At 43.0% G+C, this 144,179-nt stretch overlaps 1 protein-coding gene and 1 long non-coding RNA gene across 6 annotated transcripts; one reads left to right on the forward strand and one right to left on the reverse strand.

The window, feature by feature from the left end:
* Positions 1–40,390: 40,390 nt before the first annotated feature.
* On the reverse strand, positions 40,391–88,772 carry LOC106729788. 5 transcript variants are annotated; one of them, XR_004322419.1, is made up of 12 exons: positions 87,540–88,765; positions 82,421–82,485; positions 77,757–77,826; positions 73,325–73,463; positions 69,146–69,312; positions 68,676–68,759; positions 50,397–50,491; positions 49,764–49,887; positions 49,411–49,561; positions 45,521–45,647; positions 42,918–43,051; positions 40,391–40,737 (listed from the first exon to the last, which is right to left on the reverse strand). It is a non-coding gene; the product is annotated as an uncharacterized LOC106729788 (long non-coding RNA). The 5 variants fall into 5 exon arrangements; XR_004322417.1 differs by having other exon boundaries at positions 68,676–69,312; positions 87,540–88,772; XR_004322418.1 differs by lacking the exon at positions 69,146–69,312 and having other exon boundaries at positions 87,540–87,949.
* A 690-nt stretch (positions 88,773–89,462) lies between these two features.
* Positions 89,463–93,166, forward strand: IRX5 (iroquois homeobox 5). The gene is made up of 3 exons (XM_032486333.1): positions 89,463–90,172; positions 91,240–91,645; positions 91,823–93,166. Exons 1-3 carry the CDS (start codon positions 89,924–89,926, stop codon positions 92,617–92,619), a joined length of 1,452 nt encoding a protein of 483 aa, XP_032342224.1. The 5' UTR covers positions 89,463–89,923; the 3' UTR covers positions 92,620–93,166.
* Positions 93,167–144,179: the final 51,013 nt, after the last annotated feature.

The following is a 144,179-nucleotide window of genomic DNA, read 5'->3' on the forward strand; positions in this document are numbered from 1 at the left end:
CAGGAACTCCTTCCTACACATTGCTGATGAGAATGTAAAAGGGTGTGACCACTTTAGAAAGCCATTCTGTACTGGGTAAAGTAGACAATGTCTAGCAGTTTAGGTCTAGGTACCTGTCCCAGAGATACTCTTTGTGTGCACCAAGAGACATTACCCCCACGATGTCTACTGCAGCCCTATTTCTAACAGGGAAAAAGTAGAAACCATCTGAATGTCTCTGAGGAGGGAGAGGGCAGTACCCTGGCTGCCATGGAGTCCCAAATATCCAGGTTAGCTTCATCTAACCAGGGTGAGGAGAGCAATCCCCCAGTGGTTGCAGCAGAGATAATGGCAGTGGTACAGACCAACTGATGTGTCCTGTCCCACTGGGGAATGTCAATGGGGAAGAGTCATGCCTCTTAGAGAGGGCTGGGGCCAGACCACCCGTAACAGTGAACCAACCCTCTCAACTCATATTTATATTCCCAACAGATGCAAACAAAATACATCTGTATTCAAACTACTGCACTGTCCTCAAGTTACATCATCCTGCTTATGTTTTAGGGTCTAAGGGTATCAAGTAATTCAAGGGATGTTATCATTAGAAAGTGGCATTTCCAAGTCTCAGATCCCAAAAGAGCATCTTTTTCCTAGATACTCTAACTAGTACATACAGTATATTATTAATGATTATGATCATAGCTCTGGGTTACCAAGAAAGGTTAACCACCCCCACCCAAAAAAAAAAAAAAAGCAAAACAAAACAAAAAGAAAAGAAAAATGTGTAACTATCAAAAACTATTGAGAAAAAAATTCCCAGCTCTTAAATGTCTACATTTGAGGTATCTGGAAATTTTACTCATGTGAAACACCTTACTCCCATTGATACTAGATTAAGGAAGTCTTCTTTACATTATCTCAAATGAATAAAGCACTGTTTCATTGTTTCTCAAAGCATCTGTAAGAGCGTGGTGACAGAGGAAATGTCTGCCTTTGAAAGGAAGCCTTAAGGGGTTGTGAGGTCTCAGGAAGGTTCTTAAACGACCTAACCAGATGTTTTGAAGTCTGATACACCCCTAACCCAAACTTAAATTCAGAACAAAGTCAAAAGCAATAGAGTCAAATTGATTCCAAAATGCCTTCTCTAACAAATCTAATTGTTTACACCAACTGACTTAACTGGGACCTCATTCATTCCAACTTGGCATATCCACTGTGTGGGCATGGAAACAGTGAGATGCATCATAGAGTCTCAAAATGAGAATTCAGGTAAGTCCTTAGTGCTGGCTAAATTAAGACTCCACATTTTTCAGGCTATATGGAATCACAGCTAGGAGCCAGAGCCTAAAGCCAGACTGCCAGTGTTAGACTATCATTTGCTAGCTGGGTGACTTCGGGAAAGTTACTTGCTGCCTTCACCCCTCAGTTTCCTCACCTGTAAAATGGGAAGAAAAATGGTCCCCACTTCACTGGGATGTTATATGGATTAAATGCAATAATACAATAAAGAGCATAGAACAGTGATCAGAACAGAGCAAATGACCAAAAACTTTTCCCTACTGGAATTATTTTATTTTTTTAATATTAGCAATATTACGTAGATAGCGATACTATGAACAAACTGTTTTTTCTTTTTATATGTAAATGTAAGACATTTAAATTTTTTAAAACATTATTTTAAGGAAAAAATTTTTTTCAGAAAGAGAAAGAGAAATAAGAGTTTGTCTACATCTCTCCCACCAAGAAATAAAAATCATGGGGGAAAATGTGGTTCCTTTAGTTGATTTGTTTATTTTGTGGATGGGGATATTATTTGAATTTGACTGGGTCTGGTTTGGTACATACCACTTGAGACATGAATCAAAAATGCATAGACAGAGTCATACAGAATGGTACAGAACTGCATCCACTCCAGTCTAGCCCTCAGTTAAAAGAACCACACAAAATCAAAAGGACACCAGAGTGGGGTCTGGAGACCTGATTTGTATGGTTAGCATGATTTGACTGCTAACTTGATGGGTGACCCAGAAGAAGTGAGTCAGTTCTGCTCTCTGGGTTTCAACTTCTTCACCTACAAAATGAATGGGTTGAACTAAGTGACCAATAAGTCTTCTTCGGCTGTAACTGCTTACATGAAGCTGTGGTTTCTGACTGCTCCAGTGAGAGACTTGACTCTGGACTTTACCTCTAGCAGCACCATAGCTCTGGTCCAAAGCCAACCAGCCATGTACTCCATCCATACGGGCCACTTGCTCACTTCCTGCTATTGGTCTTCAGGGACCCAGGCATGAGGATGTGAATGGACAGTCCAAACCCATTGCCCCTCTGGGAGAAACAGCTCAAAGTACATGCCTTGCTGACTCCAGTTCGAGTCACGTTCTCTGTTATGCATAAAGCCCTGCTTATCCCACTGGAGAGGAGGGTACGAACCACTTTGTTTAAAGCAGGTTGAAGAAATAAATATTCGAGAAGCAATAGCTCATTATTTTGGGGGGACTCTAGAATGAAAGTCCAAGGTAGAAAAACAACACAACCACCACAGCATTTCCATTCTGAATAGACAATATTATGCCAGGAGCTCTGAAATAAAGATAGTGTGATTCGTTTATTATTCCTTCTCTTTAAAACCTGCATTAATTCTGATTTCTATTTAAATAAGAATGATTAAATTTTATCAGCTGAGATGGAAATATTGTGATTAAACACTGGCTCGTGGCCAAACTAATCTCCCAAGCCCACAGCTTACGGCCATTGTCTTGTATAGATATTTGAATGGCAATGGGCTTTTATCAGTATTTCTAAAGGCACTCATTTAATTATGTGGTTGTAAGGATTTTCAAAACCCAGAAGAATACCATCAATACATATTCATTTCTTGGATTAATTCAACATTAACATCAGAAAATATTGTTATTTAAAGGATGCTAGTACTTGTTTTTGCTTTTGCAAAAAATGAGGCATCCAATTCCCATTGCAATGGTGTCTTTTAAATGTTCTGTTTAACTGAAACTATGAAAATGCAATACCCAGTGAGGTAATGCTGGAACTTAGAATTATAGAGATTAGAGGACTCCATACATCTTTAACAAAGAAGACTTCACAGAGGTTGGACTGTAGCAAGGGGGGAAAGAATCTCCAGACTAGGAAGTTTATACACATGTGTGGATCTTGTCAATCAAATAAAATATTTTTGAAAGCCCCAGGAAAAAAAATATTCAGGGGCAGGGGCAGTAGAGGTGCTTCCTGCACAAAATTTCCATACCTAGAAACTTGAGTGATCTAGATTTCATTACCACAGGGGGTACTACATTTCTTCAAGAACTGATAAAAGATACAAAAATATATCTGACATGTTTAGCATTAATGTTTCCTCCAAAGCAGGTCTCTATTTTTCAACATTGTGATGAATATGTTTGTGAAGCAAAGACTCACATTCTACATTAAGCTTGGGATTTCTTCTTGTATCAGGCTGGTTGACCGGGACAACTCCATTCACTGGAACTGGGACCCGTGTGGTTTGTGTCTGCAAACTCAACTCCTACTGCTCTGTTTTTCGTTTGTCTTTCAATCTGACCAGACCAGCAGGCAATTCTTCCTATGCTGATCATTTGAGGGGAGATGGTAGGGATGGGGACTGGACAGGCAGAGGAAGAGAGCAATGGGGAATAGAAAATGAGCCCTTTGTCAGTCTTGTTAAGAGTGATCTATTCTTAGGGTTACCAACTGTCCTGGTGGTGACGGGTTTCCTGGGATGAGGAACTTTCAGTGTAAAACCAGGGCAGTCCTAGGCAAAGCAGGATGGTTGGTCCCTCTATACTATCTTTCTTTTGACTTAAGCTTCCAGGTCAAGGCTCCAACAAGCTAAGGAGGGGGCATTTAGATTGGGTTGAGGATTACTGAGAGGACCAGCCTGTCATAACAAAAAAGCTAACTAAAATTCACAGAGCACATTTATTTTATAAAATCAGGGAGGTGAAGAGGATTTTAAAAACAATTTCCCCAATTCCACAGGATGGTATTCAATTTTAGTGAAAAATGGTTTAGTGATCAAATAATGCTACTTTAAAAGGTTCTTTTATTGCAGGACTTATCAGAGCCTTCAATGAGCTAATATGTACTATTTATTAACAGCATGCTGTTAAACATGTTTGACCACAGAATCATTTTTTGCAAGGAGCATCTTATGATACTAGTGCTTGGAAGGTCCTACTTTAGGAAACACTGTTCTAGGCCAAATTCTTCATCTTAAAGATGGAAAATAATGCTCCGGCCTGTCTAGTTACAGGCAAGGCTGGTGCTACAGTAGTTTCTCAGACTTTAATGTGCATAAGAATCACCTGGGCTTCTTGTTAACCTGAACATTCTGATTCCACAGGTCTACAGTGGGGCCTGAGAGCCTATATTTTTCACAAGCTCTCAGGTGTTGATGCTGCTGATGCTGCTGGACCACACTTTGAATAAAGAAGTAAGTCTCCTAACTTTATGCTTGTTCCACTGCCTTGGAGGTTCTTTGTAAGTGGAACTAACTGATGCTTCTATCAAAGCAGCATCCTGGAAACAATGATCAGTACATATATATAAACTAAAAAAAAAAGTGCAGTATATTGTATGTATGTATTTACATGCAATATAATGTATATGTGCAGTTAAAGTGTAATAATTCTACCTAATAAAACTGAAAAAGGAAAAAAAAAAAAAAGCAGCATCATGGCCTTATTCTGGTTTCACTGGCTGAGTTGATATCTCCAGTTCTTCAAAGCTCCTCCCTGTAGTGAGAGGACACCTCAAGATTAAGGAAGAATTTCCTGGAAGCTAAAATAAACTTTCTTTTTGCTTTATAACAAATCAGAAACAGATAAAGCTTGTCAGCAAAGTGGTCTATTTGAAGGCCCTGTACAGAAATTTAGATTAAAAGTTATTCAGAATCATTGTTTAACTGGACCAAATCAACAAAAGACATTGTCCAGGCATTTTTCAATTGTTCTGGAAAGACATGTCATGCATCTCACCAAAACTTGCCCAATAATTGTGCAACTGTCTGGTTATTGCCAAAATATGAACAGACAGGGACTACCAGATGTTCACTCAGCATGCAGAGCTTATACTACAAGGAAAACACACTCATCCTAATACTTTCAGAGCTTTGGTACCTGCCTGTGTACAATCCCCACATGACTGCACGTTGCTGATGTTGCCAAGAAAAATCAGCCTTCTGAGATTGTTTCTGTATAACAGCCATATGCCTTGTCAGTTTAGGGTGGGGGAGGGATGGTTACGGAGGAACGATCCAAAATGAAGAAAAATGACTTACTTATTGATGAAACGTTTTACTTTGCAACAAAGGGTTGTGATGTAATTTAAAGGACAGACAGCCTGGGACAAAGAAAGAAGACGAATTGGACCATAATACGGATCTTAAACCAATGAAAAGAAAAGCTGGGAGGATGCAGGATTAGGAAGAAAGAGCCTCAGAACATAATGTTTATCTGATAAATTCCTAACCAATTCAACAGGAAGCTCTAGAACAAAGGTTGCCATTGGTGGAGCTCTGCATTGGGCAAACATGGTCAATACCTGGGGACTGCCAAGGAAGAGCATGGTCTCAGCTGAAAGCCGAGGTGGATTATGAAGGCCAACAACTGGAGGCCGTCAGGTAACTGTCTTCCTTGCAGCTGGATGGCAAGTTCTTTCTGGAAGGGAGATGTGAGCAGCACACACTACCACCTCCACAGCATGTAGATCAATGTCTGGTATGGTCCAGGCACTCATTAAATGCTTCCACCAACTGCTTATCAAGTGCAGAAATTATTAATGATGCTTATAAAATATCAATTATTATTTATGAGTGATGAATATTCATAACCACATCAAGACAGTAGCCAGCTGATGAGCCAGACATGCAGTCAACTAACAGGGCTGTTGGATCCATTGCTGCATCTTCAAAAGTTGAGCTCTTTCCTGCTCCCTCCAAGTGACCTTGGCTTTGTGCATACAGCCTTAGGAAAGAGGCCTGTATGGACCAAGGAAGCTCCTGATTGATGATGGGTCTTTCTGGCTCTTAGTCTTATAAGCTTTCCACTGAGAACAGAAACGCCCCAAAGTGCTAACGGTAGGAATATGATCATGCATCCTACATGTGGGAAGGACTTCATACACCATTAAACCCCAGGAGAACATATATTATTAAATCTGTCCTCCTCCATCAACTCTTCTCCACTAAAGGTTTGCTAAGTAAAGGCATTATTTAGCTAAAACAGTCTTCACATGCCATATCCTGTGGCATAGTGTTTTGAGAAGTGTAACTATGTTGTAATAGCTTGTGATTATCTGTTGAATGTCAGTTGCTCCTCTAGACTTGGCACCATGAGGGTAAGAACAATCCTTTGGATCCCCAACATCTGGTACTGGTCTGACAAAGACGTAGGGGCTCAATGAATGAATGAACAGTGAGACACACCCCTTTTTTGATCTGTTTTTGGGAATCTAGATTTTCATGCATCAAACTTGGTCTGGGAAGGAGGTACCCTTGTATTCCCAGGCTCCTCATGAAGACAGACACAGAATAGATCATCTAACTCAAGGGTTCTGGAATAATGTGCCCAGTTCAGTCAACTTAATGGCCAGGTTATATTTTGTTTCAATGTTGCATATTGAAAATCCTCCTAAAATATATTAATCTACAGGGGTGGGGGTGTAGCTCAGTAGTGGAGTGTGTGCTTAGTGTGGGCAAGGTCCTGGGTTCAATCCCCAATACCTCTGTAAAAAAATAATAATAATAAAAAATAAAATATATTAATCTAGCTATCTTGTCAACCAATAGTCATTAAGCACCTATCACATACCCATCTAAGAGATTAACAGTTGTTGATCGACTGTCTCTCTTTTATCCTACTTGTCCATTTATTCTCATTCTCATTTTTCTGTATTTCTTTATCCATCCATATATCCATTCATTTATTTATGCACACCATACCTCATTCCAATACGGACTGAAGGTGGTTTATAGAGATCCATAAAATACACCACTATAATATAAATTATGTGTAGGTGAAAAATGAAAATGAAAAAGCATAAACTCAATATGTATGGGCTGAATCACTAGTAATTCAAACTCTTAATGACAAAAAAAAAAAAAAAAATGGTGGCCTGGACCCTACTGATCATAGCAGGTGATCAGGTGTAAGATCCTGGGGCAGATCTACCATAAAAAATTCCCTGTGGACTAAGTCCTGAGTTTTCTCATGGCCCTGCAGTTGCCTCATTGTGTGGCTTGGCAAAGTCTATCCAGTCTCTGGACCTCAATGTCCTCATGAGAAAATAAGGGGCTAAATGGACATCCTTACCTACATCTAAAGTTAAGTTATATAGGACAAACTGGATTGAAGCAAATCAATTCAGCAATTCTGTTGGTCCTGTCACATTCCTCAGTATAGCTTGAGAAAAATGATCAGTGATGCCTAGAAGGTGTATTTTGAGCATTTTATCCTCAGTGGGCACACATATCACGTGGAAGTGTTCTGCTAACAACACCCCAAACTGATGTTACCTAATGAACCTTTCAAAATATTTTGACCTAAAGAATAGGCACCTCAGTCATGGAAGTCAACTCTCAGAATTTGCAAGGATTTAAATGCAAACATTTTGTGTATCAAAAAATAATAACTAGCACTAACTGAGTTTTGCAAAGACTAGGACTCTTCTAAACATGTGATAAGGCATCATCTCATTTAATTCTGGCAACAACCCTATGACACAAGTTTTCATCTTACTGATAAGGAAACTATGGCACAGAGAGACTAAGCACAATATCCTATGTCACAGACTGGAAATGTGATCCCAGGAAGTTGGAGCCCAGAGCCGGGCTCTTCCCCCTTAGTTGACCACACCTCCTCCCCAAAATCTCATACCTGTGGCTCCCTAGATGTTCTGTTAGCTTGTGGCTTAAATTTTTCTTAATAGCCTTATTACCTATAATCTGTTTCTGATGCTTCCAACTAATAACCTAAATTTAAACAGATACATGAGAGTCATTTTAGAACTGATTACCAACTCCAATAAAATGCAGGGGACAGGGTATAGCTCAAGTGGTGGAGTGCATGCTTAACCTGCATGAGGTCCTGGGTTCAATCCCCACAGTACCTCCTCTAAAAATAAAGATGTAAATAAACCTAATTACCTCCCTCCTCCCCCCCAAAAAATCCTAAATAAATAATAAAATGCACAAAGATACTGTTACTCTAAACCTAGAGTTGGCAAACTTTTTCTGTGAAAGGCAAATGGTAAATATTTTAGACCCTGGAGGTCATAAAGTCGCTGTCCCAGCTCCTCAAATCTGCTATTTATATATATATATATAGTGAGAAAGCAGCCAATATTTAAACAAATGAACATGGCCATAGTCCAATAAAACTTTATTTATGGACACTAACTTTTGAATTTTACATAATTTGTATGTGTCATGAAGTACTCTTGTGATTTTTTTTTACAACCACTGAAAAATGCAAAAACCATCCTTACTTTGGAGGATGAACAAAAACAGGCAGGGGGTTGGATCTAGCCCATTGGCTATTGTTGGCCAATCCCTGCTCCAAACTGCTCACTTACATCCGAATCAATCTTTGGGAACAAACAAGGCTTTTTCCTAAGAGAAAAATAAAACCACCATATAGTCAAATACCTAGTTTCTTTACAATAAGAATCTATGTTTCCTTGGCCAGACTTTGTTATATTTTCCTAGAGATGTAAAATTCTGTGTCAATAAATATTTAACCATCAAGAAGGTTAAATTCCACGTCTACTTTGGCTGTCAGTAAGCAGAGGTCAGGGCCGTGGTCTGTACTTGTTTTGAAATTCAAGCCCAAGACAAAGTAAAATATATTCCCAAATATCTACAAATGCACACATGAAATATAGGTGTATATTAAAGAATAACCTAACAGAAAGTACTTTAAATTTCACAGCCACTGCTAAATGCAGGCAGCTAATCCTATTTACATTCATATTAGCCTTGGTATCTTTTTCCCTAAGATTTACCTATTTGTATGCTTGCATGAGTTAAACTGCCGTTTGCATGATATCAGTACTTTTGTAATTTAAATCTATAAAAGGCAATTTCTTTTAAATATACTTCCTAACAGTGGGTGAAAGAGGCACCAAAGTTATTTGAGGGCTGTACACCTCGCTGAACACGTGCGCTGAACTCCAGGCAATATGCAGAATGTGGGAATTAATCTTATACTGTAGGAGCGGAACGGGAAATAAAATCAAGGCTGAGAAAGAAACTGCCTTTGAAAAAGACCAGTTCGAGTTAGCGAACGAAAGAAATGGTGTGTTTTAGAATGGGTATTTAGACAGGTAAAACTTCCTTTCTGCAAGAGTGAAGAGGACTGTTCGTTTTTCTCATTGTGATTTTTTTTTTTTACGTATCAAATAACTTTAGCCTCCTGGTAAGCAAGTTTTATAACTGAATATAGCCAACAGAACATGGTTGACTATTTGGTGGCAAGGGTCAAGTTTAAGGTGTCAACCATGACTCTCCATGAAACAGGATACAATGTAAGTAGGTACGTATGGTGGGGAGGGGGGTGGTAGGGTGAGACTCCAAAGATATGGAACAAACTTTATCCAGTTGGAGCTAGATTTTTTCATATAATTCCTATGAAGTGTTCCCCCTCACTACCTCCAGTTGACATAAATGAGATGCAAATAGGTTAATGCATAATCTTGCCCCAAAGAAGTAGTGTCTTCTGATATGTAGGGCACACACATCAACATGCTTCTTTTCTGAGCAGAGCTGGGATTTTCCGAGTAAAAATCATTGAAGGCGGGTGGGAGTGTGTGAAATCAGAAGCGAGGGACTTCCAGATGCATGCCCCGACTTCTGGCTACATTGAGCATGTCCTCCCAAGGGAACTGGCCCTCGGGTTGAGTTCTCTACTTTTGATGCAGGTGAGAGCATGCCACCCAGAGCTCACCAGGTCAGAGGCTTGAAGGAACCAATTCCAAATCTCAGTGGCATGTAGAAAGTCATCCCACAATGCAGCCAGAAAAAAACAATGTTCCAAACTGGGCACCCGGAGGAGCGGGATTAGTCAGACTGAGAGCCTGAGACCTGCACAGAACTAGACCCACCTTCAGATGCACCTCAGGAAGGGAATGTCTCTCCATTTAATCTCTCAACTTCGTTCTGTGATCCTTCCTCCTGCTGTAATATCTACGCACCAAGTATCTGGATGGAAATGAGGCACTTTGTTCACTACCCAGATAATCACACAAAGCTTCAGCCACTGGTTCATGACTCCTGAAGGACACTCACGTGCACGCGTACAGAGGCACAAACCCACCCACCCATCCCAAATCCACCACCCTGAAAGAAGTCATTATAAATGTTTCATGTGGAACTTTCACAACCCATCAGACTCACCAGAGTTTTCAAATTAACTCCCTTTCTGCCCAAGGGGAGATCGCTCTGAAAGAGATTTCTCCAGCCTCAAACCTCAGCAAGAAAATTCTGAATTTGAAACAGAATGCAAATAATGCATTTTGACTCCCTAATCAACAAATGGGATCAACTTGAATTGATTAAGAACCTTTGAAATTAGCTGTCTTTAATTCTCTCCATGGCCTGCTGCTGGTACTCTGAAGATATGGGGGCGTCTGTGTGTGTGTTTGGGCTGAAGTTGGAAAGATTGGTCTCATTTTCTTTCGAAGTTCATATAATGGTCTTTAAAAAAATTTTTTTTTTAAATTTTAATGGCGACACAATTCTAAGAAAGCATGCATTCACCTGGTGCAATTATATGGCTTTTCGTGAAGTACATTTCCAATAGTTACTCGGCTGCATGAAACCTGCACAACTTTAGTGCGAAAAAAAACCACCATAAAATCTGCAATGAATGTATAAATAATATGCAACTGTCTAGACAGTATAGGTCACTTGCAAAGAGAGCAGGTCGGGGGAAAAATTGTCCATCAGTCAGACAACCATAACTGATTCTGATGCTAAATAATGGCGGAGATATTCAGCATTCTCTCTATGCGAAAGGCTTCGCTGAGCATTCCGCTCTTCCCAAGCCAGCGACCTTCTAGTTATACAGTGCTTTATGCAGCCTTTGGAAAATGCACTTGCTATTTAAACATTAAAATTAATGCCCAAAGAATAGCGGTCGAGGGGAGGGGGGTGTGCCACTGACCTGTGTGACTGGCCTTTGGTAAAGCAAAAATAGTCCTTCTACAGCGATAGTACGAGCTCCTCACGCCCACGGAATCTTAAACGGATGTAGTTATGGAAACTTCAGGATCCAAAAGACGCGGACACGCGCACGCACGCAAGCACGTACGCAGGCACGCACCACGGCACGCAAGCACGCACGCGCGCATGCTCAAATTCCATGGGACGTTTCTACTGTCAAGAAATAATGTGTAAGGATAGGTTCAGGTACTTAAATCTTGTACTTTTTAAAAAACATTATAATAATCTGTGTACATAGCAAAAAAAAAAAAAAAAAGCGTGAAACCCTATCAAATGTGCTAAATAATGCTTGCAGCCTTTTTGCACTATGATCATCTCAGCAGGCCCAGAGCAAGACGATGGCTGGTACCGTCACTGCCCTCCGAAACTAGGAACACAGGTCTGGCCCATCAGTTTGTGCCCCGGAGTGGGAATGGCCACCCGCCCGCCCGCCAGCCCGCCAGCCCGATGGTCCCACGTGTCCTTAGAGAGAGGACCCCAAAGCCGTGCTGCCGTGAATGAGGGCTGATGCCCGCAGGAAGGGAGGTCTGGGCTAACCTTGCCAGGGAGGATGTCGGTGGGCTGACGGGCGGCTGCCCTGCTCTGAGCCGAGCAACCGCACTCGCCAAATGGGTCAGACCCTTAGGGAAGATGATGATAACAATAAAATGAAGGAGAGTTAATTGCTGCCGTTTACTGAGAACATCCTAAATGGCAGTCACTGAGCTCTAGTAAAGGGTTTCCTCTGGAGGACTGTCTCATTCCACCCTTACCACAATCCTACGAAGTTGCTTTGATTTATTATCCTCATTTTACATTGGAGAAACTTGAGGCTCAGAAAGGTTAAATAACTTGCCTGAAGCCAAACAGGAGTAAGTGGCTGAGTGCCAGTTGAATTCCGGGTTACTTTAAAACTAAGCTCACCTCTTCACCTCTGTGATATTTGGCCTCTCCGGCTGCCCAGATCCGCCCCTCTAACCCACCACCCCGTATCCTCTCCCCACTCCCCCTGCTCCTGGCCGATTCCTGGCCGACTCCTCCCCATGAGGGGCGGCGGGCACAGTACCTGGGGCCCATGGCACGAGGACATTTGCTCCTTGCAATAAGCAAGATGCATCCTTTCTCTGTGTTGGTATAAAGACAAATAAATCCAAACCTGTCTCTATTTCTCTTCTCCCAAAGCAGTAGTAAAATATAATTCTGATTTTTTTTTTTTTAATGGAGGAAGGGGACATGAAGACAAAAGTGCTTGAAACCCATAAAAGTCATAAAGCTGCACTGTACCCACTAGATCCTACAGATCGTTTACGGACTATCTTCTCTCCCTAGAGGGAAACTGAGGCTGGGAGAGGATAAGGAACATGTCCGAGCTCATCCAGCAAGTGACTATTAAACCTGGACCTGGCATCCTCCCATCTCAGTTCTGGGCCATTTCTGTATCAGAAATGAGTCAGAAACCCAGCTGGTTGGTTCCAAAAAGGTTCTTCTTGGAGTTTTCCCCTGGGAGTGGTTAAGTGTGTCCATCTAAGATGGTATTTGGCCTTTGTGTTTTGATCTTCAGCATCTCACAAATTAATGTCTTCGCACATTTTTAAATAAGGTACAAGCGAGAAGTGAGATGACGCTGGGTGGTTATTTCCTTGAGGAAAGGTCCTTCCTTTTATATTAAATACAACCCTGTACGTGAAAGGGTCCTGAGAAGGTTAAAGAGTGCTTATGGAGCTGAAAGACATTATTATGGAGAAAGCATTTATTAGATGGGATGTCTAGAACTGAAAAATGAAAACAATTTCCTTTAAAAACTGCCAGCAGACATTCTGGAACACCAGTCTCGGTAATCTACCTTTTGGTATTAAATTTGTCGGAAGCGCCCTTGCTCGGGCCCTGGTCACCCGAGGCCTCCCTCTGCCATCTCTCTCTTCCAACAGGCAGAGGTCTCCACCAGGTCGACCTTGTGACCAGGGCTATTTCATCCTCCCCTATCCCTTCCTTCTGGGCTGCCAGTGTTATTTATTTTTAATGCCTTTGATTCATTTCCCTCTTGTTTTGACCAGGCAAACCACACACATCTGCTGCCACCAGGAGGTGTCAATAGTTCATACTGCTCCATTTGTATGCCCCAAACCCCACTGTAGAGCTGATTCTGCCCTGCCTGTATCTCAAGTTTCAATTTCAAAGTATTATGCTGCATTCTTGGCATTAAAGATTCATGGGTTGAATTAAAGATTTATTTTTAGGGGGTGCATTATTATAAGGCAAATCACGTTCTTTTCATTTTAGACATATTGGCTATTACGATTTCATCTCTTTTGCTAAAAGCTCAATTACATCAGTATCACTCGAGACTCTCCAAACACTAAGCTAAAAGCCAGACTTCTCAGCAGCCAAGTGCCTATTGCCCTGTAAGGATTAACTTTTCTAAGAATGCATCCCATCCCTCGGATGCAGAGTTATCTTCCTAATAAAAAGCTGCTCAAGTTACCCCTCTGCTTAAAACCTCTGCTGGCTTCCTGTTGCTTACAGAAAGAAGTTTAAACACCTTCTTTTGTCTTACAAAGCCTTCCACAGACTGGCCCTAGCCTGCCTTTCACAGTTCCTGCTGCACCTCCTACTCCCCTTCACACTGAAGGAGGCCAGGCCCTGCCAAAACAGCTCATCTTTACCAGCAGGTCCCCTCAACCTGCAACCTTCATTCAAGACCTAGGTTAAATGACACCCAAGTGTACCTCACCCTGGGGCAGAGTACTTACACAAGAGTCTGGTGCCTCTATAATTCAGCTTACCTGGCTGTATTGTAAAATATCTGTATGTCCATCCCTTCCACCAGACTGAGTTCCCAAAGATGGGAATTGAGAATTATTCCTATTTGTAACTCCAGGGTTCAGTATAGGGCCAGGCACACTCCATAAAGATTAGTAGGTGAATGAATAAATGCATAGTTGAATGAATGAACTCAACTGCCCAAGAACTCACACGCATCGTGGTCAGCAGAGCAGGACAACCAAATTGACAACAACATCAACATTTCGAGTCTTATATTCAGTAAATACAGAAAAACACAAGTATGTACACAGAACAATGACATTTCCTACCTTTATGAAGGCTTATGACAGGCTGTGACTAATGTAAGTGCTCAGGAAATAATCCAAATGGTCCAAGCCTTTGGTAGAGACCAGAGCTTCTGAGATGTGTTATGCTGGGTAGAAGGCAGGTGTTTGGGAGAGAGAGAACAGTGTCTCTAAACGGGTGACAGCCACCTGAGCTTGTAAGACAGCATGGAAGAAGCCATTCTTAGCAAGAAAGGGCCGCAGATGTTTAGCTGTTAGGGGTGAAGAAAGTGGCAAAGACAAGGACCTCTGGGGAAGGGCAGGCATGTTGGATCGGGGATTTTCTAGAAAAAGTCAACCATGACCCTGCTGACTTAGAAGCAGTGAGAGTGGCTCCTTTGAAGGTTGAGGGCGCTTTTACTCAGGGACTCCATCCTGGACAAAGTTTTCCAAGTGCTGTTTTGAACTGTGAGACAGAAAGGGCGAAGATAAAATACATTGAAAGTGGACAGCTCTTCCCTAACACTGCTGGTCCCTCTCTCCCCTTCACTTGCTGACCCCAAATGATAGAGAGCCAACTGCCTGGGTGGTGGAGCTTGGCTTGGCCAGTCCTGTCTGCCTGTAAGGGGCATCTCCTTTTGCTCCTGCATCCAGGGGATAAGCACATTTTCTTGGGTCTGGCATCTCCTTTCTGGGGGCAGGCTGGAAGGCCTTTTCTATTGGTCTGAACTCATGAGGTTTCTCAGGTGGGAGACGGTGATCCCATCTACCGTTGACCAAGGAAGTGTCTGCTTTCCAAAGAGGCTGTCCTCATACCTTGTCTGGGAGGAAGGTGTGACATGCAGGATGTGGAAACCCAATTACTGGGCCACTGATTCCAGCCACATTTTCTAATTGAGACCAGCAATAAAGATGACATTTTGACCTTTATCTGATTCTTGTAGATATTTCTTGATGAATTCTGAACGTTGAAGGGAAAGGATTTCTATTAGCCACTTCTGAAAACCCAACACATTGCTTGTATTCTTTTAGCTCTGAATTAAGTAATGCGCCCCCGGACCACTGATGGCAGGAACCCAGGGAGCGATCTCTTTCTTCAGCTGACACTTCTAATTTAGGAGTCCCATTTGATCTCATTTGGGATCTCCATTTATGGTTCCAGAAGAGAGCCCTGAGTCCCACAGTAGCTGGAGGTATGAGCTAAACCAAAGTGTGACAATAAGGACCACACCACCAGAAAGAGACAGAGTACCTTTGTGAACTACAAGCCCAACTGAATCCAACTGCTCATTGTACTCAACCAGAAATAAGCAAAGCTTTACTAAAGAGAAATATAGATACACCTCAGAGATATTGTAGGTTCGGTTCCAGACCACAGCAATAAAGCAAATATTGCAATAAAGTGAGCCACGTGACTTTTTTGGTTTCCCAGTGCATAATAAAGTGAGGTTTACACTATACTGCAATCCATTAAGTGCGGAATAGCATTCTATCTAAAAACAATATACATGCCTTAATTAAAAAACAGTTCATTGCTAAAAAATGCTAACACCATCAGAGCCTTGAGAGAGTTGTATTCTTTTGACAATAGAAACATCATAGATTGCTGATCACCATGACGAATATAATAATAATGAAAAATTTGAAATATTGTGAGAATTACCAAAATGTGACACAGAGACACAAAGTGAGCAAATGTTGCTCAAAAAATGATGCCAACGTGGAGTTGCTGCAAACCATCAACTTGTAAAAAAAAAAAATGCAGTGTCTGTGAAGGGTAATAAAGTGAAGTGCAGTAAAACAAGGTGTGCCTGCAGAGAGATACTAAAGGATCATTCATTCAAACGGAATTGAACTAGCTATTTTCTTAAAAAAAAAAAAATAAGACTTCACCTGCATTGAAACAAAATCAAAGCTTCAAAATATTTTCTGAATCAAACTGATATTTCATTCTGTTCAAGTATCAAATACATATTAGGTAGCTTTTTTTTCCCAGCCTAGAAAAATATTCATCAAATTCAACCATGTGTATTGCTTCCCTCTCATCATTTCAGTTCCCCTAAATTAAGTCACATTCCCTTTTGCTGACTGCCTTTCATATCTGTTTCATCTTTAATAGTATATATGCATGAATGACCAATAAAAATAGTCAAAAGATTTTTATCTAAGTTGGTATAATATTTCCTGTGTTCTCAAAGAAGAAATTTTGAAATTCATGGCTGAGGCACATATGATGATGAAACTGCCTCTTAAGACACTTTAAAGGAGTTCTGAAGGATGATCTTTTAATAGATTGCAAGTAGATGAAACCTGTCCCATTGCTATCCGGGTAGTTAGCCTCTGGGGCTTCTAGTTCTGACTTGCACACTGCTCAGCAGAGTCCTCTTTAAATAGGAGGGCTGGGGAATTGTATGCCTGTTTGATTATTTGTTCATTAGCTCATTCATTCATTCATTCAAAATATTCAGTGAGCCTCTCTGTGATACACCTTTAGTGGATCCAGGGAAATTAACAGTGAATAAATCATAGCCCTCCTTCAGGTTCACAGGTTAGTAGAGAAAACAGAAACGTCAGTGGATAAATCACCATAGAATAAGGGCTACAGAGAGGTAACAGGGAACTCTGAGAACTCTTTATGTTTCTGATTAATGCTCATGATCATTTCTTTTATCTGTAGATGAAACATCTATTTCCAGAGGATTCTGGTTCAAGGAAATAAGCTTATCATCTCTGTTTAACTGCATTCTGTCATGCAGGAGGTACTTCTAAACTTCACAAGGACTTCTAAATAGTGTCAGCTGCACAACTGTCAGTAGACTGGGCTTCGGTTAGAAACGACACAAAATAATAGTCGTAACCAACTGACTGTGAACCTTGGGTCAGGCACTTTTCAAAGCACCTTAATTCACTGAGGCCTTAAAACTATGCTGTAAGGTGGGTACTGCTGTCATCCCCATTCATAAATATTGAACCTGAGGTGCAGAGAGTATGAGTAACTCCTCCAAGCACACCATTTGTGGATGGTTGAGAATGCACTTCTACTCATTCAGTGGAATATAACCTGGGGAGGCTCTCTTGAACTAACTCCCTCCTATTGGTTCCTTCTCTTTCTCTCACAAAAATAATGTGCAAAATTTTAAAGCAAACAAACAAAAAACCAAAATAATTGTTCTTCTTGAGTGTCAGGGTTCTAAGTTAATAGACATTTTTTCTTTTCTCAGAAATTGAACTCTTTGTCTTCTATGAATACTTTCAAATAGGTCTAAAACAAACAACTTACATTTTTAAAAAAGCATCCACTTGAAATCTAATAGGTAAAAATTTATATTAAAAATTACATAAAAGATATAAAAGTAATCATCTAATGTTTCTTACAATGAGTCAAACCTAATTTGAAACAAAATCAGTAAAGTTCAGGTCCCTAGATAAATTTAAGAAATATACACATAAAATAACTGCAAAATCATAGGTTATTCAAGAAAAATCACAAGAACAAGGCCTTCCCTTACTTGTCAAAGATAAAAGAAGATTTATTGAATGCTAGTGAAATAAAGATTTGAGCATTCATTCTGCCTGAGGGACTGTATCTTAGTTATCATTCCTAAAATTCTCACAACTTGAGACAATCCTTTGAATTAAAACATTGTCTGCAAAAAGCCTCTATACGCTATGTGTTACCTAAGAGGGGAGGAAGCTCCTTATAACATATTAGCATCTTGTGATAAATTATAACAGCTTAATTTGTCAAATTAGCCAACTACAACCTTGGAAAACATTCAGCAGAGATATAAAAGAATAAGACTCAGGAAAAGTCCTTTTTAACTAATGGTGAATCATTATGGCTTTTCATGGATTTTTGAAAATACTATTTCTTATTGATTTGTGAGAGCTCTTTATATATGCTAGTGATAATCTGCTGTTTTGGCCCCTTAAGCATGCCTTCTCCCTTCTTCTGCTAACAGAATCATGCTGTATTATGAAAAATGCATTCCAAGTAGTTTGTGTGGCACTGACCTACTGCTTCCCTGCCACAAGTGCAGTACATGATCCATGCCTGCCCAGAGACATCAGTGAGTAACACACTGAAATCTCAGAACAAAAGAGAAATAGGATCAAAAGAGAAAGAAACCTTCATTTAGCCACAGGGATGATTCAGTGATGGACCTGTGTCCTAGACTGGGTCCAAATCCTTCCAAAAGTGTCTCTGCTGGAGCGATCAGAGAAGCAGCACTCTTTCCTGGGGGACTTGTAGGCTGGTAGGATATGAGGGACTGGGCTGCAGGCACCCAGCATGGCTTCCTCGTGAAGGGAGCTTCAGGCCACTCCAGCTCTGGGCTCTCCAGCTGCAGAAGCTAGCAAACCCCCTTGTACATTTCAGCAAGTTTGATCTGGACTCTTCACTTCAGCCGAAAGCAGCCATACAAAAGCACATATTGAAGATATAAACATTATGTCTGTCACATATGCAGTAAGTGTTTTCTCCAATTGTGTGTTTTCTAATTTTGTTTAAGGAGGTTTCTGTCATATGGAAGCTTTTTGTTTTTAAGGAGTCAGTCCTTTCCCTCTTTAGTGTTTAGCTTTGATGATGTACTTCAAAAACCCCCCTTAAACTCCTTCTCCAACTGAAATTAACACATAGTTATCTATTTTTTCCTAGTACTTTTCTAGTTTTGTCTTTACATTTAACCTTTAATCCATCATGAATTTGTTGTATCATAAGGTTGTAATAGGTAGCCATTTTTCTTTGCAGACAGACAGTAATCCTAACAGTATTTGGTGAACAATCCAGTCTTTTTCCAATTATTTCAGTGCTGCCTTTACTTTGTCCCAGTCCATATTTATGCTTTGATTTTCATCTTGGCTCTCTATTGTCTTCCGTCAGGGGATCCTTCTTCCTGTACCAGTTCTGCACCAACATTAATTAATGGATTCTTATACCTGGTAGAAAAAGTTAACTCTCATTCTTCTTCTGGCTATTTGTACACATTTATTTTTGCATTAGTTTTAGAATCTTTTTTTTTAATTTCATAAAAACCTTGCCGAGATTTGTTTGGGACTGGATATGTGAATGAATTTAGAGAGAAGCAATATCTTTATTATTTTGATTCCTTCCCTGCAAAGATGCACACTTGAATTATTAAGGTGATTTTTATGTCAATCAGTGGAGGTTAATAACTTTCCTTACGTTGGTCCTGATCATTTTATAATTTTGCTGATTTTTTAAATGAGATTGTTTTAACCATTATGTTTTCTAAATAGTGTTTTTGATTATATAGGAAAGCCATTGGTTTTGCAATTAGGATGGTAAACCCTCTCGGTTCTAAAAATTTCTCAGTATTTCTTGGATTTAGCTGGTGAACATTTCTAATAACTGTAAATAACAGTATTTTTGTAACACAAAAACCTTATTTTTTATTTTCACTAATTACGTTGGTGCGCACTTGCAGAATCCTGTTAAAACATGTCACCTGTAACAGGACATGTTGGTCTTGGTTCCAGCTACAATGATATGATTCTAGTGAGTTTTAGTACTAAGATATTGACTTACTGGTTTGAGATTGTAAGTATGATAAAACTGTCATACCTACGTTAAAAAAGTATTCTATGCCAGTTTTACTAAGGTTTTTTTTTTTGTTCTTTTTTGCCTTTTATTTGTTTTTCACTGAGGCAAAAATCTACCTGTGAAATTCACAGCTTTTACTTGTTATAGTTTGATGAGTTTTCAAAAATGCATAAAGCCACATAACTCACACTTCTAACCAAATATGGAACATTTCCATCGTCCCAGAAAGTTCCTTCCTAGCTCTTCCATGTGGATCCCCTTCCACACCCTGTTCTGAGGCAACCATCACTCAGGTTTCTGTCACTACAGATTAGTTTTTTTCACTGAGATATAATTCACATACGATAAACTGCATCCTTTTAAAGTGTACAGTGCAATGACATTTATTATGTTCACAAAGTTGTACAATCATTGCCACTATCTAATTTTAGAATATTTTCATCACTCTGGAAAGACACTATATACCCATTAGAAGTCACTCCCCATCCCACCTCCACCCAGGCCCTGGCAGCTACTAAACTACTTTCTGTCTGTATAGATTTGCCAGTTCTGGTCCTTTCATGTAAACGGAATTGTGCAATATATGGCATTTTGTGTCTGGCTTTCAGTAAACATAATTTTTTTTCTTTTTTGTTAATATAATGTTTTTAAGGTTTGCTGTATTGTTGTAAGTATCAGTCCCTTTATTTTTTATGGCTAAATAATATTTCACTGTATGGATATACCACATTTTATTTACCCACTCATCAATTGGTGGATACTTGGGTTGTTTCCACTTTTTTGCTCTTATAAATAATTCTGCTATGAACACTTGTGTACAAGTTTTTATTTTTTTGTAAACATGTTTTCTGTTCTCCTGAGTATGTATCTTAGAACATAGGTTAGTTTTGCCTGTTATAAAACTTGACATAGATGGAATCATACTTCTTGTGCCTGGCTTCTTTTGCTCAGCATAATGTTTTTAAAATTCATTCATGTAGGTTGCTTCTTTTTATTGCTGAGTAGTATTTTATTCTATGAATATATCACAATTTGTTGATCCAGTTTCCCAAGGATGGACTTTCGGTCTGTTTTCAAATGGGGGCTATTATGAATAAAGCTGCTGTGAACCCTTATACACATCTTTTTATGAATCTGTATTTCAGTTCCTTTAAGTATACAGCTAGGAATTGAATTACTGGATCATAGAGTAAATGTATATTTAGCTTTATCAAAAATTTCAGTGTCTGCCAAGTGGTTATATCATTTTAAATTCTTCCCAGAGATGTATTCAAATTCTGATCACTCCACATCCTCATTAACATTTGGTACTGTCAACGTTTTAAAATCATATCTATATTGTGGGTGCGGAGTGGTATATAATTATGGTTTTAATAAATATTTTTCTGATGGCTAATGATGTTGAGTGTTTTGTGTGTGCTTATTAATCATTTGTCTCTCTTCTATTGCAATTGCCTGTTCAAGTCTTTTCACATTCAAGAAATTGTGTTGTCTTTTTAGTAATGAGTTATAAAAGATGCAAGTTCTCAATACTAGATACAAGTTCTTTGCCACATATATTTTTTGTGAAAATTTTCACCCAGTCGGTAGCTTGTCTGTTCCTATATTTGATGTGATTTGATAAGCAGAAATTTTAAATTTTGATGGAATCAGGTTTATCATTTTTTAAAATATTATGGTTATTTCAATTAGTATCCTTTCTAAGACATCTTTATCTACCTCAAGGTCAAAGAAATTTTCTCCTATGGTTTATTCTAAGAACTTTATAGTTTTAGTTCTTACAAGTAGGTCTATGATCCATTCCAAATTAACATTTTTATACAGTGTGAGGTAAGGGTCAAGTGTCATTATTTTTTCCATTTAGATATTTAGTTAACTCCAGTTATCATGTGTTGAAGGTTTTCCTTTATGGAATTCTTTTGGTGACATTGTCAAAAGTCAATTGATTGTGTAAATATGGGTTTATTTCTGGGATCTTTCTTGGGTCTCACTGATCAGTCTATTCTTACACTGTATTCTTATACTATCCTTACAGTATTCAGGCACACTCTATTGATTTCCAAAATATAGTTGATGTACAATATTATGTTAGTTTCAGGTGTACTACGTAATGATTTGATATTTGCACATGTTATGAAATGATCATCATGATTTGTCCTCATGCAGAGTTATTACAGTATAATTGACCATATTTCTTATGCTGTACACTGCACCCTTGTGACTCATTTATTCTATAACTCGAAGTTTATATGTCTTAGTCCCCTTTACCTATTTCGCCCACCCCTCCTACTGCTCCCTTCTGGCAACTGCCCATTTGTTCTCTGTGAGTCTGTTTTCATTTTGTTTTGTTTGTGTGTTTAGTTTTTTAGATTCCACATAAAAGTGAGATCATACAGTATTTGTCTCTGTCTGTCTGACTTAATTTTACTCAGCATAAGATTCGCTATATCCATTTATGTTTTGCAACTGACAAGATTTCATTTTTATGAGCAATAGTCATATATACCACATCTTCTTTATACATCTTTCTGTTGACAGACCATTAAGTTGCTTTCATATCTTGGCTATGGTAAATAATGCTGCAATGAACATTGGAGTGCATATATCTTTTTGAATTAGTGTTTTTGTTTCCTTTGGGTAAATACCCAGAAGTGAAATTGCTGGATCATATGGCAGATGACAGTTCTATTTTTAATTTTTTGAGGAACCTCCATACTGTTTTCTGTAGTGGCTCCACCAATGAACAATGCAACCAACAGTGTCCAAGGGTTCTCTTTTTCCTGCATTCTCACCGACACTTGTTCTTTGTTGTCTTTTTGATAATAGCCATTCTGAATGATGTGAGATGATACCTCATTGTGGTTTTGATTTGCATTTCCTTGATGATTAGTGGTGCTGAGTACTATTTCATGTACTTGTTGGCCATCTGTATGTATGCTTTGGGAAACTATCTAATAAGGTCCTCTTTGCATCTTTTAATCTAGTTGTTTGTTTTCTGATGTTGAGTTTATCAATTCTTTGTATATTTTGGATTTTAACCCTTTATTGGACATATTGTTTGCAAATATCTTCTCCCATTTGGTAGGTTGCCTTTTTCTTTTGTTGATAATTTCCTTCACCGTGCAAAAGCTTTTTAGTTTGATATAGCCCCACTTGTTTATTTTTGCTTTTGTTTCCCTTGCCTAAGGAGGCAGATCCAAAAAAATATTGCTAGGACTGATTCAAAGAGCATACTGTCTATGTCTTCTTCTAGGAGTTTTATGGATTCAGGTCTTACATTTAAGTCTATAAGCCATTTTGAGTTTATTTTTGTATGTGGTGATAAAGTAGTCCAGGTTGACTTTTTGCCTGTAGCTGTCCAGGTTTCCCAACACCATTTACTAAAGAGGATTCTTGCCTCCTTTGTTGTAAATTAATTGACCATATAAGTGCAGGTTCATTTTTGGGCTCTCTATTCTGTTCCATTGATCTATGTGTCTGATTTTGTGCCAATACCATACTGTTTTGATTACTGTACCTTTGTAGTATAAGGAATGAAGAAGTGTGCTGCCCCCAGCTTTGTTCTTTGTTCTTCTTTCTCAAGATTTTTAACTATTCAGAGTCTTTTCTTTTTCTATATAAATTTTAAAATTATTTGTTCTACTTCTGTGAAAAATGCCATTGGTATTTTGATAGGGATTACACTGAATGCAGAGATTGCTTTAGGTAGTATGGTCATTTTAACAACATCAATTCCATAACAACATAAATCCATAAGAACATAATATCTTTCCATTTGCTTGTGTTGTCTTCAATTTCTTTCATCAATGTCATAACTTCTGAGTACAAGCCTTTTACCTCCTGGACTAGATTTATTCTTAGGTATTTTATTCTTTTTGATGCAACTGTAAAAGAGCTTGCTTTCTTAATTTCTCTTTCTGATAGTTTGTTGTTAGTGTATAGAAATGCAACAGATTTCTGTATGTTAATTTTTTATCCTGCAAATTTACAGAATCAATTTATTCTAACAGTTTTTCCATGATGTCTTCAGGATTTTCTATACAGGTGACCTTGGAACAATACAAGTTTGAACTGCACAAGTCCACTTATATGTGGATTTTTTTCAATAAATGTACAAAAATGTATGTGTAAGAGTTGTATTGAAGTGGATAGCCTATTCTTAACATAGGATAGGTGAGTGATATTTAATATAAAATTAACAATGTGTTACTTTTCTTACTGTTTTATATCTTTGCTTTCAGAGAATTACATTACTGTACAGAATGCTTCTCTCTTATAACTGGAGAAACTGCTTCTCAGTTTATCATCACAGGTAAGAGTGGCTTTTAAAATAACGTAACAATGGGTTCAATACTGTATTATGAATATGATTGTAATACTGTATGCCATAAAAATTTTATAGCAATTCGTTCATTCGTGTATAGGCTAGGTTACCATGAAACAATTGTATCAGTTACATGAGGCTAACATAAACCAATTGTATCTCTGCTCCTTTGTTATCAATGTATGAATCATTATACCCATAAAGAAATATACATTTCTTTTTCACATTATCTTTTCATTTTCAATATCTGGTATTGGTAACATGTACTTTGTATCTACTGTGTTTTGTATCATATAAGCCAATATTGATGTAGGTACTGACAGGTAGACAATTCATCTTGTAAACGGGTGACATAAAATTAACAGTATTGAAAAATATAGTACAAGGCTGTAAATGTCTTTTCTCTTCCTTCTGGTTTTCCTAAAAATATTTTCTTTTCTCCAGGTTACTTCATGGTAAGAATACAGTATATAATGTATATAACATACAAAATATGTGTTAATCGACTGTTTATTTATTAGTAAGGCTTCCAGCCAACAGTAAGCTATTGATGGTTAAGTTTGGGGGCAGTCAAAAGTTATACAGAGATTTTCAAGAATGCAGGCAGGGAGTTGGCTCCCCTAGCCCTCGTGTTGTTCAAGGGTCAACTGTGTGTAGTACCAGGTCATCTGCCAACAGTGACAATTTTACATCTTCCTTTCCAAATTTGAGTTCCTTTTATTTCTTGTCTGATTGCCATGGCAATCCACGTTTGCTCTGATACCTCACTTCTGAAGTTTCTGGAGTTCTGACTTCTCACCAAGGCAAAAACTCTCTGTATTATTTTTCCTTTTGACCCTACTCTTCCCTAACCCCTGGATTCATGTGTTCCTAAGGCTCTCCAGGCCCCAGCACAACAAATTTCTTAGGTCTACTTGGAAATTTAGTTAAACATCTATTTTATCCTGTATTTCTTGAGATTATCTACAGAGAAAAAGAAGGAAAAACAATATTTAATAGGTAGAGTGATAGCAAAATTATTAAAACAGGTGGTTTGATTTTTAATTTCAGTTTAACATCCCCTGCAAAACATACACACGTATAATCTTTAGTCAAAAAACTGGAACAGGTACATAATAATGATAGAGAGAAAAGATGGTACAATGATGATTTTTTAAGATGTAAGTTTAGTAAAGTTAATGCTATAGACTCTGGTGAACACCCTCTTACAGCTTCACCAACTCAGTAAAAAGTCTTCTAAAATCAGCCTTCTTAACTTTATTTTGTCTCATTTCCCTTACTTTCCTTCCCTTGCAGAAATATTAAATTTCCTGTCACTTTGCCCAAGATGGCCTCTTAGTTTTGTGATATTGTCAACTCATGTGCCACTTAATTACATTGTTAACAAATTTTGTCATCTCTCAGCAATCTCTGATTCTAACTGTAATGGGGTTCTTAGTAGACCTAAGTTTTAAATTTTCAAAATTGGAAAGCCATCATTTTGAAATCACAAATGTTGCTGAATTCTAGAATAGGATTTGGAATTAGTGTTGGAAAAGAACTTTCCTTTTTTCCAGGGAGGTCCCATTTGAAGGTTGTTTTAGTCAACAATGTATATAAGACATACACATACCCACTGTTCTTGGAAAAAATCCTGAATCCACACAGTAACCAAAATGGAGACGCATGACACCGAGGCACTGAGTTCCTTACTGTGCTCCTGGGGAGTTGTCAATCTCTTTTCTTGTGAAATCTGCATTTAGACTGATATTTGCCTGAAGAGCACTTTTCCCCCAGCTGGGAGATGTGTCTCTGTTTTAACCTAAACATTGCTCACAAGAGATTACAAATTATGGAGATGACCCAATCTCCCTTTCATCTATCAGGCCAAGAGACGTGACAAGAATGTGGACTTCTGGGTTTGTCTTGTCCAGGCCATGAGGATTTAATGACATCCTAATGGAGGAGCACAGGCCTTTCCCAGCAAGGGAGGAGCTGTTCCTGTTATTAATCAGGCTGGGGCAGGAGAGGAGGCTGGTCTTAAACTAGAGAAAAGATTTCTTCCTCTCTCTGAGGTCAAGAAAAGTTGGGTCTGGAATCTAAGGAAGGAGCATCCTTGGAGGTGACAGGGATAGGAGACACCAGTTTAGCCAAGTGGAGGTAGACCAATAGCCAAGATGAAGCCCTAAGTGAGGTCAAGTCAGGGCTGTGGGCTCAAGAGGAGACCCCTGTAGTATTTACTGGTGGAGTGAACAGCTTGTCCAGGTTTGCCCAGGACTGGCACAGTTTTAAAAGTGTAATTTCCTGAGAACTTCTTTGGTTCTGGGCAAATTGGGCCACTTGATCAACGTGGGTGTTAGTCAGATGGTCTCCTTTGTGTTGTGCTACTGATGCCCCCAAGACTCCAGTAAACTTGGGTTGGAAGTCCCAGCTCTGTCTTAGCTGTGCTTTGGGAAATAAAGGGACGGGCACACATCCACATGTGAGGAGAAAGCTGTGCCAACCAGCCCAAAAGTGACTTTCCAAAGTGGAGAGAGGCAGCCAGCTGAGACCTTGAGTGTTTTGGGGGTTGGGGGGTGGTAATTAGATTTATTTATTTATTTATTTATTTATTTATTTATTTATTTATTTATTTATTTATTTTTAATGGCGGCACTGGGGATTGAACCCAGGACCTCATGCATGCTGAGCACACTCTACCACTGAGATATACCCTGCCCCCCGACCCAAGACCTTGAATATTAACCAGGACTGGTTACAGGAACACTTCATTGGCCCCAAGAGAAAGGTGGGGGAGGTGATAGTGATAGGACAAAGACCAGACTTCCTTCGGGGACTTAGATTATCATTTGAGTATTAAAGAGAACTCTTGACCTTGAAGCTGGTAAACTTGGGGACATCTGGGTTACGTAAACTTCTAGACATCTTCCTATATGGTATGGAAAAATACATACCATCCTCAGAATTGATTTTCCATTCATTTCTTTGGTACCAAACATATGTGACGTTTTCATTCCTAATGCCGTGTGTGCCCATGTAGAATTGTGTATACATTAGGCTCTTCTTCAGTGGAAAGACTTAAATAACAGTCTTAAAACCTACCTAAAACCTACCTCTACCACTTCCTAGTTTTAGGACCTTAGGAAAATATCTTAGGTCTTCGAAGCATCACTTTCTCTGCGTCTTTCAGTCTTTTAGAATCACTCAGGAGAATTAAATGAGATCATTTCTGTCAAGCAGGGCCACATTATGGAGTCTGTGGGCCCTTGTCACATTGCCTTTGTAGACTGCTTCCTCTATAAAAAAGGATTAAAAGACAAATATAATCCACGTGGGATTCATTACTATATTCATTATTATTATAATAATTTTTAAATTTTATTACATGAGTTGATAATACATTAATATATTATATTATTATTATACTCATTGTTTTCTTCTGATTTGAAAAGTAATTAAAACATTTCTGTGGGCCCTGGGCACTGTGGCCTGTCAGCCAGCCCTGATGTCAACACTTAGTAGGTGCGCTCCCCAATTTTTATCCCCTTCTCTTCCATTGCACGTCAAAAGAAAAAAATTCTGAAAACTTCAAGTGGCAGATTAAAATTCAAGAAATAAAGTAAAAAGAGAATGTTCCCCAAGCCAGTGGATATCGGTAACAGCAGGTTTCACTTATAGTGAATATCACTTTACTGCTTTTAACAAACTTCAAAGAAAATGTTGTAAGGCCATTCATTCTACATGTCTGTTTCACATCAGTCACAATTATATCCCAGCTTCACTTCTCTCCCCTTGTTATACCTCATAAATTGTGTAACTAGAATGTATGTGTAGTATATGGATTACATTAGGAATTGTCAGAAGTAGCCTGATAGTAAGCATTTGCAGTCACTCACCCCCCACCCCCGGCATATCTGAACCGCTCTGAAGGTATGTTAATACACTGCACCCGGAGTAACAGGGCACAGAAAGCTCAGGGAAGGGACCCTGCATTCTTACCAGCCCCTCCAGAGAACTAAAATGGCCATTGTGACATTTAAACAACAGTGCTACTGTTCTTATGACAAGTACATTCACTTCCCTGTTGAACGGTCGTACAAAACTAAAAACAAAAATCAAATTTCCACTGAGAATGAAACCTTGTTTGCAGTACAGAGTTACAATGTGGGTTTCCAGAGCGGCTTAGTTGAGCCCCAGAAATGTCATTCTAGCAGTGAGGAGTGAAATGCTGTTGTCATATAAGAAATGCTCTCTGCCGAGTGCCCGTGATTGGGAGAAACTTCCCTGGGCTTCCAGCTTGGTCATCCTCTGCTCTTTTCATTTATGGCGAAGACCCCTGGGTGTCAGCCTCCAGCCTTCGCATAAGGAAACAACTACAGAGATGAAATGGTAACCTGGGGCCTCTCTGGCAACCACATGGACAGCAGCAGAGAAAGTCACCTTCCCTCCAGCCTCCCCACCCCCCACCAGGAGTTCTGTCTCCTCTCCTTGCAAAGAACCAAGGAAGTGACTCATCAGTGACCAGCAACTTTTTCTGTTTAAAAGATGTAAAAAAAAAAAAAAAGTTATATATATATGTCAAAGAATACAGATTCCTTGCTCTAAATGAAAGAGCTTTAATAGATTTATATTTATCACCCCTCTTGCATTTATAAAATTCAAGACTGTCTCGTTTATCTCACACTGTTAGAGAGAGAGCTGCTTCCCACATGTGGCTTTTCCTGATAACCCAAGCTTTCTACCCTTTGAAGCACCAGCACTTGTTAAAATTGAATCTTTTTTTTTTTTTTTACAGAAAAATTCCCAAAATGTTACATGTCTCCCAGGCTTTTAAAATAGACTTTCCTGAAACATAATTTAGCCTCGTGGTGGTCACCCTATGGCGTTATGCTAATGCGTGAGAGGCATGATGGTGAAAAGACCCTGATGTCAGGCTGGGTTGCCCTGAAACTATGATGCAGCCCTATTGACCATGAATCTTTGAGCATCTACAAATCTCTGAGTGCTGACATAGAAGGGGAGTAGAACCTGCTGCCTCTGAGAGATGCTGGGAGTGTTAAGTGACCTGCGATGTATTTAAAATGTTCAGCATGATGCTCGGGAGATCGTAAGCATTTAAAAAAAAAAAAAGTGTCATAAAACTAAATGTACAATAAAATAAAGAAAATGAATAAGCAAAATTAAAATGTAATAAAACTATAATAAACTGAAAAAGTATTGCTGTGACAACAGAGATGCCTTCAGAAGCTTCTTAGGAAGCATTGTTAATTCCACCTACCCAAAATGGCCCTAGATCATCACGCTTTTTGAGTTCCTTATCTCATCAGTTTTACTGGGCTAGCAATTCTCCCTTCTCACTGGGGTCAGTGCCTACTTCTCGTCATATCACCTCTAGTATTTTGCGCCAAACGTCCTGTGAGATGGGAAACCACATAAACAAGCTGGAGAGAAGTGTTCTTAAGTAAGAGCAAAAGGGTTCTCAAGCATGGCTCTAGATGTTTTTTTCTGAAGCGTGGGGGTGGTTGGTGGTTACTATAACCTTTGTTGTATTTTATTAGTCAGGATGGGCTAGATTTTGATGCAGAAACAAAAAACTCCAAAATCTCAGGGGGGCTAACACAGCAAAAATTTGTTTCTTATTCATTTTATGTGTCCAGCTGGGTTGCAGGACAGCTCTCTTCAGCATGATCATTACAGGATCCAGGCTGGCAAAGGTTTCATCTCAACATGTGCTTCTAGGGTCCACATGTAGGGGAAGCGGAAGTGGTGAATTACTCAGTAGGTCTTAACAAATTCTGTAGGAAATCACATATGTCTTTATGCTTACATTTCATTGGGACACGCAATCAGCATGGCAACACTTAGCTTCCGGAGGGCAGATACATGCAGTACTGTCATGGGCTGGCAACAGGATGGGGGACAACTGGGTTTTCTCCTGCATGACTTTGGGTTTATATATTTTAGGTAATAATAATCCCAGCTCATGCTTACTGAGTGCTTTTACTATGTTCCATTGGCAGTGGTAAGTGATTTCCATGTGAGAACTGTTTCCCCCTTTTTACACAAGAAGAAATTGACTCAAACTGGTTAGATTGCCTACATATAGTCTTAAAGATAGTAATTACATGGTTAAATTGATACTCAAAGCAAGTCTGTCTGAAACCAAAGCCCACATTCTTCACCACCTTTTTCTGAATCTCAAATACATTCCAGATCACTGAGATTAATAGACAACATTGAAATAAGTAACTTATATAATTGTTTTGTCGGTACAATTTTATCCACCAAGGAATGTTCAGAACTTGCTTGGTCAGTTTCTTTTCTCCATTGCCTTTCCATCAGAGGGACTGCTTTCAATTTAACAAACATATTCTGAGCTTTTACAATGTGTTTAGCTGTGGAACATGCCATGAGGGATTCCAGGGCAGGGTATAATAAACACCACAGTTCTCGACCTCGGAGATTCTATAATCTTTTTGGGGGAAATACTGAGTAAAAGAAAACAATTAAAAAGAGATATAAAATATAAGATAATTCTATAATAATAAGAGAGCTAAACAGAATATAATTACATACTATGTGCTATAGACAGTTCTATTTGCTGTTGTCAATACTGGGTGATAGGAAGAAGGGTCTTTAAGGACAGGCAGGATTTGGACAACAGAGACATGAATCCTAACATAAGCAGAGGGTGTATGAAAAATGAAGAGACGGGCCAAATGGAGATGAAAAGTATGTGTTGAGAGGAGGAAAGAGAGCTGGGCTGACTGAAGGACAGAGGCAGATTCTGAGGGACCTTGGATATCAGGGAAAATGCTAAGCATATCCCAGAGGCAAAGGGAAAAAGAAGACATGTTTCTAAGTGTTTTTAAATTAGTTGAACATTTCAAATAAAGTTGACGTGTCCTTTACTCCCCAGCCCCTGCTGGTCGCCATCACCTCTTCTTTTTCCCAAGGGAAGACCACTGTCATGATTTGGAAGGTAGTATTCCAGTTCGTAATTTTATATTTTTCTTCTGCTGGCACACAAATTATGCGTCCTGTTTCTGTTCTATTATGGCTACCTTTGCATTCATAGTCACACCTAAATTAAAGTCTAGAATTAATTACTATCACTTACCTCCTTCTAAATAATATATGCTTCAACTCTGATCTGCTTTCTCATCTTCCATGGTTTTATTACTTAGAAATTGACTTCTCTCTTATTTTTAAAACTCATCAAGGAGGCATTTTAAATTATACTATTAAGTATTTGTTTAGATTGACCAACTTATTTATCCATTTAAAAAATATTTCTTGCATCCCACTTCTTCTTTTCTTGCCAAAGTAAATCTTCATGTACTACACGCCAAAGAACTGGGGGCCAAAATAGTCATTTGCGTCTGAAATTGCCTTTATTCTACTTTCACTCTGGAATGACAGATTTTCCCTCAGCAATTTAAATGCATCATTTCTGTGCATTTCTAACTATATTTATAACATAACAGCTGTATTCTGCCTAGTTATTGTTGCTTTGAGAAGTATGCCCTCAGTCTAACTGGCATTCATTCGAAGGTAGTTTGTTTTTTCTCTCTGGTAGCTTTTAAGGTTGATAGTTTGTAATTGTACTACTGTGTTTAAAAGTGGGCTTGTTTTTAATTATACTGCATGAGACTGGTGTGCTTCCTGAAAGATTCGTGTCTTAGATAATGGAAATTATTGACTACTATCTATTTGCTTTTCTCTCTTTCTATTTTTTCCATTTGGAACTTTTAACAGACATAGACCATTTAATCAACTTCCATATTTTTCATCTCTTTATCTTTTGTGTTATATTCTGGGTGATTTCCTGCAATGCGTCTTCCAATTCACTTAACCTCTCAGCAGTCAGATCTACTTCACAGTCCAACTGGTCTATTAGGTTTTCATTTCAATTACTATATTTTTCATTTTTAGAATTTTTTTTCCCTCAAATCTGCCTGTTTTCAAATACTTTTATTCTTGGTTTGTGACTACTATTCCTTTCTCCATGTCTCGAAATACTTTTTTTGTTTTTACTTATTGTAAAGTCTTTTTTTTAGATGGTTATTCTGTTATTTCCAGTTCTTGAGATACAAGTTCTCTCATTTGTTCATCTCTTGGCTCCATTTCATTGTGGTTGATGTTTCCTGTAATTTCTTTCTTTTTTTTTTTTTTTCTAATTTTCTTTTATTCTTTCTGTAAACTCTTCTTCATGGAGATGAGCTTGAAAGGGGAGTCCACAGAAGTCTCATGCGCTCTGAAACATCCTTTTGGAGTGTTTTTACAATTACCAATTCTGGACAAGATTTTAGGATAATTTCTTAGTTTTGGGTTCCCATAGCCCATGAGTAATAGGAATTCAGGCCTTATACCACTTGCGGCACAAATTTCCTTTTTTGTGTGTGTGTGTGTGTGATTCTTATTGTTACACAGCCCAAGAAAATTACAAACTTTTCTGCTATTCCCCTAGGCCAGTGGATGGTTTCTCTTGTCCCCGATTCAGAAGATGCTAGATAAACTCTTCAAGACTCCTGGCTTTCTGCAGGTGTGCTGGGAGCCTGGGTCCTGATTCTGGTCTCATGGGACTCAGGCCTACATGATTCTGCTCATGGAGCTTCAAAGCCTCGGCTGCTTTGAAGAGAGCCTCGGCCTCGCTCTCCTCCTGATTCACGTGTGAGCATTTCCATCTCACCTCCCTCTTATCACTGTACCTTTGAGTCTTCTCTTTGTTTCTGGCACTTGAGGATTACCTTTTCTTGATTTAGAGGTTTAAATTGTATTAAAAATTGAGGAGGAGGAAGTATGTTCACCAACATTCATGTATGTGTGAAGTGGGAGGGTTGCTTTTATATTTTTCACTTTTTTTGCATCAGCTCAGGTTGGTGCTATTGAACTGCAGCCATGGAAACATAATTTCATGTAAAAAATGCACAGGATTCAGCAACTGATTATATGGAATTGACCTAATTTGCATTCTCCCTCCCCCCAAATAGGAGGTACTGAGACAAGGATTTAAGAGCAAGCAATGAATATGGGAGGTGAAGGAAACACCAGTAGGGAAATGAAGAACTTAGGGGTGGGAAAGTAGTAAATAGAGGGTGTTATCAATCTAGTTACTATTCTGGGCAACTGGAACTTACTCCCCCTGGGGAACCTGTAGGATCGCTGATCTACAGAGGGTGAGGAAGCTGTGGTATTTTTACAGACTACTGCATGTCATTGATTGAGAGATGCTTCTGAGAGGTAATCCACCAACCTTTCCATCTTGCCCCATAGATGGGTTTAGTTATATATTTAGCTATATATTGATGTGCAATAAGTTATTCCAAAACTTAGTGGTTTAATATACCATAAATTGTTATAATCTCATATTATTTGTGAGGGTCAGGAATTTTGGATTAGCTTAGCTGGTTGATTCTGGCTTGGGGTTACTCACGAGGCTGCAGTTAAGAAATCAGCAGGACTTATTTGAAGGCTTGACTGGGGCTGGAAGATCTTCTAAGATGAACCCACTAGCATGGCTGGCCAGTCAGTGCTGACTTTTGGCTGCAGCTCTCCATTCCCTTGACCCCTAAAATGTGCTCAGGACAAGGTCTAAGGCTTACCCTGAAGTGAGTTGTCCAAGAGAGCGAGGCCAAAACGATTTTATAACCTCCTCTTGAAAGTCACACTATTTCCACCACATTCCATTTGGGAGAAGCGAGTCAAGTCAGGAAACCTGGCCCACATTCAAAAGGAGAGGAGGGAGGAGGGTCAAAGACCCTGTGAACATATTTTTAAGCCATCACAGCAGGCAAAGGGGCTTTGGCAGCCAAAGACAGCCTCAAGCAAAGAATGCAGGTGTCTGTGGAAGTCAGGCAGGCTGAGGCAGTAAAGGCTAAAAGGAATGGGTGCGCACCAACAGTGTCCTCTACGGGAACAAATAAAGATGAGGCCCATTTTCCAGGCTTGGGGAAATAGACTTGGCTGACAGGAGGAGTTGCAAAGTGACATCGCAAAAGGCATGGAGACAGAGAGGGGTGAAGATTTAGGGTATTTGAAGTACCAATCTGCTGCAACCACTAAGAAAGAAAAAACACTGCCAGTTAGATGATGATATTCCATTGATCGTCTGATGTATCCCCCAGTTTTGGAGATAAAAATATGAGAAAAAAGAACATCTTAGAGTCAGCAAATACAGTAGTTGCACAAAGAATTTCAGAATTTCACATATACAATTGTTGTAAAAACAAACAATTCTAACTTTTATCTTCTATCTTATATGGGAAGTCATTAAAAATTAGGCATTGGCAGCTATGTGACATGGAGTTTGCAATTAGTCCTTAGTGGGCCATGTCCCTGAACTTGAACAAATCATTTACTCTCTCTGAGCCTCAGTTTTCACATCTGAAATGTAGATAAGGTAGTGCTTTGATTCTCCTACAGACCAATTTAAAAATGAGTTCCAGATAGCTTTCAGATTAAAATGTTATCGAGATATTAGGTGCTACGAATGGGTAGAAGCAGCTATAAAACTCCCAAGCAGAATGGATGAAAATGATCATTTTCTCCTTGAAAGCGCAAGAAGTTACTAATTCCTCATGCAGCCAGTCAAGCTGGAACGATTTCTGCATTTTCAAGAAATTTCACTACTTAAAGGCACAAGGGGAAAAAATGGGAGGTGGTGGGTGGGAAGTTGAGGATAGTCTTACACTAACAGATCCTGCCCATAAATGAATTGAAGAAAAGCCCCCGTTGGTCATTTTCTAGCTGGTGTAATAAACCCAGGCACAGGAGAGCCATGTACCTCATTGGCTGCGACAAGCAAACCCGGATACTGTTCACATGTGGCTGTTTCCTGATGCTGTCTGTGCAGCCGTAACAGAGACAGAAGTTGGGGCTCTCAGCTAGAAAAACCCAGGCTGCCACTTGGGGAACTTGAAAGCTCCCAGTATAAAGAAGTGACACACACCTGAGCAGGTCTGATATATATTCCTTTCTGCAGAGGGCAGTGGAATACATTCCTGGGCCATTCATCATGTTGCTAAAATTAGATCCAGCTTAGAAGGAATGATATATTACTGATTACGTAATAAAGATAGCTAAATTTCTCATGAGAAACAGAAGGAGGAGATATAGTTAGGCACAGGGCAAATATATCCTTGATATGAAAAATGGATTCATTAAGTATTTAATCTTTATACCATTCCTATGAAATAAATGCACACATACATCACACGTGTGTTAAAATGACTTGATAATTAATATTGTTACACTTGAGACAAATCCTGGCCCTCAATTGAGAAGTCATGTCATGAGTGGGAGAATGCAGGCGGAGGCATGCCCTCCACCGAACTCTGAATGGGGTGGCTGGGCTGCGCTCTGAAAACCAAGAGAATCACCCCATGTGCACATAGACAGTGAGCTATGGGTTTGCATCAAGATTTTATTGTATTTGGTGAGGCTCAGTAAGAGTCACTGGGGCTCTCCTCAAGGAGATGGATCATATATTTCTAAGGGTCATGAAGACGGCAGCTGAAAAGATTCCATGTACAGAAGGTCCTCTGAATTGAGTACAGTCTTCATTCTCCCCTCTTCACAAATAAACCTGCGCCCTCCGCATCTCATTCTATTTCCCTCCTCCAAGATCCTTGATGGAAAGGGCAAACTTCACCTTTTTTTTTTTTTAAGTGAGGTACTGTGGATCGAACACAGGACCTCCTGCATGCTAAGAATGCACTCTGCCGCCAAGCTATACCCACCCACCCCCAACCTCACATTTTTTGAAACCTGTAGCCACAGTGGAGGAATTTCCAGATACCCTGGTGATGCCATCCCGAATTAAAACAAACACGAGTGCGTTTGGTTGGAGTTTAAACAAACACAGATTTGTAGCACCTCAGGTGTCAAAGATCAGTAAAAACAAATCTTAGTGAAATGAAAGAAGAAAATAATTCTAAGAATAATAGCTTGGAATAGTAGATTGATCTCACTAAAGATTGTTCCAAAGAGATTATGGTCTGGAGAAAAACACTAACAGGCTTCCAGGGGTTAAAATCTCATTACTTGTGTATTTATACTACAGGAAAAGAACATAGGTTTTGTGGTCAGATGGACTTGGGTTCTTGTCCTGGCTCTGTAATTTTTAGACAAGTGATTTAACCTCTTTGCAGCCCTTCTTCCTCATCCATAATATAAAAGTCAAAATCCTCTAACCACACTGTTCTGAGGCTGACCGTGTGCACAGCATCGAGTACAGTGCCTAGTTTAGAGAAAGACATCAACAAATGCTAGTTCCCTTCCATCCTCCATCCCTTGAATCTGCCTGCCGTAGATGAGCACAGAAGGATAATGCCAGGATCTTGTCCCCTCTCTCAGTGATGAAAAACTGCTTCCTTCTACCTTACCAGGCTAGAGGGAAGTTACAGTTCTAGAGCGTTAACAGGGGCACGTTCATGGGGAAGATCCCTGCAGTGGTCGGGATAGGCTAGGCTCTGCTGCAGTAAAAAGCCCCGCTGCTCTGTGGCTTAACACAATAAAGGTTTATGTCTCTTTCATATAATCTGTCCACGGTGGGTCAGCATTGCTTAATTTAGTCACTCAGGGACCGAAGACCCCACCATCTTTTGATGCCACCATTTTAACACAGGGTTGACAGTTCATTGTCAGAGGAGAAGAACACAATGATAAAAAAATATGTAGTGGTGGCTCTTCATGGCTTCCACAGGGAAGTGATATATGACACTTCCTCTCACATTTCAAAGGGGCAGGGAGGTGCAACCCACTCAGGTGCCTGCAAGAGAGGAGATTCAGAGAGTTGAGGCCCTTGTTCCAGAAGAAAAGGGGTGAAGGGAGTGCACCTGATACGACCAAGTCCACAGAGACTCCGGAGAACCCTGCTGTGGTCGCTGTAGGGCCCTGACTCCCCCGTTCCTTTCTTGGGAGGCAGCTTTGCATGGGGGGCCCCCAGGTCTTTGCCAGGATCTCATCCAAGCCCATTCTTACCTGGTTCCTACTTGTGAGGGGCTCTCTGAAGTTTCCATTATTAACTTGTCTAAATAACTCATACGCCTTTCTCAGCCCACATCCAAGTTGCCAAACTTTTGGATGCTTCATGACAACGTGATCACAACTGTCACTTGGTCACCTTATTTTCACCTCATATCGAATTAAACTCCCGGTATAGCTGATGCTCACACGATTTTTGCTTCCTTCCCAGAAACGCTCAATCAATATCTCCCTTATTTGCTTCCCGTCTGTGGTTGGCTGACTGCATTAATGGCCCCCATTTTTCACCCCTCCCTGTGTACAGGCCCCCTGCACATGGCTTTGCATGGCCTCCTGCTAAGGACATGGAGTTTATTTCTCCAGGAATTCAAAGGCCTTGTGAAGAGCCGTGTTCAAGGAGATTGTCCCGTCGGGGGATTTGGCGCCAGCTGAGTTTGTCCGGCTGTGATGAGTCAGGAGGGAGCCTCCACTGTGATTTGGGCTGGTTCAGTCTGTTTGAAGCAGGACCCCAGCTGGGGAGTAAGGCCCTGGGTCCAGGAATGCGAGGTCAGCAGGAGCTAAGCAAAGGGTAGCCAGGCCCAGAGGAGCCACCGGAGGTTTGGGCCGAGGGTCCAAGAGGGCAGCTGGGGACCAGCCAGGATATGGAAACAGGAGACCAGGACCCAGGAGAGGGTGCTGGAGTGACACAGCTAGGCTCATTGGACTCTGCTGAAGATCGCAAGACAAGTTTCAGAAACCAACAGGTAGAGAGGGGGATCCTGGGGTCTTTCCAAGTTTGGTCAGCATTGGGTAGGCAGGGCTGGTGGCTGCTACCCTAGTCACTCCCTTCTCTCAAGATTAGACAGTAGCAGCCCACTGATCCAATGGTTCTCATCCCTGGCTGCAAATCAGATCACCTGGCACACTTTAAAAAACACTAGTGCCTGGGCTCAACCCCCCAGCGACTCTGATTTGATTGGTCCTGGTTGGTAGGATACGTCATTACTGGTTTCATTTTTATTGAAGTAGAGTTGATTTACAATGTTGTATTAGTTTCCAGTTTATTTACAGCAAAGTGATTCAGTTACACATATACATATATATTCTTTTTCAGATTTTTTTACCATTATAAGTTATTACAAGATATGGAATATAGTTCCTGGTGCTATACAATAGGTCCTTACTGTTTATAGGATACATCATTATTAATACTGTACAGCTGGAGTGGAGAGCCACTTACCTAATCTGCCTGTCCCCCAGCCCTCCCTCCCAGGGCAGACCTCCAGACTCATCTTTCTAAACCATAGTTCAGTTAGGCATCCTATCTGCAATTCTTAAAGAAAAAAATTAACATTCACGCACAGGTATACACGGATGAAAAAACCTTTTTGTTAAGAGTCACTTTTTAATCTGCTGATTACACACGCAAGTTATTTAGATTTAGAACCTGTAAGGTAACCAAATGCAGTCATTTGTCCCAGCCATATATCTGCATGCCCTCCAGAGTAATGATCTGAGTCCTTAAAAAGACAAGCAGTGTATTGAAAGCTTTCAGAGTACTTTGCATTAAAGAGATTCCTTATAAGATAAATTTAAAGCAGATCATAGCAACTTAAAAATGACAGAATATTAGCTTATCAATATATATATTTTTATCTATTCTCACCAAAGCCTGGAATTCCAATTCTTAATACAGAATCTTATGTGCTAAAGAGAAGATAAAAGAGGATGCTAGGATTGACCACCACTGAGGACTTCTTTGGGATCAGGCATCAAGGCAGGCCTCTTGGAGGCAGTGCTATTTGATTTCAAGCCTGAGTGAAGAGAAGGTGGCATTTCTGGGACTATCGAGGGGAAAAGATTTCCAGGCAGATGGAATCATCAGCAAGAAAGCTCTGCAGAGGATTCTGGCTTGTTGGTCAATGAAGAAAGGCCACAGTGAAGCCTGTTCAGAAATTTTTTATCCAAAATGTGGAGACCCTAATCAGCTGAAGGGCAGAAAACGAATACCCAAAATAAATGAGGAGTAGGAGCCAAAGACAGTTTCAAAAGGCCACGAACAAGCACAGCTGGTGTTACAGACAAGGATGCTGGGGACCATATTACGCGCTTTTGCATAACGTTTATCAAGAACAGAGAATGGCGTGGCCCTGCTCGGTTTTCCCTATGAGTGATACAAAATAATCTTTTATTAATATTATTTTAAATTTGCTACCATTGTACATGATCTCAGAAGACCAACTAGAGAACATCTGATAGAAATCAAAGGAATAAATGAATATGAAAGAAAAGACAATTATATGCCCCAATAAAAATTTCTGCCCATTCTGCTACACTATAAAGTATTTTGTAAATGTAAATATTGTACATAAATGTTAAATAAATATATTAATGTAATCTTCCTCTGGGTTTTTTTTAAATAAGCATCTCAGTAGGCGAAGAATTATCATTTCATATGTAAAAGTGCTCTCAGGCTGTTTTCCAGCCTCTGACAGTTACCACAAGGAAGCCATTACGTCAGTAGAGACAATGTGGGTGACAGTTGAAAGCCCTGGATTGGGAGCAGACAGAACTGGGTCCAAATTCCTACTTTGCTGTTTAATAATTGTGTGACCTCAAACAAAGTATGCAGTCTGTCTAAGCCCTTGTATTGAAATGTGCAAAATGTGATAATTCTTTTTGTTTAAATTGTCATTGTTGGAACAAAATGAGGTTATTCAGAGAATATGGCTCAATGGCTGTGACATCCCATGTTCACTGTTACCATCATCGTCTCATCAGAGGGCTTGGGTGCGTGTAGGGATCTCGTAATCGTAAACTTGGAAATACACAAGGATACTCAGGATGGAAGAAAACTGTGGCATGGCTGCTCCCCTCCCGGTGGAAGACTTGGAATGGACCACGAGCCCTCTGTCCCTTTATCCATCAATCCTCTCTGACAGTTAAGAATCCAGAAAGGACAAGATCAGCCTGTTACCAGCTTGTCTGTGCATTTAGCCTTGCCAGTTTGGCTTTTCATCCCTCATTCAGGCATTTGACAATAATCTTAAGAATTAAGAATGGTTTCTGGAGAGAATTCTTCCTGCAACAAACTGTCACCTGGAAACCCACAAAGGATATCACCCATCCATACAAACAGGAAGGCAACTATACAATAATTAGTTACTTTGGAGAGTTGTAAAGATTAATGTTATTCATGATGGAGAAAGATACTCTACTTCAGGCATACTTCGTATGCTGCTAGCAGGGGTATAAACATTTTTTCCCTTTTCTGCTCAAAACAAAGACAATGAGTGCATTAATTAGGAACGATAGGATTTATTCTAGGTAACAGCTCAGAATATAAATTGAGAGATGAAAAGGACTCCATAATCAGAAATCATCCATCACCACCTCCTCTGCTGGTGAAGTTACACTTCTAGAGTTCCAGTGCTGTCTGTCCTGAGATTCATTCTGCTTCACGGTTTTGGACTCTCCACAGAGTAACTGATCAAAATGACTCCAGCCTCGTGCTTCACCAGAATAACCACAGCCTCCTCTGGACAACCAGCGGTCCTTGAAGGCTCAGCGTCTTTTGACAGAAGGGGATGGCTGTTTCCTCACTGACATCATTAAAGACCTAGTGTATCAGGATGAAAACTTTTGTTCCCTGTTGGACCAAAAAGACACATAAGGTTTAAAAAAACAGGCTGCCTCTTTTAGCTGCTGCTACTGATGGCACCATCATCTCATAAACACAAATTCTTAAGGGTCTAGCTTGGGTGCAAGCACACTTAATAATCCAAGTACTAGATGGATTCTGTAGAACAAACAGGCTGTTTAGTTTCATGGGAAAAAAATAATGACCCCAGAGTGAGGACTTGGGTTCAAGTCTAAGGTCAGTTACTGAGCAGCTGAGTGACCTTGGGCATGGCCATTTCCCTTCTCAGAATGTATTTTTACTCATCTATAAAATGGGAATGGTAATATTTATTCCAGGTTCCTCCTAGCCTTGTGGTAGAAATGAAAACAGAGTGTGTGGAGGTGCCATGACACCTGCCAGAGGCGGCACCGTGTAAGGTGTCATTGTCCCCAATTGCTGGGAATCATTGAACGCCACATCCTCAGACTACATCGGCAAGCTGACATCTGACAAATGAGAACTCATTATTGTGTCATATCCCATTGTCTCTGGCTGTTTTCATCCTCAGCTGATGGGTGGGCCTACAGTGCCCTGTCAGCATAAATCCTTGGTAGAGGGCATCTCTCTAAAGGTAGCATTCCTAGCCCCTGCCCCAGGCCATCTCTTTCCACATGCTCAGACAGCCAAACAACTCCCACTCAAAATGCCTAAAGCAAGAAAAGAGAAGCATGGGAAGCGCACAGACACCTCTGTTTTAGATTTGCCCACTTTTGTCAAAATTCTTTATAGATCCAAAGGGCCACAGCCTCTTGAGATCTCTGTATAATAACAGCTATTTAGTTACCATTTGTTGAGCACCTACAGTAGTTGGTCATGGTGTGGACTACCTCACAACTGACATATGACATACTGTTACTGCTCCAAATTGAAAGACTGGGAAATTGAGACTTGGAGAGGTTAAACAGCTTTCCTGAGGTCACACGGCTGGCTAGTAACTGGCAGAGATGGGACTAGACTCTTGGTCTGCTTGGTTTCAAAGTACATGGTCTGACTACTACATTGTCAAGCCTTTCCTGAAACATTGTTCTATTGTTCCTGTTAGTTTTGTCTAGAATCTACCCTTGGGATTATAACCCTTGGGTGGTTATAGAGCATTCAGACGTCCTTCTGCATCAAACTCAATACTGTCAAAGAATTCATTTTTCCATCCAACAGCTATTTCCATCCTGCAAACACCTCCTGTCTGCTGGGCACGGCACTGGGGAGGGACCGGTCACAAGCTGTGAGTGAATCCTACCCCTCAATCCATTAGCGCTTCCAGGTGAGGATGGAGGAGGAACCGCAACCTTCTCCCTAAGATTTGTGGGCGTGCAGTGCGTTAGGAAAATCTCTTCAAATTAAAATCCAAACTCACGGGGATTTTCTTTATCGTCTATAAAAAGATTCACCTTAAGATAGGATTTCTTTAATTTCATTCATTCAATCCATGAAACAGTAAATATCTGTTAGGGCTCTAGTAGGAGTCAGTCACCGTGCTAGTCAATCTAAAGGTAATACTGCATCTGTAAACCCTTTGTTTACTCACAGCCATTCCAGAAACACTAGGGAACACCTAATGTTAACACGTGTTAATTCTCAGTTATCCATCCTGACGGGGAAAGAAGGTAGTTGGGATAAAAGGTGTATATATATGCATCCATCTATCTAACTATACTTCACACTTTAAACTTCTACAAAGACCTTTTGAGCTTATAAACAATCCTCTTAATTTGCTCTGTGGAAGACATATTTATAAATGGTACAATAGCTAAAATTAGGCTGCAAAAAAAGAGGTATACAGGGAGAATGGAAAGGCAGAATAGCTAAGCCAGAAGTGAAGTAAACTCTTGAATAACTATCATTGTTTTTAGTGAGTTTTTCGTGGTTTCTGAGCACCCAGATCAAATCAAGCTTTCATTTTTCTGAATGATGCTACCACTCTGTACCATTAAGCTTATTTTCAGATTTGTGGGGGCCTTCTCTTGGAGAGATGCAAACTCCTTGAAGGAAATAGCCCTGCCATATTTCTTTACACCGCTACAGTGAACACAACAATTCTAGGCACATAACAGGCACTGAATGAGTACTTGCTGGTTAGTATATTAAGATTCTTGGAGAGGTAACAGTAGTACATGAAGGATTTCAGAGACCAAAAGCAAAGGTATTACCTAAAAGTCACTATCTTCCCATTTGTTGAAGAAGGCAATTAGAATATCGTGGTAAAGAAGCCAAGTTCTGTCATTTTCTATTTCTGCATCTTTGGAAAAATTACTTAATCTTCTGTGCATTGGTTTATCTTCATCTGTAAAAATGAAAAAAATAAGAGTGTCTATATTTCAAAGCTGTTGTGAAAATTAAATTAGTTAATACAATAGGAGCATTTACAATACTAACACATGATATGTATATAATAAATGTTATATACATATAATAAATGTTAACCATTCATGATTATTTTCTCTTACTTTTGAGAATGCAGAAGTCCTTTAAAATGAGAAAATAAGATATAATGGATTGAATTATTTCAAACATAATAGGAAATTTAGTCCTTGCCACCAGCAAGCTTAATTTAAACAATGAAATTCAAGCATGACTTCCAGGTAAAGAAGGCAGATCGCATACAAGCAGCTCCTTTCACTCCCGACCAAGACCACTAAAATGGCAGGAAACAATCTTTTCAAGGAATAAACTCACAAGGATTTGGAGAATAACAGAGGACACAACGGCAACAAAGAATTTTCAGTCAGACCCTCACATAGATGGAAACTGGATTTATAACAGTTCCGGCACAGATTGCAGAATGGTGGGGAGGGATTAGAGAGGTGGTGAAAAACACAACGGAGCATCCAAGAGACATGGGATGATACCCAGAGATCTAACCTATGTGTAACCGGCATCTCAGGGGGAGAAAATAAAGAGAAACAGTACACAAGAATTTTCTAAAGTGAATGACAGATACCAAACAATAGTTTCAAGACAGTCAAAGAACACCAAGCAGAATAAATGCTCCCCCCCAAAAGCACTGCCACATCATAGGCATATCCTATACAAGCTGCTGAAAACCAGAGACAAAGAAAATTATGAAGGCAGCCAGTGAAAAAAGACATATACCATATAGAGGAATAAAAATTGAAGATAAGAGTTGCAGAAACTACTCAAGACAGAAGATAAGGAATGGGGTCTCTGTAGCTGAACAACAACAGAAACCTGTCAAGTCAGAATCCTATACCCAGAAAAAAGGTCTTTCAAAAAGAAAAAAGAGATACTTTCCTGAACCAAAAACAAAAAACAAATCTGAGTGAATTCAATGCCAGTAGACCCACACTGCAAGTAATGTTAAAGATAGTTCTTCAGGCAGAAGGAATACAGTAGCCGGTGGAACCTTGACTCTACACAAAGAAATTAAGAGCACCAGAAATGGAATAACTAGAGGTAAACAAAGTTCAAAATTTATTTATTATTATTTTAATTGCTCTGAAAGATAATTACCTAAATCAGAAATAGGAGTATTGTGAATTTATAGCATATGTAAGAGTAAATATGTAGCAATAATAGAATAAGAATGAGGAGAAATGGGGATATATTGTTGTCTGTATACTAGACATGAAACAGGATATTATTTGAAAGTAGACGTTGATTAAATAAGATGTACATGGTAAACCCTAAAGTAACTGCTAATTTTTTTTCAGAAGAGGTATACATGGTAATTCAATAGTGGAAATAACATTGAATCATAAAAAAAAAAGCTCAATTAATCAAGGAGGCAAAAAGAAAGGAAAAAAAGAAACAAAGAACAAATGGAACAAATAGGAAACAGCTGGTGAGATGGTAGATTTTAATTCAACCATATCAATAATCGCATTAAGCCACACTAATTCAAAGACAGATTGTTAGACTAGATAAAAAGCAAGACCAAACTATATGTTGCTTACAAGAATACCACTTTAAATATAAAGACATAAATAGATTAAAAGTAAAAGTATAAAAAAAGATATTCCATGCACTCATTCAAAAGAAAGCTGAAGTAGCTTTATTAATATCAAACTAGACTTCAGACAAGAAATATTACCAGTGATAGAGAGGCTTATTACAGAATGAAAAGGGATTCAATTCTCCAAGAAGACAAAAACATTCATGATTTTATGCCTATAAATTCAACAACCTAGAGCAAGTGGACAAATTTCTCAAAAAGTACATTTTACCAAAATCAGCACAAGAAGAAATAGAAAAATTCAAAGAGCTTTATATCCTTTTTCAAAATTGAATTCATAATTTAAAACCTTTCAACAAAGAAAATCCTAGGCCCAGATGGCTTTACTCACAAATTCTATCAAAGGTTCAAAGACAAAACTAATACCAAACTCTGTGTTTGTGTAACAGACTCTTTGAGAAAATAGAAGGAAATGCTTTTCAAGTAGTTTAATGAGGCCAGCATAACCCTGGTACCAAAACCTGACAAAGACATTACAAGAAAAGAAAATTAGAGACCAATATCCTACATGAATAAATATACAAAGTCCTCAATAAAGTATTAACAAATCAAATTCAGCCTTATATGAAAAGGATAAATGTTATTAATAAGTGGAGCCTATGCAGGATTATAAGGTTGGTTTTACATTATGAAATCAGTAGTTGTAATTCATCACATTAACAGAATCAAAGAGAAAAAAATAACATCTCAATTAATGCAAAAAAACATTTCTGACAAAATGTCACACCCGTTCATGAAGAAAATCTCAAAACACTAGGAAAAGAAAGGAAATTCACCAACCTAATAATGGGCATCTATGAAAAAACAACAGTGAATGTCATACTTAATGGTGAAATATTGAATGCTGCTTCGTTCGGGAACAAGACCTCCACTCTCTCTGCATCTATTCAACAATATACTGGAAGCCCTGGTTCAATAGTGTAAGAAAAAAAGAGGTGTATAAATTAAAAAGAAAGAAGCAAAACAGTCTTTTTTACAGTTGACATGATTGTATATATAAAACATTCTATGCAGTCTACGCCCTGAAACTACCACAACTGAAAAGTAAATTTAGCAAAGTCACAGGAGTTGAGGTCAATATACAAAATTTAATTATAAGTCAATATTTTACCAGCAAACTATCAGAAAATGAAGTTAAAAAATAATTCATTTACAATCACAGGAAAAGCATAAAACTACTCAAAAATAAATTTAAGAAAAGATAGATAAGACTTGTATTCTGAACACTGCTACATATTGCAGAAAGTTATTAAGTAAAAATTTAAACCATATAACACACTTAGGGATTGGAAAAATTAATATTGCTAAAGTGTCAGTTCTCCTCTAACCTATAAATTCAGTGCGATTCCAATCAAAATTTCATGAGGCTCACAGTAGAAATGAACAAACTGATTGTATACGTATATGAAAATGCAAAAGATAAAGAATAATAAAAGTAATCTTAAAAAGAAGAACAAATTTGGAAGACTTATACTACCTGCTTTTAAGACTTACTATAAAACTATAATAAAGACACGGTTACTTGCACAAAGATAGATAAAGTCAGTGAAGCAGAATCAAGTCCTGAAATACACACACTCGCACCCACACGCACACATCCAAGGGGGACAGGAAAGTTTTTGCAACAAATGATGCTAGAACCATTGCAAATCCATACGTAAGAAAGAAGGAAAGAACCTAGACCTCTACCTTACACCATACTCAAAAATTAGATTTAAGTGGGAAGCCTTCATATGAAATCTGAAACTAGAAAGCATCAATGTTTCCTAAAAGGAAATACAGGAGAATATCTGCACTATCCTGTGGTTGGCAAAGAGTTCTCTGACAGGATACAAAAAGCCCCAGTCATTAAAAAAAAAATCATAAAATGGACATAATCAAAATTTAAAATTTCTGTTCATCAAAGGACAGCATTAAGAAGATGAGAAGATAAAACACAGACTGGGAGAGATATTTGCAAAGCCTATTTCTGACAAAGGACTTGTTGTCTAAACTATATAAAATGTCTCTGAATCAATAATAAATAGACATCCCAATAGCCCCAAAATGGAAACAACTTGAGCATCAACAAGTAAACTGACAAACAAATGGCAGTATTCTCGTACAGTGGAATACTGTTTGGTAGTTAAAAGGAGTCAATTTCTGCATGAATCTCCAAGACATCATTTTGAGCAAAAGAAGCCAGGCACAAAAGAGTACCTACTGTGTGATGCCATATAGAAAGTTCTAGAGCAGGTGGAGCTAATCTGTGATTAAAGAAATAAGAAAAGTGATTGCTTCATGGAAGGGGACTGATTGCAAAGGTGGACAAGGGAACTTCCTGGGGTGATGGAAACGCTCTGTAGTTTGGTGTACAGTTACATGGGTAGACTCCCCTGTTAAAATTTATTGAACTGTACATCGAAAATCTGTGCACTTATTGTCTATAAATTATGCCTTGGTTTTAAAAAAGGGTAATTAAGAGAAAACCCACCTTCATGGTGAGTGGAAGAAGCAAGTCACAGCAATATGACTGCACTTACACAACAGAGAACAGGTAAAGCGGGACAACCTATTTCTCACCGTGGGTTTATATTCTAAATGATCTGCTGCAAGACTTGAAAGCAGTTGCCTCTGACAACTGGCTTGAGATGGCCATTTTTCTTCACAGAACTTCCACCTATTTGATGCTTCAAAATTTGTGCATATATAACTTTAGTAAAAATAGAAACCAAAATAAATAAATAAATAAATAAAATCATACCCATTGGCACTGGAGATTACTAGCTTAGATAGAGAACTGTGGACATTTGTTTCAAATAGGAAATTATTTCTGATGGGTGAATCCAGCAGGAGCTTCGGGCTGTGAAGTCCAGGAGACCTAGTCCATTTGCTGTTGGTTGTGTCACAGGAGCCGCCTTATTACCAGTCAAGCATCAAAGGCCGCGGGGGAAACTCAGCACATCGTGGGTGACAATACACTGGAAGAGAGTGCACTGAACTATCTAGAGTAAGGGGGTAGAGCTGTGACAGAAAACTGGTCTGCACTCCCTAATTACAAAGTCTCACTTTCAGCAAACTGACACCAATGTTCAGGCAAAGTACATATCGTCTAATTAACCAGCCTACACAAGAGCTCAAGCCCAGTGCCTAGGCGGGATTCAGCCGAAAAAAGGAAACAAGGACTTGCAAATTCTCAGCCAACCCCCATAGGCCATCTCAGCCAACTGCTACAAGATTTGTCCATTTTGTTTTCACACATCTCTCCTTTCAGGGCTCTGCTTGTAATATTTACAGAAAAAGGCAATGCTGGTAAACAGTTTCACACAATGAGGTGTGAGAGTTGATAGGGTCCTATTCAAGCTCTGAACTCTCCTGATGAGCTGCCAAAAGTTGTTATGAATGGCCCGGCTGACAGGGTGATGACTGATAAAGGAAAAAACAAACAGCTCTGGTAATTCATGAAAACACACAGCGCCAAGACAACTCAAAGTGGCGAGTGACAGTTAAGATAATGGAATTTTGGAAGCTTTTCTTAAGGGGTCCTCTCTATAGAATTATTCTGTTAATAGATTCTCCCTTAATGTGGCTAGATCTTCAACTTTTTTTCCACCGAAAAATATTTATTATGATCGCCAGCAGAGAGGTGCTGGCCCATGCTTTTATACTACGGTCAGTTTTCCATACAATTTCCTCTTCCCAGAGCTGGATGAATTTTAGTTGAGGCCTGTGTCTGCCATTTAAAGAACGAAGATATCCCATTTCCATTTCTATTACTGGAAACACTTCGAAGCTCTCTTCCCTCATTTCTTTCATTTATAAACCATTGGCCGCAAACCTTTGATGAGAAAATAAATATCGGTTTACACACTCAACTGCTAATATTTTAAAAGAGAACAATTTAAATGTGGCTGAAGTCAATTTCCAATTCACATAGCCTATTTGGGGTTCATTTCCTTAAATCAGGCATGACCAAGCAAGAAAGTACCAATTCATCAATGTTTTGCTATTGTACCCAATGTTTTTTCACGAAGTGCATTGTGGTTTCTGTAACAATGGCCTATTTCTCAATTAATGTTTTAGAAAGCAGGAATATAAAGACATACACAAAGGAAGTGTACGTGCACACAAAATACTGCGCACAGGGGGACATGTTCAGAAGATCTTTTTTAGAGTCTGGCTACCATGGGGTCTGAGGATAAGCAGCTTTTTAGAAATGCAGAATCTCAGTCCTACCCGAGCCCCCCACTGAATCACAGAATTTGCATTCAAACAAGATCCATCCCCAGGTGATTCATATGCACATCAAGGTTTTGAGAAGCTCTCTAATTTAGATGATTGAGTTTTCCTGAATAGTTTTAAGTTTCATAGATGATAAAGCTTATAGGTAGGAGTATTCAGGTTTTCCAGAAAGTTTAAAACTATAAATTGGGAGTTCGGGATTTGTAGATACGCACTAGTATGTATAAAACAGATAAACAGCAAGGTCCTACTGTAGAGCACAGGGAACTGTATTCGGTATCTTGTAATAGCCGTTGAATAAGAATATGAAAAGGAATATATACGTGTATAACAGAACCACTGTGCGGTACACCAGAAATTAACACAACATTGTAAACCGAAAATGACTATATTTTAAATTACTTACAGCCATCTCCAAGGCATTGAATGCCTTCATTCAAAGTTCTTACCTTCTTTTCTTCCTCATGAAGACGTCCTGGAGCATCCAGAGCTCGCCAAGCCTTCTAGGGCGGTTTAGCCCTTCTTGAATCATGTTTCTTTACCCCAAACATTCACAGACTCATCCAGCACATTTCTGAGTGGTAGGCATGGTGCCAGAGCCTGGATTTTAAACATTCAATCACTGTAGGGAACCATATGACTTTTATAACAGTAACAAAAACATTTAAGAAACATTTAAAAAAAATCATATCTTGATTGTCATGTCAACAGTTCGGCTGCTACAATGCAGAGTAGAGTATCTTACAGGAGAGGTGACAGAATCATTGGAAAGTTCTAGACAACAGAAGTGGCCTTCACCCACCTGCTAAAGTTTGCAAAAAACCACCATTGGACTTGCATTCCTTCCGTTTTGTGGTTGTTAGTATTTAGAGTCTTCTTTAGACTTGAATGGATCTTGAGACTTAGCCCAACTCTCAGCAAATTTCCTGGGTGTCAACACATTCAAATACATGTGAATTTAAAAGCGTAGGATAGACTGGAATACTGTAAACAAAGACAAAGGGTAAACTGGGGGAAAATATTTGCCTTAAGGGCTCATTCCCTTAATTGACAAAGAGTTTATATAATTCAGTTGGAAAAAACATACCCAGTGGAAAAGTGGACAAAAGAGGTGAATATAGGCAATTCACATACAAGAGTAACAAATACAAGCAGGGAACAAATGGATGAAAATGGTGCTTAATAGTACTCATAATTAAAGACATGCAAATCAAAGCAACTGTGGATGAATGGATCTTACCTATCATGTTGGCAAAAATGAAAATGTTTGATGATATGAAACAGGCACATTCATCTACTGTGGGTGAGAATGGACTGATTCGGCTGTTTCAAAGGGCAAGTGGGTAGTATCTATCAGAACTGTGAATATATATACCCTCTAACCCAGCAACTCCACTGCTAGGAATTTAACCTAGGAACATACTCAGAAAAGTACCTTAGACCGGATGGATGAGGCGCTGCAGTGCAGTGTGGTCTGCCATATTAGATGTCTGGAAGCAGCTTCAAGGAGTCACTCCAGGCGGCTGGCACCTATGACAGCACAACCCACCAAGGGAAGACCATGGCAGTCATGCAGAGTCGAGTGGAGCAGCTAGGCTCTCAGGGACCTCTTTCTGCAACATTCCACGTGCCCAATTTAAGTCTCGGCATAACAGAGTGATTACAGAGCCATTTTGCAATGGAGCCACTTGAAAATTGGCTTTGGAGGAATAATTATCATCTCTTATGGTCTTTCAGACTCCCTAGAAAATTGTTTGGTGCTGCAACAGCTCAGCATGTCACCTGACTCCAAGGAAACCTCTTTGGTATGTCCAACATGTGTTAAAAGCAGGTACTGTTGTATAACTGAACTACTATGCTGTACACCAGGAACTAACACAACATTGCAAACTGACTATACTTCAATAAAACATTTTTTAAAAATCTGAAAAAAAAAAAAAGCAGGTACTGTTAGTCTGACGATCAGTGCTGGTGTCATATTTATGACACATGGCCAATGACTTAAATCATTTTTGGCATATGACACGAGCCTCTGACATGTTGCCAAAGTAAAATGACATAATATATTGAAAATGAAGAATGTTTAAAACTATATAGATCCAAATGGCCAGCATGTAATAACACTTTCAAATGTTAAAATGGAATAATAGAAAGCACATTTTCCCATTCTGAAAATGCATCCTTCTCAGAATAATGATAATCATATATAATAATAGCAACAAGCGTCTACTTAATACCTCCTATATACAGACACTGTTATAAAGACCTTCTAGGATTATCTCACATCCTTCTCACAACAGCCCTCTCGGGCGGGGGGGGGGGGGTACGTTTAATATCCCCATTTGATAGACAAGAAAACCGAGGACCAGGGAGGTGAAGTCACCTGTCAGAGGTCACACAGCTGCTAAGTGGCAGAAGCTCCATTAGCAACATTGCTACAAACAACTGCTTTTAAAGGAATCCAGAAATTTCAATGGGCCTTTTCAAACTCACTTCATAAACTGAATGATATCTCAGACACACACAGCTGAAGAAGAAATAGTGTGTAAATGGTATGCTTGGCTTGCTACATGAAGGTCATCAGGCCAGTGACTCAGCTTCTAGGACCCTCTGTTTCTTTATCTCTGAAATGGAGATAATGATAGTATCTGAATTTAAAAATTTGCTGCCAGGATTCAGCACTATTATGAGCTGAATTGTGTCTCCCTCTCCCACATCCTAAATTTGTTTGTTGAAGCCCTTATCTCCAGTACCTCAAAATGTGACTGCATTTGAAGATAGGGCCTTTAAAGAAGTGATTAAGTTAAAATGAGGCCATTAGGGTGGGCCCTCATCCATTCCGACTAGTGCCCTTAAAAGGAGAGGAAATGGGGACAAAGACACCAGGGATGCTCACTCACAGAGGAAAGGCCCTGTGAAGACCCAGCCAGAAGGCAGCCATCTGCAAACCAAGGAGAGAGGCCTCAGGAGAAACCAAACCTGCCAACACCTTGATCTTCGACTTCCAGCCTCCAAAAGTATGAAAAAGAAATCTCTGTTGTTTAAGCTACCCAGTTGTGGTATTTTGTTAGGGCAGCCCTGAAAAACTAAAACAAACACAGTTGAAATGACTACCATAGAATTTGGAAAATAGTAAGTTCTCAAAAAATGGTTTTACTATTAGTTCAGTTGTGAATATTCACACAGACTCACACACACACACACACACACACACACACACACACTCACGGCCTTTGTTTTGGCTTCAGGGACATATATCCTAAGGTAAAAAATCTGGAAAATGCTTCTTTTCCAAACAGTAGACTTTTCATGAAACCTTAATTAAAAGACCAAATATAGTTCAATTTTCAAATGAACAAAATCTAGTTAACACAGGTGAAAAGTCAGTTACTATTACACCACATCATATTATGACGTTAAAACAGCATGTGACTTTAGAAAGCTCCTTTCCTTCTGAGGCAGCACATGTAGTTAAGTCTAGGTTGTAAAATGATGCCTTTTGGACAGTAATACACAAAAGTCATGACAGAAAAAGAGTGAGATGATCCAAATATAAACCAGTGTAGACCAACAGAAAGTACACATTTCCTTGAATGAAGTTACTTAGATCAGAGCTGGTATATAAATGTCATCTCAAGGGCCAGTTGCAATCACTTAAACTTGCATTGAGAAAGGTTCAGATGACACATTTGGGCTCAGGAAAGAGGGCCAGGGTGGATGAGGAATGGCTATTTGATCATGGTGAGAAGGATAGTTACTATTCTAGATCTGGAAATTGGCTAATGGGCTCTTCTGACTTCCATCTTTTATGTGTAGGGCCCATCGGAGATTCAGGCTATTGTGCAGATTGGATGGATTTCAACACTGTTAAGTCAGCCATTCTGAATTCACTAAAAAGTAAATGTTCTTTACACAACTATTTTTTGAGACGTTTAAGCTTTGTTAGCTAAGAACATAAGGAAAACACTGGAGCTAACAAAGGCCATTAGCCACATTACTTTGGGGGTTGCTCTAAAATTCAAGCTGACAAAATGGAATCAGAGATTTTCAGAGGAAGACAAGTCTTTCCTCGAAAAGTCACCATGGTAGCCTTTTGGTTACCACCAAAAGATAGGTGTGTGGCTCATACAAGTGCATCAGTCTCTAAGTACCGTTTGACTTAATTCCTGATAAGTGCATATTACCATGGAATAGGCCAGGTTGTGGGATGTGTTATCCACTGGGCTGTGCCCCAGAACATGAGAGGGGACATACTGGCCCCATAATGGCCCAACTCCACTTGCGCCTACCTAGAAGACCAAAGTTCCCACTATAAGCATGAGTCAGGGCTGATGAGGCAGCCAGCCAGCCCCTTCCCCTCTGTGACCCCCAAAGGAGAAAGTCATTCCTAATGATTAACAATTAGCATTTGCATCCAAGGTGCCATGCTGAGCCCAGTTGTCTCAAGAAAGGTGCTAAGAGGTCTAAGACTCTGGGGTTTAAGCCCCAGATGGGCCGATTAGCTTCACACAGAGAAACCTCCAGCTTTCCAACCTCAGTCCACCCTGTGGGTTAAGTGGAGGAGACAGAAACAGAGTGACAGAGAGACTGACTCAAGTCAGGCTCAGCACCAAAGGGCAGGTGCAGCTGAGAGGGCCCCGCCCCCTTCCTCCCCAAGATAATCATGACCAAAGTCATAGTCAAGACCCAATATGCATCACTGCAGGGGAAACAGAAGAACATCTTTAATGTTCTAAGTTAGTCATGGCATCCTAAATGAGTGATGCCTACAGTATCTCACACGGTTCCTTACACGCAGGGATGCGCAGTAAATATCTGTTGACTGACTACACTTCAAAATAAAAATCAGCCTTTTGCTGTTCATTTGCTCTAACAAATTATGCTAACATCTCTGTTAAATCGGTTGTAATAAGTTGACTCCTGCAGCAACTGATTGCAGAATGTTAAGGATTCTGCCAAAAGTTTGCAAAGTAAAAAAAAAAAAATCAATCATTACATTACATTAAGTTTTCCTTCAATATATAAAGTAGAACAAAATAGGGATTGTGTTGGTTTATTTTCAGTGTTGAAGATGATCTAGAAGACTTTAAAGACCTCTTTGAGATTTAAGAAATTCTAACAGGCCAAAAAAATAAAAAAATTCAACAGGCTAGCTCCTGTTAAGATGTTCCCCAATCAGGGGGTGTCCAGGTGGCTTATATTTATTCCAGCCTCATTCATGCTTTCCAGCTATGCACAGCAGGGATTTATAAATGGCGTATTTCTCATGCCATTCGGTAAGCAATACCTTCTCAGGCTGGCTTTGCTCGCCACCAGCAGAATTGTCATACAGTGGAAAACACTCCAAACGATTGCTTTTTTTCCTGAGAGATGTAAAGAGATGCGCTTTTATATACAGCAAGGAATCCCTTAACTGATTCAGCCTACACTGCACATCTGTCATAGGAACCTTTCCAACTGAAATTACGTTTAGTAATGCTTTTTTTTTTAAAAAGTTGCTTCTAGAAGAATGCAATCTCTCCTTCAAATATTGGGTTTTCTAGCACCTTCTCTGAAGAAAGCCCTCAAATTTCTCTGCCATTCCATCGTCTCCTGCATAGCTCTAATAACCAGAAAGCACAAAGATGGAAAATGAATTCAGGCAGCATAAGTGGTAACCCTCTCCCAAATTTCCTCTTCTCTGCAACCCTGTGGAATACTTTTTGAAGTCACAAGGAGCTCCATGGGAGGGGAGGGCTGACTTTGGCTGCCAGCAAGCTGAAGTGTTTAGCTACTTAACACGGGGCCACATGTGGCAGCTACAAAAACATCTCCAGGATGTGAAATCTACTTACTTCCACGGTAATCCCCATGCCCTCAAATCTTTGGAAACGTTAAGGAACTATGGGATTAGGTAAACTTGGGGGGAAGGATGGAGAGAAAGGCCTGGTGATTTGAGTCCAAATCATGTCCTGCTGTTTTTATTCCACATCATCCTATGAGTCTGCAGTCCCGGGCAGCGAGTGTTCCTTTAACACAAAGGCCAGTGGCATCGGGGATTTGGAAAGCCAACCAACGGGAATAGTAGGTGTTTTGCATTAATTGTAAGTCAGAAGGAAATACATGTCAGAGTAGAACTCTAACGTGTCTTTCTCAGGCTAAGCACTGGCCTTATCTAAGTTACTCTAGAGTATACCTACCTTTATCCTGTGGACAAAGGGTTGTGTGCACTTGCCAAAAATGGTCTGGGGCCAGCTTTTGTGCACTTTGCCTGCTTGCACTACAGATTCTGTTCCTACTGCTTCCAGCGAGCCTTCAACTGCTAAATTCTCACCATGTAAGTGATGGGTGGCCGGAAACGTTAGGCTTCCATTTTCTCCTGAGTGCTGACAGGAGTTGGACCAGATAGATGATGACCTCTGTGATCCTTTCTTCCTCTGAGATGTCATGACTCCAGCCAGTGAGTCTGTGATGCTGAAATGTAGGTGGAGGAAAACACCACAGAAGCCAGCAGAACATGACTATATCAGCAGAAGCCTTAGATCAGACAGACCCGGATCCAAGTCCTAGTTTGCTCATTCATGAATCCCATGAACTTGAGTGAGCAACTCGCCTTCTTGGAGCCTCAATATCGTCACTTATAAAAATAGGAGTGATAGGGATAATCTGTCCCTGATGGGAATTAAATGAGATCATGCATGTTACACATGTGGTGTGGTACCCAGCACATAGGAAATGCTCGATAGATGTGCACTCTCATTATTAACATTATGAACCAACTTCCAAACCCAGAGCACTGATCTACACACTCTTCCCCAAAAGGGACAGGGGGAATCACAGCTGGAAGACATATGTGGGGGTAGCGAGGAACAGGCAATCTTCCTCTCCACATGGATCCCAACTTCACTCCTTCATAAAGCAGGGTATGGTCCTGAAACTGGCACTTCATAGGCAACAAGGGTGCTTCTGACGGCAGCTTCCTCAAGGCCAGACAGAAGGAAGATGTCACACTTCCTCTAGTCTAGAATAATCTAGCTCTGCTTTGGTTAGCCTCGTTTATTCATTTGACAAATATGTATCAAGCAGGTGCCAGGATTTGAGTAAACAGTGATACAAGATAGGGCTGGCAGCCTAGGGAGGAGAAGACACAATACATGAGGGAGAAGATGGAAACCCAGGACAGGTTCTCTGAGGATGTGACAATATAACTAAGACCTGAATTAGTCCCTTTTTTGGGGAATCGGTTGAAAAAAAAAAAAAGAAGAGAGAGAGAGATCATTACTAGGCTACTTTCTTTTCTTACTGAGCCAGCTAGTATAGGTCTGTCTCCATTTGTGAGTCTTCTTTGGGGCTGCCCTGTCCTCTCCACGAATGAGCATATATATGCTTAGGGCATATAGAGCATCATGAGAATAGCACTCTTCAAAGGAGTGAACTTGTTCCTGTGGTATCTACAAACTAGCAGAAGGGACAGGACATGCATATAAACCATTTATGCAACTGGCAATAGCCATCAGGCCAGCCATGACCAGGAAGTCCAGGGTCACGTCCAGGGGGACTTAGCACATCTATCTGAAACTATCCACTTCACCTGTGTCCCCTTGTGTATCCTCTCCCTCTTCCCCAGGATGTAAGGTCTCTTCCCAAGAGCACAGATCTGGCAGAAATTTAATTATTAAAAATTAATCTAATATTAATTTTAAGGCTTTTCCAAAAAAAGGTGATTCTCAATTAGATCCTATGTTGGAGGAAAATACTATAAAAAACTTTATTGGGATAGTGACATTTGAATATGAACTGAGTATTACATATGAAAATATTTTACTTCCACATATACTTCTTTAGAATGCTGTGAAAGGATGAGCTCCATGAAAATGAGAAGGAAGAAAGAAGAAGACATAAAACAAGAAAGCGGAGACTCTAACATAGGAAAACACAAAGATAAGTTTCAGGATGACAGCCAAGCAGCAAAGCAAGAAAGCAATCAATCCAAGCCAGAGAAGGAGGAAAAAGGGTTTCCAGAGAGAGTTCTCTAGAAAAGAAAAACCAAAAGAGAATTGATAAATTATTATCTGATACATGTAACTGTTCAGAAACTGTTGATAGTGATAACAGATTTGATGGAGCACATGGGAATGAATCAGATGTGGAAAGAAGTCCACTATTAGCTTCAAGAAAAATATTTTAATGGTTAGAGAAGTGTAAGCACATATTTTGCCCAGGACTAAAAACCAAATTTAGCTGAAAGTTACATTGGGAGAATCAAGTTTTGGAGCAATAGGCATGGTGAAGTAACAAAGTTGTACACTCCTATGTCATGAGTGGAAGTCAATAAAACATACCTATAACTAACTGATAATCAAGGCAGAAATCATATTATTTAGAAATGTGAAGGCAAGTGACAGAAGAAAGAGCCAGAGATTTTTTTAAGGGTTGCCTCTGCAGAGTAGAGAGGAAGTGAAAAAGAATGAGGTACAGACCTTCTATTTTTCTTTTAGTGCTGTTTCACTGTTAGCTAATTCATCATTACCTTGATGAAAATAAAAAAGATAGCAATAAATGAACAGAAACACCAGCGTAAACCACAATCCAAACAGAGGTAGGAATAGCTGCTATAGAAATGAATGTTGTCTTTCTTAATGGAGTGGTAAAAGAGCAAACTCAGAGAAGCAAACTTGGGGATGACAAATATGAAAGACCAGAGTGAGTGATGGGCAATATTTCAGATCACTGAAAGGCCCACCTGGAGAACCATGGACTCTGTTAGCAGGGCTGGGACTGCAGGGAGGCAGGTAAAAGCACCTAGAATGCAAAATTCAGGGAGGCACTCACTCTCAGCATCATTTGAGGTCCACCTGACTTTGCAGACACTGAGAGTAAGCATCTCAGTTTTGCACCCTCTGGGCCTCCCTTGGCCCAGCCTAGCGCCAGCCTGTCCCCACACTCACCCACCCTCACCCAGAGGTACAGTGGGCTGTAGCTGCTGTGTTTGCCACTGAGAATTCCTCTCCAAACAGAGGGAGAAGCAAGAAAAATGTGAAATAATAACAGACTCTTCAAAAATAGGGAGGGTTTAAAAAAAAATCACAAGGAGCAGCATACTAGGGCAGAGGCTTCCTTCTGTAATCAGAGGGAACAAAGACACAAATTTGATGTCAATTAAACGTCTAGTCTACCAAGAAGATAAAGAAGAAACAAACTTTCACTCCCTGAAACAACAAAACATCAAAATACATAAACAATTTATTGGAAATACAGGAGAATATCTGAAAACCATAAGCTTCTAGAGACGGACAGTTTAAATATACAGAAAATAAGAATGTAGAGTATTGGAAAAACATAATTAACAAGCTTGATTTAATAAGCAGCCTTAAGATACTTTTCCTAAAGAGAGAAAGAACATTTCTTAAAGGTGTAGAGTGTTTACAAAAAATGTTTGACTACAAAGGAAATCCAAATGTACTACCCAAAGTGGAAATTATACAGGCTCCATTCTCTACCTATAATGAAAAAACACCAAAACCAGAAATAAACAATAAATGGCTAACTCTCTTCTTCTTGCCCATGCCCCCCACCACCACCATATTGCTCCAACCACTTGTCTTTTAATGCTATTTCAAAATAACTCTATGGTTAAGAAAGAATAAAAGTATAAAATTATTCATATATATTCATAACTATTCAGTTATTTAAGACAATGAAAGCAACATATATAAAAACTACTAGACACAGCCAAAACAGGTCTTAGAGGCTAATTTATAGCCTAAAAATATGTATCGAAAATCAAGAGAGAGGAAAAACTAAACTATACATTCAGCCAAAAGACCCAGGAAAAAGTCAACCATACAAACTAAAATAAGTGAAAGAAGAATTCAGATGAAAGGGAAATCAAACAAGTGAAAAAGAGAGCATATCAATAAAACCAAAAAAAATTTTATGTATATATAAAGACCAATAAAACTCTGGCAACTCTGACAAACAGTGGAGAAACCAAAGTAAACCACATTTGGATTAAGAAAGTAGACATTCTTAGAGATATGTGGAATATTTTTAAGCAAAAATATGTAGAATTTCCAATGATAAATTGAAAATCTAAGTGAAATGGATCATTTTAAGAAAATGCAAAATATTTAGAAAATAATCAAATATTTATTCCCTCTCCTCTTCTCCAAAGACAAAACAAAACACATATTCATTCATTCAACAAATATTTGTTAGCTGTTATTCTGAAATATTGTAAAGAGTCAGGATTAGAAAGATTCATCCCTGCCCCTAAATTAGTCTACAAGTTCAATCTATTCCCAATCAAAATCCCAAAGGAAATTCAAAGTAAAATTTGCAAACTGATTCCAATGTTTAGCTTAAAAAGAAAATGTACAAGAAGTTAAATTTTATTTTGAAACATCATATGTAATTATATATATATATATATATATATCTTTATATATGTCTTTTATAATTCAAGATTATTTGGTAGAGTTTTTTTTTAATTAGAAGATTTTAAACTTACTTTTAATGTTATAATGGTAAAAAGTGTGAAAGTTGCAGGATTAGACAAATGGAATATTCCAGAGAACTGGCAATCCAGAGATATACTGGAATATAGCATTAGACAAAGGTTATCTTTCAAACCATAGAGGGAAAATGAACAATTTACAAAAGGAACCTGCAGATATTACTAGAAATAAAAGTTTGTTATCTCACATTGCACACCCAAATAAATCCCATGTGAGTTAAAGATCAAAACTTCAAAAACTAAAAGTAGTAGAAAAAAACGTGGGGAAACTTACTTGTAATCTTGCAGGTGGTAAAAGGCTTCCTTATACCTCAATCCATAAAGGAAAATTTAGTAATATTAAAATAAAACAAAGTAAAAATATAAGCAACAGGCTTAGAAAAAATATTTGATAAAGTATAACCAAGAATCCACAGCCATTATCAATAAAGATCTGTTGTAATTTGATAAGAAGACAACACTATGGGAAAATGAGCAAAGACAGAAACAGGCCGATTCTCAGAAGAAATGTAATGGCAATAAACACATGAAACCACATTCAAACTCACTAATAAGGAGACACAATTGTTTAAAAAAAATATTTCTGCAGGCTCACTATTTTGGTTAAGAACGCAGACTGGTGTGCCAGATCTCCTGGGTTGAGGCAAGGTTCTGCTATCACTTGTTGGTGACCTTGGCTGGGCAAGTTACTTAACCTCTCTGTGCCTCAGCTTCTGTACATGTAAAACAGAGATTATAATACATCTTAGCTCTTTACTGCAGTGATACAATGAGTTAATAATATGTAAACTGCTTTGAATAATGCCTGGCGCAGAGTAATCACTCAATAAACATTAATTCAGTGTTTTATTATGACACAGGCACAAAGATGCATGCACACCTGCTGCAGTCACACACTCAGGCACACTCAGAAGGTCACTGCAACACTGTTGTCATAGCACAAAACTGGAGGTGACTTGAAATGACATCAACAGGCAATAGATAATACATTTTATACCTCCAAAATATGGAATGACAACTAGCTATGAAAAGGAGTGAGGAAGATCTGGGCACCAAAATAGGAAAATATCTATGATAAGTGGGGGAAGAAAGCAAATCACAGACTTCATGGAATGATCCAAAATGTGTCATGTATATAAATAAATACACATCTGTATGTGCACATGTACATATAATATGCACAGAAAATGTTATGGATGTTGGATATGTTGCCAAACTGTTAACAAGGTGACCACCAGACAGGAAAGTAGGATTGGGGGAGAGGGTAAAAGGGAGGGTTTATCAAATAAATTTCTACATTTTTCTTTTCTCTCTCTTTTAAAAATAAGCACGTGTGTTCTAAAAATAACAGAAAATAAAAGAAAAAAGAAATCATGATCAGTTAGAATATGTTCTCAAAACATATTCTGACTCAGACAAAGATAAGCAAAAGAAAATTGTGAAATCAAAAAGTCCCGCAACTTTTTCTTCTTTAAAGAAAAGACAGAATTATTGGCAAAGGAATTAGTCGAGTTAGGCTTCAAAGAATGTCAGTTTTGCTACGGTTTTTCAAATACTTTGAACGTGGGGAAACATGTTAAAGTCATACATCTTTCACAGACAAAGATTCTACCATAAATAGTCTCCGTTAATTGTTTCCATTGTCCATAATATTTTGTAAGTTTTACATCCTCGGGAAAATAATGTTTGCCAAATTCAAACCAGGGACCTTCAATATTACTTAGCTGACATAAACAAATTAAAATGAGACCGATCTAAGCCAGTTGTGTTTATCAACCTGATCCCCTCTGAAAAGGAGAAATGAAGTCAAATGCCCTTTAATACTATTTATTAGTGGAGTAATATAATACATTTTGACAAGTTGAACAGTTGTAACAGGCGGCTGTTAAAGTCTCTACAGGGCCTGTTTAGAATGAAAACAGGAGTGAGACAGCTCTATAACTGGGTTTTAAGAACAGCTCAGCCATCAACAATATCCTAACCAAGTACTTTTATCCAGTTAATTTACGGAGGGAATCCCTTAGGGTTTTCAGCCGTCTACCACTGTAGCTCATTAGAGCCTAATATCCAACTTTTCTCATTGTAACACTGAAAGCATTTATGCTTAAAATGTAATTAAACTTAAAACAAACAAGATCTTTATGCCCTGACAGTCGTGCTATTTTTAAATTGACAAAGGCATGAACTTATATAGGATTATTTAGAAAGCACTATACATTTCAGCCACTTACGGCAAGACATTTGCCCAACTGTTCATCCTGCGTGCAATTACAAATCTAAATACTTGGGTAACGGGTTTCTGCTGGGAATTAAACTTGCAGATCTCTTACCAACGAGTAATGTGGTAAGACTTGCTGTCCAATGAGGTGTCTTATTGAAATATCCCAGGCCGTTTCCCTTGTCACAGCTGTCGTTTCAGCCGCTTGCACTCACAGTGTATAGCTTTCATTACGAAAATAGAAATTTGTGTCCTGAGTGCTGTTACATTACTAATGCTAAATATTTAATTCCCTGGGGTTCCAATTATGGTTGAGCACTGGCAACACTGATTCTACTTTTTAATAACAACTGTAAAAGCAATTTGAGCATTTTTCAATTAATTAAATACATAGTGAACGAGTAACCTCTTGTCATTTTGCCCTCTAGGACCTGAGCTAATTGGTGGAGAATAAAATGTTTTGAAAATCAACCGATATTCCGGTCTGCACACTGTTACACCATTAAATTACAGTTTGCGAAATGAAGTTTGTCTTCTAATAGTTACGCTCAATATAGTCTGCAGATGTGAGAAAGTACCTGCGTTTTAAGTACTTAACGGTGCCTCTAATTAGAGCAGAGTTGAAAGTTGAGTGTAGTTTCTCTAAACACCAGTCAGCATCAATAATACTTTGCCTTGTTCACAGATAAGTGCAACAAATTTCAGCGTAGGAAAGTTTTCCAGTTTTCATTACACATATTCACAATTAAGCTTATACCTTTTTAAAGTTTGCCCATAAGCATTCCTATCATTTGTCTATATGCACACGCAAAAATTCAAAAATAAATTCTTAGGTTTTTTTTCACAAGAGAAAGGTTCAAATCAAATGTCTGGGAGTCTTTCCTTTTTAAACACTCTGTTGAAGTTTCTCCTTCTACCGTAGAACAACGTCGTAAATAAACTCTAAATTGGTTTTTCAGCCTTAAAAGGATGGTGAGGATGAATCATAAAAGCAGATGCCGTTTTACCCACATTTTTAAATGAATCTTTTTCTGAAGTGCAATGAAATCTGATTAAAGAGACCATCTCCTTGTAGAAAAACGTCTTTTAACAGGTGTTCTTCCAGCTCCGAGTCTTGATTGGCCATAATCTAAAATCCATGCTCAGAAAGTGAATGCCTTTTCGGCAGCTGTCTTTCTACCAGAGATGATCCCCTAAACAGGTTTCACTGAATTAGGAATCTCTGCAGAAGCATTATGGTTCATGGAAGAAGACACAGAAAGTGAAATGAATCACTCTGGGAGAGAAGGAAAAAATAATAGGGAAAATTTAATCATTTCCATACCAATTTTTAGGGTTTAAATCTTTAATATTTCCAAGATGTTAGCCACATCTTTGAGAAATGAATTTTAATTACAGGATTAACTTGATAGCACCAGTCTGTTAATATAAATAGAGCAGCCTAAATTTCCAATTTTTTAAAAACTAAACTGGATAATGAGAGCATTTTAGAAATTTGGGGTTGGGTTGGCTTCTTAAGAAGCAATCTCCATTCCGTCAGCAAACACATACACACATAAATGAAAAGAAAAATACAAATTTGTTAAAGGTTTATTTAAATATTATTCTATTTGGAATGTAACATTTTAATAGACCTTCAAAAACAGTGGTTTAACATAGCCTATCATTAACAATTCTTAAAACAAAAAGCCATACAGTTTGTAAATAACAAATTAAATCCAGTCACGCAAACTGTTGTTGCCAAACTAATGTTTTCAAGCTCCAAAATAGGTATATTCTGAAATCTGAAAGTAAAAATAAAGGAAACTTGTGCTTTGGATACAAATGGTACAGATACTGTTTGTATTAAGAAATGGATCAGAATAAATTCTAAAAACACTTTAGCACCTAGTTTTGAAAAACAATAATTTCACCAACTGACTACTAATATGTGGTCACAACTAAACAAAACAATATTTGATTCTCTAAAACACTGGACAGTTATCTACAGTAATAACTAAAACTATTACATTTAGTCCCAGGATCCTCAAATTATTGTACACGACTGACCAGTTGGTCCTCGGCTCCCAAATGGGCAATCCTCCCCCTCCTCCCGCAGCAGCAGGGTGACGGCTAGTTGAAGATGACGTACTTCTTCCCCTCGATCACAGGCTGATCAAGTTCCCCTCGTCTCACTCTGGATGAGCTGACACTTCATAATACTCAGAGGGGTTGGCAGCCCCAACTGCACACTGAGAACTAAAGTGTCTGCCCACTGTAAACTAATAAGTCTCATCTCGTACTCACCAGCATGATAACTTAGGAGCTAATGGGGGAAGACTTTCAGGTCTGGGAAGCAGAGGATCTGGGCTCGATCCTGAGAGGCTAACAGCAATGTGACCTTAAACATGTCACTGGACACCTCTGCACCTCTGATCTCCTGGCTCTGACATGAGGGACAATATAACCCTTGCGTTGTTCTGAGGATCCAGTGAGAAAACACGATGAGACCACTGGAGAAGCTGCAAAGCACCACGGAAGTGTCAAACAACCAAGTTTCCAGTCTAATGTTCACCTGCCAGCAACTTTAATAAAGGTTTTTTCATTCAATTTTTGTGCAAAGAACCTAAAGTAAAAAAAAATGAAACACATCCATAATAATGTGTATTTAAAAAATCATAATTATTAAGGATTCTGCAGTTTTGATTAGAGATGCTTTTTTATTTATTTATTTTTTATTTTTTACTGATGTGTAGTTGATTTATAATGTCAGTTTCAGGTGTACAGCAAAGTGATTCAGTTATACATATACATACATATATATTTTATTTTCAGATTCTTTTCCATTATATGTTATTATAAGAAATTGAATACAGTTTCCTGTGCTAGACAGTAGATCTTTGTTGTTTACCTATTTTATATTCAGTAATGTGTGTAGAGATGCTTTTTTAGAATTAAGGTTTTAGCTTTAGTCCCAATAAATTACAAGCCCAAAGAGCATACATTTAGCATTTTATGTAAAAAAGAGGAAAAAGAAGCAATAGGATAAAGAAGAGAAGGAGAATTTGAAGGGTATTACCACAATATAGGCATCATTTAATAAACTATGAACTTAAAATGAGGCCTGTTTTAAACCTGATTTTCTTTTCTAATGAGTATTCAATTAGCTGCCTTAGCTCCTAGAGACAAGGCCCAGAGCTGCCCTGTCCTGGCTGGAATCAGCTGCTGCAGAGTTTTGCAGAGTAGAGAAGCATGTTAGGAAGACGAGGTACAGCAGATCTGCCCTGTCTTACCACCTACTGGATAGAACACAGAGAACTGAAACATTAGCAAATAAGGGTTTTCAGGGAGACAACAGTTGCTGGCAAGTCAATACACAACTGTGGTAGCTGACCCATCAGTGGGTCCCCGGAAGCCCTTTCTCACGCCTGCCTATATTCTCATGAGTTCCGTCACCTGGTCTCCAGGTCCACAGATGTATAAAGCAGCAATTTGAAGGTGAGTGAGAAATACAGATGACAGCAACTGAACAAAGAGGACTGGTTTAAGGAATGCCCATGAGAATTAAGAAAAAAATCCAAAAACATCCAAGTCTTTTCACGAGAGCTGAGTTATGCAGTGCAATTCTTACTGAGTTGTTATCAAACTTCAGTGAGACTCGCTATCTTATTTTCAAGAGGGGAAAGTATGATCCATTTAAAAAGGTTTCCATCACAAATAGTTAATGTTCATTCTTAAAACTTGGCTATCTTGAATAACCCACTCCCCGAGGGTTCCAGATTATTGTGGTTTTTTACTGTAGTTAGATAGTTTTATGGTTAATGTACTGTGGTATAAATAAATATAGCTTAGCCTAAGTGTCTCCACTGAAAATATGTACATCATAAAATGACAAATAAAATAGGTCAATAACCAAACCCATAGTAAATAATTCAAGCACTGAAGTATACAACATTAGAATAAATGAAAACTAGCCCTCTTCAACACCGACAATAAATTTATTCCAAATGGACTTTTCAAAATGGAAAACTAAATGTCCAAAGGTACACGATGAGAAAAGAAATATAAAATTGCTAACTTATAACCTTTTGATAAAATCTAAATAATCACATACTACACTCATAAGAAGAGGCTGCAGGAGAATAAACCTAGCTTATGCATCTGTGTGATGATCAGGTAATAGTCTACACCACTCTTATGTGATTTCACATTGTAATGACCTAGTAAGTGCTCAATAAATTGTGTTTATCTGAAATACAGTTTACAAGAGGTCTGGTTGTCATAAATACAAGATGCAAGATATCAGGAATATCACCAACTTTTCTTGGGGGTGTTTAAACCTCAAAGACATAAGGAAAGGGAAAGAATTTGAGATTTTAAAGGAAACCACTCCACTGATGGCTGTAAAGTACACACTGATTTTGACTGCATCTGGGGGCAAAAGCTGCTGGGTGAATAATGTCCCATACTGGTTAGTTTTCAGAGTAGGAGACTGTGGCTAACCTGAGGATACTTCAAACAGCACCAGAAGATGACGAGGCCCACGTCCAAGTTCCACCCTCACAGCTTCCCTGGCACAAGCATTGCTACTAGGTCAACCTGTTCAGTCAGGCACAAAAGACGTCCTGATTTGTGACTCTGGGGAACAAGAGTCACAGGGTGACCTCTGTGGAGCCTCTTTGGGGTATGGGAGGTGACAGAGGCTGTCATATTGATAGCAAGCTTCCTTCACCTGCTGCCCTGGTTCTGATGCTGTCAGGGTTTTAGTAACCCCACTCTTTTAGATTTTAATTTACATGGCTATTTGGTTTGAGCATTTTACAGAATGTAGGACCATTTGAGGTAGGTGTACTTACCTTTAATGTCACTGGCCTAATGTATGCATTGCTGTATTGTCTGCCACTCTATTAACGCAAAGATAGGTGGGAAGCCCCATGAAAAACACCAGCAAGACCCCCAGGCAGGGCCATTACTCTCCTGCCACCACCATCTGGCTCCCTGGCCCAGTGGCATTATCTCACTCTTTGCCTCTGAAACAGTTTACTTCTAAGAAAGTGGAACTTACCCCTAAAATTCTATTGGTTTCCTGAGCTAACTCCTGATTGGTCCATTTGTAGTGCTTTATTTGCATGGAGCTCACTCCTGATTGGTCCATTTCTACCACTCCTGATTGGTCCATTTCTCTCATTCCTGATTGGTCCATTTCTACAAAGCTTGTTCATAATTAGTCACCTTTGTTATAACTTATTTGCATATGATGTTACAAAATGTTGCAAAGTCTAGACTGGTAGCCTATAAAAGGCTGTGTAAACCTACAGACAGGGTCCAGAGCTTGGAGTGTTAACTCCTCTGGGCCCGCTGGTGTAATAAACCTGAGTTCTCCAACTCTTCGAGTGCTGCTTGATCTCTCGCCCAGATCCAGGTTGCTGTCACAACTGAGCTGTAACACACTTTGCTGCAACATTTCGACATCAGTAACTTAGCAAATTTTCCCATAGGCTGTGAATCCTAGACAGTATAGTAGGCCATGGACATGGGCATCATCTCTGCTCCGAGGGTTACCCCAGTTTATGAAAAGCTTAAGTCCACTTTCCAGGTCCCAAATCCACATAGCCACCCAAACACAGGAAGTGCACTAGGGATACTACCAAACCACTTTATGGCAGGGTTTTAGTTCTCAGTTCACAGTAGGAATCTCATGTGTCTATCTCATAGAGACCTGGGTTAAGGTTTAATTTTACGAACTTCCACATGTTCAGTGTAGATCATGCATCTTTCACTCCACTGGTAAAGGGTGTTTCAGGCTGCTGCAACTGACTGGCAAGTAGGGACAGATGACTCATTGTTTATGCTATTTTGGAGGGGAAAAAAAAATCTAAGAATTTCAAAACTATAAAGGTAAACTTAGCGAGGCCTCGAAAGGCTATTTAGAGACAGGGCAGAAGAAAGGGGACATTTTCTTTCCTTTGAGCAGAGGTGGGCAAACTACAGCCTGTGGGCTAAATCCAGCCTGCAGCCTGTTTTCATAAATGTTACTGGAACACTTCTGTAAGAGTGTCATTGGAACTCAGCCACACCCACTTGTCCATGGCTGCTTGTGCCTTGCAGTGACAAAATAGCTGCAACAGACATCGTCTGGCCCACAGAGCCAAAAATATTCATTATCTGGCTCCTTGAAGAAAAAGCTTGCCAAGCCCTGCTTTAGAGGCTCTGTCTCTGAGAAGGATGGGAACCCCAGGAAAGCTGCCTCCATCCTGGAAAGCTGGTCTCCTCATCCCCTGATATTGAATGGCCTTTTCTCCAGTCTCCCCCAGCCCTGAGGCATTCAGATGCAGGTTTTAGTGCTATTTGGTAATTCCTCCTACCTAATGGCCTGAAATGCCTCCCCCTTTCCAGCTGTGAGAGGCCCAGTGAAGACACAAGGACATGAGATGATCAGAGGTGTGGCTGAATCTCTAAGTTCCCCTTCTAGCTCCATGTTCACTCAACATTGATTGAGCACCTAGGCCCGCCTCACCTGTGCATTTGACATCAGATGCAGGAAAACCTCCAAGACGATGATGTTAAAGGATATGTGGGATTTCACCAGAAGAGACTGAGAGGAGGGAAGACCTTTCAAACAGAAGAGGCTGCTGATGCAGAGTCCTTGCATATGCATAACAGAGGTACAGAACAGAGGTGGCGGTGCATGCTGTGGTCTACTCTAGGAAAACCAGCTGCTGGGAGAGAAGGGTGCACGGGCTGGAGTGGGAAAAAACGATGCTACAGGGACCTCTGGTCAGAGGGTGAGCAGCCTTATGAATGGTGCCGAGAAGTTGAGAAGTGTTGGGCAGAAGGATGTCTCTAAGGATTTAAGCAAAGACGTGCCATGATCTGATCTCCATGTTACAAAGGTAGAGGGGTGAGGTAGTACGGAGTAGGGTATGTCTATGCTCGCCCACATGCCACTGTATCTTCCCCACCACGTCCACTCTGAAAAGCCCTAATCAGTTTGACCTCCTTCCCCAGGGATCTCAGCTCACCTTCTGGATAACTGCAAAGATGGTGTAAATTCCCACCTCAAATCATCATGTTCTTGATTGCCTCCTAGTCCCATGCTTCTCCACCTGTAGTGAAGGGCCAATTGTTTATTGTTGTTTTGTTTTGTTTCTAATTTCCAAGCTTCTGCAGACCAATATTTTTATAAAACATAAAATCATGCACTTGGGTATCATGGCAATGTCAAATTACTCAAGTTTCTAAATGCTTTCTCTCCTGGTATTTATCTTGTCACAGTCGGATAAAGTATGTTTGTGGACTTTCGGTTTCTGGTCCAACATGTAAGGAGCTTAGAGGTCACCAACTCCACTCTAAAACAATAAAAAGCTGAGCAAACTGAAAAATCAACCTATCTTTCGAGCTCCACAGGAGAAGTGAGGTTACAGGGCAAGCCCCTGCCCCTAAAATTCTAAAATTGGAGAGAGACAGGTGACTACAGAAAACCACAACTTACTGGATAGAAACCCATAAGCAGGAATTCCAATGCATGAGTTCCAGTGCCAGGCTTGGAGAACTTGATCTATAACCGATAAGTTGCTGAAGGCTCAATGTGGACACCTCCGAGAGACAAAAATTCCAGGCGGGCCCAGTCATAGGGCCCCACACGTTTGTGAATTTCAGCTGGATGATATGAGACATACCAGTGAGATACCAGTACACACCTATCAGAATGGCCAAAATCCAGACACAAATACTACCAAATGCTAGTGATAATGTGGAGCACCAGGAACTCTCATTCATTGCTGGGGGGAATGCAAAACAATACAGCCACTTTTGTCAGACAGTCTGGCAGCTTCTTATAAAACTAAATCCTCTGACATATGATCCAGCAACAGCACTCCATGGTATTTACCCAAAGGAACTGGAAATTTACATCCACACAAAGACCTGCACACAGATGTTTATAGCCACTCTATTCATAAGTGCCGAAACTTGGAAATTACCCAGATGTCCTTCATTAGCTAAATGGATAAACTGTGGTACGTACAGACAATGAAATATTATTCAGCATTAAAAAGAAATGAGCTATCAAGCCATGAAAAGACATGGAAGAAACTCAAATGCATGTTGTTAAATGAAAGAAGCCAATGTGAAAAGGCTACATACTATGTGATTCCAATAACATGATATTCTGGAAAACACAAAACTACGGAGATAGTAAAAAGATCAGTGGCTATCAGGGTTTGGGGGGAGGGGAGGGGTGAAGAGACAGAGCAGAGAGGATTTTTAGGGCAGTGAAACTATTCCGTACGTTACTATAATGGTGGCTACCTGTCATTACACATTAGTCCAAACCTATAGTATGTACCACACCAAGGGTTAATCTTAATGTAAACTATGGGCTTTGGGTGATGATGTGTCAACACAGGTTCATCAGCTATAACAAATGTACCACTTCGGTGGGGAATGGTGATAATGAGGGAGGCCTTGCTCATGTAGGGGCAGGTGGTATATGGAAAATTTCTGTACCTTCCATTCGCTTTTACTGTGAATCTAAAACTGCTCTGAAAATTAATCTATTAAAATAAAAAGCTTGTGGTCTACTACAGTACCTGGACCACACTTAGAGTTGCACTGTGGACTGTGGCCTTTCCAAGCACAGAGACCTTTATTCCTCAACCCTGTGTCCCCAAGTATCTCTGATAGTGGGAACAGAATAAGGTGTGGGATTTGAGAGGTTTTAAAAAAGGTAGACTTGATCTAACCTGTAGACATTATGAGAGTAACACTGATCTGATTTGGTAACTGGAGTGAGAGTGATGCCATGAATCAAGACAAGATGTTCAGAAGGGCAGAGAAAGCAGGCCCAGGGTGGAGAAGACAGAGGAGGGGCGATCAGGAAATGTCTTAACTGAAAATCCGAGACCAGGGCTCAGGCAAGGGGGCAGTGCTGATGCAGGGGGCAGCACCCCAGAGAGCAGGTGGGAGGGAGGTGGCCAGCAAAAGCAAAAGCAAAAGCAACACAGTCAAGGGCCAAAGCATTTCAGAAGCCAAGGACACTGTTCCATGCGCAGACAGGTTAAGCTGGGTGAGAACTGAGAACTATCAGGTCTAGACAACTTAAGATAACTAGAAAACCAGACTGCATGAGGATGAATGGAAAATGAGAATAGAGAAAACTAAGAAAAAGACACACTTCTACAAACCCAGCTTTCTGCAAGTTCAGCAGTGAAGGAGGGAACTACTGGGAGTGGAGTTTAGAGGGGGAGACTGGGTCTGGAGGGAATATTTTAGAATGGGAGCAATGGAGGAAAAGAAATTAAGTGAAGAGGGAGAATTTTAAAATATATAAGGGAGGTAAGAAATCAGGAGAAAACAAAAAAGAAGAAACAAGAGGTTGACTACACAGTAGCAGGGATATCCATTCCCCCGAAAAATGAGGGATCGTGTTAAGTTAGGCACAGGAAAGGTATAGAAATAACAAACTGTGGTTTGTTGAAAAAAATGATCTCATTTGGCTTTACAGTCAAAAGTCTGCCTTAGTGCAGCTTCTGAGAGGATGTTGTTTTCAAAGTCAAAATTTCAAGGCAGTACCAGGTTCCAATTTCCCTCTAACTCTAAAACCTGTGTATTCAGCTTCAACTTTTCTGTCCTTGCCCTTTTGAGCAAATGAGTCACAACTCTTTATTTCTTAGCCACTCAAGAACAGCCAGGAGCCACTGTCCGTTTATGTTCCAGTCCCCTGCTTTGAGGAACAATTCCACCAGCCCCACCTCAACAGACAGAAAGTCAGGGCAGCACTGAATCCTTTCTTGTTTTTCCTTCTGTGAACATGCCAGTGCCCTCTGGAGGCATAAATGTTCATTATTATGGGATTTGAGAATCGTAAGTTGTCCTCACGATGTATATCAATTATATTAAATGGACACAGACAGACATATCATAAAAAGCTACCTTCAGGATTTATAATCTGCCAGTTAAACTCTAAATTCTGTGAGAAAAGAACCATGCCCACTGTGGTCTCCAGTCTGGTCAATGCTGTCCAGTACCCAGTACCCAGTACGTGCTGAGTAAGTGCTTGTGGATAAATGTCGGCGGTAATGAGACCCAGATAACATTACTTACTAATCACTTAAGCACATGTTGTAATCCAAAATCATCAAGTTTCTAAAAACAAAAATATTCCCCAGTGCTTTTTTCCTGGAAATGTTTTCCCCCTCCCTCTCTATCTTTAAATCTCTCTACACAGTTGACATTTAGTATACTCAACTCCCCGAAATGTTTAGGGGGCAGCTAGAGCCGGGAACACTCTTTCATTTTCCTTCCTTTATATCCTTCTAAGCCCCATCTTTTTTAAAACAAACACTACTCAATAATATTGAACAGTTCATCTCAGATTTGCTTTTCATAGAACCATTAACGGCTGTTATCATTTAATAATGAAAGAAAACACATTTCTTGAGAAATCTGCCTTTCAGAGAAAAGAAAATAGACCAATATGAAAGAACAGACTATGTTCCCTGCCTGCAACTAGACTGTGAGTTCCAAACTCCCTGGATATTCTACCAGCACCTCAAAACCACTGTGTCCTCTCCCACTAGATCTGCTTCTCCCAGGTTTCCTGTCTCAAAACCCTGGTACCACAACCTCCTTGTTGCAGCCATCTGGACACCCTCGTTGCCATGCTTTTCCTTACCCCCATATGTAACCAGTCAGTCACGTGTCCTTTTATCTCTAGTGTCTTAGTATCTCCCATCAATCCATCAACATCTCTTCTTCCCCTGGCCACTTTCTCAGCTCCAGCAACTGTTCTCACACCTGGATAGTTACTTGCAAAAACCACCTAACTAGTCTCAGCATCCAGTCTTGCTGGGCTCCCCCACACTACCAGGGGAAGTGATATCTCCCCAGCGCAGCCCTGAGCAGATGAAAGTATGACCAAGTCCAAGCTGCTCTGTTGCATTGGCAGCCAGGCCCCTGCTTACTCCCATCTCTTTCCTACCTCCGTACACACCTCTCCTGCTCCTCCCAAAATCCTTGGAGATTCCCCAATGCACCATGCTTTCCCTTGTCTTTCTTTATTCGTCCTTCCTTCAGGGCTCAACCCCAATGCCCCTCTCCTCCAGGAAGCCTTCCTTGAGTTTGCCCACCCTCTGCTGGGCTTGGTTGGGGACTGTGCCCCTGTGATCCCACAGCACCTGACCTTTCCTTCTCACCATGCTGTGCTGAAAGGTCTGTTTATGCCTCTGTCTCCCTGGTAGGTGCTTCATTCCAAGATTACAAAGGCAAACTGTTCACCATCTCACCTCCAGGCCTGAACCCAAGGCCCACTTTGTTGAATTCAGGGAACCCTGCTGTATTTGTATTTGATTCCCTGGATTTTTCACAATGTTAAAACACAGAAGGTATGCATACATAATAATGAATAAATGGAACCTCCTATTGGTTAAAATTCAGTTCTGAGATTAACATACTTTAACTTGCTACTTGTACCCATACTAGGAGCCTAAATGTCTGTATGATGCATACAGATGGCAAGTAGACATTTATTTCTGACATGTAGAGAATAAAACGTTGTGAAGAATAGGGTTGTGATACAAGCATGTGCAGACTGAATTTCCAGAATTGGGGATAAGCATCCTCAAGTTGGCAGAGTTTGCTCTGGAGTCAAAAGATCCTGATTATCACTTACTAGCAAGTCATCTCATCTTCCTGGGATGCAGTTTCTTCACATGAAAAACAAGTCTTCTCCAGCTTCAAAAGCCTGCAAGTGGAAGCTGCCTGCTATTTTTATGCCTTGAGTTTGAAAGGTGTTTTGAATAAGAAGGCTCCTGGAAAAAAATTAAAGAGGCTGCTAATGTGTCTGCAACTGACACTTCAGTATATTCATACGTACAGTTTCAAGATGGCAGGTAGGGTAAGGTAATTTAGCACTAAGTTGTTCTAAAAACATTTTGTGGAGAAAATATATATAAACAATTATGGGCAAAATTAAAGTGCCTGGTATTTTAAAAGAATACACAGAGAATACAGCAATCACAGCAGAGTCAGGAAGTCTAGTGGTAACCAACCTATGATTTGCAGTATTTGTAAAAAAATTTTTTTTAAACTGTCTAAAATAGCACCGTTTTTTCTTTTCCTTTTTTTTTAAACTGCTAGATAAATAGTATTACAAGATGATTCCACAATGCTGGGCCATTATATACACTCAGAACTTTTAAGTCGCCTACCTAATGTAGCTCTTTCCTAAAACACAATATATTTTGGCCTCCTCATTGGCAATGGCTTATAGTTGGGGACACTGGAATCCGTATTATTACATATAAAAGCCTGAATATCTTAATTTTGATGTCTTTTATAACCCCTTTGATAAAACCTAGTATTTATATAAATTTAAAGAAACTCTAATAGTCCCTTAGGTTTCGTCCTTCTTCCAAGTTCCCAAGTTAAAGGGCTTCAGTCGTATGAGAGCTTCCTAATTTAGCCTCCTAAAACTGGATGCATATTTAGAAAAGGCTCTCAGCTCTCTTACTACCTTGAACACTTGGAAAAAAAATGCACAGAAATACTTGCATTTTCTTAGGGTGCCCCAGTTTCTTAGTAAAGCCACCAGCTCTATATACCATCTTACAAATATATTCTTAATGTAACTGTTATCTTCGTGTGATATTGCAGTTTTAATTTTGGAACTCTTCTAAAAGAACTTTGTTATTTTAAGCCTAAAATAAATTTAAAATTTTTAAAGTATCATAGTCTTACAGATTATGCACTTAAGACATCAGAAAAGTACAGGCTATCTTATTCCTTATCAAACATAAAAGGAGGAAAATAATATTTTGTTTTTCACATACACACACACGTAACCAGACTGAGCCTCATAACCAAGATACTTCCAAGCCCTAGTTTTATAAGGAAGGGTATCCATTTGTTTTTTCAAATCCACATACTTAAATTCAAATATGGCTCTTAGAGAAAGTATGCCACATTTATGGTGAGTTCTTAAAACATAGCACTCTGTTAAATATACTTTGGTGCAGTGACATCCCCTTTTGAGGCCCCAGGAAATTCGAACGAGACCAAATTGCACCCCACCTCTAACAAACCACCCTGCAGCTCACTTCCCTCTCCCCGGGTGTCCTCGTCTCCGTGTCACATACATGCTCCTTCACAACTCAAGACTGCTGTTTTCTGTGAAGCCTGCTCGGGCAGCTTCAGCTCTCCTAGTCCCTCTCCTAAATTCTGAAGGTTCTCGACTTCTAGGAATACATAATCATGTTGGTCTCCATCTCAGTTTCTTTCCACTCCTCCCCGGCCCCCACCTGACTCCCCACATCCAGCCTAAGAAAGATGAGAACCATGTAATCAGGGCCTTTATCTCTTTACTGCCAGGTAAAGAGTGCCTAGAAGTGCTACAGCAGGGATGCTTCCCTCGCTGCTTAATGATGAGTGACTACTGGTACATAAAGATTCCAAGTGTCCATACTATCTTTTGTCCAGGTCATTTTTAAGCACAAGGACTATTTCATTATCATATGTCATTTATATCACTATGGTTATGACCATAATGGGCTAAACAGTAAACTATATTTAGAAGCATTGCAAGATTGGGGTCCCCTGAGCCTAATGCCTCACTCAAAACAGTCAAAGAATTATAATATCGACTTTTGTCGGAAAGATTATTGTAATCGGTTAATGACATCCAGTGTTTCTAAAAAAAGAAATGGAGCTACATCTTCAGTGAGAGTTCTAAAGTCAGAATATATGATGGAAAATCAGAATAAATCCTTGAAAATCCTTTCAGTGGGTCTCTTCCAAAATACAGCACACATCGTGGGGAGGATATAGCCCAGCGGTAGAGTGCATGCCGAGCATGCACAAGGTCCTGGGTTCAATCCTCAGTACTTCCATTAAAAAGATAAATAAACTTTAAAAACCTAATTACCTCCCCTCACCCAAAAAATAAATAAATAAAACAAACAAAATATACCACACATGGCTATTTTGTACATGCCTCAGTATGTCCAGTAAGTATACCATAACTGTAATTTCCACCAGGGCTGGGAACAGAGCTGCTTCTTCCATTTAGCATCATGTGAAGTAGTTGCATTTTAGAGGCCATGTACTGGGAAAAGGTACTTTTTGTTTTTTATCTCCTTCTTTTTCTAAGTGCATGTAATTGAATTAAATAGACATTGAATGTAATACCACTGAACACAAAGTGTAAAGATAATGAATTAATTCTACAAATAAAAACTGCAGGCAACACGGTAGTGATCAATTGAGAAACTATTACAATACATCCTTGAATGTCAAGTCTCTACCAACACTTGGAAAATTCCCCCCAAATTTCCCCCAAGTAACCTGTCAGCTTTGCAGCATCTCTTCTGTAGTGTATGGCCATCTTTATTCCTTTACTTAGAAATTGCTCACGAAAAAAAGTAATTTTTTCTTAAAAGTATTTCTCTAAAAATAGGAACTAAATCTAGGTTGTGGAAAAATGGTTTTTGACATCTAGCTATAAGTTATTTAAGATAGTCTGTATGTTTTAAAATCATAAACAAATCCAGTTAAAGCAAAAAGCCCACAAAAATGTAGATGTCCTCTTTGTCTACCCTTCCATATATACACAAAATCAATTCTAGCCTTAAAAAAAAAATACCCTATGTAATTATCATATGACCCACAATCACACTCCTGGGCATTTATCCCAGGAAAATGAAAACTTGTGTTCACACAAAAATCTGCACACTAATGTTTACAGCAGTATTATCTGTAATAGTGAAAAACCAGAAACAACCCTGAAATCCCAACTGGCGAATGGTTAAACAAACTGTGGACAGCCATACCATGGAATACTACCCAACAATAAAAAGCACAGACTACTGTATCAACGGATATAGCTGAATCTCCAGAAAATTGTGCTGAGTGAGAAAAGCCAATTGCCAAAGGTTACATACTGTATGATTTCATTTATGTAACATTCTTGAAAAGACAAACTGATAGAAATGGAGGACAGTCTAGCGGCTGCAAAGGTTAAGGGGGAGAGCCGGAGGGAAGCAGGCTGTGATACTGCACTATATACTGCACCTACTGGGGGAAACCGGGTGAAGGGTACAGTGGACCTCTCCATTATTTATTACAACTGCATGTAAAACCTATAATTATCTCAAAATATAAAATTTAATTTAAAAAAAAAAAAGGAATGCTGTAGCCTAATACATTTACCTTACCGTATGGAGATCTGAGCTTACGGATTTCTCATAGCACCTTCTCTGTAAAAACTATAGAAGTAGATGAAGTAGAAAGTGGGTCATTTACAAAACAGTCACTCACAGCAGTTTCTTCGAGTGTCATCAGCATCTGTGAATCTCCCCAGTTCCCTCACTGGGGGCTAACTCTGGTCAGACATACCCCTTGCCAGTGTTCACACCACAGAAGCCCGAGGCCTGCCTGCCACAGAGGAATCCTCCCGTTTTCCTACAGCCGCCACAAAGGCCACAGCAAGGAATTTCCCAGTGGCAAGGCAAACCATCATTATTCAGTCTACCCAAATGTAAGAACTCTGTGGAAGATTAGATGTCAACCTTCTTTACATAAACCAAATGTTCAAATGCATAACAAATGCTCTGCCAGTTAAGATGATTCTCTCCTTGTATCTGAGTTGAGCTAAAAGGTTTTTTGAGGAGAAAATGTTCTATTCCAGAGGGACTAATATAAAGAATTAAAATATATATACAGATACCTTTCAAGTCTTTTTTCTCCCGTAAATATAATAGAATCACATTAGAAAGTGACTTTAAACCAATTCTAATAATATCAGACTGCCAGAAGAATTGCTATGATAGAGAAAGGGATTTTTTTTTTGGAACTTTCTTTTTCAGATATAAACATTCACTCAATGCAATAATAACATTTTAGAAAAAAGTCAACATATAGAATTGATTTTACTTTTTCTATACTTTGATTAAAACAGAAAATGTTCGGTAATACACTACAATGCTAAGCATTTTAAATAAAATTGGTGATCAAAAGAATCTTCTGCATGACAACTGCGGATTTGAATTGGAAAAATATTGTAATCTATAAATAAGGGCATCCAAAACACATTTAAACCACATAAGCACCTGATTTTTCCATGTCCTTTGCATCTAGAGTGAACAGACCACAGGAAATGTCAAAGACCGACAGCTGAATCTAAAAGAAAAAAAAATCCATTTAGTTGTCATGATCATTGTCACCATCAATCCCTAATATGTTCTTACACTTCACCGACCTCACTTAACTTTGCCCTGCTGCTTTATGCTTGGGAGAAGACAAATCACTAATCAATTATGTACACTAATTAAAAATGCTACCTTTCGGAGCCATTTTAATACCTTAGGAATAGGGGTGAGTATTTCCTCTAACTGCTTACTTTTAAACATTTTCGATAACATATTAGCCAGGATGCAGTGAACATTTGCAAACACTTAATCCTACAGTCTACATAAACTATCAAATTGCCCCCCAAAAGTAGCGGTGCAATTCTGGAACTGGTTGAGGTCACATGGAAAATAGAATTATATGCTAATTTGTTCCTATATTAAGTTATCATAGAGGGTCAGGCCAAACAGTAAAATGAATTCTGGAAAAAAAATTAGATTGGTATGTACCGTATCAAAGTAAACTGTTTATCTTAATAGATACAAATACAAGAAAGATTTTTAAAATGGGGGCATTTTCTCCTTTTCAAAAAAATAAATGTGTCCACCAACCCCAAGCAGTGAATTGCATGATTTAAAAACACTTTATCTAAATAGTTTTTCAGTAAAGGAGAACAAGGGCAGGATTTTTTTTTCAAGAGGAGAAAAGAAATGGAAAATGGCGTAGTATTCAAAAGAGAATAGTTTCCCTAGAAAAAAACTTTACCTATGTATTTATTGAATTTCATTCACATAAATATTTCTGCACATGTACTGTAAAATGAACAGACAGCTTTAAACTAGATGATGAGCTCAGGAGGTGCTCACCATAATACATTTATTATTTTACTTCAAAATAAACTAAACAACAATACAGATGTTTTACTTAGAATAGATTTGTCTGACGAAAATACACTTTGCCTTAAAAAAGCAATTAAGGAAAAAAATCTATATTCATTTTTTTCTGGAAGGCATATCTATAGATAGGCCTTATCCATAGACAAGTTCTATGGATACAGTATCAATTTAGAAAACTATATTAAACCAAATTAATGGATGGAGAATTTAGGCTACCAGTTTCATATATGATGACGACGTAACCTTTATATTTCTATTTTCAAAGCTCCTTTTATAGAAAAAAAGAAAGAATATGGTGGAGGGGTGAAGAGGAACTAAAATCTTACAGTATTTGAAACCATGGGACCAGTATTTTATAAAGCATCCAGTTTATTGAAGGACACAACTAAGATAAGTAAGATGAGTAACAGAGATCATCTGTGTCACACCCTCAGGCAAATTCCCGGGAAAATATAGAATGATAATTTTTTGTTCTAGAGTCTACCCTATTTTCCGTTAAAAGATATGCTTATATTTTTCATGTTATGGCAACATTTCTGATGCGATGCTACACAAGAAGCAGCACTCGCAAAGAGCCATCTGAATTTTCTTCAAATCCTGACTCATTTTTACTTTTGCTTTCAATAAAATTTTATTACTATTGGTTATTATAAAATATGTTAGATTCCCATGGAATATCAGTTAGACATCTTCAAATACTTACTGTTCTATTACATGTAACCGGCACTGCCTGCCCTATTTTCTCCTTACCAAGTTAGACATGAGGATTCTTATTTAGGCATAAGATCGTCAGGCTCCTAAATGGACCATAAAATAAAGCTATATACTACTCTACTATCATTCTTCTTTGAAGGACCTAATGTATTGGGATCTTAATCCATAAAAAGTTGAGAATTACATTTTAAAAGGGAGGGAAAGCCTAACAAAAATGAAAACATGCACTGATGCCTAAAATATCAGGACTTAAGTAAATTAATCTTCATTCCCACTGAAAGCAATCTGATGTCCAGGGACTGGGAATTACTCTACCATAAAATACGGCACATTAAATACTACAATAAACCATCTGAAATGTCTTAAGATAATTATTATGTCATCTACAAGTGATTGTATACAGACTTATATTGTAATATTCAATACTGGAGGTTCTGATGAGAAATATGCTGAAATTGTAAAAATATTAAGTTGGCTGAAGATAAGAGCAAGCAAATCAGTAGCTATTCTATGACGAAAAGTAAGAGTGCAAATAAGATTTGCAAAAGAATCGATAAAAGCAAGGGCAAAATATTTGGACCCTGGTTATCACAGACAACACTATCATTCCTGATGGTTTGCATATAAAACTTCTTATCTCTACCAGCAAGTTGAAAAGAATGAAAAGCTTCTTACAACCAGCTAAAAAGGAAGTCTTTACCATGCTCCTTGAAAAAGCTCATTTTCACATTACTCAGGCTTCATTATGCTAAATCAATATTCGTTTAGTCACTGGGGTTATTGACATATTTTAAAATAAAAGTATACCCTTCAGCTACTGCACTCATTACAGGTAATTTGTCTTGTCAGAGAGCAGGGAATATTATCCTAGTCTTTCAGGGGCTGACAGCCCATGGAAATACCTCCCCATGGTTACAACTGTAAATAATTTTAAGGTAAAATATTGAAAAATCAATGACTGTTTCCTGCAATCTGTCACAAACAAATCAATCATAATCTGTACTGCCAGAGAGTATGATTTGAAGGAGATGGGAGCAGATGTAATTCTTGGCTGGAATCTCTCATTTCAAAATCACTTCACATAATGGTGTCATCATTTAAACACTTAACAGTCAGTGCAACTGCCACTGTAACATCTAGTTGGACAAAACCACAAGGAGGAGGAGGAGAAAATGCCATCGCTATTATGTTAACAAACATTTAATTCAAACAGTTGCTGCATTAGTAAATTTCAGCTGAAAACAGTTTTACCTGCCCTCTTTTTCACAGTTTCAAATTAATCAAGGCTGCTTTTCTGTGTACTAATGCTCAATAAATTAGTCCATGACTCAAAATCTTACTCTCTAAAGCCCATATTCCTTTTATTTTAAAAGCCCACTGTAAAGAACAAAATTTGGAATTAATAAATAAAACATTTGGAGTGTAGACTGTCCATAATTCTATCTATATAACAAAGACAAAAAACAGTGTCATAGATGTCAAGATTATACTTTTAAAGAAGGTTTAAAGGTCTCAGTTGCCCTGATATTAAATTTTACATTTTCCTTCTATTAATGAATATTACGTATCAACTTTGTAATACTGTAGCACATTTTAGATGACAAGTAAGACCTAGTCCATTCAAAAATACCCTTGCATTCCATACACAAGCTATCCCATAGGTTGCTATTTTAAAAGCTGGAGTAATAACCCAAGTATATGAAATCTAAAAGTTGGTCAAGGTCATAATATTGAGTTGTTCTGCAATTGTAAACTGCTTTCCAAGTAATCACTTTGATATCATCATTTTTTTCCTAGGCTACATGTTATGTTAATGGCTTTCTCAGCTGCTTCCAACCTCTACCTAGGCATGAATAAAAGAATCTGAGATGGGTATATTTCCCCTTCCTGCTGTATTAACCTAAAACATCATTTGATTTAAAGATTAAAGAGTTTTTTTCCTGAAGGTTTTTGTTTTTATATGTAAACTAGCTCTTTAATGGAAGAAACTGGTTTTAACCACCACTGCTGCTTACCAATTTCCTAATTATATAATTAGACACCATGAAGCCCTTTATTCTTCTATTAATATCCCTCCATAGATAGAGTCCAGTGAGTAGATATTTTTTGATGACTAGAAAAGTATATCATTTTTCTTAAAAAGGAAAAAAAAGATATAAATACCACTACACAATTTAAGCCTGTGTAAACATTCTTAGACACAGTGATTCGTCGTTTCTAAAAGGGTTTTACTCTGTTTTTAATTTAACTTGCACAGGCAACGTAGTAGGAAAAGACAGAAGCTTTTTCATATCAACACAAATTTTTCATTTTTGTTCTTCAAGAATCTTTGATTCACTCTTTAACACCAACATTACATTTTTTGAGAATGAAAAGGCATGCAGGGGAATTATCAAAGATCTCATCCAGAATAAAACAGAGTCCTCCATCCCATGTGAATCCTGCAACAGCTGCAAAGAAAGCAGCAGCCAACGTAGTGAGAGGAGAAGGAAAGGATTACCCGTAGCCTAGGATTGCACAAAACATGGAAAGGGACCTAGAGCTGACCACGAGGAAAGGAACCAACGTACGGGAGCTAGAGCAGCCCAGGCTGGGCCGGTCGAGCTCGCTGGCAGGGCTCTGGAACCAGCTGTCAACCGGCAAGTCTCCCGCTCAGGGCTAGGGGGACCGCCCCGCAGAGAGAGGGCAATGAAACCTGGGAGTTCAACGAGGACAGCTAAGCAACGTGCTCAATGCATGCACATCAACCACAAACTAAAATGACATCTACTAGAACAGAGCAGGCCACCATCACAGATCTCATTCTCAGAAAGACGCTATTTTAAGGGTGCTGAGTATGCCTAGATGAGATTTCTCAGCTCTCCCAGCACAGCCCAGAGCCCTGGGAGAAGCAGCTCAAAAACTCAGCACAGGAAAATCAGATCGTTTCCATACCCCAAATTTAAAGAAACTGCTGTCTACTAGATAAAGTTCTTATATGTAATAAAGGCGCAGGATTACAGAGGAAAGTATTCTTTTAGAAGAGATAATATTACCTCTCTATCTTCAGAATCGCCTCCTTCCAAAGCCAGCACAGTAGCTCCATTATGAACTGCAGATTCTTAAAGAGAAAAACAGCAAGAGTTAGCTTCATCTTTCCTACTGCTTCCTTCCTTCATTGAATTACAATTTAATTACCAATACTTCCATTGATTTTATTCCTGAATGATATATTTCTCAAAAAGCTTACTCTAGCCATTTCCACTAGAGAACATTTAGTAAAACCTTCTCAATTAATCAACCATAACCTATTACTGTTGAAAGGACATGCTTTCTTCATATTTTCAAGAGCAGGGAACCCCCCACCTATATCACACACACACCTATTTGATATAAAAGGAGTATTAGTTTTAATACATTTGAATAAAAGTCATATGTAAGAAATAAATATGAATCTCAATAATAAATTGTGGCTGATAACAGATATAAAACTCAACCAATGTGCATATATGTTTAGATTTTTCTTATACTTATCCTTAGGAGGGGGAAAACAAATCTAATCCTCCTGGCTTTTAAATTCAACAACTTTACATGTGGTTAAAAAACAAAAAGCAAAAACTAAGCTTAGAGGCAAACAAAGAGGGATTAGATTGTTTACTGCTTAACATTTTCTTTATATTTGTATGTTTTCTAAGTCACTGTAATGCTTCAGTTCTTGGTCATACATACTCCATAAGGCCCAATCAGTGACAGGGAACACAAGTGCATTACTTAAAAACAATTATGTATTACTTCATATAATGTTAAAAATCACCATAATGCCTTTGAAAGTATTCACAGAGAAGCATTTATTCTATGGCAGGCTGTACTAACTTGAGCTACTTTCTGTAGAATTAGCTTTTTTTTTTTTTGGAGGGGGTCATACAACCATCTTTTTTACTTAAGAAAATATTCATCATCACGAAATCCCTACTAGACAACACAAATATTCTGCACAACATATTTTTTCTCATAGCCTGTCTCATAAGTTTGTACTCAGCAGCCCCTATTTTGATGAAGAGTGACATTTTGTGCACACCTGTATATCTATTGTCATTAAGAGTTTAGTACCCATGACTAGAGCTGATACTCCCACTAAATTTATTCTTAAAAGAACGAAGTAAGGAAAATAATCAAAAACTGGAATTTGGTATAAACATTTCCTTTAAATAATGATTCTATTTCTATAACATATCATAACCTTTGTTTTGCTTTTTATGAAAAGCACTGAGTTCATAAATTTCACTAACCTTAAAAAATAAATTATTCAGTGTATTTCCACGAATCAAAAATTTTTCTATTTACTAAACCTTTGTTTAATGCATTGGTAAAATTTTAACAACCAAAGGCCTCAAGAGATACTCTCTACATTCTGTATTTAGTCCGTCCCTATTACCAATATAAATGCTTCAGTAAAACAAACGTGGATGCTATTTTGAGTTTACTCCATACACAAGCACAACTGTGCAGACACTCGCTTGGGGGTGAGCGTGGGGATGCGCAAGGACAAATTTCAGGCAACATCTGGAGGAACCCCATAGTTCAGAAGTGAACTTAGCTGAAAATATCCAAATGTATCATGGAAGCATCACACTTACAACCTCCATAGAAAACGGAAATGATTCTGTTTAAGGAAACACAGAAGGCTAGTTAAATACTTTGGGGATATTAGATATGAATATCTAATCTAATTTTCTCCAAGGTATCACTCTATATTACTGCAAATAAACAAGGAAAGGCTGTATCAAGGTGTGGAATATCATTAGCCTGAGAAAAGGCTAGAAAAATGGATTACATAAATGATAACTGCAGGAGAAAATTATATTCTCTTCTCCTGAACAAATGTTAAGTGCATCCTTACTAATAAAGATTTAAACTTAAATTCCAATAGAATATACTGGTTTTCAATTTTGAAGCATCTAAGTTAATTTGCCAAGCTAACCTGGTATGTAGGTATACTCTAGCTATAAAAATACTGTAGGTTTATGCAGAAATAAGTCATGAGTGTCACACTCCAGAGTAGTGCTGTGAAAGCAAACTGGAGGCATTACTGAACAAGAAAAAAATAATTGCAAGATTTTACATCTTCTTAGAGTTGTATCAGCTGCCATTGTATTAAGATAATTATTCTTTATGAAACAGCTAACAATTATACCAGAAAGATGTTAAAGCTACAGGAGTCGTCAACACAATGTTGACATTGAAGGGAAATACACAAAGATACTGAGATATTACCACACAAAACAGGCTGTGCTATCTCAAGAGTTAAAACGTTACTCCAAATATGATACTGTTTTCATAATCCACTTTAAAGAACATGTTTAATTCACTAAGGATTACATGATTTCATTTACTTGCACATTATCAACCGAAGAACACTGAAATTTTCCCTAAGATTTCTATAATTAGAAATATATTAATAATTATTTAGTGTTATTCATTAAAAACAGATGATAGGTAATTAGTTCATATTCCTATTTCATTTCTTTTAACACAGCATATCGAATTTGAAAGTAATATTTGGATAATAGCACAGGGATGCTGATCTTAGCTGCCAGAAAAAAAATTTTTTGATGGGGGTGTTGGGAGGGTAAGCAAAGCAATTATCTGAAAATTAATGCTCTTGTTTTACTTTCAGCAAATGAATCTAAATAAGTCATTCTCTGATTTTAGTTTACCATGTAATTCTAGCCAGCTAATTATCCCTGGAGTCAGGAATGAGCTGTGACTCTACACCTGGCCTCTCCGATCAGACGCCTATGGCCTCCTCCACTTTCATTTCCTCTTTCTACAGTGAGTTTTAATATTAAAGAAAAACATTCACACATCTTATATACACACTGATGGACAGCCAGCTTCCAGGAAATCATGAGCTACAAAGAGAGGGGGGTAATCTTAATGCAATACTTATGTTGAAGGGTATTAGGTGCTGGGTAAGTCAAGCATCCGTTCTGCTATTGTTTTTGCATTCAGAGATTTGAAGTAAAGGACAGTAGTATTATTTTAGTAGTCACCCAGGTTATGAATCAGATCCTTAAACTAAGAAGAGTCTAAATGCACTATCTTCACTTGTTCATCAGTTCAAATTTACAGAACCCTATTTTGGAAGAAATAAAACCGTTTTCCTTTATTTCTGGCAATTAAAAAGAGGCATTTCATAAATAATGTAGCTAAGTACTTGATCATAAGAAAAAAGAAATTGTTTCAGGTCATTAAAACGTTCTAGGAGACTGTTTTCCAAAAACTGAAGGGGCATACATTTCTTCTATATTTACCTTTTTATTATATTCCTGGTTCCTGCACATTAAGCACACCTTCCTCTACAGATTTTTTCTGAACACCAACCATTTGCTTAAGAATATACTACTCTATTTATGTTTTTCTTTCTAAAACAGGAACCATTATTCCACAAAGATAGAGCAGAAAGAAAGCTGACAAAGGCATTGCCAAAAAGCCACAAGTAGTATTAATACATGCCAGAACACTTAGCACTGAACTATCATTTCTCTCTAAAACTTCTGCTGCCAAAGGGCTCACAAAATCTGGGAGCTCCAAGACAGGTTTCTAGTGCAATTAAATTCTCCAAAAGCAAAACTGTACAAAAATATGCCGCCCTTCTTATGTCACCATTTTATAGACATTTTCTCAGGATCTTAATTAAGATAACGATGCACACCTGTGTCAACATTCTCTGGCAAGACAGCCTTATCAATCATAATCCTTTAAGTACACTCCAAAACAGCAAAGCGATATGACAGAAGCAATCTGTTGCCTTTCCTAGCGTCAGTGTTGTGTCTCTCCTACAAGAATGATGAGAGCTTTAAAATACAGCAGATCTACTTTTATGAGTCTTTAAAGTTTTAACTGTAAACAGTTATTACATTAAATAAACAGGCCTAACCTCTTTTGCACTTGATTTAAACAATGACAACTGTACAGCCAAAACTCGAAGAGCAAGCTCGACGCCCGTGTCTTGGCAATACAATTGTGGATCTTATTTTAAAGCTTTAAGTTTTAAGAGTTATGCCTAACAGGATCCATGCAGACATGACAAACCAATAAACCCTTAGGAAGTTTTAAAATTAGAATTCTTAAACATTTTACGTTAAGAACAATCAGGGCATACCTATCCCTAGTGTAAGTTAAAATGTTCAGAAAGATACAAACGCAATAGTAAGCCAAAAAGAAAGAGTCGTCTTGGTAACCTGGAACCAGAGGGAGCTAGCTTCCACCTCTGCTGGGGGAGAAAGCTTCAGTGACAAGAGACCAGTTAAACTACTGCTAAAAGTAAGCAGGCTCCCAAACGGGAAAGCTGAAGAATAAATGGGGCAATGGATGGTGGGGGGGGGGGGGGGACTTATCCGTATCGTCACTACTACCAAGACAAAAAGTTAAAACCCCGTGGCTACCAGAAAAAACGTGAAAGCTTTCACATGAAAACGGAGAAAATCCGCCAGATGCTATCTGAATCCCGTCTGCCTGCTAATGATCAGCTCTTTCCTTCCACATATTAACACAAGTCTATCTCAGACGCCGGGCGGCCCGTGGCCAGCCGAGCAGCAGAGCCATCAATGTGCAAATAAAGCAGAAAATAGAGACATCCTTAAGAAATGAGTCTTAAATTTGACGTAGAGCGGAGGTGACAACCACAGCAACAGAACCATAAACTCTATAAATGCTTCAATATCTTTCAGGATTCTCTCCAGTCCTTGACACCAAAAAGGCAGTAGAAGAAAACGGGGGTAGGGGGGGAGGTTAAGTGTAGTGGGGGGATAGCTTAGCGGCCCAGAGTGGCAGGATGATGTAATGAGGATGTCTGTGTGACAGACTCAGATTCTCGGTGGCACAAACCTCCAAGGCTCCACTTCAGAAATCAGCATCCTGGACGCGAGCCGAGGGGGTGAAGCTGCCGCGCGTGGATGGAGGAGACACGCCCACGCGCGCCCTCCCGGGGACCGTCACATCAGGAGAAGCCCGCCCAACATTCACGCGGCCCTTGCCCACCGGGCGCCCGGGGGTGCGCGGGGCACCGCCGCGTCCATCCGGTTCTCGAGAGGACGCGGACGCCGCTCGAAGGGCAGGAAGCCCGTCCGCGAAGGGGCGGGTACGCGGTGGCACGGGGGACCCGAGGCTCACCTCTCCTCCGCGGCGCGGGCGTGCGGGCCTCGGACGCTCCCTCGTGGCTGGCGCGAGCCCCCGGCGGGCGGCGCGCGCGGGCCGTTATCGACCGTTAGCGCGAGGGGCTGCTGCGACGGCGGCGGCGGCGGCGGCGGCAGCGGGCGGAGCCGGGGGCGGGCGCAGGGGAGCAGAGGGGCCGCGAGAGGCGGGAACGACGGAGCAGGGAGGGGAAGCTCCGGGGAGGACCTCCCCGCGACCACCCGGGAGGACACTGCCCCTTGGTTGCCTGAGAAGCTGCCACTGGCCGGCTCCGCGCAGTCCTGGCCACTCGGCCTTCGCCTCAGTCTCGGCCGGTAGGCTGCCACCTCAGACGGGTTGTGCCCGCCACCGCCGGCTTCCCGTCTCCATGACAATAGGGCGCCGACGCCCCGCCCAGCCCCGCCCCCTGGGCGCCGTGACTCGGAGGGAAGCAGGCTCACGTCGCCGAAGGGCGGAGCCAATAGAGGCCAGTGTCCAATTAGTGAAGGCAGGGAGGAATGGGGCTGGGCGGATAGAGAGGTTGTCTGAGAACGTCCGCCTGAGAGGCGGAGCCTGGGGGAACTGACGGAGGGGAGGAGTCAGCGCGCGTGCGTGAAGTCGCGCTGCACAGAGTGTGCGAGTGTGCAGTGTGTGTGTGTGCCCGGACTGGAGCTCAGGAAATAAAATGTATCTCGCCTGTCAGAGTCATTGCGGGAAAGTTTGTGTGTTGTCATCGGCTTGCGTGTGACCCCCATTATAAAAGGCCACAAAGTCCCTGATCTACTGGGCTTTAGTGGAGTGCCCAACACTATGCCAGCCCGTGTCCCGGTTCGCCAGCGCCCCTGTCTGTTCCAGAGTTCAAGTGCTTCTGTGCCTTGTGGCGGCGCGGGGTGGAGGAACAGGCAAAGGGTCTGTTTTGTGTTCTGTGTGGCCTTCGTGGGCAAGGGCTCGGCCTGTGACTCAGTTGCTGTGTATTTGCCTTTACAGCTCCTCACTGGACAAACAGTGGTTGAGTTGGTTACTGCTCCGCGGAGCTTTAGCAGTAGAACGTGGGTGGGTGCTCGAGTGCATGCTAAGGGGAAGGAGACCCTCACTCTCCTCCACCACCAACCCCGGTCTGGCGGAGCTACGTTTGGGTGATGCAAAGCCCCGAGAAAGAGGCAGCGATCTATGGCGGGAGGGTGTTAAGTGGAGTCCAGGGACCTACTCCGGCGTAGCTGCTTCTCTGTCTGGCTGCTCTGGCCCACTATCTCTGCAGAGAAAGGCTACCCCGTAGTACCGGGTTCCCAGTGTCTCCTCCTTCGCAGTCTGGCGGGGAGTTGGTGGAAGGGAGGCCGGGCCAGAGACGTGATGTCCAAGGCCTGTCTCTTGCCCACCTGCTGCTACTGGCGGAGAGGGACAGTCACCCCGGACTCCCTGCGTCCTCGACGCGGGCATCCATCTGGCTCTCCCAGGGGCCTTCATTCCGGGTCTCCAACTCACTCTCGGGTATCCTAGGTTGAGGGAGAAGCCAGGGGCGGGTCGGCAGCGATCCGCTTTGGAACTCAGCCTCCTGGCGAAGGAGAATCCGCTAACTCCTTGATTTGCTGTGGCAGAGCGTTCACTGGCGCGCGGTCCGCGGCCTCATTCCCTTTGTGCTTCCGAGCGGCGGGACCCAACACCAAGGCCCGCCTTGCATCGGAACCGCCGCTCCACCCCGACTTAGCAGGGCAGGAAAGTTGGAAGAGATCGGTGCGCCCGGGATGTGATTGTCATCCTGGGGCCGGCGCTCGAGAGTCTGAGTGAGGGAGAGAGAGGGAGAGACCGAAGAGGGGAGGGGGGAAAATAAGAGGAGGGGGGAGAGGAGGGCCGCGGAGGAGAGGCGGGCACGAGGGAGGGGCGAGGGGAGCGCCAGCGAGCGGGAGAAGGAGCCGGGGAGGAAGAGAGAGAGGGCGAGGCGCGCCTGGCGGCCGGGTTGGCTGCGGCCGCCCAGAGGCTCCTGCCAGTCCTCCCACCGACTACACCCCGGGAAGGAGGAGCTTCAGGCGCGCACAAGGCGTCAGAATCCTCAATTTCCAACTTAGCATCTTGGCAGGACCTTTGCGAAGCCAAAAGGAGAGCCCCCCAGTGCAAAGAGCGAGGGGGAAAACAGAAAGCAGCAAGGGAGGGGGGGAAAAACCCTGCCGGGGCGAGTGAGGCGCGCAGAGGAGCGGGCGCAGCGGTCGCAGCCGGCGGCGCGCGGGAAGCCAGCAAGGAGGCGCCGCGGGCCGGAGCCCGGGAGCCAGGACCCGAGGAGCAGCGGCCCGGGGCAGCCGGAGACCAGGTGCCCGCCCGCTCGCCCTCGCAGGGCGCCGCCCGGCTCGTTGGCGGCCGCGGCGCGGAGCGCCCCATGCCCGTGTGTGGCCATGTCCTACCCGCAGGGCTACTTGTACCAGCCATCCGCCTCGCTGGCGCTCTACTCGTGCCCGGCGTACAGCACCAGCGTCATCTCGGGGCCCCGCACGGATGAGCTCGGCCGCTCGTCGTCGGGCTCCGCATTCTCGCCCTACGCCGGCTCCACCGCCTTCACGGCGCCCTCGCCGGGCTACAACTCGCACCTCCAATACGGCGCCGACCCCGCGGCAGCCGCCGCTGCCGCTTTCTCTTCGTACGTGGTGAGTGAGCGGGAGCCGGGGTGGGCGAGAGCAGCTGGGGCCGCGCGGGGCAGGCGGGGGCTGCGGGGACACGGGCCTCGGCTCCACCGCGGACCACCCCCGCCGAGCCTCGCGGCCCCTGCAAACTTAAGCGATTGTCTCGCTCGACTTCGCCCGGGCCTGGGGCTCAGGAGTTGCTCCGAGAGAAGAGCCGCGTCTTGCTCGGATCGCGGAGTTGGCGGAAAGGGTTTTTTGGGAGAGAGATCGCTGCAATTAAAGAACAGCATTTGGTTCAAACGTGAGCTCCAGGCCGCCGTGTACATTTACTTTATTTATATTTTATTTTTGGTCATTTGGGGAAAGTAGTTCAAAAGAAATAGACCTGAAATCTGAACAGAAGCGTGCTAAGTCTGTGTAAATGTGTTTGGCCTCGCCTTTAATTAGTCCTCCAAAATGTTGCAAATCCGTAATCCTATCTTCGCAATCCGATTTGGAGGTATTAAATTTCTGAAAAGTCGGCCGAGCTGCGGTGCATCCGGGATTTTTCGGCCGGGTGCACTTTCTGGAAAAGCGCCGTGGCTTCGGTTTGGGATAACACTTTTGGAAGGGTGGGAGCACCGGGACAAGGCTTAGCTTTTCGTTTGTCTTACTCTGTAGGGAAGCAAAAAAATGCCCCGACTTCCTTTGCTCTCCTCCTCTTGCTCCTAACGTGCAGCCACTCGGGCGCGGAGCGCAGAGTCGCTGCCGCTGCCCAGGCCTCTCTCTGGGTAGAGGGCCTGGCTGCGGTGGCCGGATCTGCGCACGGGGGGCGGACGTGCTCGGGCAGACGGGGGCCTACTGGGTGCCGCCGAGGCCAGGAAGGTTTCAAGCGACCCCAAGGACTGGACTCAGGAGTTGGCGCCCCCGCTGCCCTACGAGGAGGAGCGGTTGCACTGGGGTCTGAGTCCTCCAGCCCTACCCTAGTGGAAGCCGGAGTGCGGCCCTTGCAGCCCAAAGACCCCTGGGCGCACGCAAAGTGTGCTTCGGTCGTCCAGGTGGCACTGGGGATTATGGCCCACTCTCACTTTCTCTCTGCCTGTCCCCTGCAGAGCTCTCCCTACGACCATACACCCGGCATGGCAGGCTCCTTGGGGTACCACCCCTACGCTGCGCCCCTGGGCTCCTACCCGTACGGGGACCCTGCGTACCGGAAGAACGCCACGCGGGACGCCACCGCTACGCTCAAGGCCTGGCTCAACGAGCACCGCAAGAACCCGTACCCTACCAAGGGCGAGAAGATCATGCTGGCCATCATCACCAAGATGACCCTCACCCAGGTGTCCACCTGGTTTGCTAATGCGCGCCGGCGCCTCAAGAAGGAGAACAAGATGACGTGGACGCCGCGGAACCGCAGCGAGGACGAGGAGGAGGAAGAGAACATTGATCTGGAGAAGAACGACGAAGATGAGCCCCAGAAGCCCGAGGACAAGGGCGACCCCGAGGGCCCCGAAGCAGGTTGGTGGATGCGGGAAAGGGTGCGTTTAGCGGGAATAAGAAGCAAAAAGCAGTGGAGTGGGGGATGCCTGGAGAGGGGGCCCACAGGGCCTGGAGGTTGGGGGCAGAGGTCTTTGCCTTTGCGGGCGGGGACCTGGTTCCCCTCTGCGCGTCTAATCGCCTGGGTTTCGCCCGCAGGAGGAGGAGAGCAGAAGGCGGCTTCAGGCTGCGAACGGCTGCAAGGGCCGCCCACCCCCGCCGGCAAGGAGACCGAGGGCAGCCTCAGCGACTCGGATTTTAAGGAGCCGCCATCCGAGGGCCGCCTCGACGCGCTGCCCGGGCCCCCCCGCGCCGGCGGGCCCTCCCCAGCCGGACCTGCGGCAGCGCGGCTGGCTGAGGACCCGGGCCCTCACTACCCCTCGGGCGCGCCGGCTCCGGGCCCGCACCCAGCTGCGGGAGAGCTGCCCCCCGGTCCCGGAGGGCCCTCGGTCATACACTCCCCGCCACCGCCGCCTCCACAGGCGGTGCTCGCCAAGCCCAAACTGTGGTCTCTGGCGGAGATCGCCACATCCTCGGACAAGGTCAAGGACGGGGGCGGAGGGAGCGAGGGCTCTCCGTGCCCACCGTGCCCCGGGCCCATAGCCGGGCAAGCCCTAGGAGGCAGCCGCGCATCGCCGGCCCCGGCGCCATCGCGCTCACCCTCGGCGCAGTGTCCCTTTCCAGGCGGGACGGTTCTGTCCCGGCCTCTCTACTACACGGCGCCCTTCTATCCTGGCTACACGAACTATGGCTCCTTCGGACACCTTCACGGCCACCCAGGCCCAGGTCCAGGCCCCACCACGGGTCCGGGCTCGCATTTCAATGGATTAAACCAGACCGTGTTGAACCGAGCGGACGCTTTGGCTAAAGACCCGAAAATGTTGCGGAGCCAGTCCCAGCTAGACCTGTGCAAAGACTCTCCCTATGAATTGAAGAAAGGTATGTCCGACATTTAACGCGGGCTGCGTCGGTCCCGGACTTTCCTAATTTATTAAAAAACATGGCCTTGGCAGTTATTTTTCCATCAACATGAGAGAAAAACAAAACTACCCCTCCTATTAAAAAGTTTATAATTCATGGAGATGGATGACATAAAAATGTAAACATCTCCACCTAAACACAAAAATGTCTTAACCAACCGAAAAGGAAAATTACAAAAATGATTTGTATTAAATCTTATTCTGTATATTTAATGTAGCATTTTGTATTTAAATTGATAATTCAATATCTTTGAAGTAAATTATGAAATTAAGACACCTGTACAGGCATTTAATGGTTTTTTTGTAATATAAATATATACATTTGTGTTGCCCCCAAAACTGTTTCATAGTTTAAAAAATACAAGTTTAATTTAATTTTTTACACCTATTGATTTTTCTGGGTATGAGCTAAAGTATTATTACAGAAAGGAAACAGGTTATACACTTAGATTTAAAAAGTAAAAGAAACTGCAGCCGCCTTTGTAAAATGCAAAATATTTAATTAAAAGAGATTTTAACATAATCAGAGCCACTCATTACTTTTTAGAAGCCTCAATAAACTGTCCATCGCCATGGACGAAAGGTGCAAACTGCAACTTTTTCGCCCTCGAAGTGGGGAATGAAAGGTTCTACGAAACCTAGTGTGCCAGCGAGAAACTGTAATTAAGCCTCAGCCCCGGGGAACCTGGCCCTGCCCGGAATGCAGATTTGGTGATGCGGGCTGCTTGGGGGAGATTGGACCCCAGAGGAGAGAGGAGATTGGACCCCAGAGGAGAGAGGAGAGAGACCCAAGTGTGTGCCCAGAAGGGAGAAGAGATGGCAAAGCCAGCTAGAGACACGCACCACCCGAGCTCCATCGCTTAACCTAATTACTTCCAATCAGTGTCGTGTTTTATGCAAAGCAATCAGCTGGTGAACTTTGCTAATGAGTTCGATTTTATGCCGGATTTAGCCCTTATTACTATTTCAAAGGTGCTCTGGGCTAATGCTGGCGGGGAGCGTTAGGGGATGCCAAGGAGAAGGCTTTCCCAAGTCAAAGTCTTCTCTACCCCTTCAAAATTGGCCGTTGATCTCTTCGCTGGATTTGATTAAATTAGTAAATGTTCCATCCGATACCGTGCGGGTGGTATGCGGCCGGGTAGATCCCGGCGCAGCCTCCGGGCTGGGGCGGCGGACCAGCGAGGGGACGGTTCCCCCCTTTCACAGGTAGGTGTCACACTTGTCCTGAATTACAAGCCTGCACTTTGCAGAGTCGGAGATTGGAGACAGAGTGGGCAGAAGTGGGGGAGGGAGCGCCACAGGCGCTTGGGGGAAGCGAGGGGAGCCCCGAACAGACCAGAAGAGCCCCTACCGCCCCACCCCCACAGGCCCCTTTTTGGACAAGGGGGCCTTCAAAAGTTCGAGGATATTTGCCTAGATAATGAGGCCGTTGTGGACTTGATCAGGCTTGTCCTCACTTAAGCACTTTTCCCATCTCGGATTCAAGAGTCCGAGTAGCTACAGAAAGTATTTTTGAGGTTTTATTTTCTCCATTCAAACCGGCATATTTCATATTAAAATGAAAAGTCAGGTTGCGTCTCAATCCCAAATGAGGAAGAGCTACCGCCCTGCGTATGAGGCCCGTCAACTCTCTCCGATGCTCGGGTCTCCATTTTCCGCGGGAGATGTGGAACCTGGGACGTGTGGAATTTCGTGGGAAATTTTCAGTGATCGAGGGAGGCGAGGGCTTACAACAAAAACATATCTCCGCGAGAGGAATTAATTTGCTCTATTAAACCCAAGCCTGAATGTAGAGAGGATGTGTTTGCACGTAACACCGGTTTAATTAGGCTAAATCAAAACGCACATATTTGCATTTCTACTCAAGATTACTTTAACCCTACTTGGTTTAAAAAACACAGCCCAAACTTTCACCGGAGTTTTTGCTTTTGCTACTTTCTTTTTTACCCTGCAACGGAGCTCCTTTAGCTTATTCGAATTTAAACAAGTTTGAAAGCAGCATTGTCCAGATGTTTTCGAGAACAGCAGTCGACTTCAGAGTATAAATTAGTGAGAAAATTCACGCAGGGAAAATGGTTTCAAAGCTGGAAGTGTGAATGATTAAATATGCATGAGACGATCGTATTTTATTTTGTCCCTTTAATTATAAATGATTTTTTAAACAATTGAATTCCAGAGATGACTTTCCCTACCCCCCGCGCCCCAGCTCCCTGCATCCACTCCTCCAACAGCCCTGTTCACAATCAGCTTTTCCCCCCCTGTTGAATATGCAGCCCCAGGAGTCACCATCTCTTCTAAAAAAGCCAGAAGAATAGGCCAGTCCCCTTCTCTTAAGAGAGAGTTTAGGGACGACATCAACTCTGCGGGGTTTGGAAGCACTGGCCCTAAACCCTGCCCAACGATTTTAAAAAGAAAATTACAGGCCTCCTTGTGTTCCCGGGAATATGCAAATAGCGCGGCGCGGGCCTCCCGGGTCTGATTGCCCAGGCTCGGGGCTGGGAGCCGAAAGCCCGCGGGGCTGCCTGGGAACGGGAACCGCGCACTGGGGAGCCCGCGGCGTTTCTCCCCAACGAGGAGCTGCGCAAGGCGCCTCCTGGCTAGGCAGCGAAACCGCCAGAGGCTGGAAGGCTGGTGCCCAAATCGCTGCCCCCTGCTCGCATCCCTCCTGCCCTTGGCCTCTGCAGGATCTAGGGTTTTCTTTGCGTACTTTGTCCTAAGTACAAGCCCCAAATTAAGTTTAGGGTTTTCTCCTTTGCAGAGCTGAGTTTCGCTGGTCATTGGTTTTTCCGGTGTCTAGAGACTTTTAAGTTTGGGGGCGGCCTGCCGGGCAGACCCAGGTACGGACATTTAGGAAATGCTTCCCGCGTTCAATCCCAGAAGTAGCTGCATGCCTGTAAGGTCCCAAGTCCCTCCTCTAGGCTCGGTGCCTCCGCTTGGCCTCATCTTGGGCCGTGTCGAAGGCGATGCGCCTTGGGGTTGCTGGGGGAAATCTTCAAGCATGTGCCAGGATCGGGGCTTGTTCGCAGACTTGGACTGGGGCGCGGAAGTTACGTGAGGCAGCGCCTAAGACACCTCGGTGCTGGGGCTGCGTGGGCATTTGCCACCTGCGCTTGGCTGCGCTGGTTCCAGCCCCTAACCAGAGCCTAGCTTGGCACTTAGCGACTAGAAGTCGCTGAATCCCTGGCAGTGAGACCGAGGGATCACTGAGTAGGGTCCATGCAGTTAGCCTCCTGAGGCAGCGCCAAAGCGGGGACCGGTTGGGTGCAGGGCCGAATCAGTTTCGGGATTTGGGGTGAGGAACCAACAACCCAGTCAGTCCCCGAGGGCGAATACGCGGGCATTGAGAAGAGGCTACGGAAGGTGCCCTTCCCCCTTTCCGCTCCTCGGATCGGGATGCCAGCACCCGAACTCTTGTTCCCCGGGCTGGGTGAGGGGCCTCCATCAACACCTTCTAGTTTGCAAGCCCCTCGGGGCCTCTTATTGTCCGTAATGTGCGCAGCCCTTGGAGCCTGGAAGATTGGGGGCTGGGAGGGTGGGGTGAGGTGGTCGTGCTCGCGGTTTCAGAATGGACCGTACCTCCCAACCCTCCTGTCCCCCACAAGCTGCCAACTCGGGCGGAGGCACAGAATAGTGCCTTGCAAAGGGCCCAAAGTGAAAGGAATGTGATTGCGCTCCCAAGAGGGAGCCGGAGGCGGATGCAGTTTAGGAAGGGCGCCGCCTACTGGTCCCCGGGCGCCACGCGGCTCGCAAAGAGGAGGAGTTAGGCGACGCCCGGCTATGCCCCCCACCCACAGCGGGACCTTAGCTCTGAACTCCAGGAGGGTGAAACGTAAACTGATTCGCCACCCTACTCGGTGCGGCCTGGGACCCTGGACCCAGCTAGCGTTGAGGATTCAGATAGTAGCGCCTGTGACTAGAAGAGTATTAGCCCTTCAGATTCCTGCCACGGCTTTGGGCACAGTCTCGAAAACCAGGCGGCAGGCAATTGAGAAATACGCCGGCGGCTGGAACAGCCTGCGGGTGGGGGCCGCAGCGGTGCGCAGCCCAGGCGATGCTGGTGCTCCCGCTTCCCTTCAGGTGCACGCACTTCCGTTTCTGCTGGCCTTTCCCCACCCGGCCTCTGGACCCCGCACAGTTTTGTTTTATCTGCGGTTTGGCAAGTCGGGAGTCTACCGCGCAGCCGCGCCCCCAAAGACCATTTCTATCTTTTCGCCCGTGGGTAGGACATGTTTAGGAAAAGGAAAAAACAAACAAAAAAAACCTACCCTCTAATTCTTCAAACTCTCCAGTTTCGCAAGCACCTTTAATGAAGTCGGCGTGGCAAAGCAGGAGGTGCTCACCTGGACGTCCCCCTCTACCTCTCTAGAATCGCTAATGGGTAGTTATCAACCGGTCTCCGTGGTGCAAGGATGCTGGGAACAGCGGGAGAGCGCCTTCTGCCTGGTTCTTCGCATTCCTTGCCACTTGGCTACCAAATAGGAAAATCGGCCTGACTACGATCTTACCTCCTGCCCTTCCCCCAAACTGGCCAAAGCGGGGGGACTGTCCCTAGACCCACGCCGTGGGTCTCCCTTTTGGACTAGGCCAGAGCTGGTCTCCTTTTCGTTTTCACGCTAAATGAGACTTGGGTCCCAGGCACAAGGTGGGGCCCAGGTTGTGGCCTAAAAAGATCGCGTCAGGGGCCGGGCTGCAGCTCTAGCTGCACACACCGCGCTGACCGGCCCCTCTAGGGCACTTTGGGAATCTCCTGCCTCCAGTCGGCCGCAAGCCCCAGTCCTGGGTCCCCAAGGCCGCTCTCCCCGCCACTCTCGTTTCCGGCGCCCGGACGAGCCCGGCGCTCTCAGACGCCACTTTTCCCAGTGAAATCTGCTTTTATTTGCTCCGAGCAAACCCCTGGCTCTCAGCGCTCCCGCCTGATGGATGCAAATGTAAATGTGCACTTATTTAATTGGATCAGGCCCCAAGATAAAAGAGATAAACGGCTCCCCGTTTGCTAACTTATTTTCCGAGGCATGCCAGCGCCGCGTGGAGGGGAAGCTAATGAAGGAGGGGCGCGTCGCTGGGTGCTCGAGCTCTCCGCGGCCGTAGCGCGCTGGCCGGTTGGCTCTGCTGGGGCGGAGGCTCCTTGTCCATCTCCCTAGGCCTGGGCCCTGCCCACCCGCTAGTGTCCCCTTGGGACCTTCTGGGCACCACGGCGGGAAAGTGAGAAGGCACCGCGTCGGCTTCGCGCTTGCAAATACCCAAGCTCTGGCCACAATGTTCTGCGGTTTGTTACCCTCTCTTTACTTACCCAACTCACCATACTGAACTCATACTGGCCGGGCCCATTCTGTAGAAAATCCTTTCTTACTCCCCTCTCAGGCGTTGCCTTTCACCCTAGGTGGGGATTTCAGAAAGACACGAGGGCCACGAAAAAGACCAGGAGCGTTCCCCCAACCCTGACCTCCCCCCCCCCCAGCCGCCAGAGTCCCGTGGAGCCGCCCTTTAGAGGGAAGGACCCCCTTCTCTGTTCCCAGACAGCCCTCTCTTGGATCCTGGGATTTCTTTCAGGAATGGAAAGAAGCCATAGATAATCCCCTCCCCTCACCCAATAATGTATGCACGCAATACACGCAACCCTTCAACAATTTCGGTGGTGACAGAACCCCGACATCCTAGACTTTTGGAGGAGAAAGGGCTGCCTGGCTCTCTCCTCCCCTGGGCTGGAGTTCTGAACTTCAGCTCAAGGGCATCTATCTCCGCCACCCTGGACAAATTCGTTCCCCAATTTGGGGCCTCGGGTTTTCCCCGCAAAGTTTCTCTTCTGTTTACAAGGGTCGGGGAGAAGGTCGGAGTGGGTGATGGCAAGAGGTTGGATGAGACAGATGCAAATGGGTGCCAAGGAGTCGAGGAAAGGGGGCGCCCTAGGCAGAGACCCTCTCCAGGTAGCCCCCGGAGGCTAGGCTGGGCAGGGCTGGGCAGGGCGGCCGACGCTCCCCATCCCCAACGCGCTGATGGATTGGCGTGTCAGGAGAGCTCTGTGCGCGGAGCCCATCAGAAAGCACTTACCTCGCTAAACTGAAATTACTGTCTTTTCAGGGGCTAATTTGTGTAACTCCCATGGAGGGGCTTGGAGGGGGTTTGATGAGGCATAAAATGATGATTAATGAATTTATTGGCCGCTGCTCATCAAACAAGGGCTGGAGAGCTCCGGTCTGAGCCGGCGGCCTGGCGGCGGCGCTCAACACAGCTAGGGTTGGGACTCCGGGAGTCCAGCGCCTGCAAGGGTTTCCCCTTGTACCCAGCCCTGGCTCTGGGCGCTTTCCTTGCCTTTAGCAGCTTTCTGCTCACCAGCCTCGGATTGGGGCACAGGCTCCAGCAATGCCACCGTCGCCCCCTGCAGGCGGGCTGCTCAGGCCTGAGGGGAGGCAGTACTCTTGTGGCTGCAGGCCCAGAGGTGAGGCAGCACCTCTCCAGTGTCCTAGAAGCCAGGACTTGAGTGTGACCAGGGCACCCCCGGCAGAGTGGAGATGGAGATGTAGGCTGTCGTCCAGAGACATAGCTTACTGGTTGGAACATTGGGCCTTGGTGACTCAGTCCTACCTCAGCAACTTACTAAGCTCTGTGTCTTTGGGCAGATCAAATAACCTCTCTGAGTCTCAGTGGCCTCATATGTACAGTGGGCCTGTACCACCTCTGTTTTGTGAGGATTCTAGTGAATGGCACATAGCCATCCTTCAATATAGTTATTAGGGTCATGTTCTCTTAAGTCTTCACTTCATTGGAGATGCTAGCCAGGGCCAGGGGTGGCAGGGGAGACTGGGGCTTCAGGTTCTGACTTGGGGAGAATCCTGACAGAATGGTTGATGTTCTTTAGCACTTACCCCCTCCCCACCTCCTCTGACTATACGTCACTCTCTGGGGTTTGATTGGGGGAAATACTGGGGAGCTTGGGAAGGCAGGTCTGGTCAGACCTCAGCTTTGGGGAGCTGACTGGACCTGCGTGGGGGATCCCATGGGCAGAATTGAACTTCAGGTTAGTCCACAAGATAGTTTAGAGCTTCTCTCACTCATAAATAACCCAGCCTTTTCCTGCAGGCTCCTGTCCTTTGGAATGTGTCCCCAAGGGCCTTTTAGCCACTTCCCTTGGTCTCAGTCAAGAACCTGCAGCTCATAAACTTAAAAACTCAGCCTGGACCCTTTACCTTCCCTGCCTCCCTTGCATCCCCCACACTGCCCTGTCCAGATCTCCCAATAATTGGCTCTACCTTTCCCTCCCCGGGACATCCTGCCCTGCTGGAACAGAGCTCAGGATAAGCCCTTGGCATTGATCCATCCAGGAGAAGGCTTGAGCGGGCCTCCATGTTAGTGCAGTTACACTTAGACTATGCCCTTACCTCTTCCAACGTACATCAGTTGAGCATCTGTGATATGCCAGATGCACTGGTTTGGGTACTGAGGATTCAGTGATGAATAAAATCCCTGCCCTCCTGGAGCTTACATGTTAGAGGAGGAGACAGCGTAAACAAATGAGTGTGGTAATGGCGTATCACAATCTCCAGGTGATGAGCGTTAGTGAAAAAAAAATTAAGTAGGGTAAGGATATGGAAGGGAGTGTGCTTTTTGAGGGAGAGCAGTCTGGGAAGCAGTCTGGGTGACATCTGAGCAGACACCTGAGAGAAGTCAGGGGATAGGCCATCAGATATGGGGGGGGGGTAGAGGAAGAGTTCTGGGCAGAAGGAATAGAAGTTCTGTGCAAAGGTCCTGTTGTGGGAGCAGGTTGGAGCAGCAAGTAGACCTTTGTGGGAGGGGATGAGGGAAAGGTGAAACCAGGTTCAGGGTACATGGGGCCTTGGATGTCCTGGTGAGATCTCTGGGTTTAATGCTGAGTGAGAGAGGGAGGAAGAAAGGGAGGATTTTGAGGGGAGAGATGGGATCTGATTTATGTTTTAAAGGCATCCCCAAGACTGAGGAGCTGAGACTCTGAGAGGGCAAGTGTAGAGGTAGGGACCAGTTAGGAGGCTGATGGAGATTATAGGGGGAGGTAATGCTGCCTTGGACCAGCAGAATGGCCACAGAGGTGGGGAGAAGTAATTTGAGTCTGGGCTATATTTTGAAGGCCGGGTCAATGGACTTTGCTGATTGACTGAATGTTGGACATATGAGAAATCAAATTCTGATGCCTCCAAGAATTTGGGCCTGAGAACCTAGAGGCATGAGATGGCCATTTGCTGAGATGTCACACAGTAAAGGGAAGAGCAGGGATTTTTTTTCAGACAAGCAGGCTATAAGATACTGGTTGGCCTGATCCCCAAGCCCTTTGACCTAAAAGAGTTGCTCTTCTGGCCACGCTGGGCATCTCATGGCAAAGTACAGTGTTCAGGCCAAACCCTGAAGTGAACAGATCCTCCTTCCTGAGACCAGAGCTCTAACCCCATCTCTCTTATGATTTCTGTCTTTTTTTTTTTTTCCTTTTTCCTTTTCTTTTTTATCAGTGGAGAAATTGAGGTTCAGGAAGTGAAAATGACTTGCCCAAACTCACACAGTGAGTTTCTAGGCAGAACCAAATGGGAAACCCAGGTCTCCTAACTCCTTAGCTGTGTTCTCCGTCTGTCTGAGCCAAGCTAAGATCTCTAGGATATCTGTATTTTAACTGAGAGCTCTTGGAAACAAAATGCCTTAACAGAGAGGAATGAATTTATAATGGTGGAATCTCAGACACTGTGACAGGCTGTCAAGGGAGATATTTTTAGGCTGGGCCGGGAAACATCTCAGCTCTCCTCCAACGCTGCTGGAGGACCGGCTGCCTCCTCAGGCCTCCGTGTGTGAAGTACAGATGAGGGAAAAGCGAGGACTATGTCATCTCTCCCAGACAGTCAACAGCAAGGATGTGCCGGGTCTGCCGTCCCTGACAAGGCCTGTTTGCTTCCCTAAATCATGGCCATCTGAAAAGATTTGCTCATTTCTCCCGCTGAAAGTGACTGCTCGCCCACAATCATCTCGCATAAGGCAAGCCGAAATGAACGTTCCTTTGCCCACCATTTTACAAAGTAACTCAGATCAAGCAGATTTGAGTTGGGGACAAGGCCTCGAATCATGGGTCTATCATGCACTTATTTTGAAATTCTTCTTTTTTTTTTTTTTTTTCAATGCCTCAGCTTGGCTGTTTGTTTGTTTGTTTCCTCTCAATCTTTTTCTTGACTCCTAGTGTTGTATACATGGCCGGCAGCTTGGGGATATTTTCTGTAAAACTATCAGTGGCTTTGTCCCCAAGGGAACCCACAGGCCCTAAGGAACAGCATCTCAACATCTTTCAAGCAGTGCGAGACATGTTAGTGCTAGATTCTGAATATCCTCACAGTTTCAGAATATCTCAGACACCTTTCCAGCTAACACAGTTTGACATCAGACTTCCCACACAGTTGTCATCTCTGAGACTTTTTTTTTTTAGATCCAGACCACAAAGCTTTTTTTGTTGTTGTTGTTGGTTGGTTGGTTGGTTTTGTTTGCCTTCTGTTTGTATCCAGCGTCTAAATCCAAACCCTGTGGTAACAGGTGGCTTTTTTCCCAAATACTCGTACGTGCAAAGATGTTCATTGGTAGCTGATTTTCCTGGATCACATAAAAAAGAGGATGAGTGGCACCCTGGAGAAAAGGGTTCATTTGGAATAAATACCACGTCTTTGCTCTCATGAAGAATGTGGTAGAAAAACTGTTGACCTGGTTTATTTTGGTTGGTGGAGGTTTTTTAATTTTTCCTCTCTATCTCTCCAGATTTTTTTTTTCCTTTCTTACTTTCTTTTTTTCTTTTTAATGTTCTCTTTTAATCTGTTAAATGCCTGACAGGTCCTAGAAAATGTCTGAGGAATGTCTGAGAAGGCTCCAGAGGACTCAAAATTGCAGGCAAAGAGCCCTTACCTTCCTCAGTGTTCCTCGAAACTTACTCATTTCAGCCCCACCCTCCAGACCCTTGTCACAGCCTCTGACTATTGAAACAGCCATTTACAGAACAATCTCCTTTGAATTCTGTCACCATTAACTTATGTATTTTTTTTGTTTTTGTTTTTTATGTTTTTTTAAATTGGGGGGGAAATAATTAGGTTTATTTATTTTTAATGGAGGTAATGGGAATTGAGCCCAGGACCTCGATGCATGCTAAGCACGCACTCTACCACTGAGCTATACCCTCCCCCAACCATTAATTTATATTGAAAGGAATGTTTATACCACCACAGTCACTGGAAAATTAGTATTGCTTGCCATGAACAGAAGACAGTTATTTAAAAAAAAAAAAACAATTAATTAAATGAAATTCTGGGCTGCCTGGGCTTTGAAGGCAACTGGCATCTCTCAGGGTCTCTGGTTGTTCTAGAGATTTCACCAACCTCATTATTTCTGTTTTGATTATATGGGTCACCTGAGCATCTTTTCCCCTTCACCTGAAGTCATCTCATTTCCCCCAGAGATGTGCTTACCAAACTCTGAAAAATAGTAAGTGCTCATTTTACAGATATGGAAACTGAGGCCCTGAGACATCAAGTAACTTGCTCAAGATCACACAGCTAGATGGTGACACAGCAGCCAGGGATGGGTGCTTCCCTGTCCCCACCCTGCTTCCCCCAACACTCCTTTCTTAATTAATCCCTTACATTCAAATCCTCATCTCAGGGTGAGCATCTGGGGAGGCAGGACCAGGATGGGAGGATTCTTACAAACCTGCTAAGCTTTTGCTCCTTCCATCCCACTGGTTCTGCTAGGCCTGAGTCTCTTTTTTCTACCTGGAGGTCACTCTTTGGGGATAAGAGGCTAAGACCCACAACCTATTCTCTTTGATGCCACAAAGGACTCTTGCCTTCCTTCTGCCAGGGAAGAAGAGAGGGTTGGAGCCTCCAGCTCTGAGCAAAAGTTGGCTTGAAGATGTAGATACCATCTCCCTTTGAGAGGTTCCTGCCCCATCAGTGCCTCATGTCCTCTTTTTCCAGATGTAATAAGCAGGAGGTTTCCATCACACTCCCCTCCTTCCTGAAGCTGGCCACAGAGACACATGGTAACTTTGTTTAGTGCTAAGAAGTAGGGAACTGTTGGGTTCCCAGCTGGAATATCACTCAAAGTTAACCCCCACCACTCTGCACACATACACTTTGCCCCCTCCCCTCTCTTTTCTTTTCTATCTGGGTGGGGACCTTTAGCATAGCTTGCTGATCAAGTAGGCCCTCCCATCCCGGCGTAGCATCCAGCACCTACTCTCACCTCTGCTCTAGGCCACCCTTCCTACTACCTGAAGTGCATCTCCAGAAGGACCACAAGTCACTCAAATTCACAATGTCCCAAATCTAGGTTTATTCCTAGGTCTTTTATTCTCATCGATGCAATGGTAAAGGGGATTATTTCCTTAAATTCTATGTGGTGTATATATCTATATGCATATAACACACACACACACACACACACACACACACACACAGGGAATACTACTCAGCCATGAAAAGGAATGGAAATTTTGCCATTTGCGACAACATGGATGGACATGGCAGGTATTATGCTAAGTGAAATAAGTCAGACAGAGAAAGACAAATACTATATTTTATCACTTATATGTAGAATCTGAAAAATACAACAAACTAGTGAATATAACAAAAAAGAAACAGATTCACAAATATAGAGAACAAACTGGTGGTTACCAGTGGGGAGAAGGAAGAGGCAAGGGGCAAGATAGGGGTAGGGGAATAAGAAATACAAACTATTATGTATGAAATAAGCTCCAAGGATGTATTTTACAAACAGTGGGAATTTAGCCACTATTTTATTATAACTATAAATGGAGTATATAACCTTTACAAATTGTGAATCACTATAATTGTACACCTGTGATGTATATATTGTATATCAACTATACTTCAATTTAAAAATAGTAATTAAAAAAGAAATATAAAAAAGAATAAAACCAGATAAAAAGACAGATGAAAAAAAATGCCTCAAACTAAAGTCACCTCTCCCCCAATCCTAGCCTTACCCCAACCCCTGATTGGCTTCTTTTGCCTTCCTTCATCCAGTGACTCAGTGGGAGGACTTTAGAGACATGCCAACACTTCTCTCTCCCCCATGCCTCACATGCATCGACTCCCTAAGTCCCATAGATCCTTCTGAGGGGTCATGTTCAACCACCTCCCAGCCACTGCACTAGACTGAGCCTTGTCATCTGTCCCATGGGCCATGCATGCATACCCTCCTGAAGTTCCCCCACCCTGAGTCATCTTTGAAGCATCAACATAGAGTCCAAGGCCTGGAGCATCCTGGGTATTCAATACATGTTGATGGAAATGAAAACCAAGAAGTGGATCCCAAGCCAGTGTACTTGGATTTTCCCATAGAAATACGACTTTTGAAATGGCTCTGGGGTCAGACAGATGTGAGTTCAAATCCTGACTGCTCTCTGTTGTCTTGGGTGTATTAGTGAGCCAGATTGGATGACCGAGAAATCTCAACAGAGAGGCCCAGAACCTGTGGTGATTGAGAAGGCGGACTCTGTTGGGTGTCAGACTTCTTGGATTCCATCCCCATGGGCCATTTGCCAGCTGAGCAACCCTGGGAAAGTTCCTTAACCTCTCTGAAATTCTGTGTCCTCCTCTATAACTAATAATTGTACCTACTTCAGAGGGTGAGGATTAAATGAGATAATGGATGCAAAGCCCACCAGTGCACATGGTTGACCCTCAATAAATGTGAGTGCTCACCATTGTTACCCAGTAAACATGGTTTCATATTATTGACAATGACTTCATCTGAGAATTTATAAAATTGTGTAGTATGTTTTCTTTATTTCTTTTTTTTGTATATATATATATATTTATTTTATTCAAGTATAGTCAGTTTACAATGTGTCAACTTCTGGCATACAGCACAATGCTTCAGTCATCCATGAACACACATATGTTCATTTTCATATTCTTTTTCACTGTAAGTTACTACAAGACATTGAATATAGTTCCTGGTGCTATACAGTATGAACTTGTTTATCTATTTTATAAATCTTAACTACTTGATGTCTTTTTGCTGACCAGCAATGGTTAAGATGTCTAGAGTGGAAAAAAAAGCTTATTTTAAGAATCACTACTTGGAACATTATTTCATTACTTGAACTTTCTGCTGACTCGTCTGTTTCTTGGTAACTGAGTCTTTCTTTACCAATAACTTTAATTACATCAATCACTCATTCCAAAAAGTGCTGAATAATGAAAACTCCTCGAGGTGACACCATGGACTTCTGTCACACAAGCAGGAGCTTTTGGAGAGAGAATAAGTTTTTCTTTCCTTTTCTTTGTGTTTTTTTTTTAAGTAGGGATCAGTACTTCAAATAGGGCACTTCATTTAGCAATCGTGATTTACTATCTACAAATCTCTATCAATTTATAATTAGCCATCTTCATAACAGGAGGAATGACAAGTCATAACTTCTTGAATTGAATCGAATGGAATTTGTTTCATCTTCTGACAGTTATTTTTCTGGCTATTCGTGTCTCAATTCCACTGTGAGAAGAATAAGTCGCCTGCTATTCGCTGAGCTTGAAATGTTATCTGTTGCTGCAGAGAAGCAGTGATCCTCAATTTGGGGAGGGGAGTAGGGCGTGGGCTGGGGGTGGTGATGGTGGGAGTTGGCATACATCTCACAAAACCCTGCCCCGAAGGCCATGCTCTTCCTTCCTCCCATCCCCTCCAGGCCCTTGTCCTCTCCCTCTTGGACTGTGACATCAGCCTCCCAATAGGTCTCCCTGTCTCCAGGTACTCCCCCATCTTTCCATCTACATACTCTTACCTTATTAGTCAGGAGACAGTAGCCAGGGGACCTACAGAAGGTTGTAGAGTGGGAGAGTGACAAAATCAAAGTGGCACTTCCAACAGAGGAAAGTCCTGGTTCTTCTCTCTGTCATTTGAAGCTCTTCATCGTTCTGACCCCACTCTCCCATGTGACCCCATCTCCCAAGACACTTTATGGGAATCTTGTGCTCTGGTCACTCTAGCTAAATGGTCACTTTCCCAGCCCTTTTCCCAGGCTGCTTCCTCTGCCTCAGAGCAACCCATCCCTGTCACCTGTCTAAATCCACTCACCCTTCAGAGATTGAGTTCAAGTGCACCTAGAGGATTTCTCAGTGGCTCCTTTCTCTCCATGCAAGGCTACTGCTGAGGAAGAGGTGGCAGAACACACGGGTTCTGGGGTCGGGGAAAGCTGGGCTTGCATCTCATCTCTGCCACGTGCCAGCTGGTGACCTTGGGCAGGTGCCTTTAACCTCTCGGAGCTTCAGTTCCACTTCAGTTCCACTACAGTGAAGTAATGCTGGTGACATCTGTGTCCTGGGGTTTGGTTAGAATAAATGTGATCCTGTCTGTGGCATGCTTTAGAAGTCATTTATTTCATGTAGTTTGATGCATCCACTACGGAAAACGGTACAGATTCCTTAAAAAAACTAAAATTAGACTTACTATATGATCCAGCAATCCCTCTCCTGGACATATATCCAGAGAAAGCTCCAGGTCAAAAAGACACATGCAAGCTGATGTTCATAGGGGCACTTATTACAATAGCCAAGACATGGAAGCAACCTAAATGCCCACTGACAGATGACTGGATAAAGAAGTTGTGGTATATATGCAATGGAATACTACTCAGCCATAAAAAAGAATAAAGTAATGCCATTTGCAGCAACATGGATGGGCCTGGAGATTATCATTCCTGTAGCTGATTTTCCCCATCATTCTTGTAGTTGTAGACTGCATATGGGATGATATAATCCCCCTGGCTAAAATATCTAATGGCTCTCTATTGCCCTCATACAAGGCTTAAACTCCTAAGTATGATATTCCTTTACACTTCAGGTTCTAAATCTGTTTGCCATTTCTATGCACTATTTGGCCTCTGGGCCTTTGTACATGCTATTCTCTCTGCCTGGCATACCCCAGTTCTCACTGTCTGTCCCCCACCTTTCTCCAGTCAACCCCTATGTGGTGAAAGATCTGTGCTTAAAGTTCCCTTTTCCCTCAGTGCTCTGACCCTCTCTGTGCTAAAGATATAAAGTAAAGGATAAGCAAAATTTACTAGTTGTGTGATCCTGGGTACTTAATTCACCTCTGAAGTTTGGCTTCTCCTTCTGTAAAATGGGACACAATCATAGGTAATAAGAATCCATTTTAGTTTAACGTCAGTTTAATGGTTAGTGTGTGATTCATTGCCTCATAAGATTGTTGTGAGGATGAAAGGAGATCACTGCAGGCAAATTTCATAGGCCAGTGGAGGGATAAACATTGGCAGAAGGCCCAGTCCTAGCCTTAAGGAATCTTCAGTAACTTCAGACTCATACCACCACGGTTGACAGCTCCTTGAGAGCCATTTCCTTCTTTCTTTTTTTCCTATAGGAACCCCACCTTTGTGTGGGGTGGCAAGGTGCCCAGCCCTAGGGGATGAACTATTTATATGTAGGCCAGTTGTAATAATTCCATTCTTCTTTGCCAGATGCTCACTTTCCCAGCCTCCCTTGCAGCTAGGAGGCCATGTGACCCATTCTGGCCAATGAGACATGAGAAGTAATCTATGAATTTTTCTGAATCTCAATTTCTACTTTTATAAAATGAGGAGGCAGGATCAAAGAGCAGTGTTGCTTAATTCCCCAGTTTTTGTTTTTGTTTTTTAAGCAGAGGAGCTCCCTTTTTTTGGTTCCAAAGTAATCTTACATAGAATGCTAATATATAACAAAGCACAATTGCTGTAATTGAAAAGGGAGATTGGAGAGTACAGAAACTGTATCCTAGTCTTCACAGGCAGCCCTGAAGCACATCTACAGAACAACACTTGGAAAGCCACTGGGTTGGAGCAGCTGTACATCCTGTCCTGGATATGTGTTATTTTACTTGTGTATATTTGGACACTTATTCTAGTCCCGTCATTCTGAATTTCCCATGGGAACCATCTCTCCCCTCCCCTGGGTCTAGATGCTTTTGATGAAATTAATTCAATTTTAATTCTAGGGTTAGATATATGATTTACACTTGCCCAACAACGCATCTCCCCTGGATTCTGTGATTGGTTCCAGGATGTTCACAGGACCCAATGTGGTCCAGTGAGATTGAAGTCTAGGATTTTTCATAGAATTGAAGAGAAGTACAGACTTTGTTTTCCCATTGAACTTGAACCCTGGGATGATGACATCTGAGAACAAAGTCTACATGGAAGAGAACAGAGCTGAGAGATGGAAAGAGACCAGATCTTAGAGACGCGGAGCCCTTGGATTAAGCTTTACCTGAAGACAGACCTATCACTGAATTTCAGCTTTGTGAGCCGATAAGTTTCCTTTTGCTTAGGTCGTTTTAGCTTCACCTTCTATATTTGCAACCCAAACAGTCTCAATTAGTACAGATCCTTTCCAGATCTAGAATCTTGGGTCCTCTGAAAGGTAGGTATGAAGACTACTCACAAACGTTCCAGTTTTCTCCTCCTGAGCATGCGGGACACTTGTACTTCTCCCGGTTCTGAGTGAGACATGGCATGTGCCTTCTTTTGCCAATGAAATGTGAGTAGAAGTGATATGTGTCACTTCCAGGTGGGCTCCTGAAAAGTCATGCACCATTCACCACTCTTTCTCTTTCCTTCCCATAATGATGTTCCAGATGGAGGCGGCTCTATCAGCCTGGGTCCCAGACTGAGGACAACATGGAGCAGAGAGCCCTGCTGACCCTCAATGGATATGCACTGTGAGCAAGAAATAAACCGTTGTTGTTTTAAGCCATTGAGATTTGGGGTCATTTGTTATAACAGCGTAACTTAGCCTAGCCTGAATAATACACTCAGAATTATTCTCCTCCTCCTCCACCTCCTTTCTCCCTCCCTCTCCCATTGCTGCAATTCTCTGCCCAGCAGTCTTATATAGCTCTACTTCTTAACTTCTCTTCTGTCAACAGACTATTAAAAGGCATCCTTCACTGGTCATCTCCTGCCTTCCTAGTGATAGTCAAGTGGACATTGGCAAGAGATCACCAACCTGACCCACAAAGCCGTGCCCCTGGCATCACTATCAGCTATTCATCAGTTACAGCTGTCAGTCAGTCAGTCAGCCTCCCCAGCATTGGCCTCAGCAGGAGGCACCTTCCTAATCTTATTACTGGACTCTCAGGGCTCTGAGCTCTTCTCCAGGAATACCCATTCATTATCTTAGGGAAATTAACAAGATCCTGAAGTTTGGGCTATGGTATTCATAACATAACACTCTGCCAAGATTTAAACAAATTGAAAATTTAAAAAATTATACACTTTGGCCTTCATTGTTAATATACAATTTCTAGGGCTTATCAGTCAATTAAGCTGATGTACAAGCTTCTACAGCTGGGGTGGAAATTTGACAATGGCTAAGATCTTTGGAAAGTAGAAAAGAAGAAGTAAAATATTCCTGAAGCTTGTGTGGGATCATCATCATGAACTCATATGACACTTGTGCAGCTCAGGAGTCTCAAACTTAATTTGTGGACATGGCCAGAAAGCCCAGGTAAATGGGCACAGCAGGCCATCCAGGAGTGGTGGCATTGTAGGGACTGTCACAGTTACACAGATACCTTTTCTAGGATCAGTGCTGGCTGATCATCACCATACAGGAATACAGACCCAGTGTTGCTAGTTCTTTCCATTTTTTCCCTCCCGGGGAAAGTTGAAATCTATATAAATCATTAACTACATCACTCCCCCCACTGCCCGCAAATACTCTAACATCCAAGTTTAGTGCACAACCACAGGTAGAATATTTGGTAAAATATAACTCGATCACCCTTATTATTACTGTATTATCTCTTCCCATTCTGCATTCTCTCCATTTTACAGACCAGGAAACCAGGCCCAGAAAGGGAAAGTGACCCACCCAAAGGGGCAGAGCCAGACTTTGAAACTCAAACCCATATGTTCTAAATGCTTCTCTTCTGCTTGTGTCCCAGCTGTCCCCTCACAGCTCAAGAATATGGCAGAGAGCCTGTCCCACAAAGAGTCACGCTCCCACTTTCCTAGTATAGGTTGTCAGTGGGAAGCAGCTACCAGCTGGGACTACATTTCCCAGCCTCGCTTGCAGGTGAGGTCATGTGACTCGTCCTCCCCAATCACAGGAAGTTATGTGTCCTATTTTCAGGCCCTAGCAGTGAAGCCATGCATGTGCCTTCCCCACCCTCTCTTCCTCTTCCCAGGGCTCACTGCAGATGAACATAGCAAACTTGGAAACCATTGTTGAAGATGAAAGGACCACAAGGCAAAGAATGTGGGTTCCTGAATCATCATTTGGAGGAGAGCCACCTCCAATCAGGAGCATTCATTCCGAACTTGACATCAGGAATAAATAAACTTCCAGTGTATTTGAGCCATTATACATTTTTGGTTTTATTTGTTACAGCAATCTGTGCTACCTTAACCATGCAAATATAAATAGATTTTAAAAAATATTTTCTTTTTTCCCCTTTCTATAGTAGTGGAGGAATTTGTAATGGACAGGGTCATCCACTTGAATTCCAACCACTCGAGTCCGGTGGGCCTTGGGTGAGAACATGACTCAAAAGACGTTTGGTTTCTGGGGAGAGGGGTGGAGTGGCCCTGAGTATCACTGCATCTTGCCCCGCTCCCTGCCCCCACAGGCTTTGAAGAGGGACTTGTTCATATTTCAGCTGGAGGTGAGCATATTATCAATTGAGCCCTCCTGGAGGAAGACGAAAGACAAAACAAGCATTTGGCCTGTCTGGGCCACACACCCTCCACCAAGATAGGAGCGAACATGTTTGGGAACATCAAAGACAGCGTGATATCTTAAGCATAAGGAGATTAACATTTACAAAGGTTTGCCCTTCAGCCTGTTCCCAAGAATCCAGCAGACAGAGCCAGAAGGGACAATTAACATCCCTCATCTGCATTGGGGTCTTCTGGCATCTCCAATTAGTTTCTTTTGAGCTTTCTGCTGGATTCGAGATGCAAGAGGCAAAAAGTCTGGTCTCCTATTTCAACAAGAAATCTCTACGCACAAGGGAGATGTTGAAAAGCATCGGAAAGTGATAGCATAGGTATCAAGTCCTGGGGGAGAATTCTGCCTCCCCAAGTACCAGGCCACTTGCACTCAGAGAGAGAGAGACAGACAGACAGTCTTTACCCATCTTATAGTCAAAAACAGTCAGTACCCTTCTAAGCCAGCCAATCAGTAAGAAAGCAGGGCTGAGACTGCGTGAATGGAGGAAGGATGAGGCACTAGTTTGTCTCTTTGAAGCAAGAGGCAAAGAATATCTCAACACACTCCAAGCACCAGCAACAGCAGGCAGTGGATGGAGACCAAAATCCCTTACAGCTGTTGGAAACCATACCTATTCAGAGATAATTGGCAATTAGCTAAACAACTCCTGTTTAAAATACTCCTCCTCCCCACCCTCAAAGACAGCTGTGTTTAAACAGGGGCAGGGAGAGACTTCTCAAGAAATGTGGAAACCTAATCTTCAAATCAATAAAGCACACCGGGGCTCTAGGAGTAAATGAGTTAGAGAACTAATAATCTGTCTAGGTGATGGAACCTCTCTTAAAAACCCACGGCTCCCGTTTTTCCCTTGCAGTAGGACATGGTGGTCAAGAACACAAACATTCTTGAAAGGCCTGGGTCCAAGGACCTGCTCTGCCATTTACCGGCCTTGTGAACTCGACAGGTGTCTTAAACTCACTAAGCGTCCGTTTTCTCATCTGCAAAATGGGGATGATAGTAACTATATCGTGATGATAAAACATGATGGTGTACAGGGCTTGGCACAGAGTTAGTGCTCAGAAGTGTTGGCTCTGAGGCATCAAACCCAGACTTCCTAGCCTGGCATTCAAGTCCTCTGCAATTTGTTGCCAACCTACCCTTCCAAACTCTTCCCCATTTTCCTGTCTCCTCTTAACCAGCAACCCAAATGAACCAGTCCCCTGAGCCGTAATTTCCTAATATATGAAAAGAGATAGAAGAACTGGCTTCTCTCTACCAATCCTTTTTTCCTGTCTTGCATGTCAGTCTCACCTAGTCTTCAAGATCAGGCTCAAATGCCCTCATGCATGCTTTCCTGGGAAGGAATTGATTTCTTCTTGTAAAGCTCAAACCAGAGTTGCAAACTAGTGATCCTTTTGTTTGACTTGCACTATATTTTTTTAAAAATCAGAAAATATCACCAAAATTTTTGGATGTCCACCTCCTATAAAAAGAGTCAGAAGACTTGGCAATCCTGGCCCCACATTCCTAGACAAAAGCAGTTGTCTGGACATGGGTCACGGCTGCCCCCTGCAGGTGGGGCAGACATTTCAAGATTTCTCCACCTCTGTGGATTCCCTGGTTGATTTTGCCTGCAATGAGCCCTGAAGGTAACTGAGCTCCTCCTCCCCTCCCTTCTCTCCCCCCTCCTCGCCTTCCTCTCCCACTTTCTATTTTTTTCTTGTAGGGGCTGTCAGCTTTCCACCTTGAGTGGGGATTACGGGTATTTATAGGCATCTTCACCTCCTCTGCTATAGACTGAGATCCTTAGGGGTAGGGGAGACTCTCTTTTATTCACCTGGGAAGTCCGAAAGCCCTGGGCCAGTGTCTGGCTTGCAAGAGAGAATTAAGAGGGCACCAGCACACATATGAATGTCACTCCCTGAGTTGTGCGAACCAGCCCTGTGACTGAGCCAGTGAGTGAGTGAAAGGATGAATGAATGATGAAAGCGTGCACTTACACAGCACCTGCTATATGGCAGGCACTGTACCAAGTACTTCTCAGATAGATGAGTAAACGTAAGAGTGGATACTGAATGAGCGGGTCTCTCTGCTCGGCTCCCAGCTCAGGGCTGGGACGAGAGTGCAAAGACCATGGGGACAGATTCCAAGAGAATCAAAGAGGAAGAAAGCAGGAAGGGACCTGGGGAGTCAGAAGAGGAGCAGGACAGAGTGACCAGGAGCACAGCCTGTGGTGTGGAGAGGCATGGGTTCAAATCTCCCTCACTTCTAGCTGTGTGATCTTGGGCAGCGGACTGACTTAACCTCTCTGGCCTCCGTTGCTCATCAGTAAATAAGAGCTGTGATTGTGCCGAAGTTGTTGGGAAGATGAACTGAGACAGTGCATAAATGCTCAATAGCTGGTAACTGTCACAAGTAGGAGCTGCTTTGATCCCCTGGCTATACCTCTGAGGGAAGGGAACAGGCTCAAATCACGCAGTAAATGAGGGACAGGGACTGGGCCTCCTGCCTTCCAGACCACTGCTTTTCTAACACATCACTCAGCATCCTGAGCTGGTGGTCTGGAAGCTCCCGAGTGAGGAAAGCCCACTCTCCAGTTAACGGATGCTCCATCTCCACTACCCTCAGCTGGCCCCAGTCTTAGCATCTTCGGGCAGGAGATGACATTTCCTGCCACCTTCAACCTCTCGCTTCTCCCCCAGAAATATGTCCCTTCTTCCTAGGCTGAGAGGATGGGTTCTGATCTACTGTCACCCCACTGAGAAGGTCCCAGGACCACCGGAAGCAGCTCAGCCCCCCCAGCCCCACCCCTTCTCCATCCTCCAGCCATCGCCAGCAGCTGCTGCCTCCCTCTCCCCTCCATCCCCGCCCTAAGCCTGCCGCCCAGTTGGCCGACCTGTGTCCTCCCTAAAGTTCAACTGCACCCCTGCCTCAGAGGACTGAAAAGAGTCAACCATCGCAGAGCCATCGATGAATGCAAGAGAAATTAGGCAGAGCCAGAGAGAGAGAGAGAGGCAGATACATAATTTATGGTATGGCGGAGTGTGAGTGACAGGCAGCAGCGGGAGGCCTCAGCACCTTATCGATCCTTTCAAAAAACCTGCGAAAGGGCCCCATGCTGAGGGCCAGGGGAGGCATCGAAGGTGCAGGCGGGGGCAAGGCCATTAAGGACGCACTGCGACCAGGCTGGCCACTGAGGGGCTGGGTGGGGGGCTCCGGCAGGTGGGGTGCACACACACACACACACACACACGCATGGGCCGCCGATCGATGACACCATGTCAAAACATAAAATGCATGCTTTGGCTCTTAAGCCAAATGTGCGTGAGATTTTTTAAAAGCATTGATTCAGGATGGATCAATGGAAATCGAGGCCGATTTTTTTTCCCTGTGCAAAAAGGGGGTAATAACACTTTGCAGAGAGGCCCCCGGCAGGGGTGGCAAGAGTAAATGTTCTGTGAGGAGTGCCTTCTCCTCCTCTGCTGGCCGCCAGAGAGCTCTGGGAGGAAGGTCAAGGTGTTTGCCTCAGCTTGCCCTCCTGCAGTGGGGGTGCCCACCATGGCCAGGGGTGAGGGCATCCTCTACTGCATCGCCAGGGAGGGAGCTGCCTTCTGTTCCCTGGGTCCTCACCCTGTCATCATACCAGGATGACCCCACACCATCTCCAGTTCCTAAGCAAACTTGGCAGGCTCTACCTGCAAAATACACCCAGGATCCCTGTCTCCACTGCTTCCCCCCGATCTCCGCCATCTCTCACTTGGACTATTGCCTCGAGGTCCATTTCCCCGCACAGTAGCCAGACCCATTCCCATCTAACCCAGAGTAAAATTGGGTCTCGCATAATCTGACCGCACATCTTCTCCTCCAACATCAACTACCGCTGTCCCCTTTACTCCAGACCCCACTCGGAGATGCCTTCCCTGACCGGCCAACCACATAGTGCCCTCTGCCTGCTCCATCCCACCCCTACCCCACCCCATGACCTTTGTCCACTTTTTCTCTTGGCACTGAACATGATTTATATTATTGTTGCCTGTGGGTTTGTCGAGTTTTTGTCTATAATTTCTTTACAGAATATGAATTACATGAGCGCAGGGGTTTTGTTTGTCTTGTTCACTGCTGGATTCTCAGAGCTTAGAACAGGGTTGGGCACAGAGTAGGTGCTCAGTAAATACTTGTTGAAGTTTGTGGTAGAGGGAGTGAGAGAGAGAAGGAAGGAGAGGGGGAGGGAGGGAGGAGCCACAGCCAAGGAGGAAACAGCAACACATTATGAAGCTTCTATCAACACAGTTGCTATAAAATACAGAAACACAAAGAAATCCCACACATTTTGACCATTTAAGAAATCCCACCAATGAATATTTCACTGGGGCTATTCATCTATAGCTAAGAGTTCTAACCAGAAACTCTGAATTGAGGAAAGCGAGTTATCAAAAGCTGCTCTTCTTGGGGGCAAGCTCATCTGTCTGCCCAAGTCAAATGAAACTCAAGCAGCATCATAAATAAGCCTGCTACCCTACCCAGCTCTGTGGGGCGGGGCGCCGTCAAGGCATCATTACCTCTCTCGCCCTGGGGTCCAGGAGGGGAGCAGAGGCTTCTGCCCTAAAACTGTGGAGACAAGGGCTGTGAATTTTCCAAGTGTCTCAGGGGAGTCCTGGGCTCCCTGTCATCCTGGGCCCTGGCATCGGGGCCCCCATGTGGGGATGGAGGCTGGAGGCCTGACTTCATTTCTTTGATGCTCTTTCTGGAAACGCCCACCATTTTTCACTGTCCTGAGCACTTACTCCTCCAGGACAGTCAGACATGAAGATGAAATGAATCTTCACCACCCGTGTGAGAGACAGAGCGGCTGAGAGGTAATTCCACCAGCAGACACAGAACCTGGTCCCCCCTTCCTTTCCTCCACCGCCATGGCCCCATCTTGGAATGAAAAGAGGCCAGAATCATTTTATTTGGCCAGTGCTCACGAAGATGATAATCTAATTATTTCCCTAAATCATTTTCCAAGAGGCGAGTCTCATTCTATGTGCTATTTATGGGATAACTTAACCACAACTTGGAGTGGGGAGGGAAACAGGGATGGGGCGAGGGGTGGGGGGAGGGGAGATTAAAAACAACTTGCTTGAAATGATTCTCTCTCCTTTTACTTTTTTCCCCCCAATTGCTTCAATATGTCTCTCTCCTCTCTTTCCCTTCTCTCTCAATCTCACTCCCCCCTTCCCCTCCCCTGGCCTCTCTAAGTCTGCTGCTCTATCTGTTTCAATAGCCCACCTCTCATCTTCCGGCTCCCTGCCCCCTGCCTTGGCCCCCAGGCTGGCTCGCAGACAAACCTGACCCCTAATCATTTCTGACAGTAAGATCACCCCTGTGCAGAGCAGAGCAAGGTGCTCACCTTCCCTATCACAGCATCTTACTGGTACATCCTGTGGGTTTCCATTAGTGAGCCCAGCCCCTGGAGGAGCCTCAGACACGAGCATCTCATTCTTGGGTCTTTCCTGTGCCAGCTGAGGGTGGCTCCCACCCCTGATCTGGGCCATATCAGCTATTATCCGGTGCTGTTCAGATTCGGGGAGGCCAGTGTTTCCCTAGATACTTTCCCCCATACCTAGATGCTAATTTTGCATGATGATCAGTGACTCTCAGGCCTAAAGAAGGCTTTTGTCCAGGAGATACAACAGAAAAGCAGAAAGACTCTGGAGCCAGACTGCTTTACTTACCAGCTGTGTGATCCTGGGCAAATGACCTAACCTCTCTGGGCCTAAGTTTCCTGATCTGTATAATGGGGGTAAGCCATATCTCCTTCAGAGGATTCATGTAAGGGTTACATGTGTTAATGCTCATAAAGCACTTAGAAATGTGGCTGACACCTTGTGAATACACATTCAGTGTCAATTACCATCAGTATCTATCATCTCATGTCTCCATCCCACAGAGGGGCTGTCTGGCCTGGACCCAAATAGAAAAGGCCTATCAGTGTGCTGCTCACAAGGCTTAAACCTTGGGCAGATCACGTTCCCTCCTTGAATCTCAGGTTTACTATCTCCACAATGCAAGTACTGATAGCACCCCATTACAGGAGAGTTTGGAAGCTGAAATGAGTTAATACATGTTAAGAGCAAAGATTCTAAACTCAAGTTTTGTGAGTTCAAATCCTGGCTCTACCACTTACTAGCTGTGTGACTTCGGACAAATTACATAACCTCTCTGTGCCCCTAGATACTTCATCTGCCTGTCATACTCCCCCGTTCCCCACCTCCTAGGGTTTTGGGGAAGATGAAATGAGGTAATTCATGTAAAGCACTTAGCACATTGTCTAATACCTAGGCAAGTGTTAGTTTTTACTGATTACTCCCAGAAAAGTGTTTCTCATCCACCTTCTGTCTCTGAAGGATTTCTTCTCCTCTCTTCACTCTCTTCCCGTTAGGTGGCTTGGGGCAGAAGTTCCCAGGTTTTTAACTGAAATCCAAATCATTCTGACAGACTCAGGCTAGTAAGGTTTATCTCTGGAGGCAGAATGGGGAGCTGAGATGTCCCTGGGGAATCCATGTCCATGACAAACTGGAGAAGGGGACGTGGAGCTGAAACTCCTAGACCCAGGCCTTGAGAGCTGGTGCTGGGAAAGCCAGCAACTCCCAGTGTGACCTTGACAAACCCCTTCACTCTTTTTTTTGGCCTCAGTTTTCTCATCTGTCAAATGGAGCTGACTGCTTGCCCATTTTTCAGGTTATCACAACACTAAAATAAAATAACCAGGAAGAAAATGTCCTGAGATTGGGAAAGATGCCACAGAGCCCAGAACTGCCTGTTGCATGTGCGGTCTACGGGTGGCAAGAGATAGAGCCTCACTCAAGGGATTTCATGTCATGGAGGGCACATGGGCAGGAAACAGAAAAAGAAGCAACCCCTGGAGTGCAGGACTTGAAGGGCAGCTCCGGCCCTAAGTCAGAAATGCATGCATCACCTGTCTATACGGGCTGTACCAACCACCCTCAGAGGCTTCTTCAGCCTCCCAGAAAGTCTCTTTTTCCTCTACTTTCCCACCTGCTTTCTGGTTTTACTGCCTTAAAACATCATCTTGCAGTGTGGCCTCGTTTGGCTTGAGAGTCCTCTCTCAACACCATGGGTCATGAATACACTTGTCCCTGGTCCAGGCAGCTAACATGATGGGTTCGTTGGACCAGGTGGCAAAGTGAACAGCATCTGTGCCGTCTAGGGGTGGCTGGTCACTCACCTGTGTGCTCTCAGACCCATCCCACTTCCTTTTCCCACTGTGCACTGCAGTGTAGGGATGGACCCCTGCAAACTACATTTCCCATAGTCCTTTAACAATGGGCTCCTAACTAGGTCCAGCCAATAGGAGGTGCTGGGGGCGGGAAGAAGGGAGAAGCCAGGGTATTTCTCCCTTTCCCCCTGTTGTAGGTAGTGTCTCAGGCCGCAGCCTTTTCCTACTGGCTGGCTGCTGTCCCCACAGTCCCATCTTTGGCAGGGTGGACCTATGCTGGTGGTCACCATTCCTGAGCTCTCATAGCATCAGCTCTTCCCCTGTCCTTCCATTCCCAGTTGTTAATCTCAGGGTTGCCTCAATTTCTCCTCATTGCTGTTCTAGCTCTTCTCTTTGTAGCAAACTCCTGACATTCAATGCCCCCGTTGATTTCCCAGAGTGGGTTTTGTTTTCCTACATGTGCTCTGAGTGACAGGCACAAGAGGCAGCTGCTGCTCAGGTCACGGGAACATTGTCGAAGCCTCCCTCTAGCTAAGCCTGGAGTGGGACGAGGTGTCTCATGTAATCTTCCTTCCCTTCACATCTTTTATTACAATGGCAATTGTTTTGATATCTGTGGGATTCCTATTTTATGACCCTCTCCCCAGCAGGCTCTAAGTTCCATGGTGTCAGAGGCCATGTCTGACTTGCTCATGTTTGTACCCTCAACACCTAACACAGTGTCCGGCACAGAGTAGGCACCCACTAAGGTGCATGATCAAGCGCATGGATGGATGCCTGATGGAGCTGAGATCCAAAACCAGCCCTCATCCTTTCCACCACCCTCATTCTGAGACTGTCAGCCTGGTAGGCAAAGCTGATTATATCCAGGCTGGAGATGCTCCTCATCAAAGTCGAGGCCAAGACCAGTGGGAAAGGATCAGGTAAAAGCAAAAATCCAGATGTGCAAATTCCTTTCAATGAGGCAGATGTGACCCAGTGAGTCCATGCCAGGCATAACCGTTGCATCTGATTCCTCATTTCCATTAAAAGGAATTGTAGCAGGTGCAAAAACCGGAGATTATCCCAAGAATTAAGATATGAAAAGCATGTTAGATCACTAAACTCCAATTAGGGAAATTAAATTGTGCACACTCCCCTCCTGACGCAATATCGGGAGCCTGCATTAGCTCTGGGCTCCGGTTCTAATAAAATTAGAGAATAACACTTTAATTGAATTGTGCTTAAAAGGATCATGCTGACAAACGTGATTGTATCTGGCTGGGATGCACACCTTCTCCAGCAATCATTAAATCCAATGAAATGCCAGTCTCGGGATCTTGACAGGTTTCTGAAACAATCTGTGAACCGTGCTGTATCTTGGAGTATCTAATCAATTTAGAGCCGCCTCATTAGGACTTGGCTGCTAACGGATACTTAAAAATCAAAGCAAATTACTGCACTCCATGGATAACTAGCTAATCATATCGATACAACACGGCTAGATTGTGTTGCAACAATTCATTTCCTCTTTAAGAAGCCACTGTCACCCATAATTTAGGGATTGAGATTCATAAGCCTGACGCAGACAGCTCCAATGTCAAGGATTTTCCTGAGCTCAGCACCAAGGGGTACATGCCACCCCAGCTAGGGAGGGTAAGCTAAGCCAGCCTTTTGATGCCTTTTATTTCCATCCTACCTACCCCCCAAGCCCATTCCTGAATAATGAGCCCAAGGCCCCTGTTGTATAACAGAGGAATTGGAAGCTCAGAGACAAACAGCATATTTCCTAAGATCACACAGCGAATTAGTGGCAGAGCCAGGATTTGGTCCTTCTCGATATCACATCAAATTTTCTAGTATCATTTTAATAGCAATGCAGAACAGTCATCATTCCTTCCTTGATAGTTTACTTGGGTCCCATTTTAATATTCTTACTAGTAATAAGCTTCACCATCATCATCATTATTATAATATGAACAGCCTATATTTATATAGAACTTATTACAAGTTTAATTCATTTAATTCTCTCAATCACCCTAGAAGTATGTTCTATGATTATTGTGGTGAGTATTAACGCTGTTCACCCGGTGTTTCCGGCTTTCTCCCTCCAGGACTGCACTTCCTGGCCTCCTGTAATTGGATGGATCAGGAGACCATTTCTGGCCAATGAGTGTGAACAGAAGGGACCTGTTATTTATAGGCCAGAGCATGTTGCTAGTTCAAGATCTCCATCATTCTTCTTCCCTCCTGTTATCAACCAGAGACATCTGGATTGATAGCTACTCTGAACACCATGAGCAGAAACTCCTGGCCGACCCACAGTAGACTTGCAGCATGAGTGAGAAATAAACTCGTGTTGTTGGAAGCCACTGAGCTTTGGGGTTGTTTGTCACCACAGGATAACCTAGCTTGTCCCGATTAGTAGACTTATCGTCCCCACTTTACGGATGAGGAAACTGAGGCACACAGAGATTCGGTGGCTAGTTCTAGGTCCTGTTCAGGCACTATCAGTAGATTTCTCTACAGCCCTGAAATCTCCTTGGCTCCTCTTTCTACTTCCCAGCCTCTTGCCTCTTTCTGTGGCGACTCTCTGATACTCGTCTCTGGGCCTGCAGGGCTGATGGGGAGTGGTGGATGCCAAATCTCAAACCAGAGACTCAGGTCTAACCTATTCAGACCACTTACCGCCTGTCTCTCAGCTCAGGCGTGGGAAGATTTAATTTTTGGCGTGCTCTTTGTATAGGCATTTACACCATTGACTTTCTCTTAAGAAGTCCCTTTGGTGTCCTCAGAGATAAACATTGTCTGGCAGGTGCTTTTATGAGAGCCATGCTTTACCAAAGGACTGGCTCTTTGATGGAGAAATTCCAGGCTCAGGTTCAGTGAAGGTCTGGGCAGGAACCATTAGATGGGGACCTCTCTCTACCACTCCCCCCCATCCCCCTGCCTCAGTTGGCAGCCGTGGATGTGAATCGTGGGTGAGGAAGACTGCAGTTCTGTTCTCACCACTGGCCTTGCAGGAGAAGTTTGAAGGCTGGGGCTGGAGGTAAGGAGCCTGAACCCCCAGCCCTAGAAGAGGGAGAGGAGGAAAAAATGTGCAGAAATTGTATACAGCTTCAGGAAATGTCTACCCTCCACCAGCAATATCTGAGTCGGTTAAGACGGTAATTGCAGACCTTCCCCGACACAGAGAGAGGGCAGGGTGGCAGGGGCCTGCTATTACCATGTCCTCTCGGGCACAACAGCTTGTTTGCAGGAGGGCTGTGGACTGCGGGGCGATTGTCTGGTGGCTCCGGGGGCAAGGGCTGCTCCCTCGCACCCCGCCCCTACTCGCTCCTGGGCTCATGCCCAGGAATCCCAGTGACCAGTCCTTGGGTGCCCCTTGCCAGGATGCTCAGAGGAGCTGGTGCTGGGCTGCAGATGTTTACTTAGGTTCTATTATCTGCTCCAGTTCATGCCTCATACACCAACCCCCGACCTGCCACAGGCCCAGAGAAGGAGAAAAGGCCAGCCCTGCCCCTAGATGGGCTGCTTTGTTGGAAGACAGTTGGGGCCTGAAGAAACGTAACCTGCATCCAGGGCTGGAACCTGTTACCCACCCACTGGGGGACCCTGCAATTTCCTTCCCCTGTCACATCCTCCATCTTTTCATTTTGAAATGGGTCCCACGAGATTAGTGCTTATCAAATTTAAGTCATAGACCCAATCCTTTCAAGGATGGGGTGCTTCTCCTGGATGCCAAGATTCAACACCAACTATTTTTATTTTAATATCACTCAGATATTTGTAGGTATGTTGCAAACAACAGAAAGCAATAAGCAGAAAACATATTAATGGAACACTGCAGAATGGCTAACAGACTCTCCTTGGAGACCAGGGAACAAGGATGGAGACCCCGTAACATCAAATCAAATGGCAGAACTGGTCCTACAGAGCTTGGGGTGGGGCTGCTGCTGGCACAGGTGCCAGGGCTGTCTCTGCAGACACCACCCATACTGCACCCCCAGTGTAGCAGCTACCACAGCCGCCAACCTCCTCTGGAAGGGTTCTCTGTCATCTCTCTCCTTTTTCCCATCACGAGCTTCTATCAAAATCTAAAGAAAGTGCATCTGATTGGTGGACTCAGGTCAAGTAACTGTTCCCTAGCTGCAAGGAAGGCTGGGAAAGCAAATTGCTGACATTTTCAGCTTCTCTATTTGTAAGTGGACCCTAATTCATAAGATGGGAATTCAGCTGTCATCAGAAGAGCATTCAAATGCTGGGTGACCAAAAAAAAACGGCGTGTATCCTCTGCAAATTACAAATATAAAGCTATCTTATAGCCCTCATACAGCTATATAATGCAAACACATTGATGAATTAAGTAGAGATGCAGTTTAAAAGTAGTAATATTCATATTCAGAAATAGTAACATTCAAATTTTAAAATAGAAATATTTAAGGTGAAGAATAATATTGTTTGACCAAAACCAAACCATCACCTGAAATAAGACGATGGCACTGACTGCTACACCAGTGCTCTTTTGAGTTCCTGAAATATTCTGTAATACATTTGTCAGTTGCTTCTCACTTGTCATCTTTTCACATTAAGCTTATCTGTTTCTTTCCTTCTTAGCCCTCAGTGATTACAGTTGAACTTCTTGACACCAATGCGATTGGAACCGCAGAAGTAGACAAGGCGGTGGAAGGTGCGTCAGTTCTCAGTTACAAGGTGGTCGTCCCAGTGGTCAGAATATCCTGAGAATAGTCATGAATATGAAAACTCTTTATGGTCTCGAGTCCTCCATTATCCAAGGGATTCTCCCACATGCTCGTCCTTGGACTTTGGTATGGTAAACATTAGTCCTGCTTGACAAAATTTCCAGTTTCCTTCCCTTTCCAGGCACAGAGGAATTGTACTGTCTTTTCCCTTTAAAGTTAATGTGGCTTTGTGACTTGCCCAGATCAGTGAATGTGTCACTTCTGCGTGTAAGCATTTCAGAGTTAATTCAGGATTCTCTGCTTTCCCTTCACCCTGTCACACTGGCCAGTGATATTCCAGATGGTACCTCCGTCAGCCTAGGTGAATGAACATGACATGGACCAGAGTTCCGTGCCAGTGTGATAATCATGTGGTATGGTGAGCAAATACATCTTTCTTATTTTAAAGCACTGAAATTTTAAAGTTGTTTGTTACACAGCATGACCTAGTCTTTCCTGACCAATATACTTAGTAAGGTAGCTGTGTACAATTGCTAAGATACAATTGCTTTGATCTCCTTTTTATACAACAAAGAACTCTGGCACAGAAAGTTTGAGAACCTTGTTCAAAGTCAGACAGGTAGAAAAATTCAAATGTAGGATTTAACTCCCAGTCCAAGTCATTCCAAATCCCATGCTTCTCCCAGCAACTCACACAGGGGACAATACAGAGTCTCTGTAACCAGCAGGCAAGGCTGATAGAAAACATGACATGTCTCGGTGGCTGGCATATACGTTTCCAGAGCTGCCTGTGTAAAAGGCCATTCTGAGTGCCAAGTACATTTCCATTTACTTCAAAGTTTCCCAAGTTTAAAAGTGAGGCATTCTGAATGTTTAAATTTAAAAAGATACAGTTCTGAAATTCCTCCCAACAGCCAGGGATGTTGACAAGATGCTAGATGCCTTTGGAGTTGTTGGGCTTCCATTCCAAGAAGACGACTCTGGCTGTAAACCTGTTCACAGGAGTGGTGTGTGTCCCCGTGGCTGTGGGTGGCCATGCAGCTTGCGGGAGAGGGACTCTTCTTTCTGCCTTGAGGGATCCATCCACCTTCACTGGAGAAGCAAGCATCTTATCCGGATGCCTGTGAGACAGGTGGCTCAGGAAAATATTGGGGGGGTATTGCAAGTTTGCGGTCACCCCTACAGGACGATATTAGGGGGATGCGCCTGGAAGTACGCAGGTGCTGCATATTTTAACAAATATTTTCTCCAAATGAAGCAGCATTCACTGGAGTTTCAGAGCGCAATTCTGGGACTCTGTATGCTCAGTACATGCCTCCTGTCACTTGGGACTGGAAGCCACTGGTCCCAGGGCCTGGGGCAACCATGCTCATTTTAATTCTTATCTGGGAATAAAACACCTACATGCTTATATCCTTGATTTGAGTGGCTCAAGCAACACTTTTTTTTTTTTTTTCCTCTGTTTTGGAGGTGGGCAGAAGGGGAGGGCACCAGAACTGTGTCAGGAACATTTGTGAAAGGCTTTGAAATGAGCAGGGAAAAAAAAAAATTGTATGTTCTGTCTAGTTCATCCTTCTGGATTATCTGTGCATTTCTTACTTTGTCTTTGAGCTATTTTACATCTCTGAAAGCTGTAGAAAAGTAGTATTAATTCAAACGCTTCTTGTCTGTTGGAATGCAAATGAATTTTGTTTGGTCGGAATGCAATTGACTAATGCCATGCAGATGGATTATTTTGGCATCTATTTGTAAGTTCATTTCCACTTTCTCTGTTGCCTATATACGTGGGTTCTTTGAGTTCTTCTTTGAACAGCTGTAATGTCTTACTTGTGCTTCATTAATTAATAGGTTAAATAAAATCTTTGACACATGTTCCCTTTATATTTGTATGTAAGTCGTGATTTTACCTTCTATATACATGTGTGTGTAACTATACATAGATATGTATATAAATCTTTTAACAACTAAAAACCCCCAGAGGGAGAAGGAAAACCCTTCGATACATTATACTCCCCTGCTTCTCAGGAGCCTCACACTCACCCTGGAAGAGAGACTGGGCAAGGACTGTTAATTCCATTTTGCAGCTAAGGATACTGAGACCCAGAGGGGGGACTATCGGACGCCAGAGACCACACAGCTAGAAACGGTGAGGCGGAGAGTTCAGACTGAGGTGTCTTTGATCCTAAAATCCGCGTTCTTAATCACTTTGCCCTATTTCCCATCCAGCTATCCCTTGAGGCAAATGGGATATGAACAGGGTGGATATTAACACTTATCCATTTGGTAAATGATGAAACTGAGGCTCAGAGAAGTTAAATGACTTAGAGGTAAATCTGGGTCCAGAACCCAATCCCAGACCTCTGTTTCCTCGGCCATCTTTACATAATCCAAGTGAGTGTCTTTTTCTAGCTAGGATGTGAACATCTGTTCTAGCTTTCTGTTTTTATTTTTGTTTTTTTCCTAAAGGCAGGGAAGATTACTAGGTGTTTTTGGTTCCTAAAATGCTCTCTGGACCTTTATTCATAGAAGCATAAGTGAGACTGGAACCTGAGCCAAAGCGGGCAGCATCTGCCTTGCAAGGTTCAGGACTGGCCCCTGGAAAGGGCCGGCAGCTGCAGGGCTGGCACAGGCTGCTCCTCTGGGGCCGCGGGAAGGTCAAGATCTGTTGAGATCCCTGCTCAGAGGGCTCTGCCCGGGACTTGCTAAGGCAGAGCAGGGTCAGGACTGGGAGGTGTCTAGAAGCGTGGAAAACTCTCGGGCTTTGGGATGAGCCAGGCCTAGGTTCAAATCCTGCTTCTGCCACTTACCAAGTGTGTGACTTTGAGCATTAAATGTGTAACATGAGTTTCTTTATCTGTAGGATGGAGATCATCACCTTAACTTCACGGCGGGACCCCAGTCCAGCCTGCCTTCCTCTCAACCAAGCCCTGTGCCTGTGGGCTGCTTCTGCCCAGAGCGGCTGCTGTTTCTCAGTTCACACATATCATATGGGCCTGCGTGGTGAGAGTCCTTAGAAACATCTCACCCTCCCTCACACTTCTTTCCTCTCTCCAATCGTATACCTCCTTCCCTTCTGCAAGATGGCGGCAACTTGTCACAGCTGGCTAGTCATGTTCATTGGCGTCGGCTCACAAAGAGTAAGAACGACCAGGGAGAGGGAGAAAGATCAGAGAGGCCAGGCCCAGCACCCAAGCCCTCCCGCTACCTGAGCCTGAGCTGGGGCCCCGCCCCGATAACCCGAGTCAGGTTGTGGCCCAAGTGTCTTATTTCCACGTCCCCAAGAAAATCCACCCTAGAGATGCCCGAGGTCTGCCCCTCTATGCAAACTGGCTTTGCTGGGCTGTTGCGTCACCCCTGGGTCCTTATTTTCGACTCCTGCAGACCCAGGTCCTGCGGGAATCCTCTGTAAACTTACCTCTCGTCAACGGTCCCCGTTCAGGAAAATTGGCTCCTTTGACACCGTTTTAGACAAACCATAATGTGTGTGGAGCTGAAAGAGGTTCTATTTACAAGTCTGCAGGAAATAGCCCTGGGCAGAGGATGGTAATTGTAGGGTGAAGGTTCACCAGGGGCGCAGAGGGGAGCGAGGTCCGCCCTAGGGAGAGGGGGCTGTGATGGCGAAAGAGAGTGGAGGGGCTGCCTCTGCCCCCAGGACCTGCGGGGCAGAAGGGTGGACGTGGGTGTGGAGGTCCTTCCTTCTCTTTCCTCTGAGGATGCTGTCCCCTCAGCACCTCTGTGCTTCATACCCTCTCCCGGAGAGCTCCTCCCCCAGGGATTAAATGGCTCCTACGTGCACATCCTTTGAGTCCTGGTTCATCCTTTGAGTCCCTTGAGACCTTTCCTGATCACCATTTCCAGCCCCCTACATAACACACACACACACACACACACACACACACACACACAATTTCTTCATGGCACCCATCACCTCCAACCACACTGATTCATTTATTGGTACACCGTCTGTCTATTCCTTCTACAACATGAGTTCCACAAGGATGTAGGGCTTGGATTTGCTCCCCACTGGATTCCTAGTCCCTAGAAGAATGTCTATATGTGGGTGGTGCTTACTCAAAAAGTATTTGAGAATGACTGAAGAAAGGAACAGATGAGTGAATGAATGACTGATTAGATTCCAATGTCAAGGGCCTCTTAGGTTCCCTCCCCCGATGGGACCCATCTCCCCAGGTAGAGGTGGGCTCCCTCATGCAGTAGACCTTGACTTTCAAGCTGAATAAACCACAGTTCCGAAGGGGCTCCCATCTGGTAGAAACCACGGGGAATCACCCAATAGCTATGGTGATCAGAGCCAAAGATCTGAGGCTCAGGAAGTTGGGTGATGTGACCCACCATCAAGGTGTGACCGAGCCGGGGTTCAGAAGGGTCCTGGTCCCCTGGGCCCAGCCACTCAGCAGATGAGAAAGCAGAGAAGAGAGCTATATAGCTGACCAGGGTCCTCGCTTCAGCTGTCCTGGAGGAAGCGGGGCTCGCTTGTGGGATTAGATGTGTGGAGAAGGGGCACAGGTGGTGGGGGCGTGGCTGGGGTCTTCTGGGAACAAGGGAAGGGCTGGCAGGGCCTGGGGAGGTGACGCCATCCTGCAGATTTCTCCCAAACCATCCCTCTGGCAGGACGCCTCTCTGACCCGGCTGCCCTTTGCTCCAATTACAGCTGTTTCTCAACTTCTCAGACATCTGTCCTCCACCTGCCAGCTGTGTGACCTCTGCAGGTCACTGAACCACTGCCCCCCAGAGACTCCCGACTAACAGTGACCATGACTAACATTAGCCAAAACCAAAGTGCTCCTGGGTGGGTTTGAGCCCTCTGCAGCCTGTCCGCAGGGGAGATCAAGGACCAGGCCCTCCTGACCCAGGAAGGGAGGCCGGGCCCGTGAGAGGGCAGAGGCTGGTCACCTCAGTCTGGCCCCAGTATTTTTAGCATCTTCCCTCCTTCCCTCCCTCCCACAAGCCACTAGCCCACTCCTTGCCCAAATAACAGTCACCAAAATAGCCCTGGCAGTGGACTGAGGGGCACTGGGAGGGTCTCCTCCCTCCTGCCGGTCAGTCAGGCTGAGCAGAGGCCCCAGGGCTGGGCGAGGCCCAAGCGGAGGCTGTTAATTGTACCTTTGGTCTGAATAAAAAAATAGCTCTGCTCAGGGCTGATGGCAGCACCGGTTCTGAGGAGCCAGGTACCAGCTTCGCCCCGGCCCCTGGCCTCGCTAGGGATGGACGCCTCAGGGCCTGCAGTAGGATGGCACCAGGAAGGCAGCAACCAGGTGGGCACAGCGACCAGAGGGAACATCTTGCTCGGTTCTTCCTGTCACACGAGTCATCCAGATGAAGAGACCGAGGGTCAGAGAGGAGGTGTGTGCTAGGCAGTCGCCACCTCCCTACTGAAGCAGGGCCGAGTCGATAGCCCTTTACCTGCTTTAGTTTTCTTTAGCACTGCTCATGCCCTGGCATGGTATTAGGTATCTGTTTGCATCTGTTATCTCTTGCCTCCCCCACTAGAACGTCAGCTCCCTGAGGTCGGGCCCTGGGCTGGCGGTTCCCCTTCGTGTCTTCAGCATCTAGACTAATGCCTGGAGCTCAGTAAATTCAACATTAGCAAATCATTTGATGAAAAAGGAAACCACTATGTACAGCAGATCTGATCAGTTCTGGGACTTCTGTCACGCCGTGACAAGCCAGAGGAAGAGGCAGAAACAAGAAGCAAGGCCCCACCGGCACCAAATTCCCCCAACCAGCCCCCAAACATCAGTAAGATAATCCTCCCCATGAAATCTACTGATTTCAGAGTCCACTCTCTATCCTCAAGACAGCCCTGGGCGGCAGAGAAGGTCCCAGTTAGTCACAATAAACGAAGCTCCTTCTAACTGCTCTATTTATGTAACTAACACGGGCAGTTCTGGTAGTAACCCCAGGAACAGTAAGACTTGTTATTATCTCCATTTTATAGATGATGAAACTGAGATCCCAAGAGATAAAAGTGACTTGACCCAAATTGCACAACCCCTAAGTATCAATGCTGGGATTTGAGCTCAGGCAGCCTGGCCCCAGAGGCTCTGTCTTAACTTCTGCACGTACGGTCTGCTGTCTAATGAGGCCCCTGCTTTAGATAGGTGGTGACATTCCCTTGGCCAGACTGGACGCTCATCACCCTGCCTCTGTGAATCATGTCATCAGTGGGGCTTCTCTTCAATGGTTTTTAAAGGGTTTCGTGCATGTCATTTCATTGGCTCTTCATAGCAAGCCCAAGAGGTTGTATTTTTATTCAATTTCTCCCCATTTTTCAGCGATGGCAGCAGAGGCCCCGAGAGGGTAAGTGGCTTGCAAAAGGTCACCTTGGGTAGGATCTCTCGATTTCCTCTGCTTTCACGGTGCACCACCCTCTCGGCCCAGACTTGGGCCCAGACTAAGGCATTTGCAGCTATTTGGCCCCTGGGCCAGGGAGGCAGCGCCAGCAGGAGCCCTCATCACCACTGGGTGGCTGTTAAACACATCCTCGGCATGTTATGACTTTGCCACCGTGCCGCACAGAGTTGCCTTTACGACAGCACTATTAAAGCCAATCATCAAGATAAACAAATTCACTGATAAAGGGTTGGACATCAGAGAGTTCCACTCAAGGGCACAGGCTGCAGACACGTGACAATGCGAGCAGGGTGTGACCTGGAATCACTGCCCATGGCCCCCAGCAGCCCACCCTCCCCAGGAAGGCTTCTCAAGGGGTGAGGGGACCTGGATTCCAGGGTTTTCTCCATGGATCAATTTGTGCCTTGGATACCTGATCTTGCCAGTGGGGACAAGCGTCTGTGCTTTGGGGTTCTTTTGCAGGGGTTGGTCTGACTAGGATCATAAGTGATGAGACACAGGGTTTTAAGGTTGTGTCTGCAGGGGGACTGCCCCACAACTCTTACCCAGGACAAATCTCCAAGTTTTCAAGGTCATCTTTCAATGTCCAATCTGCCTCTATGGTTCCCTAAGCTTTCTCCTTAGTGACTAGAAAACTCAGAGAACCTTTCTCCAAAGTCTAGATTTTTTTCTCTACCCCCCCTTTTTTTGGCTCATTCATTTTTTTTTCATTCATTCATTTCTTCTGTGTTCAAATTTACCTCCTTTCTTCCCCCCTTTATCATATATTTATCATATATTACACCCTCATCTCTCTCTAACCCCTCACTTGATTTTTTTCCCTTATAATGCATAACTACTTGACATAAATTACTTCACATCTTCACGCTCTGTCTCTCCTACTAGAATGTCAGCTCCAGGAGGGCAGGGATCTTGTCCAGTCTGTTCACCTCCGTGTCTGCAGAGCTTAGCACAGAGTCTGGCACAAAGGAGGAGTTCAGGAAATATTTACTGAATGTTAAATTCATTTGCCCAGCACATGTGGAGTAAGGCCATCCCATAGGAAATGTCAATTTACAATTCCCCTCTCAGAATGGGTCTGTCCCAAGAGCTGGTTCGTCCGATGATGGTTGTAACGCAGGCCACGGGGACAACCTTGCATTCCGGGTTGGACAGGGAGGCTTTAGCAAGAGACGCTATTTTTACCTGGGGGTTCAGACACTCCTCCACCTGTTCTGGGAGCCCACAAAATCTCCTCTGGGTTCTTACTCCCACCCAACTAAAGGGAACAGACCCTCTTTGATGAGTGCTATGCACCAAGGATCTGTCCAAGATTTTGTTTGAAGAAAGAGTTCTGCCAAGTAGAAAACAAACTCTTGAATAAAAAATTTGTCCTTTTTTTTTTGAAGTACAGTCAGTTACAATGCATCAATTTCTGGTGTACAGCACACTGTCCCAGTCATGAATATACACTACATATATTTGTTTTTATATTCTTTTTCATGAAAGGTTATCACAATATATTGAACATAGTTCCCCGTGCTGTATGGAAGAAACTTTTTTTAAATAGAGCAATAGAGCAGCATGTAATACACTAGCAGGAGCACTAGCATACTTGTCCTGTCAGGGATCTGGCAGGACATCTTTTCAGTTTTGTGGGTCATACAGTCCAGGGCAACCGCTCAACTCCTGTAGGTTGAAAGCAGCCACCAACAACCTGCAAACGGTCAGGGGCTGTGCTCCAGAGGAACCTTTTTTTTTTTCATAAATACTTACATTTCTTGTAATTTTCACATGCCTTGGCATATTCCTCTTTAAAAAGTTTTCTTCAACTATTGAAGCATGTGAAAACTCTCCTGAGCTCTCAGGCTGTTAAAAAACAAACAAACAAACAAAACCAGGCAGTGAGTAGGACTGGTCCATGCCAAGTTTGCTGATCTCTGTAGTAATCGGAAAATTTGGGGTCAAGTCCTTGCAAGAGCATCACCTCTTCAAGTAGCCGTGAGCAGGTAGCTATGGTAGCCTCCGGGGGCCCATTTCCCCCTCTGGAAAAGACGGGCTTGGGCCAGAGGGTCTCCAAACTTTAACACCTAACGGTAGAAATTTTGGGAATTTTGCTGGGTGGATGGAAGGAGACACATTTGCCTGGAGGGAGGGAGGGAGGGAGGACGCTTTTCCGGGGGTCCTCAAACCCCATCACCCAGGAAGAGGAGAGGGTGTCTCCTTGGCTGTGACCAACTCCACTCTCCTCCTCTAGACGTTGAGTGGGTCTTGGAGCCTCAGGGCCCCAATGACCCAGGGACAAAGGGATTTTGGCTGAAACATCAGAAGCGATCATCTCTACCCCTTCCCAACTCCCAGCTGGGGCGCCTCACCATTCAGACCTGCCCCCACCCCCCTTACCCCAATGCCTTGCTTAACAAAGACAGAGACAGCAGTTGACACTGTAATGTTGAAAATTGCTTGTTTCAGAACATCCCAGTAAACAAGCCCGTCTTTGTTTTAATCCCAGCCTAGCTTACTGTAGTTAATTATAGGAATTTGTGGCTATTTATGTGAACCGAGGACAGGCAAAAACATTCATTTGTCGGCCGTGTAAATGCTGGGTGGGAGTGGGCTCCCAGGACCGAGAGGACCCAGGTAGCATTTGTCCTGGGGGCCGTGCTAGGTGGGGAGGGCCCAGGTGTGTAATTATCCCCTCTGCCCCCAAAGAGAGAGAAGGCCGCTATAGAAAGTGACACCTAATGACTGTTTTCAGCCTACACTGGGTAGCAGGGAAGGCTCCGGTGTTTAGGGCAATTGCTTGAGATGTAAGTCTTGCACCTGCCAGGTGAGCTGGGTTATTTCTGGGCCTGTCCCCCATGGCTCTGGCAAGAAGGAAGCAAGGACAAGGTTTCCCAGGGGTTTGAGGAGTCAGGATCGGGGCCACGGAAGTTCGAGGGCCTGGGTGCCGCCTCTCCTCCCTCCGCTCCAGCCCCCGAGGAGCCACAGTTAGTGAGGAATGTTAACAAAGAGGAGACAGCACTGGCTAAACAGAGGCTCTGCGACAATTCCCGGCCCAAACAAAGCCACCCAGGCCCCCACCCAAATGAGAAACAAGCCAGGCCTTTGTACACACTGGATAATTATCACTCGCAATTACCCGAGTCAGGGCAGCCGGGCTGTGCTGGGGTGGCAGGCATGGAGGGAGGCACTTCTGACAATGCTGGGCATCTGGGGGTACAAAACCTGCTGCTCAGGACAATTCTCTAGGACACTGCCTGTCAGGGGAAACTCCAGGGGCCCAGGTGCCCTGCTCCAGACTCCCCGTGGCCTGGACTTTCGCTCTGGGATGGCTGTCAAGAACCCCGGAATGCTGAGCTCATCTGCACCAGCCAGCCCACACTCAGTGGGTTTGAGCCCACTGTCTAAGCTCAACTCTCACTCCCTTGACTCCTGCTGTCCATCTCTGAGTCCTCACGTGTTCCTCTTTAGGTGTTTCCTCTCTCTGGCCCCCAATCTTCCTCTCGCTCGCTTTCCTCATCTCTTACCTCCTTGGGATCCAAATCCTTCCTCCTCCAGGAAGCCTCCTGGGACTGATCCACCCCATGTTCATCTCTCCTTGCCTGGCCTTTCACAAGTTAGTGATGCACTAGCTTGCACATGTCTCTTAAGTGAGAGAGTGTGTATGTATGTACGTGTACACAAGTGCCACCCTGCCAACTCAGTTATGAACTGACTAACAATAATCCCAGAGGTCTTAATTATACCCAACATTTACTGAGTGCTTACTATGTACCAGGCCCAGCACTAATGTTTTCCACATATTTATCATTTACATCTTATGGTCAATTTAAGAACTACTTCTATTATTATTATTCCTATTTTACACTTGAGGAACCTGCGGCACAGAGGGGCCAAGTAACTTGTCGGAGGCCACAGAGGGGCAGTGATAGAGCTGGAGCCCGTGGTGAGCTGGAGCTGGCATGTATCAGCTCACAAGAGCGAATCATGTGCATCTTTTCCAGACCCTGCATATAGTCATATCGGTGCCTTGAAATCAGCCATGAGGGTAATATTCACAGCCTGATGGGAATCAGCAAATGCCACACATAAGGGCTCCTCCCCTCCCCCGAGAAGTCGGCTGTCAAACTATTTCCCGGCACACCACGGGACTGGACGCGGGCTGCCCAAATACCAAGACTGTGCTCCCTGCATTACGGGTTCGTGCATTTTGCTTCTCCCCTGCTGGTGCCCACACCGCAGGGCAGCTCTGGGCACATTATCAATGAGCTTGTTCATCTGTCCCCTCAGAAGAGCAGGGGCTGATTTCCAGACTATTCGATGGGGAGAGGGAGCTCAGTTTTAACTTGGACAAGGATAAGACATCGTCCTCTTCTCCGGCCCCAGCTGCCCTTTGGTGAACAGAGGTCCCTGCTACCCATCTGTGAGCCCGGATCCCTGGGCCACCAGTGCTCTGCGGGGATCAGCATCTGCCTGACTTGACCCTGGCGAAGGCTCTGCACTTCTGTCCAGCTGCCAGGCAGAGCTGAGAGCTGCAGACACCAGGCCAATTAGAGACTAGCTTCATCTTTGTTTCCAAAACGACAAGACAAGAAAAGCTGTGGATAATGTTAGAAAGGGTCAAAGTTAGCCCTTTCCCGAGAACTCCAGCAGGGCCGGGCCGGGCCGGACGGCTGTCTAGTGAAGTTATTTTGGTTTCCCCGCCCGGTGTGGCTTGGAGCAATTTGCTGGGTACCCATCGACCGGAGAGGCCAAGAGTCTCCTGCGTTGGGAGCTGCCATTTTACACCAGGGTAATGATGGCTTCTGGGCAAGAGAGATCAATAGGGGTAAAAATAGGCTTCCATCCCATCTGGAAGCCTGCTCTGGGTCTCTCGATGACTCGGAGGGACCCCATAAGGAGCCAGGGTGGAAAATGGTCAGGTTTGCCATACACAACAGGTCTGACAAAGCACTGCAGGGAGAGAGAGGCTGCCTCCCCGAGCCTCTCAGGGTCCCGTAGCCCCCAGACCCAAACGAGGAGACCATTGAAGAGAATTCCATGTTGGGAGGGTCCTTGTGGCACCCACATTCTCACCTGATTTCCTCACAGAAGGGCTCTCTCAGCTGTTCACTGAGCAAGAGGAGTGAGGGACCTCGGCCAGAGGGAGCCAGTCAGCACTCCCTGACACCGGCTTCGTGACTTCAACAGGCAGGGAGACACAGACTCTCCTGCCCTTAGAGAACTCATAGTCCGGGTGAGGAAGCAGGCAGAAAAGCAGACAGGTATCATACAGAGAGATAGCCCTGCAGGGCCCCTCACTCAGCAAAACAAATAACAAATAAACAAATAAAGACATATAGTAAATGATTATTATTATTTAGGGACCTGCCTTTTTAGAGGCAGCCTCTCACTTAATCCTCATATCAACCCACGAAGCAACAATTAGAAGTATCCCATTTTACAGACAACTACACTGAGGCTCAGAGCTCCACAGTGACATGCCCAGAATCACCAGATAAAGAGCAGCAGAGCCGTCACCCGAACACTAGCCTCTTTGCCTCCCAAAGCTGTAATCTTAACCTTTTGGCCTTAGACCAGGGACTGGCATACTTTTTCAAAAAGGGCCAGATGGTAACTATGTTAAGCTGTGCAACCCAGATGGTCTCTGTTGCAATTACTGGATCCTTCTGTGATAGCATGAAGGCAGCCTTAGACAATATGTGAAGGAATAAGCATGCCTCCGTTTCAATAAAACTTTATTTACAAAGCAAGTGGCAGGCTGGATTTGGCCCCCTGGCTGTGGGTTGCTCATCCCTACTCTAGTGCCTAAGATATATTTTATTATGAAACCATCTTGAGGGAATTGAACTTTTGGAGCTTGGGAGGCTCCGATAATTTCCAGCATTTTCAGCTTGGTTGGATCTGGACCTTTCACTCTGTCTTACTCTAAACCAGCACCATCTACCAGAAATATAAACATGAGGTGAACATATAGCTTGATATTTTCTAGTAATTACATTAGAAAGGAAAGAGGAAAAAGGTGAAGTTAATTTTAATAATATATTCAATTTAACCCAACATGTCACCATTATTATGATTTCAACAGGTAATCGATACAATAAATTATTAATAAGATTTTTGTATTCTTTTTTCATACTAAGTCTTCAAATTCTGATGTGTGTTTTACACTGACAGGACCTCTCAGTTCACGCTTCCTTATTTCAAATGCTCAATAGCCACCCAGAGCTAGTGGCTGTCTTATTGGATGGTGAAGCTCTAAAACGCAACTATGGTATTTTTACTGGTACAAGGTGAAATCTCTGCTATAAACTGAAAACATAAGAAAAACAGAAATGAGAGCAAAAATGCTGGGTTAGTCAAGTTTCTCCAGAGAAAGAAAATCAACAGAAACCAACAGAATATATATAGGTGTGTGTGTATATGTATGTATATATGTATATGTACACATGTGTATATATAATAATATATATGTGTGTATACAGTTGTATATACATATACAGACACATACATACACACATATATATGTACTTTTTTTCTTTTCTTTTTCCCAAGGAATTGGTTCATGTGATTATGGGAGCTGACAAGTTCCAGGATATGCAGTCAGCAAACTAAAAGCCCAGGAGGGCCGATGGTATAGCTCTAATCTGAAAGCTGACAGCCTAAAGACCCAGGAAGAGCAGATGTTTCAGTTCAAGTTCAAAGGCAGGGGAAAAAAAACATTGTTCTAGCTGGAAGGCAGTCAGTCAGGGGGAGGTGTCCCTCACTCCCAATGTCAGCCTTTTTTTTCTAGTCAGGCCTTCAACAGATTGGGTGAGGCCCACCTACCCTGGGGAGGGCAATCTGCTTGGTTCTACGGCTTCAAATGTTAATCTCATCCAGAAACACCCTCACGGACACACTTAGAATAATGCCTGACCAAATATCTGGGCACTCCATGGCCCTGTCAAGTTGACACATAAAATTAACCCTCACAGTCAGGGAAGGCTTCCTGGAGGAAGAGTCATCTGAATTGAAACCTGAATGCAGAGTATTTCACCCTACAGAGATTTGGGCATTGAGGTTCCACGCAGAAGAAACAGCATGTGCAAAGGCCTGGAAAGGTCAGAGTGTGGAGGTGTTCAGACACTATAAGCAGTTCAGATGGCTGGTTTCTGCACTGTCAGGTTGAGATGGACAGGACGTGGACCTGGGGGCAGTAAGCCACAGAGGGGTCTAGGGTGGATGCTGCAGGCTCTGCAGGTTTGGGAAGAAGTTTGAACTCGATTCTGAAGGCAAAGGGAAGTCATGATGGATTGTAGCCCCTTGATAATCTCCATCAGATATCCCAAGACCTCTCCAAATCAGGCACAACCTAAGTAAATACTGCAACTCCAGCTTCAAGACCAGCCCTCTGACCCTTGTTACTCAGAGTGGCGTCCTCAGACCAGCAGCATCAGGTTGGAGATGCAGAAACTTGGGCCCCACCCGTGACCTGCTAGGTCGGAATCTGCATTTTAACAAGATGCCCAGGGCATGCACACGAATCTGTGCTTGTGACCTCGGTGATTTGGGTTTCGGTAGGAGGGGGCCTTTCTGAACTCTGCTCTTTACCACCTTCTACATCCTGCCTCCTACCAGCAGCACCGTGGCTCCCTACACCATCCCTGCTTTCTCGGCCCTTCCTTCTGTCTAAAGTGCTCAAAAAACACTTACTGTTGCTGCCGCAAAGGTGGCAAATTAAAGAAATGCCTCCGACACTATTTCCTATTCCTTTGGTATTTTAAATATTCCCTGTTTGGATCTCCCAGAGCTGTTTCAGATCTCTGCTTTTCTCTCCCAGGGCAAAAATGATAATGGCTCATGCTGCCGGGGCTGGTGTGTTTTGCAGTAAGCGCTAAACAAGTGGAGGCTGGGAGGCCACTGGCTGGACTTCAAAAGCACCCACCATGGGCACAGCCTGCTGGGAACAGGGGCACAGGTGAGGGAGTAGGCATGATACACGGGGGAACGGATTTTCATCACGGAGGGAAGCATCTGATTGGTTTCCATCCTTGGCAAGTTCCCAGGCTGCCTGACCCTCATTTGTCATCCTGTTCATTTTGTTCCAATCAGAGATGGGCCATTAAGATGACTTCTCCCCAGATCGCTTCTGGGCAGGGGAGAGAGCCTGCTTTTGTCGCAGAATTTGAGGGACATGGTCACGTTCCTGCTGTGGGACAAAAGACTGGTTCTGTACACATTCTAATCAGCTTTCCAGCACAGCTCCACACTCAATAAAGATGCCCAAGGTTGATGGTTTGAGTCTTTTTATTTTGTCCTCAATATATAGCTCCACAGTCTGCTCACAGCAGAAAGACATCCTAGGAAGATGCTTAAAGGATGAATGGAGAGCTATTACACCATTGAGTTTTCTGATTTGTGAAGCATTTTGGGGGACTGTATAAAAAGTACCCCCAAAGAGCACCACTGAACACAATAATGATTATTGATTGACTGGCTTTTATTTTACTAACATCAGTATTATTTTAAATAATAATTTCCCAACTTACGATTTATCCTCCCTTGGGATAATATTCTGGGTGAAGAGAGATTGCTCTTGTGATATTCTGCAGACAGATCTTCTGCCCGGATCCAGGGGTTTCAGCTGCACAAAAAGAGCAAGTTGGATTATAGCAAGAGTAATTTGAATAATTATAATAATGATAATGCACATTTATTGAGCACATATGATGTAGCAGCGTGCTAAGCTGTCCACATGTGTTAATCCACAGAATCCTCACAACAGCCTGTCAGTTGACTGTCACTCATATCCATTTTACAGATGAGAAAAACGAGGCATAGGATGGTTAAAGGGTATGTCCAGGGTCATGTAGCCTGGTCGTGACAAACGCAGGATTTAAACATGATCGGATTCTAATGCCTCTGCCCTTTATCTCCGTGTAGTCCTGCCTCTCAAGTATTTGTACAATTTATTGGATCCTCACAACCACTCTTGAAGAAGAAATGATTATGATCTGTATTTGACAGATGGAGTAACTGAGATTCCAAGAGTTTAGATGAATTCAGGAAGGGCAGGATTAAGACATTAACCTGGGTCTTCCGGGCCTCAGATCTTCTACTTTTCCATTTTCTCAGGGGTGACAAACTCAGCCCAGCAGGAAACGTCACCAAGTGAAGTGGGTTGGAGAGGGACCTGGGCAACCCAGAGTGAGCACGCACGGTATCTGGGCGAGCAGCCCCCATGCTGCTCCAGGTACTGGGTAAGGCTGGCTGGGTCCACAGCGGCTCCCTCTTCTGTTTTGCTAAGAGAAACTGGAAGTTCAGATTAAAAAAATTTTTTTTAAATTTTTCTCCCATTTAGAAATGTGCACAACTAATGACAGTTTTTAAAGAAAATACTCTGTTTTCAACAAATTGGTGTGTGGATTACAGGCAGCCAGCTGGCAGCCTTGTATCACCCATGCCTGAAATAGCTACTGATGTCAGAGAACTGCCTTTTTCCTGTGCTGGAAATAAAGTTGGACCCTCAAACTCAGGGTGGGATAGAAGTTCCTCTTCTCAAGGATGAGCCTGACATTACTGTTCTTTCTCCACGACTCTTTACAATCAAGGCCTAGGTCTCTGCTGTTCTAGCCCAGGTCACATTGGTTGTTAAAATATTAAAATGTATTCAACCAGTTGGCAAATAGCTGCTACAGCAAGTCCCTGAGGGCCTTCCCACCCTGCGGCTCCAGGCTCTCCAGCAAGTAAAGCGGAAAGCCTGACCCAGCCTGGGCCACCTGGAACCTGCTCCAGAAAGCCTGGTCGGGGGGCGAGGAGGGGTACGCAATGCGCTCATTAAATAATTGGAGTATCACCCCTGATCCCATTACTCAAGGACCATTTCTCACAGTTGGCTTCCCCCGAAGGTATTTAACGTCAGCCTTTGCCTGGTCTCTGCTGCCTCACTCCCACCGCCCACCAGCCTCTTATCGCCTCTTCCACCCAGACTGGGTCCGAACAAGGGCTCACCTCTGGCCGGCTCAGCCTGTGCACCCTGCCTCCCCTCGCCCCATATGCCCCCTGCTCCCCGGGGGGGAAGAATGGCAGCAAGGTGTTCATCCTGCCGAGGGAATATCTCCAAGGCCTCCGTGCATTTGATGAGATCTTTCTCTGGACAGAAAGCAGGGGATCCCTGAAGCAAAGTGCTCATTTTCAGGAAAATGGCAGGTGTTGGAGGGACGTGGGAACCGGTTCCTTCGAATCTACAGAGCAGGGGGGCGGGGCAGAGCTCCTTATCAGGAGAATTCATACCTCCGCGCAATCAGGGATGGATACAAAGAGCTTCAACTCTATCTCAGAAGCTAGGGGCTGTTCATTTCTATGGCAATCCTTTCACGCGTCTGCAATGTTTTGTCCTCCTTTGGACAAATTGGAAAAAATGATGTAGATGGGAAAATCTCTCCCGGCACCTTCAACCCCCTCAGGGAGAGACTCTGATGCTCACACGCCAGCAAAACGGTTCAGAAAAATCAGTTTTGAAGCCACCTGTGGCCTGGCCATGACACAAACCCAGGGGGACTGGAGAAGCAAGACAGTTGTAGCAGATGGCTACCCTTTAACCGCTAGCTGGGGCACGCCCCTGGAATCACAGAATCACATGTAGTGACTTATTATGTCTAGTATTGATGGTCCATTTCCCCCTACTAGAATGTGGAATTCTTCAGGACAGGGATGGGTATATATTTTGTTTACTGCTGTGTCTTAAGTACCTAGGACAGCGCCAGGCACATAGTAGGTGCTCAGATATTTAAGTCAATGAATGACTAAATACAACCTTAGAGCTATAAGAGGTTATCTCAACCAAGTGCCTCTTTGTGTCGAAGGGGAAATTGAGGCCCAGAGAGAGAAAGGGATTAGTCTCACAGCCAGCTGGAGACAGAGGCTAGACCTGGGGTCTGTTTTAGATAAAATATCCATGAGGGCTTTCATCACAGCCTGTCTAGGCCTTGTCCATCTACCCAACTTGGCCAAGTATTTGTTCTAAAATTGACTATCCAACTGGCATCTTCCCAAATTCGACCTATTCCAGGAGACAGCTCCTCCTGGGAGAGGTACAAGCGGCTCCTCCCAGAAGCTGGTGGTGTTCTGTGTCTTGATCTGGAAGCCGGTTACACAAGCGTGTTTGCTTCGTGAAAAATTTTCAATTTCTGGTATGTTCGTATTTCTGTTTGCAAACTTCAGTAAAAAACATCACCTACATAAGACTAATAAACACACACACATGCACAGCCATTGAAGCTGCTTTGAGATGACCGTAGTAGCACTGATAATATTAATTAACCGTGATTGAGATTTGTTCTGTGTCAAGCACTTTTTTTTAACATTTTTTATTGATTTATAATCATTTTACAATGCTGTGTCAAATTCCAGTGTAGAGCACAATTTTTCAGTTATACATGAACATATATATATATTCGCTGTCACATTTTTTTCTCTGTGAGCTACCATAAGATCTTGTATATATTTCCCTGTGCTATATAGTATAATCTTGTTTATCTATTCTACAATTTTGAAATCCCAGTCTATCTCTTCCCACCCCCCGCCCCCTTGGCAATCACAAGTTTGTATTCTATGTCTGTGATTCTATTTCTGTTTTGTATTTATGCTTTGTTTGTTTTTTTAGATTCCACATATAAGTGATCACATATGGTATTTTTCTTTCTCTTTCTGGCTTACTTCACTTAGAATGACATTCTCCAGGAGCATCCATGTTGCTGCAAATGGCGTTATGTTGCTGGTTTTTATGGCTGAGTAGTATTCCATTGTATAAAATCTAACCAAGGAGGTGAAAGAATTATACACAGAAAACTATAAACCATTGATGAAGGAAATTAAAGGAGACTTTAAAAAATGGAAAGATATCCCATGCTCTTGGATTGGAAGAATCAATATTGTTAAAATGGTCACACTACCCAAGGCAATCTACAGATTTAATGCAATCCCTATCGAATTACCCAGGACACTTCTTTTAAGCTCTTTAACAGCAATTAACTCATTTAATCTAAACAATAGCCATGAAGCAGGACTCTGGGAAGGTTTTTCATTTTACAGAAAAGAAATTGAGGTACCAGAGGTTAAATGACTTTCCCAAGGTCATGACTGAGGACATGGCAAGCCAGGGTTTGGACTCAGGTCTGGCCGACATCAGAGCCTGCTTGCTCCTGGAAGCTGCAATGATGCGTGCTATTTACCTAAAGTCTAAAGAAAGTGAAACCATGGATGTTTCAGATCCGTTATCCAAAAGCAAGGAAGCCTCCCTGGAAGAGGAAGAGACTTTGGCCAGATCCTGAGATAAGTGATGTGCTAAAGGCAGGAAAGAAGGGGTCCAGCTCTTTGTGCCCAGCTTTGACAACAGATATCACTCATCCTGTGTGTGGACACAAGGTTGGACACTTTCCCATATATTATTTTAATTTTATGTGTTCATCCCCATTTCACAGATGGGGAAACTGAGGTGGGGGACTAGAGTGCTGACTTGTCCTGCCCACAGTTACCTGCAAGGCAAGCAGCAGAGCTGAAATTCTCTCTCTGTGTGTGCTGGTATCTGGTTCAAATCCATGCTTCCTGAGGCCAGCAATCAGCTCCTTCTCCCAGGAACCCCTGCCACCCTCAGCTACCAAGACCCCCCTTGGCCTCAACTTGCCCACCCCAGGCTCCTGGGGAATAAAAACCCTCGACTATGTTTCTTTAAACTGATCATCAATTTTCCCTTTATGAAAATTAACGCTGGATAGGAAATGCCTTGAAATATACATCAAGGTGAGGCAAATGGCTTTTCGAGATCAATCCCCAGCACATACCGGTTCAGGAGGACTGCATTTGATTCCCGCTCCAAACCTGGGCCAGGGAGGCAAAGAATAGCAGGAGCCAAGCATCAAGCAGAAGCTGGTTTTCTTCTCTGAGTAATCACATCCCCGGTGGCTGCCGAGCAAAGCCATGTGCGGGGCTCTCCCCCACACTGACTCCCCTTCCCTTTCCACACTCCTCTCCTCGAGGTATTTTGACGTAATTTTGTTTAGAAATTTGAAAAGCGAGTGAAAGTGCTGGATGATTATAGACTTTATTTAAAGGTTTGATTTAGGTTTCTCTCTGTTCTTATATCAAAGATAAAGTGGAAGCGGTGGTAGCATGTTCAGGTAATGAGATTTTATATTAAAAAGAATAAATTAAGCTCATAAAACTGGAGGTGGAAGGACCAGGAGGGGCTGACACACTCACAGAGGAAACCTATACATTTATGTAATGAGTATTCACCATGATTAGGAGTCCAGGTTTTGGCCTGGGTTTTAAGTCAAGAGAACTCTTTTTCTTATTTCTTTTTAGAAATTTACCCATAAGCCTTCAGGGATGGATTTCAGGGACCCAGGAACCAGAAACAACTGTGGAGCTCCTCCCTTTACCACTTATGGGCTGTGTGACTATGGGAAAGTGCCTTAACCTCTCTGATCCTCCCTTTCGTCTCTAAAATGAAGGTCATGTTACTATCCATGCAGGTCCACGGTAGCAGTTGTATGAGATGGTACATATAAGTGTACATGGTTAGCACTCAAAGAATGTTAACCACGGGAACTTTTTGAATATCTTTTTTTTTTTTTTAAATCTGACAAATGGGGATACAGCTATCCATTTAGTAGAGTTATTAAGCTGAGTAAATGAAAGAAGAAAGCAATGATCTTAGTTTAAAAAAAAGTGTTAACTATTCTATTTGTGTGATAATTACTGCTCAGACACTCAATCCAGCTGGGCCCTGGGAAGAACCTCTCTGTGTTTGTCAAGAGGGTCTGAATCCCTCATCAGATGCCCCTGGAGACTAGAGGCTGATAGAAATTGTCAAAAAATTCCAACCTTCCTTCTGTCCTCTCCCGACTCCACCACCTCCCTCCCCTTCCTTCCTTGTGAGCAATAAAACAAAATACAAAGAACAGGAATCAAATAAAGACTCTGAAACCGAGCCGTCTGTGGTCATTTTAAAACAGATCCTTTTTGAAAAGCCGGGTGACATTTTCCTTTAACGCCTGATTTTTTTTTAATGCCGGCTGCATTTTTTAAGCAGCCGGCTGGCTTGTAACTAGCCGAGGCAGTACAGTAGCTGCGCTGACTGGACCATTTGATCATTAATTTATCACAGTTCTAGCAGTTTGTCTGACAGGTGATAGCACTTTCATCTAATGAGCCCACAGCCAGGGTGGGGGCACGGGAGCCCCAGCTGGCCAGCCTGCGGGGTAAGGGCCATGCACACGTCCTCTACCAGCCTGTTTTCACTCCAGAGACTGCTGAAGGCCCAGACGATGGCTGTCTAATAGGGCTAGGGTCCTGCCTAGTGGATAAGGCTTGGAAGTGGGCCAAGGACAAGAGGAAACTATGGGAGAAATCTCGGTCTTGGCCAGTGAAGAGCCATTGCATCAGTCAGGACAAGCTTGGTTATGCTGCTATAACAAATACCTCCCCAGCTCAGAATCTCAGACTTCCTAGAGCAGAGCTGACTTTTTAATCATGTGACATCTGCACTGGGCGGGGGTGGGGGGATATCTATTCAACACT

The sequence above is a fragment of the Camelus ferus genome, chromosome 9 (genome assembly GCF_009834535.1).
Source record: "Camelus ferus isolate YT-003-E chromosome 9, BCGSAC_Cfer_1.0, whole genome shotgun sequence".
Lineage (NCBI taxonomy): Eukaryota > Metazoa > Chordata > Mammalia > Artiodactyla > Camelidae > Camelus > Camelus ferus.

Coding starts and splice junctions, on each gene's coding strand:
- IRX5 (XM_032486333.1), top strand. CDS start 89,924: ATGTCCTACCCGCAGGGCTACTTGTACCAGCCATCCGCCTCGCTGGCG. Junction 90,173..91,239: donor CCGCTTTCTCTTCGTACGTG/GTGAGTGAGCGG, acceptor TGTCCCCTGCAG/AGCTCTCCCTACGACCATAC. Junction 91,646..91,822: donor CCCCGAGGGCCCCGAAGCAG/GTTGGTGGATGC, acceptor TTTCGCCCGCAG/GAGGAGGAGAGCAGAAGGCG.